The 121,896-nt window shown below is 41.1% G+C and overlaps 2 protein-coding genes across 2 annotated transcripts in view; both read left to right on the forward strand.

The window, feature by feature from the left end:
• The window catches only part of LOC308079590 (protein NLRC3-like), a 34,720-nt gene extending 22,936 nt beyond the window's left edge, over positions 1 to 11,784 (forward strand). Inside the window, exons 11-13 of the mRNA XM_080421140.1 lie at positions 2,193 to 2,369; positions 4,798 to 4,950; positions 10,748 to 11,784. Of these exons, the coding sequence (XP_080277266.1) occupies positions 2,193 to 2,369; positions 4,798 to 4,950; positions 10,748 to 10,805 (388 nt within the window). The 3' untranslated portion in view covers positions 10,806 to 11,784. The remainder of the gene's footprint in view (positions 1 to 2,192; positions 2,370 to 4,797; positions 4,951 to 10,747) is intronic.
• Positions 11,785 to 37,000: 25,216 nt separating this feature from the next.
• Positions 37,001 to 121,547, forward strand: LOC308079443 (fatty acyl-CoA reductase 1). The gene is made up of 12 exons (XM_080420932.1): positions 37,001 to 37,254; positions 69,071 to 69,354; positions 95,630 to 95,805; positions 102,983 to 103,162; positions 105,209 to 105,386; positions 106,983 to 107,027; positions 107,737 to 107,855; positions 111,179 to 111,246; positions 114,680 to 114,851; positions 115,453 to 115,582; positions 118,057 to 118,184; positions 119,020 to 121,547. Exons 2-12 carry the CDS (start codon positions 69,085 to 69,087, stop codon positions 119,180 to 119,182), a joined length of 1,629 nt encoding a protein of 542 aa, XP_080277058.1. The 5' UTR covers positions 37,001 to 37,254; positions 69,071 to 69,084; the 3' UTR covers positions 119,183 to 121,547.
• Positions 121,548 to 121,896: the final 349 nt, after the last annotated feature.

The following is a 121,896-nucleotide window of genomic DNA, read 5'->3' on the forward strand; positions in this document are numbered from 1 at the left end:
CATACAGATCCACCAGGAAAAGATGAATCTATCGTTTCCCCTCCTGCTCAGTAGCCCCACCTACTGGAGCTAAAAGTAAAACAAATAATAGATTATTATTGTATTATATACTGTACAAATAACATAATTTAAAACATAAATGTACAGAGTATCTCTTGGCCAAAGGGTGGTGATAGATGAAAGGCTGTGGGGATCACTCAGACAGCAGGGTTCATTCTTCATAGAGCTTGAAGGTTCAAAGCTAATTCCATGTCAAGAGCATGTCCCTGAGCAAGAAACGTAACCCCTGACTGCTCCCGGGAGCCTTATTAATGTTAATGTTAACTAGACCATACCCGTCAGGGGATATGAGCACCATGCAAGTATGTGCAGTTTGGGTTATGTGCTGTGCACAGACCCATAGCTCGGGGGCCATCCCATAGCTCGGGGGGGGCGTAACCATGGCAACATTATTTTACATAAAAACGCTAATAAACAGCTGACATTTGGGGAAAGTGAAAAACGGGCGTCGGTGTTCCGTGCACATGGTAATGGTCCAATGGCTGTGTGCAAATGCAGACCAATTGCTCCAGCAACTGTGGAGATTCCTTGTTGTCAATGATTTGTACGAGGTCTTGTTTTATTGGATCTTGTTTATTCGATACACTTATTTGTCTTAGCTCATTTGATTTTCCTATTTGTCTCATCTGTTTAAGAAAGTAGGTAACTGATATAATATATTGCACTTTTACCTTAGCGCTAGGTATACTCTTAGTTGCTTGTTTCAGAAGAGCATGCACTTAAGACTTGTGGTTATTATTAGTTTTCTTGCCTACCTATGTTGAATGCACTGTTTTGTGCGTGTGAATCGGACAGATGAGATTTTGGGGAAGCACAGAGCTTTGTTTAATTATTGGATGATGTTAATTGCATACATTTTTCCTAATACTTGGGATGGATTAAATTCAGAGGACACATGTCCTGTATGTGCAAATGTACAGTGACAAATCCCCACAAAACAACTAAAGCTGCAACTAAATTATCATTAATGAATTATAATTATTATTATTAATAATAAGCCCCATTTATGCTCCCACAAAGTTTGAGGGGAGGAGGAGACAGACCCCGCATGCCGTCCATTACATCAGCATGGATGGCCCCGCCCACCATCCGTCTACCTCTCTGAACTTTGTGGGAACATGAATGAGGAAGTCATCAGATAACAAAAGTTAGCACGTCAACCACAAGGGATGTGATTCTACACATTGTACAAAATCACTACAGCCATGCAATACCTAATACTTGAACTGTATATCCATTCTGGGACTACTTAGATATGCACACACACAAACAGGGAACACAGAACATGGTACCACACAGAACAACAGGAGAACTCAAGTCCTCATATTCACAAGTTCATTAGATGTTCTACAATTAATTTGGATCATACTAAATGAGAAATGGACCATAACATAATTGAAAGGGTGCACATATTATTTTAAATCTGTTAAATAATGAGCATGGTTATCACTCACTCACTCACTCACTCACTCACTCACTCACTTGCTTGCCAAGTTACGTCGCTCATGAGAAATGGTCAAGTTACTTAATACACCATGCAAGTTGCACCCTGTAGTATACAGAGACAACATTATATCTGTCTTTCACTTCTCTGGTTGTCTGTTCTTACATCCTGTTAATGTCTGGATAACTAGTTAGGACACGAGTGGTGTTAGTAACGTTAGTTTGAGCGAGACCCGGTAAGGACGCACTGTGATTGTCCAGTAGTCGCAGTGATTGATAGTTCTGCTTTGTTGAACTTCTTCATCGCGTTTTTGCAACTATGGCCAAACCTAACCTTATTCCTAACCTCAGTAAAATTGTATGCCTAAACCTAACCTTATACCTAACCTTAACCTCAGTAAAAGTTCTGTTTTATCTGAGAAAATAGGTTTTCCTCAAAAAGTAGCATTGGTTCGTGAAAAAACAATTGTCCCTAGTGAGATTCGAACCCGAGGACTACGGACTTTGACCAATTAATGAATGTGATACCGCACCATCTATCTGTCAGGGAAGTGATGCGAGTGACTGGGGGCGTGGCCAAGTCGCTCAAACTAGTGGTACTAATGCTACTCACAGATAGGACCTCTCTTAGTTGACTTCCTTGACAGTGAATTGAGTTTAAGATATTTTGATTTAATCTTTATTTACAGACTTGTTGGCTGTAACCTCAGTGAGACAGACTTTGAAGTTGTGGCTTCAGCTCTCAGCTCTAATCCTTCACATTTGAAACAACTGGAGCTGAGTGACAACGACCTGCGGCTGGAAGATTCACTGGAGCGGCTGTGTGCTGGATTGAAGAGTCCAAATTGTTGTCTGGAGATTCTCAGGTCAGATTAATTTAACCCTTGCATTGTGTTAGAAACCTGCATCCACTTGTGGTGTTAGCGGGTCACATTTGACCCGTGATTTAACTCAGCCCAAAATACTCAAAGAATAATTATTTTCATTAATTTTTTTCTCTCACCTCATAGCTGACTTGTAATGCATTCATATCCATGTAAACACTTTTTAAAATATTATGTTGGGTTAGGGTTAGGGTTTCATCTTTCAATATATGTCGTTTTCAATTGTAAAAAGGTAAAAATGCACTCATTACATTTCCTATAATGAAGACAATGGATAATGATGTTATCTAGCTATAATAGAATAATTAAGAATACTAATTAGAACAAACTTCCAAAAAATAAAAAATTAAATACTTTTAAATAGTTTTTTAAGTTTAAAAAATGTTAATATTATAAAAAATAGTGACACTAGTGGTGTTAGCGGGTCAAAATTGACCCGTATACCATAGATGGTAAAAAGTCATTTATTTTTCATAAACCAAAACTTCATTGTACTCCTGATAGCAAATGCTAATTGAGGACAAGTCTCTCTCACTCTCAAACATGTAAACATTGAATATTGACAATTTGGGGGGAATTGTGCCACACTTCTCTACCGGGTCAAATTTGACCCGCTAACACCACAAGTGTCACTTTTTTTTAAAGACCATCAGAATTAACTAAAATGGTGGTAATTAATTTTGTTGCGATAAAATAGCTGTTTCTGAGGATATCATGAAGCTTTGTTCCAATAAAGAAATGTAAAGGGTACTTTTTACCTATTTAAACTTGAAAACGGGTAAAAAATGACCCTAACACAATGGAAGGGTTAACAGAATGTAAATATTATATGAATACAGCAGTGAGATCTTATTTGAAGATTGTGAATAAGGTTGATAGCGGGGTTACCCACACTGACTAGAATAATAATAAAGTACACTGGTTGTTCAACTGGACATAGAAGTGTGTGTTGTTGAGGAGGATTTTGATGACTTAGCTCAAATCAAGGTCACCAGACACGTTCAATAGTTTCTTGACCATTATACAGTGCTGAACAGTACCGTAGGCAGTGGAGAGATCTATGTAAGATGTTCTGTTATTAGTTCGTGCTCAAATCCATGGTTTTTGGTGAGCTTGGAGTCTAAGGGTGGATTCAGACTGGGTCCGATTGATTCGAACCGCTCCCGAGTACGATTGGCCTCTCCCAGCTGGCCAGCATTCACCTTGGCCTAGATTCTTCCACACCGAGTACACTTCATTCAACAGTAATGGTACTAATGTGCCTCATGGGGTTGCTGTGAACTATGGGGCTTTGGGAGATAGAGAATGTCATTCACAGAAGAAAAGTCACTTGTCAGAGTGTAGAGTGAATAATAAAGTTTGACTGTGTTCCTGACGTTGTCTTGAGTTATAATAACAACTGATCAACAATACACAACAAAAGCAGTGTGTGCACGCTGGTCTTTGAAACCTCGAAATGTAACGTCGTCTCTGTTCATATGATAGTGACGTCACGGACGCATCCTTAGTATTTTAGCAGTGACGTCACGGACTAATCCTTGGTATATTTATCCTAGCGGCATGTGTTTTTTGTTTGTTTTTTGCACGGCTCGCGCTACTCAAACAGTAGCAGGATTATTATTTCTTGACAACATTCAAGTAGCACTATGAGAAGGTATAACCCAGCTAAAATAATGTGTAGTTATAAAAAATATTTAAATTATATATGATTATCAATCCACTTCCTTCTCTTGGTACGGATGGATTCACATTGCAGCGTTCCGTTCCCGGGTGCGCAGCAATCGAACCCGAGACTACCTCCCCAGGCGGTCCCGGGTACGGTACGGTGATGCGTTACGGGGAACGGTACGCTACGTTCACACTATCACAACATCTGCCAAGTGGTCCGGGGCAAGCACCCAGGACCATAGTCTGAATCCGCCCTAGTGACCTGAGGCAATGGAGTAGCCTCTCATAAAGCTGGTAGGTGATACAGAGGAGGGAGATGTGTCAGTAGCTCATTTGGGATTATGGGTCTTTTCCAAATTTGGGGATTGCAACAACCTTGGCCTTTCTCCAGGCACATTGGGTTGTTTTCTGTTTCATACATGAATTCAACATTTCTAGGAGCCAGGTCTTTGTGTTTTCTTTTAGAGTTTTGTCAAAGGCCTTTGCACCCTAGAGGAGCATTTATCTATTTGATCTATTTGAAGATCCGCATCCGCTGATCCAGTCTGCTTCCTTCCTTCTTCCAGATAATATGGCTAAATCAACAGGAAGTCCACCTTTTTCTTTAAGATGAAGTAAAGATTATGTAGTTCATGTTACTCTTTCCTTAGGGTTCAGCTCTTGTATCTCTACTCCAAACCCTGACAGTCAGATGGTTACTTTCTCTACCCATGTAATATCTGATGTTTGATTCTTCATTTAGACTGACTAACTGCTGGTTGCCAGAGAGATGCTGTGAAATTATGGCCTCAGCTCTACGTTCTAATCCATCCCTCCATCTCAAAGAACTAGACCTGCGTTTCAACGTCCTACATGATTCAGCACTGCAGCTGTTCTCTGGACTGAAGACTCTCCAGTGAGTAGAATTAACTGTGTCCATGTTGGTAACACATTCTATGAAGGTTGCCTCTATAATGGTTGGTAGGCAGGGGGGGAATATGAGTAAAATGAATGTGCAATCACTCGCCGTCACCTACATGCAAATGAATCATACTATTATTATTATTAGTATTATTATTATTGTGATGTGATGCAGTCTAGCCAACACCAACTTGGGACTCCTGAATCGCTGCCCTCCACACTCTCCTATCTAGCATCAGTGTCTTGAGCTCTACAGTGTTGTTAGCTAAGCTGTTACGCCGCAGTGCATCTACGTAGGTGGTGCGCTTCTTGCCTTTCCTGGTTTTGCCCTGGGTTGGCTCCCACAGTGTCAGTTTGTTTGCCACTAGTTTCGGGTGCCTGACTCAGTGCCCTGCCAGCCTCATCCTTTCTCCCATGTCTGATTTCCACACACTCCTCATCCCATGCAAGGCATTTCAGGCAAGTGCCCTTCGGACCTTCAGGTCTTGTTCCGTTAAAGCAGTCCAGGCCCCGAGATACAGTATGTGAAGTCCTCGACTGCCTCGATCACCGTCCCGTCGGCAGTGGCAATGGTTTTATCCGTTGTAACACATTCATTGCCAGGTATTAATTAATTAATTCATCCGCCACAGCCAGCGTTTTTTTTATTTTGAGTCTTTTTGACGATCCACAGAATTATTTTTTCAACCTGGATGTAAACAAACGATGACTCGGTGGAAAGACGAGTCTCTTCTTTCCACCGAAAAAAAACCCCCATTGTAACCACGATCGTCCGTTCTGTAGTTATCGGCAGTTGAATATAGCTTGTTTTCACCAAAAACACAATCTGGGAAAAATAATCAGAGAACATTGTAGCGGACAGGGTGAAAATGTTTTAGATGACGTAATTTCCGGGTGTATCCTTCTCTCAGTAATCATGATGGGGTGTACTCGCCTTGACTTCCTCGGGACAAGAGTGAACCCCAGTGCCTCCTCTCTGGCATTGATTGCGAGTCTCAGGACATGGTCCATCGCTATAATGAACATTAAGGGGGACAGAGTGTCACCCGTAAGATGCCCGCTAGGATCTCAAAGTCTTTGGTGTCACCGCTGTTGGTTTGAACCTTGGCTCAAGTCTGGCTGTAGCTTGTCTCCATCATCTGAACCATCTTCTCAGGAACTCCGTAGGCCCAGAGAAGGTTCATGAGTTTCCCCCAGTGGATGGTGTCAAAAGCCTTTCGGAAGTCAATGAAGGTGATCACCGCTGACAGGTTCTGCTCCCTTGCTCCTTCCAGTATCCTCCTCAGCGCCATTATTTGCCCGCTTGTTGTTCGCTCCGGTCGGAAGCCGTACTGAGTTTCTCAGTACATTACATTACATTACAGTCATTTAGCAGACGCTTTTATCCAAAGCGACTTACAATAAGTGCATTCAACATAGGTAGGGAACAAAACTACTAATCACCGGAAGCATTAAGTGCATTCTCTTCTAAAACAAGCAACCAAGAGTATACCTAGCGCTAAAGTAAAAGTGCAATATGTCAGCTACCTAATTTCATAAACAGATGAGACAAAATAGGAAAATCAAATGAGCAAGAGCTAAAACAAATAAGTGTATCGAATAAGCAAGATCCAATAAAACAATAAAACAAGAGTTTGTACAACTAGTTAACAACAAGTAAGCAAGGCGAAGAGGAAGGGTAGTGTTTCTGAAGAGGTGGGTTTTCAGCCTGCCGCGAAAGATGGGCAGTGACTCTGCTGTCCTGACATCAGTGGGGAGTTCATTCCACCACTGTGGGGCCAGAACAGAAAAACGCTGTGACCGTGTAGATCGGCCAGAAGGACCCTTGAGCGACGAGGCAATCAGTCGCCCCGAGGTGGCCGACCGAAGTGGTCGGGCAGGGGTGTAAGCATCGACCATATCCCGGAGGTAAGAAGGAGCTGTTCCTTTTCACTGCCCTATAGGCTAGCACCAGGGTTTTAAACTGGATGTGAGCCGCTACGGGGAGCCAGTGTACAGAACGGAGAAGGATAGTTGTGTGTAGAGGGTCAGTAGAGGGTCTAACATTGGTCTAAGACGGTTGAGGATCATCCTGTTTGCTGTCTTGGCGACTTGTGAGCTCAGGCTGATGCCCCGGTAGTTGTCCATCTTGGTGAGGTCGCCTGACTTTGGTACTGGAACGATGATCATTGATCATCCCCGCAGCTCTTGTCGCACTTGATAGTAGCCTTGGCCCTCTGGTACTCATTCATGGTGAATGGTCCGTCTGGTATGAGAAGGTCATGGAAGACTGGAGCTATCGGATCATCCTCTTCCTCGTTTGAAGGAGGATTTCCTATGAGTGTTTTGAAGCGCTAGTACCATGTTTCAACTCGTTCCCCTGTGCTTTCTCCCCGGATCTTGGAAGTCTGAGAATAGCTTCTGAGAGAAATGCCATTGATGAGCTTCCAGTTCTTGCCATGCTTCTGGTTAACATGCGCCACTTCAATGTCCCTGATCTTTTAGGTCAGCTCCTGTTGTTCCATTGTTAAATACACTTGGTATAGCTCCTCCTTCCTCCGCTTATATTCCTCCCTCAGACTCTCTCCTTTTTGGTCAGCGACAAAGTTGCTGTGTGCTGCTCTCATCTCCTCCCTGGCTTTGGTGATTCTAGGGTCAAGTCATCTGTCTTTCCTCCTTGCTTTGGGAACTTGCTGGAGGCATGTCTCAGCTGCTAGTTGGTTTGCTTTAGCGAAGCTTTGGTAGCAGACTGTTATGCTCACATCCTCATCCTCCTCCTGCAGTGCTTGGAACCTGTTCGTGATTTCCACTGCGTAGCGTTCCTGTAGCTGAGGGTCCATCAGTTGACTCCATTGGTATTTCACCTTCCTCCTTTCCTCCTTCCTCGGCGCCGTCACTGTTGCAGTGACGATCCTGTGATCTGAGCAGAGTGGGCTGAAGGACCCGTATGCCTCGCTATGAATGACACTTAGAATTTTATCAAAACAATACTTCACCTCTGAGCTCTGATTTACAAGTCAATTTCAACTTTTAATTTGAATTTCCATTCACCCCCAGCATTCCTTTCATGTCCCTTCATCAGACAGTAAACAGTTTTGTCCCTGTTTAGGACATATTGTTTACCCCAACACTGATTACAAGTTGTATTAATATATTACTTGTGATGTACATGTACTTCCTACAAGATGTGAGTGTCTGTCTGTCTGTCTGTCTGTCTGTCTGTCTGTCTGTCTGTCTGTCTGTCTGTCTGTCTGTCTGTCTGTCTGTCTGTCTGTCTGTGTCAATATCACACATTGACATGTTATACTGGGCCCTCCCTCCCTGGATGCTGTCCTGAAAACTCTTCAATAGCTTCCAGTGAATTCAGGTGGTTTCTCTGCTCTTGGCCTGGTCCTGAACACCAGGAAGACTAAGGTCATGTTGTTTGACAGAAACAATGTCAGTCAATAGATTTGAACCCTATTTAAAAAAAATATATATATATACAAGCTCACAACCTGTCTCATCATGATATGTGAAGTTTTTTGACTGGGAGACAGTCTTCTCGGGAGGGCTTATTGTCCACCAGAGCAGAAAAGAGCAGGCTTTTTTTTCACATTTTACTTAAATGTCAGAGCTTAACTCGGCATGTAAATATGACATAAATGAATTAATGTGAAGTGGAATCGAAAATAATTGTGCAGTCCGCCGAGACTGCCTGGAGCCAAATATGGCTAATAGTTAGCTTAATTTTCATTACTTACCGCACTCCATTAGTTATTGACGCAAGTCGCATTATTATTCCCTTAATTTTCGTGTGTTTTACATCCCAAAACAAATATTTTTAACCACACTATGGTGTTAAAATGACTTAATTTTATAACAACATAATATAGCGTCTTTTTCGCTGGTTTTGGAAAAGGGAATCGTTTCCGCATTTTTCTTCTTTGGTGGTGTTAAAAATGAGCGTGTTGCCAGATTTTTGAGAGAGAGAGATAGAGAAATAAGCAACCAGGTCAATGAAAACAAGCCCAAAAGAATTAAGTGACTATTAGGCCACATGAGCACTTTAAACCTGATGTTAAACCATACTGATGTTATTAACATGACTTGCCCATTGCCCAGATTTTGATTACTAGAGACTAGAGAGACATGGAGACTCCTGTTACTGAAAAAACACTATATAGCAATGATTTCAATGTAACATTGTAACTCTGTTACTTAATGTATGTTTGCAAATGTTTGAGATGATGTTTGAGCACTTAAGAGTTTTTGCAGTGTAATTTGCACAGTCAAGATTTTAGTCTGTTGGATCATACTTGATGTTATTAACATGACTGCCCTGTTGTAAAAATGAATGAATAGGGGGCATGGTGGTGCAGTCGGTAGCGCTGTCGCCTCACAGCTAGAAGGTCCTGGGTTCCATTCCCGCCGGGGATGCTGTGGGCGCTGGGGGCGTTTGCATGTTCTCCCTGTGTCCCCTAGGGTAGATACCCTCACAAAAACCAGCAGTAATCCTGGTCACTATACTGCCTCCCCCTGGCCAGCCGCGGCGCCTGATGGAGGGGAAAGGAACTGGTTGGAATAACGTGTTCCTTCCACACGCTATGTCCAACCGGGGAAACTCCCCCCTGTCGGGTGATAAGAAGGCTTGTTAGCTCTCATGCATTGAAGGAGGCATGAGCTTGGCTCTGAGCTCTCCCTAGGCTGGCAGAGGGAGTGTAGTGCCCAGGATTACTTAGACAATTGGCACTGGGTGGAAAAAAATTGGGTGACAAAATCGTGGGATAAAAATGTAAGTAAAAAATGAATGAAACACTAATAACCAAGGTTACTGTAGCAAAATGTTTCATGTAAGGTATTATGCCAGTAGTAACTAAGTACTTGATTAGACCCCATGGAACCAAATGGACCCATTTGGGTATTTTGTTTCATGTAAGGTAGTGAAAAGGGAAGGGAACACACGTGCATTTATGAATTAACAACTTAAGCCCTGTTTCAAATAGTGACACTTTGTGAGCTTCACTTTTATAAAGGCTAAATGTGAATTAATATCAGCATTTTTATACTTTCCTTTTTTAATATGAATAAGAACTTTATAGTGTCAACTTTCTAATAACTGTTCCAGCCCCCCAAATACAAATATCTAACCTAATGTGGAGTGACGAAAACAGAACAAACTAGAAAAACTGCTCCTCGGAGCACAGGTCTCCGCCAAGTCAGGTAGGTTAGTGTGGACCACCAATGTTCGGAATTCGCCAATCAGGCTGGAATGTGAAAAATAGGATGGAAAGTCAATATTGTCCATTGAAGATTAGATATCTGTGATAGCAATTTATGTAATGTTCCTGTGTGTTTTTTTTGTATTTTTTTAACTAACCAAAAAAGTGTCCCAAAAATATATATATATATAATTTTTTTCCTTTTTATAATTTTGTGTGTGTGTGTGTGTGTGTGTGCGCGTGTGCGTGTGCGTGTGCGTGTGCGCGTGCGTGCGTGCGTGCGTGCGTGCGTGCGTGCGTGCGTGCGTGCGTCACTCAGTGAATGATGTTTTACATTTTTACTATGTAGACCCTCCAGAAAAACGTGGTTATGGGATTATGTGGGGGTCATTTCTTTTCAAAAGGGTGCATCGCATCACACCGCTTTGCATAATATGCGCACCACACATTTTGCAACTTTCCTCATATTTTGCAACTTCGCGCAATTTCACTGCATAAAATCACATAAAAACCCTGCATATTTCATCGCAAATTCTAGGATTTTAGCTCGCATAATCAAGGATTTTAGCCCACATTTTTCTGCAGGGTCTAACTATGTTTTTTTCTCATCAGATTTCCATCGTCTCACACTGGACACAAACACAGCACACAGCCTCCTCTCTTTGTCTGAAAACAACATGGAGGTGACACTGATGAGAGAGCGTCAGGATTATCCCGATCATCCTGACAGGTTTGAAGGATGTCATCAGGTTCTGTGTACAGAGGGTCTGATGGGATGCTGTTACTGGGAGGTAGAGTGGAGTGGAACGGTTTCTATAGGAATGACTTACAGAGGAATCAGTAGGAAAGGACGTGGTGTTGAGTGTTGGCTTGGAAACAATGACAAGTCCTGGAAAATGGACTGTTATAATAGCAGTTACATTGTCATACACAATAGTAAGTCCACTGACATTCCTGTCCCTCCCTCTGGCTCCAACAGAGTAGCAGTGTATCTAGACTGCCCTTTTGGGACTTTGTCTTTCTATGATGTCTCCTCAGACTCACTGACTCACCTGTACACCTTCCAGAACACATTCACTGAGCCTCTCTATGCTGGGTTCAGGGTTGGTAGTGGGTCAGTGTGGCTGTGTGAGCAGAGATAGAGTCTCTTTGTGAGGATGACATCAGTTCGCCATGGTTACTCAACATGCTTGAGTTAGTTCAGGTTGTCATGGTTACCACTGTTGCCTAGGGGATGTTTTGACACCAGCTAAGTCTGACATCATAGAACTCTATATTTGGACATGACTGACTCATGGTGACATCATTGTGACGTCATCATATAAATAAAAGAAGCAGACAGGTATATAAGCAGCACACTGATATAAGAGAGGGTTTGTGTTGTTAAAAATGTTCACAATTATAACACATTTCTTCATGTTTATTTACTGCCGATCTACAAGCTCACAACGTGTGAGCATGTAGATATGCTATTTTGGAATAGTGAAGTATAAAATGGTGAAAGTGTTTTTTATGTTTTATATTTAATAATTTTGATTAGGACCCCCGGGGGTCGCTGGACCTTACTTTGGGACCCATTGAGAGTGTGTGTGTGTGTGTGTGTGTGTGTGTGTGTGTGTGTGTGTGTGTGTGTGTGCGTGCGTGTTACATTAACACTGACGATCATTAAAGCCGATCTACAAGCTCACGATGGGTGTGGTGAGCTTGTAGATCGGCTGTATTCTAGTTTGTTTTGAAAAACGTTGCAAGATGTTAACGTCACAATGTACTCAGTTAAATCGTGTGTGTGTGTGTGTGTGTGTGTGTGTGTGTGTGTGTGTGTGTGTGTGTGTGTGTGTGTGTGTGTGTGTGTGTGTGTGTGTGTGTGTGTGTGTGTGTCAAACTCTGGCAGCTGTTCTCAAAGTGGGGTCCAGGGACCCCAAGTGGCTCTTGAGGGGGTTTCAGGGGGTCCCCCAGTTTTAACCTATTTAACCTCTATTTATACATCAACTATTTTGAAAATAGCTGATCTACAAGTTCACAACGTGCTGCGATGTGACGCGTTGTGGTTGCTTACATAGCTTGTAGATCTCCTATTGTAAAAAAGTGTTTGAAGAAATGTGTAAAATGTGGAATATTTCTGAAAGAGTCTTGTATAGGGGTCCCTGGTCAAAAAAGAAAGTAAATAAATTAATAAACAAGTCTCCTTTCCTTTGCATCAGTCATCACCACAGCTTTAGATCTTTACTGACTGGGGTCTCACAGGGTTCAGTACTTGGTCCCCTCCTTTTTTCGATCTACACCACTGGGCACATTGTGAGCTTGTAGATCTGCTATTTTCAGCTCATCTATTGTGACATCAGCAGAGTAGTGACTCTAGGGTTGTTATGTTTAACTCTTTCCTCTTCTACTGCTGTGAGCATGTTGTTGGTTGACTAGACTTCATGTCCTTTACTCTCATGTTGAACTTTATAAATCACTCTGGATTCAAACATCTACTAAATGTCTACATTCATTCATTATGACATTCAAATCATTCATTGTTCATCTATTGATTCATTATTAGATCATTATTTCCTCAGTCATTCCATTGCTTTGTTCTCATTGAATATTATATCCATAATTCTCATTCTTCTCATGTTATTGTACGATCATTTGTAGAAGTTTATTTGTTTAATACATTGATTGAAATTCTGATATTGTTCCTGTGCATTAATAGTGTATTTTTGAGTGGTTAATGTATTTTCAGAATATATTTTTGTATGTTTGGTTCAGGGAGATGATTTATAATTTGGGGTTCAGCTGAAAAGGTTTGGGAACCAATGTGCTATACCAGTGGTCCTCAAACTTTTTCATGTCAAGGACCCCCATCTGAAAATATGTTGTGAGATTTAAATAGCAGCAGCGCGGCACAAAGTGTCGCGCTGTGAGCTTGTAGATCTGCTCATTTTGAATAGTCAACGTGTAAATGGATAAAGTGTTTAAAATGGTTGTGATGCTGTATTTACACATTTCACTGAGGACCCCCTGGAACCCCCCCCAGGACCCCTGGGGGTTACCGGACCCCACTTTGAGAACCACTGTGCTACACGATCACCTGTTATTCTTCAGGATGGTGTTAGCAGTTGATTGCAGTGGTGGAAAGTGACTAAGCACATTTACTCAAGTACTGTACTTAAGTACAATTTAGAGCAATCCTTACTTTACTGGAGTGTTTCCAACGTCTAATACTTTCACTTCTACTCCACTACACCTCAGAGCTAAATATTGCACTTTTACTCCATTACAATTATTTGACAATTTGAGTGACTAGTTACTTTGTAGTTTTAGGTTATTGTTACAAATCATACATTAACCACTTCAGCCCTATTTAAACTTAGGCTATCTACAAGCTCACACCGCGTCATGATGTGACACGTTGTGTGCTTGTAGATCTGCTATTTTCAAAAGATTTGTATGAATTTGAAAACTTTTGAAATGGGACATTAATTCTGCATTACGAGTAGCCTACTTTTACTTTTGGTACTTTAAGTACATTTTGATGTCAATACTTTTGTACTTTTACTCAAGTAAAGTCATTTGTGAATACAAAAATGTTACTTGTAACAGAGTATTTCTATACATTGCTGTATTGATACTTTTACTTAAGTAAAAAATATGAGTACTTCTTCCACCACTGGTTAATTGTTGTTTGTTTGTTTGTTTGGAATGGTCCCAGGCAGGGCAGGAATTTCACGGCGGCAACGACGGCCTTTGGCCGTGTGCCCCTTGAAAAATTACATGCCCTAGGGCCACAGTGGCCGTGGTGCCTCCTGCCTGCACTGCCCACGCTGAATTCACCGTTTCCCCTCTGCGCTATTTTCCTGTCAATTTGGTAACGGTAGACAGTTGTCTAGTTGAGATTCAACATCAAGTGAAAAGCTGCACATAAGTGGTAGGTTTGATTTCAAGCATATATATTCCATCTTATAATGCCCGGAAGCCAAGCATTCTTTTGACAGAGAGAGGGGAGAGAGAGATGCATGCGAGAGCGCGCACGGGCGAGAGAGAGAGAAAACCAGACGTCGGATCAGCAGCAAAATATAGATGAATATTTGACAACATACAGCCAAAATCCCAAAATCATGAGTCAATACAAATTAATAACTGCAAACAAATTAAAAGTTAAGGCTATCAATATCATACAGAGAGAGAAGCTGTGACCTCACCGCTCTGATGGACCATTAATATAATCCTTTTGCAAACAATATCCATGTTCTGTTCCTTTACCAACAATGATCCAAATGGGATGTTTATTTCAGCAGATAGAATGTGACAGTTTGACATGTTTGAGCCATTTTTGGTTCGCAGCTCCTCTTTAAGTTAATTGCCTTCACCTGTTGCACTGCTGCGCACAACAGGGCAGATCTCCGCCAGGCTAGGTTGACCTACCCATGCCCATGAAATTCATAGGCAGTCATAGTAGCCAATTAGAATGAAATCTGCTAAAACTGACTCATATACTTATTTTATGAAATAAATGGGTTGTATTTCACAGATAGTTACACTATTATTGTACTATATTAAAATTAAATCATCCTTAACCTTCAAGTTAAATTCATTATTTCTGTGGACTTAAAAATCATTGTTTTATTTGATGGCCTTCTTGCCCTGGCATTTGGCCTTTTGTGCCCTCAAAAAATGTATAACACTAAAGGCCAAGTGGCCTTGCCACTAACATGACGAAATTCCAGGCCTGGTCCCAGGTAACACATTTGAGGACCAAGGACCCCCAAAATTAAATGTATCTGGCTGTGGACCCACAGAATGGAAGTTATGTTAATAGCCTATGACGATTGCTCATTCAGTCAGTCTGCCAAATGAAAAAAGCTTACAGCACCTGGTATTCCCAGGCGGTCTCCCATCCAAGTACTAACCAGGCCCGACCCTGCTTAGCTTCCGAGATCGGACGAGATCGGGCGTGTTTTTTTTAAATTATCTTTATTATCCAATCGTGTGGATCTACTAATTCACTTTTCCAGTTCTTCTTTAAAAAGTCTTTAAGTCTCATTTGAAACGCTTTTAGCTCTTTACATTCCACAAACATGAACTCTCTGGATCTGAACAGCAAACATCACATTCCCTTTTGATATTCTTGTTGATTTGATGCAAAACAACATTATTGTAGATCCTATTATGTCTCAGTTTAAAATCTAGATCTTCACATTTGATACTATTGTATTTCACATTCAGGTTCTGCCATAATACTTTTACATCCATACCTGTAATCAGTTTAGGCCATACATTTTCAGAAGCAGGGGCTTTAATTTCCTTTTCTAAGAGTGTTCTATAGACAGTTTTAACTATAACCGTTCCTAACTCCTTCCTTTGCTCCCTCTTTCCAAAAAACAGAGCAGGGAAGGTAACCAACCTATACTCTCATTCTGTATCCTGTTGCTCCAGCATTCTGGTATATACTTTTTATCTTTCCATATGTGTTTACCACTGTTCTCATTCCATTTCAGCACAAAATCAACTATTGCTTGCTCTGGGAAATCATTTTGCATAGCCTGTGCTAATATTCTGGAGCCACGTACAAAAAAGACAGCTTTGACAATCATCATTGACATTTTTACTGTTTGTGAGACAAAAAAAGGATACTATGAAACAACATCAGATAATAACTAATTGTGTATCATCTCCTCATTGTTCCAATCCTTCTTTCTCCCCTCTTTCTGTGTAACATCTCGCTCTCTCGCTCTCTCTCTCTCTCTCTCTCTCTCTCTCTCTCTCTCTCTCTCTCTCTCTCTCTCTCTCTCTGCACATTATTCGTGTTTCCACTAGAGGGCAATATAGACAAGACGTGTTTCATAACCACTCTACAGTATATTACATAAGTCATTTGTGGGCTGTTGCTAAGTTTAAAAAATATATATATATAATATACTGTGTATGTATGAGCGTACGTACGGGTCAAAGACACCATTAAAAAACTGAAAAACATAAATATGAATAAATGTAATATTTAATGACTCAACTCATACCCTTCTTTTGACCCAGACATATTTATACTGCAAACTATGGTGAGAAATGTTCTTCAGCTCACAAGGAACAACAGCATACACACAGACACGGCCATGTACCCTGACCCATTACACATTAAAACCAGTTCATGTCAATGTCTGTGGCTAAAACTCATCGGCCACTTTGTTGAGTAAAGAATACTGATGGAACTTGGTTGGGATAAAGGACTTGAATACATTTTGTTGCCAGACGCAGCCAGAAAGAATAGTGCCTTCCAGGGCTCAAACACAGCAGCCATATTGGAAGGAAATTGGGCCTCGTCCTTACTTCCTTCACAGGTGTTACCAATGATACTAATGAAGGCTCTGTTCGTGTAGTTAGTGGTTCTCAAACATTTTAATTTCAAGGACCTCATAACTCTGAGAGTGTACAAATGGAACCAAATGGACCCGTTACACACCCGTAAGGGCCCATTTGGAACCCCTCAAGGAACCATGAGGGTCCCTGGACCCTTTCCATTGAGCCAAAATGCACAATATCAGCACCCTGGCTGTTTGACCAGAATGGAACAGAGCCTTCATTAGTATCATTGGTAACACCTGTTAAGGAAGTAGGAAGAGGCCCAATTTCTTTCCAATATGGCTGCTGTGCATAGAGCCTATTGGATGAATCTTCCTCGTACTTTCTGGAAGAAAGTTCACTCAAGAGTTTTTAGGGTTTGCCAACTATTTTTACTTGCCACTGACACAGTTTATTCTTAGATCTCCAGTTTTTAGGTGACCAGTACCAGGCCGGAAGATGAAAAGTTAGAACACCCTCAAAAATAGTTTCGTACACTAGTTCTAAAATCTGCTGACTCACACCGAAGCCGCTGAGAAAATGAAGTCGCTCTGAGCATCTCTCTTGAAACTCACCTGGCTGGGAATCTGTACCGAGGTAGCCTATTTGTAGCATTCCACAGTTTCAACATGTTGGCCATCAAGTGACACCTGTTATCATGTCTCTTTTTGTACAGGTAATTAAAGGACCACGTCACCCATTTTCATCTTCACATAATTGGTCCCCAACAATGCTCAATATTATATGGTGTCATTTCTGTCTACTCATGTCTGTGTCTGAGGATTGTGAACAGCTCAAAAACCTGCCTACCAATGACATAGGCAGGCAGGTTCTATTATAAGAAAACAACAACATTAAAGCAAGAACAATGGCTTCTACAGTATATCAGCATGCTAACTTGCTGCACTTTGTGACTCTGATGTCTGTGAAACGCGCTCTACAAATAAAATGTACTTACTATCCAGGAAGAGAAAGACTGTAGTTTCCATTAGTTACGAATTTTCGCGTAGGCAAACGGACACTCAAAGTGACTACTGGCCAATCACAGCGCTCACAGCGCGTTGACTACAGGCCAATCACAGTGCGTCTTTTCTAAGACCTGTCAGAATCTAGTTGTCCCGCCCCCACCTGCCTCTGATTGGCCTACCGAACGCCCCCTTCTGTGACACACGCGGAAGCTTCAGGGAAGCTCTCCTACGCTAAAATGGCGCCCAAGATACACATGCCTCAGAGCCGAAGGAGGCGTCTACCTATATATGTCTATGGTCAGCATACCTCTGAGATGTTTCTCATCATAAATTAATATTCTTGGGATTTTAAAGGTAATGGCAGTGTTTTGGATTCATAAATCATTTTTTATTGTATGCCACTATAACTTCTTTCAAAGGATGCCGGCCGTAAAATACATTTCTGCTACTTTTCTGCTACCCTGTCATAGGTTACTATTTTCATCATCATCACCGTCGTCGTCGTCGTCACCATAATGTATGTATTTGCTACAACAGTTTCAGAGGCAAGACAGTATGATGAATCCAGCTGCCTACCACCATGCTTCTCACACAGACACACACAGACACAATATGTGCTTCCCGTTAAACATCATCATATAATTGTCCCGCTGTGCATAATTGATGTAATCTGGCAAACTGGATTAAACGCCACAAAGCAAATGATGATGTAGACTTGACCTCTGGCTGTTGTTGTCCCCTTAGTCTGATATGATAATATTATATGACATGGTAATATTTCAACTCTGTTGTGGTCCCAACTTATCACCAGTTATGATACCTTTACGTTTTTTACAAGCTTTACCCTTGTGGTAAATTTCTCATTGAACTTAATTTAAGTGCAACATCATTAACTTGTATTTGTACAGTGGTGTAAAGTAACAAAGTACATTTACTCAAGTACTGTAATTAAGTACAATTTTGAGGTACTTTTACTTTACTGGAGTATTTCCAATTTTCAATACTTTTACTCCACTACATCTCAGAGGCAAATATTGTACTTTTACTCCACTACAATTATTTTAAAACTTTTGTTACTAGTTACTTTTCAGGTATAAATTATTAAATTATAAAACATACATTAACCACTTTAGCTACCACTATTTTATACCGAGGCTATTTGAAAATAGCCGATCTACAAGCTGTGAGCTTGTAGATCTGCTATTTTCAAACATTTTAGTACTTTTACTTTTGGTACTTTAAGTACATTTTGATGCCAATACTTTTGTACCTTTACTCAAGTAAATTTTGAATTCTGGACTTTTACTTGTATTTCTATATTGCAGTATTGGTAAAGAATTTGAGTACTTTTTCCACCACTGTATTTGTATCAATGATATCATCAATCGACATAGTAGGACGTATACAGTACTTACCTAGTCCACCCTCGCCCCTTCAGAAACGCATGAGCCTCATATCCATATCCAGATACTGTACACAGAGATAGAGATGCATCAGCATAATCCAGTTACGGCCCTGTCAAAATGAACCACATTAGCAGGCCCTCTGGCCCAAGCCTCAGTAAGGCTTTGGTTCTCAAAGTGGGGTCTTGGTCCAGGTGTTCTTGGGAGGGGGGGGGGGATACCAGGGGGTCCCCAGCGGATCCCCAGCAAAATTAGTTAAAGGTAGGGTAAGTGATATTGTTTGGTATTTTTTGTTAAAAGGTTAAAGTACTATATTCTGATAGTAATCATTGCTACAGAGCGTTTGTTCGGTCACAGGGGTCTCTCCAGCTCTTTAGTAAACAGAATATAGTACATTTTCAGGTAGGTGACAACATTTAAGCCAATCAGGAGAGAGCACTGTAAATGCATTTTCTGTTTAATAAAGAGCTGGAGAGACATGGAAGACTCCTTTTACTGAACAAACACTCTATAGCAATGAGTACTATCAGAATATAGAGCTATTTAACACGTATTTTAACCAAAGTAAATCACTTACCCTACCTGTACCCTACCCTAGCATGTTTCATACTTTGGCTATTCAAAATCTACAAGCTCATAGTGCGGCACTGAGGGCGTAAAATGAAACCAAATGGACCGTAAGGGTCCATTTGGTTCCATTTTACGCCCTCAAGAGTTAAAGATATATAAGCCTAAGGGTCCATTTGGTTACCAACTCTCCATCATTCAGCTGGGGACCACCTGGAACCCCCTCAAGGACCACTGGTGGTCCCCGGACCACTGGTTGAGAACCACTGTTCTAACATTATGTCTTTTTTTTTTGGTAAATTAACGCCCTACTTGATCATACTAACAGCGTCACTCACTCAAAAGCACCAAAAGTAGCAGATCCACAAGCTCGAAACGTTTTGAGCTTGTAGATCCGCCATTACTGAAGCTTTTCAATTTGAATCCCGGAAAGGTTTCGGTTTTGGAGATATGAGGTTTCCACCCGCCAGAGAGACGATATCGATCCTCAGCCGTGCAACGTCTCTGCTGGGTGAAGGTGAAGTGACAGCAAACGCAGGGGTTAAACAGCTCGCTAAGCACTCTCAAGAGAGAGATAATGCAGTGCAGTGGTTTTTTTTATTATTTTACTATTTATTTATTTTTCTTTTGGGGCTTTTTATGCCTTTATTGATGGTGAAGTGAAGATAGACAGGAAACGGGGAGAGAGAGATGGGGAATTACTTAATTAAATAATTGTTATTTTGATCACATTTGCCTGTTATCTCTCCTATGGCACCAACATCAATACAGCATGGAATTGTGGACAAAATCGCATTCCAACGACAACAAAATATTCAAAGTCTTGGGGTCTAAATCAAATGGTGGTCCGTGGCTCAAATGCCGAATAAATAATGGACCTTGACATGAAAAGGGTTGAAAACCCACTAATGTAAAGTGTTAGTGACGTCTCACTGAGCAATGTTTTTACGCCCAAACTGTTATTCAGTCATTCATAAATTGTAGCTAATGTGGATGTTCTTCACAACCTTGACACAGTTCTCTACTCGCTGCTTCCTTATACTGTTAGATAATTGAGAGTGAGCAATAGCTCACAGGGGATTTTCAAGACCCTGCGTGCTTTAATAGATGGTTTTCTTCCTCTGTCAGACTGCCTGGGCCTCCCTATTCCCACCTTCCTTTCACATTCATTTAACCCTTCCATTGTGTTAGGGTAATTTTTTACCCGTTTTCGAGTTTAAATAGGTAAAGAGTACCCTTTACATTTCTTTATTGGAACAAGGCTTCATGATATCCTCAGAAACAGCTATTTTAACGCAACAAAATGCCACCATTTTAGTTAATTCTGATGGTCTTTAAAAAAAAAGTGACACTTGTGGGTGTCAAATTTGACCCGGTAGAGAAGTGTGGCTCAATTCCCCCCAAATTGTCAATATTCAATGTTTACATGGTTGAGAGTGAGAGAGACTTGTCCTCAATTAGCATTTGTTATCAGGAGTAAAATAAAGTTTTGGTTTATGAAAAATAAATGACTTTTTACCTGTGGTATACAGGTCAATTTTGACCCGCTAACACCACTAGTGTCACTATTTAGTATTTCTTTTTTAGGAAGTGTGCTAATTATTATTCTTAATTATTCTATTATAGCTAGATAACATCATTATCCATTGTCTTCATTATAGGAAATGTAATGAGTGAATTTTTACCTTTTTACAATTGAAAACGACATATTGAAAGATGAAACCCTAACCCTAACCCAACATAATATTTAAAAAAGTGTTTACGTGTATGAATGCATTACAAGTCAGCTATGAGGTGGGAGAAAAAAATTAATGAAAAATATTCTATTTTGGGCTGAGTTAAATCACGGGTCAAATTTGACCCGCTAACACCACAAGTGGATGCAGGTTTCTAACACAATGCAAGGGTTAAATCAATTGTGAACATAATGTATTTTATTCTTCAATTGGCAGATGGTTGTGTCCGTTTAGATGATCATGTGACAAGAGTTTCTCTGAGAAAGCCTGCAATTATTTTAGACTAGACTCGGGGGCCATGCATGCAAGTCGGGAACGATTTAAGTCGTTGTGCAATACTCCTTTTATCTGATGCACCCGTTGTCACTCAGCTCCACGCTACAACGCTCTTTGCTTCGCTCTTCCGCTTTTATTTGCTGAGGCTTCCTTCCCCCATGGGCGCAAATCTCGTACCATTTGTTATATTGTACACACTGCCACTTATATTGGCTAAGCAGCGCAAACATGATGCAAAGGCTGTTCGGTCAGACGACTCTCGAATTATGCCCGGGACAGACAGACAGACAGACAGACAGACAGACAGACAGACAGACAGACAGACAGACAGAGCTTTATTTGGTGAATCTGTGTCATTTTTAAATTTGTGCTCAAAAGCTTACACTTTGGCTATTCAAAAATAGCAGATATACAAGCTCATAGCGCGGCACCGAGTGCCGCGCTACGAGCTTGTAGATCTACTATTTTTGAAGAATCGTGAAAATGTGTGCAAAACTTTTTATATATTTTTAAAGCGAACATTTGTAACTCAAATCTTTCCTTCATGGGGGTCCCTGGAACAAAATATTTTGAGATGGGGGTCGGCGGCCAAATACATATCATTTTGGGATCCTTGACATGAAAATGTTTGAGAACCACTGACATAGTAACATACGTTTTTTTTTTTAAACTGGTAGAATTTAGAAGACATTTTGTAGAATCGGCCTCAGGTCTTAAAGGGTTAATATATTATATATATATATATATATATATATTAGTATTAATTCTCTGTATGGTGGCTTTTGCATTTTGGCACAGAATCTCAAAAACTGCATCCAATGAATAACCACTTAGCCCTATAGCCTTATATAGCCTATTTCATACAACAAATAACAAAAATAGTCTATAAGCTCACAACACATCACATTGTGATCTACTATCTTTTTTTTTTGTTGCATTTCTTTTGTACCTTCACCTATGATTGATGACATGCCCAAAATATGTTTTCCGGGCTAAAAGTAGTTAAGTGGTAGACATATATCTACAGTGTAGTTCCGCTGTTGCCACACCTGACTCTACAGTGGCACAAGTGAAGGTGTGCCAAGGTTATCAGAGTTAAAGTATGAGAGAGATGTGTGCTAGCAGAAAGCAAATATGCATTCTCCTTTATTTCTTTATCTCTCTGTCGGCCACCTTATTTGCTGGGGCTCCTGGAATCTAACGTTAGTTAGATTGGCTGACATATTCCCCTGTCACCTCACCTCAGCTCAATGCCATGTCAGCCCGGCCTGGGATCGACCAAGTAATATTTCCTCCTCTATTGTTGGCTCTAGGGTCATTTTGTTAGTTTTTGTCTCCGCCAGAGGTGGAGAGTATGTTTTCGTTCTTTCAAGCTTCACGTGACACGTGACAATATGTTGTCACCAATGCTTTTGATTGGCTAGCGAGACGCATGACGAAATAAAAACCTATAAATAGGTGTGTCACTTTTGAAGTGAGCTTCCATCAGCCAAGCTAACATTGGTCAAGTGACACGTGACAATATGTAATATAAATAGGTATGACAGGATTAATCAGGAACAGTACTGGCGGAGACCTGTGCTCCGAGGAGCACATTTTTCTTAGACATTTTTCCAATGTGTTTTCTAAGGCGATAACGTTTTTTCTCCTCAAGTTTATCAAACCCCACAATTTTCTGTAGAACGACAGCAGTCTTGATACATTTCTCAGTGTCCGGAAAGTAATCTATTACTTTAACCGACTGCCCAAAAGTGTCATCCAAGAAGTCATTGATTTCCTTTAATGTATAGAGGTCTGTACTACCAGAGTGTGAGCTCTCAGCAAGTGAGGCCAAATCAGATTCATCAGAATCATACTGGCTCTCCATCTCATCATCAACTGTTACCTGGCTATTAGGAACATTCTCTGTGTTGATCCCTGTCCCAACCTGTGCTGAGCTGCTCATTACAGCCTGCTCACTCACATGTGTGACTGGTTCCTCCCCGGACACCACCGTCCGGGCTCCCGGAACCACAGACTGGGCCCCCAAAGCGACCTCCCGGACCCCCGGAGCCACCAAACGGGCCTCTGGAGCCACAGCCCGCGCTGCTGGATTCACAGCCTGTGCCACTGGATCCACAGACTGTACTGCTGAAACTACAGTCTGTGCTGCAGGCTGTACTGCTGAAACTACAGTCTGTGCTGCATGCTGTGCTGTTGAAACTACAGTCTGTGCTGCAAGCTGTGCTGCATGCTGTGCTGTTGAAACTACAGTCTGTGCTGCAAGCTGTACTGCATGCTGTGCTGTTGAAACTACAGTCTGTGCTGCATGCTGTGCTGTTGAAACTACAGTCTGTGCTGCAAGCTGTGCTGCATGCTGTGCTGTTGAAACTACAGTCTGTGCTGCAAGCTGTGCTGCATGCTGTGCTGTTGAAACTACAGTCTGTGCTGCAGACTGTGCTGCTGAAACTACAGTCTGTGCTACTGCATCCACAGGCTGAGCAAATGAAACCCCAGCCCCGTCCACTGAGCGTCCACCCAGACATCGATGTCCCCTGATCAGCTGACTGCCCCCCCCTCCTCCTCCTCATGGCTATTGTCAGAGCGCGTGGTTTGAGCGTTTGCGCTGCCAGTGCCTTTATGAGGACATGCATAAAGTTTATGGCCAACATCACCACAATCAAAACATTTCATTTGTCCTGCGCTAGCATACACCATGTAAGAACCCTCGCCGTATTTAACTCTAAATGAAACATCTAGTGTCTGTGATGGAGAATCCAGAAACATAAACACTTGTCTCCTCAAAGACTGCACGTGTTTAAGTCTCAAATCTTTACAGCCCAGTGCAACCATTTTAAATCCACTCGCGAATTTACCAAACCTCCGCAATTCAGCCTCTAACTGGGAGTTATCAATGAACGGTGGAACACCGGAGATAGTAATGCGGACAGAAGGCACTGCCAGCGGGGACACAATAGTGAAAGTGTCCCTAATAACAAAACCTCTCTCTATCATATTACTGACATGTCTCTCCTCCTTCATGAACACAACCACTGCTTTGTTCATCCTGGAGGCAAACAATAAACTGTCATGCCCGATCTCCTCTCCAACACACAACAAAACTTCCTCCACCGACACGCTGGCCTCCGTAGGAACAATACGGACCCCGTGTCGGATCGACGGAGGTGGCATTTCCTCGGGGGAGGACGCCATCTCCCCGAAGTTTAACGCCAATCCCTCGCTCCTTCTTAATCCAGCACAACAATTTAAATAAAGTCTCTCTTACCTGATCATGCGAGATAGATGTGAAAAAAGAAGAAAGTAGAATCATCACAAAACTACATTATAATCCTTCCTGTCAGAGGAGTCATTCATTCACACATATAGTGTGTTTTTATCACACTATGCCCAAATATGGATTACTGATGTCATAGTATTGACACAATTCAGATCATAGATTTAGCTAAAATAGACATTCAGGTTGAGTAACGTCATTAGCTATTCCATATAATGATGACATCACACAATGATATCACAACATCATTATTACTTCAGATACAATTATCCTTTTAAATGTCGTTATTGTATTATCCAACACAACACCATTGAGCAACTTCTGGAAATAGATTTGCTTACCTTCTAACAACCTCTTCTGTAATTTTTTTGCACTGATTCACAAAGTGGTGCTGGTGTGTGAAATGTTTCACTGGACAATACATCTGAAAGGAGGACATAAGGATTCCTACCAAGCTGCTGTGGTAGTCGGACACAAGCTGTACTCTTTTGGAGGATACAGTAACAAGAACAGTGATCAGATTGATGTCCTCATCTTCCACACACTGTCTTTACGCTGGAGGAAGTTGCCCCCATGGACAAATGGAAGAGGAGAAAGTCACCTTGAGGTGCGCAGGCACACAGCTGTTCTGGTACAAGATATTGTCTACATCTGGGGGGGATATCCTTACCGTAACGTTCTTTATTCCTTTGATGTTGACAACCACAGATGGTCCAAACCCAATATTGCCGGTACTGTTCCAAAGCCGAGGCACAACCACTCAGCCTGTGTCTTGAGGAAGGCAATGTATATTTATGGAGGAAACACCCAACTGACTGGACACACCAATGACATCTACAAGTTGGACACCACCACAATGGTCTGGGCTTTAATTAACACCAGAGGCACACCACCACCTGTTTCATCATGTCATTCTGCCACCATCATCGGGACAAAGATGTTTGTATTTGGGGGCTGGGGGGGCCAGGTTAACTTCTACAACAACATCACAGTGTTTGACACAGAGACCAACTGCTGGCTGAGCACACCTTCTGCACAGCTTCTTACAGAAGGACGCTGTGGTCATTCAGCCTTTGCCTACAATGGAGAGCTGTACATATTTGGTGGAATCAACCGGAAACAGAACCTCAATGATCTGTGGAAATTCAATCCAAAGACCTGCTCATGGAAGAAGGTTCAGCCCAAAGGGAAAGCCCTGCGTAAAAAATACGCAGGGATGAGTTGTTGCATGGTGGGAGATCGTATCATCCTCTTTGGAGGATACCTCACACCTGATGACCTGTATATCTTAGATTTAAGTCCTAATTTGAAGATGTTATGCAAGCTAGCAGTTATTCAGTACGGTGTGGAGCAGTCTGAACTCCCACATAACATCAGGTGGGAACTGGCTGTCATGACTGCCAACAATAACTGAAAACAACATAGCCCTATAAAAAGAGAAAACAACTGTGATCCCACTATAAATAAATAAACAACTAAACGACTAAACAAATATAAACATAAACATAAATAAACTAGAAAAAGTGCTCCTCAGAGCACAGGTCTCCGCCAGGTCAGGTACGTTATTGTGGGCCAGCAATGTTCGGAATTCGCCAGTCAGAATGGAATATGAAAAATCGTACGGATCCGTCTTGATTACTTGACTATAGAGATAATGTGTACCGATTTGTATGATGTTTGGACACAATTTGTATAGGAGTAATATGAAAAAAAAATGTGTGCAAAAATCAGCCTCCTGGCACTATAATAGGGCAATGTTAAAAGGGTGGCATTTGTTCCTCAACGTAGTGCAAATCTACGTGCAAAGTTTCACCACAATCGGATGCTGCGTTCATAATTTGCGGCATTTAGTTCAAAACAGGCCACTCCTGCAAACTTTATGTCAATCTTAGCCAATTAGGATGGAATATGAAAAATTAAACAGAGCCGTCTTGATCACATGACTATAGAGAGCATGTGCACCGATTTGCGTGAAATTTGGATAAAATCTGAAGGAGTAATATAAAAAATGTGCTTTACATAAGTTGTCCTCCTGGTGGCGCTATAAAAAGCAGATGTGAACTAGAAAAAGTGCTCCTCGGAGCACAGGTCTCCGCCAGGTCAGGTAGGTTATTGTGGGCCAACAATGTTCGGAATTCGCCAATCAGGATGGAATATGAAAAATCGGACAGAACCATCTTGATCACTTGACTATAGAGATAATGGGTACCGATTTGCATGATGATTGGACAACATTTGTAGGAGTAATACAAAAAAGAAAATCGGCATTTATTCTTCAACATAGTGCGAATGTGCGTGCAAAGTGTCACCTCAATCGGACGCTGCGTTCATGATTTGTGGCATTTTGTTCAAAACAGGCCACTTCTGCAAACTTTAGATGTCAATGTTAGCCAATCAGGATGAAATATGAAAAATCAAACAGTTCCTTCTTGATCACATGACTATAGAGATCATGTGTACCGATTTGTGTGAGATTTGGATAAAATCTGAAGGCTTAATATCCAAAAATGTGTTTTACATAAGTGGGCCTCCTGGTGGCGCTATAAAAGGCAAATGTGAAAAATGCAGGGCAGACATTTTTCCTTGGCCTCTAGGGAGTGTGCGTGCAAAGTTTCATGCAGATCGGTGCAGTTATAGTTAAAAACACAAATCAGCCTTTTATAGCGCCACCATGAGGCTGATTTGAAATATGTCAAGTGCCATTTGTTCCTCGGCGTAGTGGGAATGTGTTTGTGAAATTTCACGGAAATCGCAAGCTGCGTTCATGATTTGAGGCATTTTGTTCAAAACGGACCAATCCTGCAAATTTTGGAAGCCAACCTTAGCCAATGAGGATGGAATATGGGAAATCGGACAGATCCGTGTTGATCACATGACTATAGAGATACTGTGTACCGATTTGCATGACGTTTGGTTAAAAACTGTAGGAGTAATGGGACAAAATGGGTTTTGCACAAATCGGCCTCCTGGTGGCGCTATGACAGGCCCATGTGAAAAATGTGGGGCAGAGGTTCTGAATTGGCATCCAGGGAGTGGGTGTGCACAGTTTGGCAGCGACCGGGCCAACGGTGCCTGAGATTAGCTGGTAACACACAGACAGGACACACGGACGGACGGACACACGGACACACGGACGGACGGACGGACAGGGGCGAAAACATACTCTCTCGCCATGCCTTTCGGCCTGGCGGAGACAAAAATGCAGGGCAAACATTTTCCTTTGGCCTCTAGGGAGTGTCCATACAAAGTTTTACACACATCGGGGCAGTTATATGTAAAAACGCAAATGGCCGAAAATGTTCGCGTTTCTTCCTTGGCCTAGTGGGAATGTGCATGCACAATTTCACAGAAATCGCACGCTGTGTTCATGATTTGAGACATTTTGTTGAAAATGGAGCAGTCCTGCAAACTTTTGGAAGCCTATCTAATGTTGTTTTATGCCTTTGCTTTTGTTTTGTGTGAGTGGAAGAGAAAGTCACGGTAGTTAAAAGACAAGAGTCTGATAACTCCATCCGGAGGATTTAGTGAATTATCCTCTGGGGCATGTCGACACGTGGTGGACCCTCCAGGGCAGATCCTTTTGTCTATGTTTATTCTATATATCTTGTATAACCCCGATATCATTCTCAGGGGTGTACGGTGTATGGTTTGGATGTGATAAGTTAGCAGATCCCCTGGGCTAGTCCACACGTGGTAAACATGGTGAAAATATATTACTAAGGTGTAATATTACTAAGTGAAAATATATTACTAAGGTGTAATATTGACAATTGTGTGAAGATATATTACTAAGGTACACAAGGTACACATGTAATATTGGCAATTGTGTGTGTTGTAGTTGTGTTGTGGCGAGGGCCACTGCATTTTACTGCATTTTACTGCTTTTATTTTATTTTATTTTATTTTATTTTTAGTCTGATAACTCCATCCGGAGGATTTAGTGAATTATCCTCTGGGGCACGTTGACACGTTGTGGACCCTCCAGGGCAGATCCTTTTGTCTATGTTTATTCTATATATCTTGTATAACCCCGATATCATTCTCAGGGGTGTACGGTGTGTGGTTTGGATGTGATAAGTTAGCAGATCCCCTGGGCTAGTCCACACGTGGTAAACATGGTGAAAATATATTACTAAGGTGTAATATTACTAAGTGAAAATATATTACTAAGGTGTAATATTGACAATTGTGTGAAGATATATTACTAAGGTACACAAGGTACACATGTAATATTGGCAATTGTGTGAAGTGTGGATATTTCTTTAGCTGTGTTGTAGAGGACAGTGGTCACTACATTTAAGTTATATCCATTTGTGTTGTAGTTGTGTAGTGGCGAGGGCCACTGCATTTTACTGCATTTTACTGCTTTTATTTTATTTTATTTTATTTTTGTTTGCTTTATTGTTAAATTGATTCTAACTGTAATTGTATCCTTGCTCTGTAAAGCACTTTGAGCTGCATTTCATGTCATGAAAGGTGCTATACAAATAAAGTTTATTATTATTATTATCTTAGACAATCAGGATGGAATATGAAAAATCTGGAAGACTCGTTTTGTTTAATGACTATAGAGATACTGTGTACTGATTTGCGTGATGTCTGGACAAAATCTGTAGGAGTACTGTCTCCTGGTGGCGCTATGACTGACCCATGTGAGACATTTGGGGCAGAGGTTCTGCTCTGGTTTCATTATTTTACTATTTATTTATTTTTCTTTTGGGGCTTTTTGTGCCTTTATTGATGGTGAAGTGAAGTTAGACAGGAAACGGGGAGAGAGAGATGGGGAATGACATGCAGCAGGGCCGGCCCTAGGATTTTCGTGGCCCTAAGCAAGATTTTTTTATAAAATCATTCAATCAAAATCATTGTCATTTTATATTGCATACTAAAATAATAACGCTAGTTGTTGGATAGGAGATACATGACATAATTACAATATGAAAGTTTAAAAAGATTATATAAGCCACTTTAGCCCATATGTTCTGGCACTGCACAAAATTAACATCATATTGGCTAAATATATTTAAATCACTGTCAGACATAGTTAAAAAACCTTTTGACCCAGATCCACTGACAGCAGTATTGGGAGTCAGAGGGCCTACGCTCAAACTGACTAATGTTCAGTACAATATGGTAACATTTGTGACTCTACTGGCTCGCAGACTGATATTGTTAAATTGGAAACAAGTGCAGGCTCCAACCCATACTGCACTTATGAAAGCTGTAATGCACTATTTGGAATTGGAAAAGATAAAGTTTGAATCGAGAGGGAGTGAAGACAAATTTTACAAGACCTGGCAACCCTTCATCGACCACTTCAATAAGTGCACGCTGACCCCTCCTACATAATGGTTAACTTATTCAAAAAATAAAAAAAAGGAACTGAGTGTTTTTATTTTTTCTTATGATTTTCTACAAAAGATCTGTGCAGGGAGAGTATGAGAGCAAGAGTGTGTTGTTCTGTTTTTTGTTTGTATCTGTATAACTGTTTGTTGTTGTTTTTATGTTGTATATTTTATTTTTGAATTCATACCAAATTATTTGTCATTGTCTTTTCTTGTTTTATATTTTATAGTTGTTTATACTCTGATGTGTTTATCATTTTACAAAAAAATCCAATAAAAAAATTATCAAAAAAAAAAGAAGAAAAAAAAAAAAAATATATATATATATATATATATATATATATATATATATTGCCCCCTAGTGGTTTTGGCCCTAAGCGACTGCTTATGTAGCACGTACACAGTACACACGCAGCATTTTATTTTTGGTGGAAAAAGTACTTAAATTCTTTACTTAAGTAAAAGTACCAATACTGCAATAGGAAAATACTCTGTTACAAGTAAAAGTCCAACATTTAAAATCTACTGAGTAAAAGTACAAAAGTATTGGCATCAAAATATACTTAAAGTACCAAAAGTAAAAGTACTAAATATTTGAAAATAGCAGATCTACAAGCTCACAACGCGTCGCGATGCGACGCGTTGTGAGCTTGTAGATCGGCTATTTTCAAATAGCTTAGGTATAAAACAGGGCTAAAGTGGTTAATGTATGTTTTATAATATCATAGTTTATATCTGAAAAGTAACTAGTAACTAAAGTTTGCAAATAATTGTAGTGGAGTAAAAGTACAATATTTGCCTCTGAGATGTAGTGGAGTAGAAGTAAAAGTATTGGAAATTGGAAATATTCAAGTAAAGTACAAATACCTCAAAATTGGACTTAAGTACAGTACTTAAGTGAATGTACTTCGTTACTTTCCACCACTGCTCCTAGAACATGCAGTTGTCTGTTTAGGAATGTTCTGCCATTATGCCGTCATATCAGTGTTTCAGTGCACAGGGGCAGCAGTGGGTGAAGAGGTAGAACGGAAAGTTCCCAGTTCAATTCCCAGTTTGATCCCCGGCTCCCCCTTTGTTAGTAGGCTATCGAAGTGTCCTTTGGGCAAGACACGTTACCCTATAACTGCTCCCCCCTCATATGCTACTCTGTGGGCAGCACTCAGCTGGGTGAAGCTGAAAACTGAAGTTCCCATGCGGGATGAAAATGGGTCAAAAACAGGTATTGAGAGCTGCAGCCTCTGTGGACTGTGTTTTACTACATAAAAACACTGTTTAAACAAGCATTTGTGGAATGTCTTTTTAGTTTTGTTTCGTTTTTAATTGAATGTTTCGTGGTGAGTTTAGTAAAGCTCTTTGTGAGTTCTGTCTGTGAACTTTGTACATACATACAGTACAATGTATGTACACATGTTCACCAGACTACATGCTCATAAGAGTTGTTGAACATGTTTCACCAGGCAGTTCATGCTATGACGACATTAGAGACTATGGATGATGATGGTGCTGTTGTGCAGGAAAGTTTTAAGCCTGCTCTTAAACGTAGGGTGTCTGTCTCCTGGAACAAACCTTGAAGATGGTTCCACAGGAGAGGAGGCTGATAGTTGAAAGCTCTCTCGTGGAGATTCTAGGAGCCACAAAGTAAGCCTTCATAGCCTACTAGTCTGGGAATGCAGGGATGCACACACACGCGTGTGTTTGAAATAATCAAGATATGCTTTAATGTTAATAATACCAATTTTAATGAAGTCCTTGAGGCCACATTGTATGGAAAAATGTGTTCGTCTCTGTATGTTGTATACTTCCTAAGATTGGCTATTTGCTTCTTCTTTTTTTTCATTTTGGGGTTTGGGTATACATGTATGTGTAAGATAGTGGTAAAAATGTACCCAATGGGACATTATTTCAGCCTGGTACCTGGCAGAATCTTAAAATACACAATTCAAGGGTTAAGAAACACCAGGTAGCGAAAATAAATCCACCCTATATGCGCGTGAACCCCACTTTCCATCTAGACTAATTTGTGCATACACACACACACCCAGATCTTGTGCTGTAAACACAGCAGTAGAGGAGATTTTGTCTTTTCATCGAGTAGAGTGTGCACTAAGTAATGGTGAACATAGCTCTTTTCCACTCACAATAGCACAATGAGCTCAATGAGCTGGCAATCTCTGTGGAAAACAAGACTTCACCTGTGGTTAAATTGGTGTGAGGGTGAGTACATATGACAACCTTTTTTACTTTGGGGTTAATTGTTCCTTAAAATGATTTCTGGGTGGTCCAGTGAGGCAAAATTATTAAGCAAATAAATATATAATCTACAACAAATGTTTTGCAAATGTTTTGTAGCAGTCTGCCATTAATTGCAACCCACATTACTGTGGAATGGCTATTCACACAAGGAAAAATAAAAGAGTGGCTTGGGTGTACACGTGTTTCACGCTCGGCAGCAGAGGAATTCAGAAACAATATGTGTGGAGGAATGTAGTTTAGATAAACAGATAGCATATTGACGTGAAAACAGTGACACATACCAATCTGATTTTCAGAAGAGCAAGTTCATCCTGTTATATTTCACTGTTGACACTGGTAACCTGACGAGGAGCAGACCTTCATACCTTATGCAGTCTTCCTTTTAAAGATTGCCAAAGTTTTGCTTTGCCAGATAAAGATTTTGTTCATACAAGTACAAAGAGGCACGTACACACCGGTGTTGATTTCATCGACTAAAACTATGACGAAAAAATATTTGTCGACTACCTTTTTTCACTGACGAAAACTAAATAAAAACAAAGCTATGACGACTAAAACTAAGACTAAATATATTGACAATTTCGTCAACAAATAAAAACTAGACTAAAATGTTAGTGAGGGGACCAGTGGAGAAGAGATCCAGTAAGACAAGTCATTTTATGTTTGTTTGCGCTCGGGTGTTGCGTGCTGAAAATAGCAGATCTACAAGCTCTTGTAGATCGGCTATTTTCAGCATGCAACCAAGTGTAAAATCAGCCATTACGACGCCATGAAGGCACCGCCAAAATACATTTTAGTCGACTAAATCAACTGTACATTTAGTCGACTAAATCTTATGATATTTAGTCGACTAAAACTAGACAAAAACTAAAACATTTCAAATGACTAAAATATGACTAAAACTAAATCAAAATTCGCAGTCAAAATCAACACTGGTACACACGAACGCACGCAGCATTTTATTTTTCTCCTAGTACATGCAGGATGTTCTGCCATGATGCCGTCATATCAGTGTTTCATCCTACCTCATTGCACAGCACAGGGGGTTAGGGTGAAGAACGGCCACTTGGGAATCAGAAAGTTCCCGGTTCAATCCCCAGTTCGATTCCCGGCTCTCCCTTTGTTAGCAGGCTATCGAAGTGTCCTTGGGCAAGACACTTTACCCCTAACTGTCCCGATGAGCAGGTTGGCGCCTTGCATGGTTTCCTTCCTTTGGTGTGGATGTGTGTGAATGTAAAATTTATTTGGCTAAAGGCGTTATTGTAAATGCACCATATTACATAATTTTTCACTTAACTTTATGCACTCTCGGTGCCTGACACGGAGAGTATGACACTGATTAGTATATGCAATGAATGCACAGTTGTACCTGAAAGAAAAGATGATGCCCTTTAGCCATTTAGTCTGAAATAGTAAAGCTGATTATGCTGATACATGCTGACACCATTCACACTATGAATATAGCCAGAGCTACTGCATATGGAAATAACCTTGATTTACTTTAAACCTTAGTCTGCACCCCAAGGATATTCACAGTGATCAAAAGGTCCTTTGTAGGTATTACAGCTAAGGGCTTTTGAATGTAATATGTAATACTTTATAACTTTATTTCTTGCTTAGTGCTTGGATAGTAATGGATACCCATGATCCTGTAGAACGGCTTTCGAGGTTTGGTACAGGAGGTAGACACGGGCTAGGCTTAAAACCTTCCTTGCATTTGGGAACAACAGCACCATCATCATCCATAGTCTCTAATGTCGTCATAGCCAGTGCAGTGCCACGTTTGATTACCTCATTAACAAATGATCCTTCGTTGAACGAACATGTTCAACGACTCTTATGAACGTGTGGTGAAGTAAGTACGTATATTTTATTGTATATAACACTTCTCACAGAGAGGACTCACAAAGTGCTTTACATACAACAGGAAAAAAAAAATCAAAGACACTGCACAAATGTTTGTTTAAACAGTAGTGTTTTAAGTGGTTCTTAAAAATGTCCTCAGAGGCTGCAGCTCCCAATGCCCTTCCTGTGGAACAGCATTCCATACCTTTTTGTATTTTATCTTTTTTCATCCCGCAGGGGAACTTCAGTTTTCAGCCCACAGAGGAGCGCGGAGGGGGAGCAGTTAGGGGTTAAGTGTCTTGCTCAGAGACACTTTGAACCTTAGGCTTCCCAGGCGGGCTCTCTAACCATTCAACTATGGCCCGCCCAACCTGGTACAAGGAATGACCAATAGACCCTGGACAGCTGACCTTAGGGTCCTGCTGGGCACATAATATCGTTGTAGCAGGTCAGTGAAGGGTCCTGGACATCACTATATGCTAGTTCAAAGTGAGGCTCTACTGGCAGCAGTGGTGGACCAAAGTACTCAACACCACTTGAGTCAAAGTACAGATACTCCTGGTGATACATTACTCAACTACAAATGAAAGTTGCTCAGTCAAATTTGTATTGGAGTAGGTGCTTTTATTTTTAAGTATTCAAAAGTACATTTTCTTTTTAATATCAAGCTTGAAATGAAATAGGCCTAATAACTGTTAAGGGCTTTATGGAATTTGTTGCACGATATTATGTGCAACAAATTATATCAAGCCCAGACATTATTTAACTGAAATATGCTAGTAGTCCAGAGCTAAAAAAGGCTGAGAACCACTGTTCTATTCCTATCCCAATGTTACCCTTATTCCATTCTCTTACTTATTCCAATTTATGTATGAGTGAGCAGACACATGTGATTATACAGTATGGGCACATTGCCTAATAATGATGACACAATCTGGCAATCCGGTAGAACTTCCCCTTCTGGAGATTCAAACTCCCTTTTCTGTGGAATTTCTTGACCTCCAACTTCCCAGTATTAAACTGACAACATTGACACATCATCATACTGTATGTCACCAGGTCATTAGTCATTAGTAGCCTGGCTCCAGCCCCTGAATCTCTAGCCTCTCAGTGAAACGAAATGAAAGTTCAGGCTGAGTGTCAGGCTAGGTCATTAGTGCACTGTTCCGTGGAATAATAAAAAAAATCTTCACTTTCCTTCATTACAAAATGTATGGGACCACAAGCAATACCCTCACGGACCACCAGTGGTCCACGGACCACCTGAGTTAGAACACAACACAGACAGAAAGACAAGAAGAACTCGATAGAACCCAGTAGTCCACTGTGGTGTGCATGGTCTCACAGTGGTCTGGTGGGTAACCGAAAGACTCGGCCCAAAACACGCTCGCCCCCATTTATTTGGCTGACCAGCGGTTCTTCTATTCTATTTGTTTTACTGAGGATAAGGTTAGAAATAAGTTTAGGTTTAGGCATAGTTTTACTGAGGTTAAGTTTAGGAATAAGGTTAACGACAGCGACAACAGCTGAAGTCCTTGTCATGTCTGTCTGTCTATCGGTCCTTCCTGGTACAAGATACAATGCCACTGACCACTTTCTTAAAGGGATATTTCACTTTCAAAAAAACGTTGGGTCATTTTATCGTCTACACAGGCTTTTGTGAACCCCCCAGACAGTTTTTAAGTTGCTTGATTCAGTATTTAGATATTTGATATTCATTTAATCAGACACGCCCCCTTCCTATACAAACCCATTATAACTACAAATTCCATTTTTAACATGTTAGATTCATCAAAAACACCCGTCCTTGGTTCTGGTGACTGACCCTGCCCTCCTAATAGGCGAGGGGGCAGTGTTTTTTCGAAGGGGGCGTGTCTGATAAAATGAATATCAAATATCTAAATACTGAATCAAGCAACTTAAAAACGGTCTGGGTGGTTCACAAAAGCCTGAGTAGCCGATAAAATGACCCAAAGTTTTTTTGAAAGTGAAATAACCCTTTAACACGCTGAGGAAGGCTTAGTCCTGGGCTGGTCCAGAGCGTTAGTGAGAACTCACTAACCCCGTGACGCTGGGCAGGTTATGTTTGGGAATACCAGGTGAATACCGCCGGATTCTGCCCCGGGGCGACTGTGTTTTGGGGGGAGCGTTTTGGTATTGGTGTGGTGCGGTAGCGGTAGCCGATCGCTGTCTCTCCTATTCCTTGGAGACACGCCCTGTTTCCTCTGATCCCATCCCATTATCATCTGTAAAACACACTGTCTACAGGGTTGCCATGTCCACTTATTATAAGCGACTTTGGGCTTGTTTTTCTGTAAAGTTGTAAATATTGGTAGATGCGGCGGGTTGCGGTTCCACTTTTTTTAAATGTATTATTTAAACCAGTGGTTTTCAAATATTTTCATGTTATCATGGATGGACCACCCGAATTAATATTTAGCCTATTTGTGTTGTTAGAATGTTTCAAAACGTTTCCAAATATTCCACATTTTATTTCATGCGTCGCATCGTGACGCGTTTTGAGCTTGGGATAAATTATAGGTTTAAAGTGCTCATTCAATGAATTTAATTCACATGAACCCCAATGGAAACAATTAAGCCATAGGCCTATAGTGCTTTCTTGGGTACAATCATTTTAGCATTATTTTGTATGTAGGCCAATTTTCTGTTTTTTTTTTTTGTGCAAACTGTTATTAAAGAATTCAATCAATCAATCAATCAATGTGACCTAAGTTGCTTCTTTTGGGCTTGTTTTCCTAGACCTGGCTGCTTATTTCTCTCACAAGATCTGGCAACAGTGCACGCTGTCTATTCGCTGCTGTTAACGCAGATGAAGCAGCCGGTAGGAGCACACACACACACACACACTCACACAGCCCAGTGCAGCAGCAACAGCAGCAGCACTCCATCCACCGGCCAGTGGGAGGGAACAGTCTGCAGCTGCCTGCCGACCCGACGCACGCACAGCCTTTCTGACAGGCGCACGTTTTGCACTCTCTGGTCCCGGACGGCACGGCAGTGACGGCGCACACACATCCACCCAAAACACATCCAGGTGTTGCTGCTCTGCTGAACTACCGCGATATTAGAATAAATCAATCAATCAATAACAAACAAACAAAAAAAATCAGGTAAGAAACGGGAATGGGTGCTTTCTGGCACAATGGTGCCAGAAAGCACCCATTCGATTTTTGAATGGGTGCTTAATTTTTTTTTTAATGATGCTTTCAATTTTCAAATTTATTTCAAATTTATTTCAAATTTATTTCAAATTTATTTCAAATTTATTTCAAATTTATTTCAAATTTATTTCAAATTTATTTCAAATTTATTTCAAATTTATTTCAAATTTATTTCAAATTTATTTCAAATTTAGTTTAATGATGATCAGATGAAGGGAAATGCGGTGCTCGTGCTGAGGTTTATGTTGCTGGGTGCATTCATTCTGTGTGTTTCGTGTGGCTGTGGTGTTGTTGTAGCCTACACGTTGCGTGCGCCTTGGCGTGCGCGTAGCTACTGTCTGTATGGTACGCTGCTGACTCGAAGCTGAAATGTTTACAAACGTTTTACCCACGTGTTGTTGTTGTTGTTGTTGTTGTTGTTGTTGTTTCCTCCACGTCCGTTTGTTGTTAAACGCGATGGAAGACGTTGTATAATATTATGTAGTAGCCTGGTGCAGAGCCAAGCAGTTTGTGGCAGAATGGGCGGACAGTCAGGGATCAAGAACTAGACCCCCCCCCCTTGTTTACACATGAGAAACCCATGGAGAAAAGGCATGCTCTCTGGAGCATTGGTTCTCAAAGTGGGGTCCCCCAGGGGTCCTTGATGGAGTTCAGGGGGTCCCCAGCTTAATGATGGATAGTTAGTAACCAATTGGACCCTTATGGGTCTGTAACTCAGAGAGTGTACAAATGGAACCAAATAATTTGGTTCCATTTGTACACTCTCAGAGTTAAATTAACATTGATTTTACAATAGAAATTGGGGTCCCAGAGATAGAAATGCCATTAAATGGGGGTCCGTATAGCCTAATGCATGTCAAACTGGGAGTCCTTGAAATTGAAATGGTTGAGAATCACTGTTAGAGCCATACAAATATTCTCTTATGGGGGTGCCGTCCCTGGCATATCTTTTCAAATGGGGGTCCGCGGGCTAATAAGTGTCAATTTGGGGGTCCTTGACATGAAAAAGTTTTGAGAACCACTGCTCTGGAGAGTATTTAATATACTGTAGCTGTTGCATAATGTTATGTCCCTACAACTATTAGGGAAACACTCAACCAATTGATTAATAGTGGTTCTACATGTTTACCTCTTTCTCAATTATCTAACAATTTGGCCAATGTTTGACCAGTTTGTATAGTATAGCTTGTTGATTATTTTTGATGCAGTAATGGTCTTTTTCTTTTCTATCTTTTTTTTAGGTATTAAAAAGGTCTTTAATGTCCTTAGATTCTCACTTCACTGTCATCTGTATGGGGACCCCCCAAAAAATCATTTGGGGACCGCCCTGGGGGTCCCGACCCACATGTTGAGGACCACTGTTCTATGTAACTGTATATCTGCCCACGACAATGGGTATTATGACCACAGGGTGTTCCACTGACCCATGTACAGTAGCCTACTGATACGGGTACAGTGACACCAGCTGATCGCTACATTAGACCGTAGCCGTTATTTCTCCTTTTATGGCAAATTAAGTGTGTGTGTGTGGGTGTGGGTGTGGGGGGGTGTGGGGGGTGTGTGTCATCGGAATTAACAATTGTTCATACAGTTTTCTTTAAATAAAACGGCTTTCATTGAGCTAGAGCTCTGAACTTCATCATCCAGACCAGAGTCACCCTTTTCAGCTCATGCATTGCTGACAATGGTAATACGCTGTGGTGGACAGCACTGTAGTGACTGTACATTATTTACTTGAGTAGGCCTACTGTAGGCCTCCTTAAGCAACAACAAAAAAAAGTTGCTGTACTTTTAGTAAATTTGTATTTTTGTGACTTTCACTCCACTACATTTCAAAGACGATATTGTACTTTTTGACTTCTAGGAAGGGAAAAAGTAGGCCTACATTACGAATTAAGCACTTAAGCCATATTTCAAAGCTCTCAGCTGGTTGCGATGCGACACGTTGTATTACAGATTTTTGGGGTGTGAACATTTCGGGAAAATCTTTGAATTATTTGGGGAAAAATCAAAAATTGTATACAACAATGCATTGCTATTAATAAGAAACTGTACTTTGTAATTTGTGCTTTTGAATAACTTAAGTATTTGTAAAAGCATGTACTTTTGAATAGCCTACTTAAAAGTATTCTTAAAAGCAAGTACTCCAGTACTTTAACTCAAGTACAAATATGATTGAGCTACTTTCACTTGTAACCTATTTGAGTTATATTTGAGCAGGAGTATAGATACCTCTACTCAAGTACTGCGGTTGAGTATTTTGTCCACCACTGGTAATGCGTGCTTATTCAATTATTACTGTATATGCTTATCAGGCAGTAGAGACAGTCAGACAATAGATCATAGACAGTCAGGTCGGGCAGACAGACAGACAACCGTATTATTCCACCGCCTCATAGCACTGGGGAAAAAGGACACTTGAATCTTTCAGTGGAAGGCATATTCAGTTACTGAAGCAGCTTTTGTGTTTTATGAATACTTCATGTAGAGGGTGTTCATATTATCAAGTCTGATTTTAAGTCAGTGTGCTGAGCTATGAGCAGGATGTTTGGTATGAGGGGAAATTATGAAAGTTAAATATTAACTCTTTCACTGCCAATAAAATAAAAAAAGTATTGCGAACTTTGCCAGATTTTCTTTTAGTTTTTTCAAAGAAAAAAAAAAGTGCTTAGGAAGCGAGATACAGCCTTTTTCAGTTATAGGTTAAACAAAGAGTGGATGGAGCTGCAAATCTTATCAGATAATGATATCTTGGGTTCTGAACACAATAATCTGAAGGAGTAATACAAAAAAAATGTTTAGCAAAAAACGGCCTGCTGGTGGCGCTATAATAGGCAAGGGTGGCATTTCTTCACATGTAGAGGTTTTTCTTGGCTTCTAGGGAGTGTGCGTGCAAAGTTTCTCACCGATCAGTCCAATTACAGGTAAAAACAGGAATCGGCCTGTTATAGCGCCACCATGAGGCTCATCTAAAAATTGTAGGATGTCATTTCTTCCTTGGCCTAGTGGGAATGTTCAAAACAGAGCACTCCTGCAAACTTTGGAAGCCAATCTTAGCCAATCAGGATGATATATGAAAAATCGGACGGATCCATCTTGATCGCATGACTATTGAGATACTGTGTACCGATTTGCGTGATGTTTGGACAAAATCTGTAGGAGTAATGTAAAAAGAAAATTGGCCTCCTGGTGGCGCTATAACAGGCCGATCTGAAAAATTTGGGGCAGAGGTTCTGCTCTTACATCCAGGGAGTTTGTGTGCACAGTTTCACATTGATCGGGCCAACTGTGCCTGAGATTAGCTGTTCACAGACGCACGCACACACGCACACACACACACACGGACGGACGGACAGGGTGCAAAACATAGTCTCGGCCAACGCCTGCGGCCTGGCGGAGACCATGAGCAATTAGTGAGGACCAATTATATGAAGATGGGTTGAAAATGGGTGAAGTCATCCTTTAAGGATTGCAGCCTTTTGATTTACGGTTCACAGACTGCCTTCCGTTGACTCTGCTTAGATGTCTGCAGTCTCATCCTCTTTATAAACCTCTCTGCTCTCTCTTATTTAACACTTTTTACTATGTCTCTCTGCTCATAATTCTTCTCACCCCCCCTTCATCCTCTCTCTGTCTCTCTCTCTATCTGTCTGTCTGTCTCTCTATCTGTCTGTCTGTCTGTGTCTCTCTCTTTCTCTCTCTCTCTCTCTCTCTCTCTGTCTCTTTAGTTTAAAACATGGCCTCATAAATCTTTTAACACTAGCAGTAAAAGTGTTTCTTCTCCCTCCAATCAACTTCTCCTCCGTACCGCTGAGCAGTATGGTCGAGCACAGAGGCATTATGGGATAGTATAGTGCAGTGGTTCTCAAACTCTTTCACGTCAAGGACACCCAAAATTATATGTATTTGGCCGCGGACCCCCATCTCAAAATAGTTTGTTCCAGGGACCCCCCAGAAACAAAGATTTGAGTTACAAATGTTCTCTTTAAAAATATATATATTCAATGGTTTGCAAACATTTTCAAGATTTTTCAAAAATAGCAGATCTCAAAGTGGGGTCCGGAGACCCCCAGGGGTCCTTGGGGGGGTTCCAGGGGGTCTCCAGCAAAATGTGTTAATATAGCGCTATGAGCTTGTAGATCTGCTATTTTTGAAAAATCTTGAAAATTAGTGCAAACCTTTGAATATATATTTTGAAAGCGAACATTTGTAACTCAAATCTTTGCTTCTGGGGGGTCCCCGGAACAACATATTTTGAGATTGGGGGGTGCACGGCCAAATACATATCATTTTGGGGGTCCTTGACCTGCTTTCTCAGGACGGATCCAACGTTTTTTGGGGGGAAAATTGTTCAAATGGGTCTCCAACCAAATATAGGCCTATACCTGGGCTGTTGTTGATATAATTGCCAGCCTGCATGGGGAATGCTGGCTGGCCTAATCAAGTACTCGTTTCACCAGTTTTTAAGTACGCAGTAATGTCAAACAATGAGTCATAGTCAGTGGACTAAACGTGCCAGACCACTGCTATGGTCTTTTAACCCATTAAGACCTGGAACGCATCTTTGTGTCATTTTAAGATTTCTTTGGGCTATTCAAAAATAGCAGATCTACAAGCTGCCGCGCTATGAGCTTGTAGATCTGCTATTTTTGAAAAATCCAGAAAATTTGAGCAAATCTTTGAATATATATATATTTTTTTTTTGTAGAGGTTTTTCACATGTAGAGGTTTTTCTTGGCTTCTAGGGAGTGTGCGTGCAAAGTTTCACACCGATCAGTCCAATTACAGGTAAAAACAGGAATCGGCCTGTTATAGCGCCACCATGAGGCTCGTCTAAAAAATTTAGGATGTAATTTCTTCCTTGGCCTAGTGGGAAATCGGACGGATCCATCTTGATCGCATGACTATTGAGATACTGTGTACCGATTTGCGTGATGTTTGGACAAAATCTGTAGGAGTAATGTAAAAAAAAATGTTTTGCGAAAATTGGCCTCCTGGTGGCGCTATAACAGGCCGATCTGAAACATTTGGGGCAGAGGTTTTGCTCTTACATCCAGGGAGTTTGTGTGCACAGTTTCACATTGATCGGGCCCCTGGCAAACATTTTTAACTCAAATCTTTGCTTCTGGGGGGGATTCTACAAATGTCTTCTAAATCTTTTTTAAATTTAATATTTGACTATAATCAGTGGTTCTCAAACTTTTTCATGTCAAGGACCCCCAAAATTATATGAATTTTGGCCGCGGACCCCCATCTCAAAATATATTGTTCCAGGGACCCCCCCAGAAGTTGTAACAGAGTTGAAAATGTTCGCTACGGAAAAACTGATATTCAAAGATTTGCACACATTTTCCAAGGTTTTTCAAAAAATAGCAGATATACAAGCTCATAGCGCGGCACTCTGTGCCGCGCTATGAGCTTGTATATCTGCTGTTTTTGAATAGCCAAAGAAATCTTAAAATGACACAGATGCGTTCTCTGTCTTAAAGGGTTAAGGATTAGACTACCTTGCTGTGAGAACACAGCCATGCTCTCAACTAAAACATGGTCATAATGAAACATAAATTAGCCAGTTGGAAACTTGGAACAAAAGCTGCAATAAGCTTACACAAGCTTACAAACTGTCATGCTGTATATAGGCTAGTTACATCATAACAGCGATGGAAGAAGTACATACTCTAGTAAAAGTAGCAATACCACAATGTAGAAATACTGTTCAAAATGTACTAAAAGTACAAAAGTGTTGGCATCAAAATATACTTAAAGTACCAAAAGTAAAAGTACTCGTATGCAGAAGGTTCTATTTTACAAGTTTTAATTAAAAAAACATATATATCTAAAATACAAGCTCACAACATGTTATGCTATGCAAATAGTTGTGAGCTTGTAGATCAGCCATTTTCAAATAGCCGAAGTATATGTAGGTATAGGGCTGAAGTGGTTAATGTATGTTTTGTAGAACTAGAATTAATCAAAGCTTACAAAGTAACTAGTAAGTAAAGTCTTCAAGTTAGTGGAGTTAAAGTACAACATTTGAGATGTAGTGGAGTAGAAGTAAAAGTGTTAAATTGGAAATGCTCCACTGATGCAAAAATACCAAATTTTACTTAGGTACTGTACTTGAGTAATTGTACTTAGTTACTTTCCACCACTGCAGCATAGTGTAGGGACACTGTGCTTAGAGTGTCCATTAAGATAATTAATAATAAGGCCAGTGCAAAGCACCGAGGATGAATGTGAAACACTGTGTGATTAGTCTAGCTGGACTAGGAAATCCTCAGAGATGTTATTGGCATTTAATCGATGGAGTTCATCTGCTGATTGAATAGCAAGAAAAAGAGTGCATTACAGTACATGTCTGATATTCTCTACTGATGATTTTTTTCTACAGCAGTCCATGTGTTCTGTTTACAGCAGTTTAAATTCTTCATTTTTCATTTCCTGGATCTCAGCACAGGGGGGTTGTTTGTTATTTGGATTTATTTCCCTTGTGCTCAAACCAGTCATGCCGGGCCAGAGGGTGCAAGTTAGGATAGAGACAAAAGTGTTTTGAACACAAACCAAGTTACACACTGCAGTATAATTTGAAGAAAACGGGCGATTTTAAATTCGTGATCATTAAGTGTCTGCAGATCAGGAGTAAGCATAGAAAAAAATTGCTTAGGGAAGTCAACAGTGTATATAGATGGGAGAAGGCACACAGTGCCAAAAGGGGGGTTCGGAGGTGTTTATTGAAAGGAATCATTTTATTTATTTACTTTTGCACACCATGAAAGGTGCTAGCGGTGCCAGAGCAGACGGACAGTAAGTAAGTAAAGGAATGGTCTCCCTGCACCTTGCAGTACAATTACTCAAGTACTGTTCTTAAGTACAATTTTGAGGTACTTTTACTTTACTGGAGTATTTCCAATTGTCTCTACTTTTGCTTCTACTCCACTACATCTCAGAGGCAAATATTGTACTTTTACTCCACTACAATTATTTGAAAACTTTAGTTACTAGTTACTTTGCAGATATAAATTACTATATTATAAAACATACATGAACCACTTTAGCCCTATTTTTCAAACATTTTAGTACTTTTACTGTTGGTACTTTAACTACATTTTGATACCAATACCTTTGTAATTTTACTCAAGTCAATTTAGAATTCCGGACTTTTACTTGTAACAGAGCACTTCTACATTAGCAGTATTGATACTTTTACTTAAGTAAAACATTTGAGTGCTTTTTTCCACCACTGCATCCTTGCGGATTTCTCATTTCTCATGGGAAGCTCCCCTCCCACAATACGACTGCATCAGCATTTTGTAGTATTGGATGGTTATAGGATTAATGACCAGGAGAGTGGAGCCAGCAGCCAGGGGCAGCGAGGGAGAGGAGAGGAGAGCCTGTTTAGTGCCAAACTCTGCCTGTAAGGGCTGGAAGGTGGAAGACAAATTACCCAATATCCCATTAAGCCATTCCAACCGGAAAAAATGCATCTCCACTTTAACCATTATTTTATACTTTGACTATTAAAAAAAATTTGCAGATATACAAGCTCATAGAGCGGCACCAAGTGCCGCGCTACGAGCGTGGGGGGTAGGGGGGTCCGCGGCCAAATACATATCATTTTGGGAGGTCCTTGACATGAAAACGCTTGAGAACCACTGATGTTATGGCAACATACGTTTTTTTTTCAGAAAACTGTTAGGATTTAGAAGACATTTGTAGAATCCCCCCAGAAGCAAAGATTTGAGTTACAAATGTTCGCTTTAAAAATAATAATATATATATTCAAAGATTTGCACACATTTTCACGATTTTCCCAAAATAGCAGATCTCCAAGCTATGAGCTTGTATATCTGCTATTTTTTTTTGAATAGCCAAAGAAATCTAAAAAAAATACACATATGCCTTCCCGGTCTTAATGGGTTAAGACCCGGCTCAAATTAATAAAACAAAAGTTAATTTCTAGGATGCACTTGTTAAGCTGTAATTCATCTGGCCATGATCCACCACGTATAGTTCCAGTGGCAGAAACTAGACTCTAGAGATACTTAGACATTTCCCTGAACTCTGCAGGGAGACAGCTACTCTGTTAATAGTATGTCATATATGAGGGTAATTGAGAAGATGTATTGGTAGTGGCAGTGACTCCCCAGTGTGACATGAAAGAGTCTATGAAGATCACAAGATGGCTAACTGGACACAGCAGGGACATACTAAGCTGTGTTATACAATATTAGTTTATGAGAATATTGGACGTGATCCTCTGATGGTGTGTATTGTACGTGATTGTTTTGTGATGTCTGATATTATAAGAATATTGGACTTGATCTTCTGATGGTGCATTGTACGTGATTGTTTTTGAATGTATCATATTAACACTTTTCCATCTAGAACAGTTATTAGTTTACTCACATTGATCAGTGTGAAGGTAAAGTATAACGTGATTGTGGGTTCTTTCACTTGTAAATACAGTCGGCAACAGTAACACCAGGAAGAAATATCCTAAACTGGACTCATCATAGAAGCCTGCAGAATCTCAGTAGATGCAATAATAAGCATAATATGTATACAAAATGTTACATGGAAAATAATATGCATAAATGCAGACTAGATGCAGACACTAGCAGTTGACTAGGGCGTAGAATTCGACTCTCGTAGAGAAAGAGGAAGTCAACGAGGGGCGGGGAAGACGGACGGCATTAAAACACTTATTTATTGAAAAATATGGATTATTACATTGCATTAGAACTCCGGACAGTTAGTTAACATTTGGGGCGTGGGAGTAAGCACCTTTTATTTTTGCATTTGTACATGTTTGGAGCCCGGACAGGCTAGGAGCTGAAAGTCCAGTTGGCCATGGGGAATAGTGTCTACGACTCTCGTAGATTGAAAATGTCAGAATCATAAAATACATCAACGAGAGTCGTATTCTACGGCTAGCACTTGACAGTATGTCCTTCTCCAGTCATCCGTATATACAGAGGGATAAACTGGCACCCTCTCTCTCTAGCAAGTCAAAACAAACTGGCATCTGATGACAGACTACCAGTGATGAGCAGATTATTTGGCTTGGCTTGTGATGTTTTGATCAGATGCTATGATAGGACTGTCTGTCTATCGAGGGATCCAGTCAGGTCAGTCTGTATCCCGGCAGTGAAGTCAGCCTTAAAAACCATAGGGCTGTGTAGTACACCTTATTTTTGTATTGTTTATTGATACCTCTGTACCAATATGAATATCAGTGTATAGTAATCGTTGTCGAGGACATGGTTCTGAAAACATACATACATCGTACATTGGCAGCATGGCTATCGTTCGGTTTCAGAGAATTAGACGCTCAGACAATTCTCTATATTGTAGTATGCTACAGTATGATGTTGCATAACATTTTATTCTGTATTAGTTCCAATTTAAGTATAAAGTCCTTTCTACTGTAGCTCTGTAATAACAAGAGTTGAACAGTAACTTTACATTGACCAGTTGTAGCTTAACAAGACTTCAAGATAAGATTTTGAATATTTTGCTCAGTTTGTCAGTTCTAAATTTGGGCATCACCATTGGAGAAACCAAAAACCATCAATGTTGCAATACTGTCAACAATATGAGAAATCTCATTATGATATTTTCTCAATAAAAAAAGAAAAGAAAATCCCCCCATTTTCACCTTCATTTGTTGCGAGTACGATGTGATATAAATAGCTGAAGTTCCCACACTAGATTTTTCCAGTTTATTTACTGAAGCTGACAGCCTGGCTAGTCTGTCTCTCTCGTCTCATTCACCTTGAGTTGATCAAGATTCTCCTTGATAGGCAGCCGGGAGTGGCTCGTCTCACAATACGGATTGACTTGCCAGGCCGACTCACTGACAGCTTAACCCATTAAGACCTTAGGCCATTCTTTAAAAAAAATCTAAATCCTAACAGTTTTTTGAAAAAAAATTAAAACATTTTTTTTCAAGATTTTTCAAAAATAGCAGATATACAAGCTCGTAGCGCGGCACTCGGTGCCGCGCTATGAGCTTGTATATCTGCTATTTTTGAATAGCCAAAGACATCTAAAGTGACACAGATGCGTTCCAGGTATCAATGGGTTAATGCCGGTGACGGTGGTCACCTTGCTTTGTAGTCTCTGAGTGAAATGAACTGTACATAGGGGCTGTCACGATTACAAATTTAAATTGACGATTCATTATCACTCAAATAATTGCGATTTAACGATTTAATTGTCGTTTCTGTCGCTGAAAATTAATGGAACATTATGAATGAAAATCACATTTCTGTTTGGCTTTTTAGCTTTTGGAAACAAAAGTTGCACAGGGCAGATATGCCAAATAACACATATTTAATTACTTTACACTTAAAAATAGACATTAATAGAGGAAATAGCCGATCTATAAGTTCAAAACACGTCGCATCGCGACGCGTTTTGAGCTTATAGATCTGCTATTTCCACTATTTTTGTCATTTTTTTTAAATGTATGAATTTTTTTAACATTATGACGATTATGCAAAAATAATTGCGATTATATAAAATAATTGCGACTAGACGATGATGTAATAATTGTGACAGGCCTAAACTGCATCCCCTTCATTATTTCCCACTGTAGCCTGTGTGAATGAAAGCACTTTTTTCCCCCATGCGATGACGAATGTCTGTTTCTAATCTCCACAGTATAGATATCCATCACAGCTCAATGGGGTGTCAGTGGGAGAGAAGAGAGAAAACGCAGTAAAGCCTCTCTAGGGCTAATCTCTAGTGATGTTTGTCTCAGACCCCATTAGGGATGCCGGTTTGCAGGGTGGACCGACCTGGCTGTGTCTGGGGGCTTGGACGAATGCCCAGGGTCCCTATGCATGTACTGTATGTGGCTTGAGGCCAAGTGGTGGAAAAAGTACTCAAGTTCTTTACTTAAGTAAAAGTATCAATACTGCTGCAATATAGAAATACTCTGTTACAAGTAAAAGTCCAGAATTTCAAAATCTACTTGAATAAAAGTACAAAAGTATTGGCATTAAAATGTACTTAAAGTACCAAAAGTAAAAGTGCTAAAATGTTTGAAAATAGCGGATCTACAAGCTCAGAACGCGTCGCGATGAGCTTGTAGATCGGCTATTTTCAAATAGCCTATGTATAAAATAGGGCTAAAGTGGTTAATATGTGTTTCATAATATCATAATTTATATCTGAAAAGTAACTAGTAGCCTCGATCTCCAGGCTTTTATTGTTTAGTTTTGCAAAAAAAATAAAAGCCTTGAGGAGCGTGTCGGTGTACCCGGTATGGGTAGTGTTTCATTTCCCCAACCAACCAGAGTGCAGTGGGCGTCGCTCGTAGTGTTGTGTTAACGGGGCGGGGGTTGACGGACAGATCGGTGAACCAATGGGATCAGGCGCAATCTCTCCGCGCCTCTATACACCCGCCCCTCTATACACGAAAACAGGAGCGCTAGTGCAGCCTAAGTAACTAGTAACTAAAGTTTTCAAATAATTGTAGTGGAGTGAAATAACAAGACTTGCCTCTGAGTGGAGTAGAAATAAAAGTATTGGAAATTGGAAATACTCCAGTAAAGTACAAATACCTCAAAATTGTACTTAAGTACAGTACCTAAGTAAATGTACTCAGTTACTTTCCACCACTGCTTGAGGCCAGAGTCGTGCACAGCTCTAAACACTTGCCTGCAATTAAGCAGGACCTAAAGCTTGTAGTTATATGCTATAACAAATCAAAGCTTCAGAAAGAGACGGATGCTCCCTGATCTGCCTGATGGATGTGGTCCATTTGGAAATGAACTGGTCAATAGCAATATTTCAACTGGTTGCGGTTGCATTTATAGTGCTTTGTAGTGTCACTCCTTTTGAGCCAATAGAGTACCGAAGTCCTGACGTCACTCATTCATCCCCTGGGTCACGGAAGTGATTTTTCTATGGAGAATAAACATTGGGCCATCTTAGAACTGTCTCATATAAGAATTGTGGTCCAAAAATAAGCAAACTGTCCCGGCGCTATCGTCAGGGAGGTGGAACTGTATATCGTTTACGATAGTCAGTAACTCATATTTGATACAGTCAATTTCTGGCGAACATTTTATTAATTTGGCGGCGCTAACGCTAGTGCTTTCTCGCCGTCAGTTGATGCTTCATATCCATATGAGTCGAACCGCCGTGCTCATTTGTTTATTTTCGGAACACAGTTCTTATATGACGTGATATTAAACACGTCTATGGGAATTCAGAATTTGGTAAAAAAATTAACGTGACCCAGGTTGGATGCGTAAATTACGTCAGACTTCGGTGCTCTATTCGGCAACTTTCAGCAGTATATTTGGTCCTTTTCATACTCATCCAAGGAGATTTTCCACATGAACATTCCATTTTGCTCGAAGAGATGAGAGAAAGACAATCAAGGTCAAATCGTACCTACCTATCAGTAGCCTACCTACCTATCAGTGTTATTCTTCTTCATTTCTTTTGTCTTGTAACAAAGAGAAACCAAGCTAAACCTGAGAGCCTGGATTATAGTTAGCAACTACTTTTACAGTGTGGCTCCTCAGAGGCGAGTGGCCTAGATGCGTGTGTGTTTGTGTGCGTGTGCATGCGCGCGCGCGTGTGTGCGTATGTTTGTGTGTGTGGTTTAGAGAGATTGGTGTAGTGTTGAGATATCAGCACTTTCAACCTTCTCCTGTATCATAATCTGTCTGCCAGCAATGCAACAACAAGACTCATCTTCTCTTTCATTGTTGTTTCGTGGTTCTTCTTCCCCAGTGTTCTCACCTTCTCTCCATCTCACTGACCTCTGAGCAACACGTGGGGTGGATAGATGGCAGAGAAATCCAGACCGCTCTGCATTGAGTCTTTGAGTCATTAATTATAGACCCTGGCCTGGCAGCGAGCGGAGGCATCACGTATGTTTGTGTGGTAGTACATTACTCAGGACACTTAAGTCGTGTCCTGTCTCCTCTCCTCCTACGCACTGTAATCGATCCCACCACCTGTGGCTGATACTAGATTCAATCAGTCCATCAGGCATATAGCTTTTTTTTGTTTTAACCCTTTAAGACCGGGGACGCATCTGTGTCATTTTTAGATTTGAGCTAAAAAAAGCATTATTTTACACTTTGGCTATTCAAAAATAGCAGATCTACAAGCTCATAGCGCGGCACCGGGTGCCGCGCTACGAGCTTGTAGATCTGCTATTTTTGTAAAATCGTGCAAATCTTTGAATATATATATATATATTTGAAGATATATCGATATCGCGATATATCGCGATACTTTCTCCCGCGATAAATAATCGATAAACTGCCGAAAAAAATAAAATAAAAAGTTAGTTTGATACGTTGTTTTTCCTACTCTGTATTTGTGTAATGATGATTTTGAACTGTTTGGTGCTATTTTATGTGTTTATGAATTGAATACAAGGACTATCGTGATATATCGTTGATGAAATGTCATGCAATATATCGTGATATCGCAATATATCGATATTTTCAGATATCGTGATATATCGTTGGTGAAGTTTCTTGCAATATATATCGAATATGGTGATATCGCAATATATCGAATATCGTCGAATATTGTGATATATATTGTTATCGTGGGCCTAATATCGTGATATATATCGTATCGTGAGGTACCCATATCGTCCCACCCCTAATATATATATATTTAAGCGAACATTTGTAACTCAAATCTTTGCTTCTGGTGGTCCCTGGAACGACGTATTTTGAGATGGGGGTCGGCGGCAAAATACATATAAATGTTGGGGTCCTTGTATGAGAACCACTGACATAGTAACATTACGTTTTTTTTCAAAAAACTGTTCGGATTTAGAAGGCATTAGTAGAATCGGAACCTTAGGTCTTAATGGGTTAAGCAAGAGAGATGGCTGTTGCTCAGAAACACAGTCAACATACAACACGTTAGTGTCAGTCATCATGCCAGCCAGCAGGAATAAACCACATCATGGCCGGCGTGGGCCTGCTTTTTATGTACCGTTACATACGGGGCATGTAAATGCAGTCTTGCCACACAGGGTTCACAAATAGGTCGATGGTGTCACAGAGACAGACGTTGTTCATTATTTAGCAACTAGTCACCCCAGATCCAACGGCAAGCGGCTTACTTGGATTGCAATGCAGACGAGCCGAAAGATTCAGTTGCCCGGTGGTGCCGCAGGTGATATCCCAACCGTCTACCCACCGCTCTCTTTCCACATTAGGAAAATGAGCCTTCAGGGTGCATGACTGGGCCAACAAACACCTCAGCCTCTATCTTGTGATAAGAGGTTAGATACTGCACTACCAATTAAGGCCTGTTCCCATTGCCAATACGATTGGGTGCTGCACGGTGTGTGTGTGTGTGTGTGTGTGTGTGCGTGCGTGCATGTGTGTGTGCATGCGTGGGGGTTTCAGTCTGGCTGCTGAGAGGGCTGACCTTTTCCAGCTACTGTGAAAATGCCCACGTGAAATTGGCCGTTAAACGACTGCATTGCTGAGTCACCAAAACGTTTCTATGACTTTATTTATTTAGTCCTTTTATTATTATTATTTAAAAAAAATATATATATATACACGAACATACGAAAAAAGAAGTAGCAGCAAACCTTAATGGGAAACCTGTAAAACCCCTTTATTTAAAACAAGCTTTCCGAAATGTGATGTGATTTACATTGAGCAGTGTCAGACAAATTATGGCTAACAATTACCAATTTGTTGGTTACATTTGTACACTCTTGAGTTGAATTAACACTGATAATTTGACTGCGTAGTTAATTTTGGAATGCATCTCTCCTAAGTCATGCGGCCTCTCCTTTATATCAAAGGTTAACAATGAGTCAATAAACAGAAGACAGCGACAGAACAGTTTCACATGTGTTCTCACTTTTATTTCCCTGGCTTCCCTGCATGGTTTTAGAACAGCATTCATTCATGACGTGTTTCCAGGATTCAATGGATGTGCTGAAAATGTCATGTTTATTAAACGGATGGAAGGAAAGTGAGGAGATTGAAGGCCTGCAGGGCCTCAGTGCCATGATATTACTCCAGGACCTCTAAATCGTCACATTAAGTCTAAAAACCATGCAAACAAAAAAACAATAAATATGACAGGCCTGCCACTTTATCGCTGCAGTGAGGTTATAACCCAGCTGAATTTCACCCGCAGGATAATAAAGGTATCTATCTATCTATCAGTAAGAAGCCAGTGAAATGCAGTGGTGTAAAGTAACCAGGTACAAGTACTCAAGTACTGTATTTAAGTGCAATTTGGTGGTACTTTTACTTTACTGGAGTATTTCCAATTATCTATAATTTCACTTCTACTCCACTACATCTCGGAGGCAAATATCCACTCCACTACAATTATTTGAAAACTTTAGTAACTAGTTACTTTGCAGATATTAATTATTATATTATGAAACATACATTAACCACTTCAGCCCTATTTTATACCTAGGCTATTTCGCGACGCGTTGTGAGTAAAAAAAAAATTTCAAAGTAAAAAAAAGTGCTTAGGAAGCGAGATACAGCCTTTTTCAGTTATAAGTTAAACAAGGAGTGGATGGAGCTGCAAATCTTCAGATAATGATTCTTGGGTTCTGAACATTTTTTTCAATATTTTTTTTTTAAACTCGTTCTTGGCACTGAGGGCATTCAGAAAAAACTCGGGATATCTCGTTGTGTGGCACTGAGAGAGTTAAGTAAAGCATTTGAGTACTTTTTCCAACCACTGGTGGAATGTCATTCTAGTGCAGAGGTATAGCTGGGACTCGCACCGCGACTGCGGCAAGCGGCTGTGTTTCCTAATGGATTATGAATAGGGACATCAGAGCACAACAACACAGCTGATTATAATGACACAGAATACCTCCACTATCACACAGATAATAATACATGTGCATGGATGGACACATGCACACGTGCACATTCCTAGGTTTGCTTTGCGATATAGTGAGCAACTTGATGCTGCTTTTAAACTGACCCAGAGGCAAACCAATCTCTTAAATTAAATGAACGGCACTAGGGTTAAACCTTTAAAAGCTCTTAATCTAATGAATTCTATTAACCCATTCAGACCGGGAACGCATCTATGTGTCATTTTTTAGATTTCTTTGGGCAATTCAAAAATAGCAGATCTACAAGCTCATAGCGCGGCACCGAGTGCAGCGCTACGAGCTATAGCAACAAAAGTGTCTTCAAAAAAACTGTTTGGATTTAGAAGACATTTGTAGAATCCCCAGAAGCAAAGATTTGAGTTAAAAATGTTTGCTTTAAAAATATATATATATATTCAAAGATTTGCACTCATTTTCACGATTAAAAAAAAATTGCAGATTTTTGTATAGCCAAAGAAATCTTAAAATGACACAGACAGATGCGTTCCCGGTCTTTATGGGTTAAGGATAACTGTCCACTATACCCCACAATTGCAGAGAGAAGCAGAAACTTGACGTGCGGTGTGCGTTTTTCCACTAAAGGCTGCAGTCGATGGTTTGAGACGGAGGATGAATGATGATGCACGATGGAGGGAGTCATAGGATGCTTATAGGAGGGATTCGGCTATTTGATGAATCTTTAATTGTGTGATTAACTCCTTTTGCCAACAACGCTCTGCCCCCCCCTCTCCCCCCCCATACACACTGCACATCCGTAATTGAATAACACAAGGTTATGGTTTCTTCATTTGCCAAGAGCTAATTAATCTAAGAGCAGATCATTATTACCCCCCACCCTTCACCCCATTAACCCGTTAAGACCTGGAACGCATCTGTGTCACTTTAGATTTATTTGGCTATTCAAAAATAGCAGATGTACAAGCTCATGAGCTTGTACATCTGCTATTTTTGAAAAATCTTGAATTTTCTTTTTTTCTTTTTTTTTTCAAAAAACTGTTAGGATTTAGAAATCATTTTTAAGAATCGCCTCAGGTCTTAATGGGTTAAGTGTGTGGGTGGAGGAAAAAGTCATTTCCTCTGTACTCTCATCCTGTAGGCCCTACTTAAGACACGGCATATATCTTAGCAAGCATGTGTCACACGTCTACAGTCCGACCGATGCCAGTGTCCTAGACTGTGTTGATTACCGATGTTTTGACCGATATTTTGGAGCCATACTGTATATATATAATGAGCCATTATATATACATAAAACGTCAATATTTAACTTGAGCCCTATATTGAGCCCTATTCAAAATGTCTTTAAAAAATTGCCGATCTACAACCCTTTTGAACACATCGATTGCATAATTGCAGACACCAATGTTGTAATGACCAATATATCTGCCAGAATGTTATATCAGTCGGGCTCTATAGTCACATCTGACACAATCTGGGAACCCATTTGCTTAACCCATTAAGACCTGGGACGCATCAGTGTAATTTTTTTATTTGAGCTAAAAAGCATTATTTTACACTTTGGCTATTCAAAAATAGCAGATCTACAAGCTCATAGCGCGGCACCGAGTGCCGCGCTATGAGCTTGTAGGTCTGCTATTTTAGAAAAAAAAAAAAGTGTTCAAATCTTGAAATATATATTTTTTTAAAGCGAACATTTGTAACTCAAATCTTTGCTTCTAGGGGTCCCTGGAACAAAATGTTTTGAGCTGGGGGTCCGCGGCCAAATACATATAATTTTGGGAGTCCTTGACATGAAAAAGTTTGTAAGCCACTGACATAGCAACATAAGTTTTTTTCAAAAAACTGTTAGGATTTAGAAGACATTTTGTAGAATCGGAACCTCAGGCCTTAATGGGTTAAAAAGAAGTTGGTCTGTTTGAGAGATTATATCCGCCAGCCATAGTGAGCTTTGAGAGTATAGACACGTCATGAATGTTTACAGCATACCTATAGTTTGGCTCAATGCTGTCTTGGTGGCGCCCAGCTCCAGCAATCTGCACTTTATCCTTGTCCACATCACTGATCTTGGTGATAACCACGTTCTCCATGTCTGGTAAATGACATAATAATAAGTAGGGCACACACTGCCAGTGCCTGCCCACTGCGCCCACTGACTGCAAGGTTTCTTCCTGAACCTGCCGGATGCCAGGTTGGTGGATGAAATGGGGCTCATTCTGCAGCACCCCTGAAACCCTATAGCATCTCCTGCATACTATAATTTATAACTTTTTACTATAATTTTTTTGTGCATTGCCCTGGATTGACTTGTTTTTGGCACTGGTATTTATTTTCTCTATTGGCTCCTTTACAAATCTCTCATTCTCTGGTGCTCTGGCTATTCAAAAATAGCAGAATTACAAGCTCATAGCGCGGCACCGAGTGCCGCGCTACAAGCTTGTAGATCTGCTATTTTAGAAAGATCGTGAAAATACAGTATGTGCAAATCTTTGAATATATATTGTTTTAAAGCGAACATTTTAACTCAAATCTTTGCATTTGGGGGTCCCTGGAACAAAACATTTTGAGATGGGGGTCCGCTGCCAAATTCATTTTGGGGGTCCTGGACATTTGAAGCAGTTTGAAAACCACTGATATAGAAACATACATTTTTCAGAAAACCGTTTAGGATTTAGAAGGCATTTTGCAGAATCGGAACCTCAGGCCTCAAGTGGTTAATGTTCTAAGATGATCTATCACAGAGCATGACTGTTGCCTGTGTGTCTTCAGTAGCGCTCATCTCATCTGAGCCACTATAGCAGAGATTGCGTAACAGAAGGCCCATGGCACTGCAGAGCTGTGTCTCTCATAACCGCTGACCTCCAACAAACCTCCCAAAGATTGTAGGGCTGGGCGATGAGACTTCAAATCAATATCACGATTATTTCAAACTTTTGCGATCAATTCTGATGAATGAAAAAGGTTCTACAAATAGCTTGCGTTGTGAGCTTGTAGATCGGTTATTTTCCGCATATGCCACCATTGTACAACGAAGTATAATACCGGGTTAAGTTGTTAATCAGACTACTCGATTTAGTCGGTTATAAAAAATATTTTAAAAAAATATCTATTCGAGCTTTTTCATACATTTTTACATAAAGTTCAGGATTTCCTGCAGGCAATAATGTAGTCTAGGTATCACTATCTATCAGATAGCACTATCTAGTAATAATGATCATTCAGCCCCAGTGCACGCCCTCATATGAGGGATTGGTGTCACCGATTATAATGGAAAATCTATACTATATAATGCCATAGTGGTATATTTTTCTGGCATTTAGTTTAGTCCCAGTGCTGAATCTGCTGACCAATTCAGTCTCTGTGGTGCGCCTATAGAACTGATCTGGTCTGGTAGAACCCCTGAAGTTGAACTTTTCTCGGCTATAACCGTTATTTGCCACGCTACGAGCTTGTAGATCTGCTATTTTTGAAAAATCTTGAAAATGTGTGCAAATCTTTTAATATATATTTTTAAAGCGAACATTTTTAACTCAAATCTTTGCTTCTGTGGGTCCCTCCCTGGAACTAAATATTTTGAGATGGGGGGTCTGCGGCTAAATACATATCATGTTGGGGGTCCTTGACATGAAAACGTTTGAGAACCACTGATATAGCAACATATGTTTTTTTTTTTTAAACTGGTAGGATTTAGTCAAAATTTGGCCAAATTGCAGATTACGTTTTTTAAATTGCGATTTTTCACAAATAGCAGATCTACAAGCTCACCTATGAGCTTGTAGATCTGCTATTTTTGAATAGACAAAGAATGACGCAGATGCGTTCCCGGATTGAACGGTTTAATGCCTCCCTAACAGTGTTTATTCTGAACCTGAACGTTTGTCCTTCCTAAATGTTTTGACAAGGAATCTGAGCTTTGACAAAATACCATCTGCCTGTCACATGACTCACACTGACTTGAGCATCTCTATGATGAGATAATAAAGACCTGCCCTAGATACTGTACTCTTCAAGATACTGTATCGTCAGTCTGCCTTCTGCATCCGCCATTGTAAGTGGGTCAGTGATGTTTCACGCTTTCGTAACATAGTAAAATCTAGATGTTGTAAAATATGACATCTTTTGCGTGTTATGCAGGCCTGAATGGATGTATTTGCGCTTAAATCATTTGATTCGAGGACATAGAAGATCTGGTACATTTTATGTTTAGTCAGACATTAGACTTGGACACTTTAAAACTGTCATTCAGAAAACATATTCCTTTTGAAATCTTTGGTGTCAAATCGAACAAGTTAAAAAATGTATCACCAAAGCAATCGCACATCAAATTGAACAGATTATAGTTAGGGGTGTGGGGGAAAAAAACGATTCGAATACGAATCGCGATTCTCATGTTGGACGATTCAGAATCGATTCTCATTTTCCATGTATTTTTTTTTTTCAGTATTTTTGTATAATGCAATTTTTGAGAAGTGGCAAATTCTGGGCGTTTTTTAATCAAGAATTGTATCGAATAGGAAAAAAATAGATTTTGAATAAAAAAAAATTGATTTTGAATCGAGAATCGTTTGTAACAAAAAGTTATGATATGGAGATTTCTGCCTGACGGCAACGATATTATAATAATTTCTTTTGCAACAATCTACTGGCTGCGGAGGCAGAAATTGTCATGTCACGTTATTCAACCACATTCATACAGCATGCATCTGTCAGGCCCCGCCCCCTGGCCTGAGCAGAGAAGCAGATGAAGAGGAGGGGCTGTGAAGTGCGAAGAGTGCTCTGATGCTCCTCAACAGGGGGTCCGGGACCCCTAGGGGGTCCTCAGAGTTACTATATGGGGGCCGCCAAATATTTGTGTGATATGATTTTTTTTTTAACATAAACCACTTGAACCCTAGCATCCCTTTTCTGAGGAGAACTTTAGCCAAAAATAGCAGATCTACAAGCTCGAGGCGTTGTGAGCTTGTAGATCGGCTATTTTTGGCAAAGAGGTATACAGTAGGTGTAGAGGGGAGAAAGAGCAGACCAAGTAAAAAAAATAAAAAAAATATCTGAAACACAATTTTATACAATATAGAGGGGGTCCCTGCTCAGCTAGGGGGTCCTTGGCCTGAAAAACGAAAAACGTCGAAGACCCCTGCTCTAATGTGTGTACTGTAACATTTGAGGATCACGAAAGGAACTGTGTGTACTTTTCCAGTCACAGGGGCGTTTCCATTGTCAGGCGTTAATCCATAGTGACTTCCAGCTTGTCTCCCCTTGTCCTTTTGTCCCCTGCAGGGGAGTGCTCTACATTAACTCACTGCTGAAGCTTTAGTTGCATGTGGTATTAGACTGGTTTAAGTCAAGGTTTAATAGTTTCACCTGTGGCACCAATATAGAACATTAGGAAGATGTGGTCAGATCAGATACTGAGAAGAAGCCAGAGTTGCCAATGCTCATCCACACCAATTATTCTCAACGCAACTGTAGTCGCAACTTGCAACCAGATGCAACATTATCCCAAAACTGTGCCTACCTGCAACGGGTCATCTCAGACCGCGCGCGCGTGTGTGCGTGCGTGCGTGCGTGTGTGTGTGTGTGTGTGTGTGTGTGTGTGTGTGTGCGCGTGTGTGTGTGTGTGTGTGTGTGTGTGTGTGTGAGATCCAGTCTTTGCTGCACGCCGGTGTCGACTGATCTTGAGCTTGCAGATTGGCTATTTTCAGTTATAATGGCTGCAGGAGTTGGATTACTTAAAATGGCAAAGAAAATGGTAAAAATTGCATTTAAAGTATAAAATCGGCATCCTAAAATGCTGAGTATAGTAATAAAATGTGTGTGTGTGCGCGTGCGCCCACATGCATTTTTTTTATCATAATTATCTTATAAATTTATACTCTGTGCACAGAGAGGAAGTGAAATTGAATAAATAGAGATCAAGGTTGTGTGTCACATTAGATTCTGTTATCTAGGTCACATATGGCTCAGGGGAGCGATCTTACAGTCTTCTGTCCTTTTGGCAGACACTGCCAGGCGTCTTTGGACCAGGGAGAAGGGATGTTCCAAGCATGTAGCAGTCAAGCAGTGGCACCAAATAATGGCATATGGCCTGACTAGATTGCAAATCATACTGTAGTTATATTAGCGCCACTAGAGGACAAACTGCTGGAGTTCTCCGTGGTTAACATTATGTTGATGTCACTGATGTCAGCTTTAACAGGTTGGTTCTATTAGCCCAGAGTCTGACGGAGCCTCAGGCAACAAGCTTGTTGGCAAAGACGAGAGTGAAAGTGACATGATGTGATGCCTCCCATATTGCATCCCTGATTGTTTACAATAGAGGATGATGTTAACCCATTAAGACCGGGAACGCATCTGTGTGTCATTTTACGATTTGTTTGGCTATTAAAAAAAAAGCAGATATACAGCTTGCAGATCTGCAATTTTTTGAAAAATCTTGAACATGTGTGCAAATCTTTGAATATATATGTATTTGGCCGTGGACCCCCATCTTAAAATATTTTGTTCCAGGGACCCCCAAGAAGCAAAGATTTGAGTAAAAAAAATATTGCTTTAAAAATATATATATTCAAAGATTTGCACAAATGTTCACGATAAAAATAAAAAAATAGCAGATCTACAAGCTCGTAGCGCGGCACTCGGTGCCGCGCTATGAGCTTGTAGATCTGCTATTTTTGAATTACCCAAATAAATCTTAAAATGACACACATATGCGTTCCCGGTCTAAATGGGTTAATCGGACAGCAAGCTGTCTGTCGTCTACTCATCAGATACAGTTTAATATGTTGGTGCACTTTGTCACACATTATGATTCAGCACTAAGCTTTGATCAGAGTAACTACTGTACGCCCAGCACTACTACTGATTTAGTTCTAGGAGGTTGATACCTCGATGTCAATTCTGTCTCTTGTCTCTGTCTCTTGTCTCTGTCTCTGTCTCTGTCTCTGTCTCTGTCTCTCTCTCCCCCAAAATTGGACAATGATGCTGTGTTTATACAGTACAAGTACAATGGACAATGATCAGGTACAGATTAATGCATAGGCTGGGCTAGGATGCAGCCTATGTGCAATGGCGGACTGACCAGATAATTTTAAATTAACCTATTTAGACCTGTTGTTACCGATACGTCTTTTTACCTTTCAATCTGGGACAGTATCTGTGTCACGTCAGTTGTTGCTGCTATATAGCAACATAATAATACATTAAAAAAAAAAACATTATAGAATTATTATTTTTTTTCTTCAGAAAACTTAGGTTAGGATTTAGGAGTTTTTAGAATCGACCTTGGGTTCAGAAAAACAAAACAAAAAAACCTGTCCCTATTTTCCCATAAGAAACATAAGAAACCAAGCAGCTGATGAGGTAAATTTGGTCTTCAAATGATACGTCACTGGCTGCTACTGGACAGCATAGCTGAAAAATGTCTGAAAGATATGATAGCGGAACACTTAAAAGGGTATTTATCAGTATCCTATTTAGATCACCGCTACAAATATGTAAAATATAGGAATCATGCCTACAAATGTATTCAGCAGACTTTTTTTTTTTTTTTACAATATTCCCCCTCTCCGACCGGCGACCGTGCAAGATTTTCATACAGGAGCAGCTAATCTCCATGCAGGTGACCGGGAGGAAGACAAAAAATACATTTTTGATTTGAGCTAAAAAGCATTATTTTACACTTTGGCTATTAAAAAATAGCAGTATTATTTCATGCGAATAATACGTTTGTTAAAAAAAAACCTTATAAAGTCAATGCAAGCTTCCATGGAGCGAAAAAGCGTCTTTTAATTATTCGGGACGAGTCCGAATTTTGCGTATATTCGCATAATCGCCGGTGTGATTATGAGTTTGTAGATCAGCTATTTTAGAAGAATCGTGAAAATGTGTGCAAATCTTTGAATATATATATATTCTTTTATTTTCTTTGCTTCTGTGGGTCCCTGGAACAAAATATTTTGAGATGGGGGTCGGCGGCCAAATACATATACTTTTGGGGGTCTTTGACATGAAAAAGTTTGAGAACCACTGATACAGAAACATAAGTTTTTCAGAAAACTGTTAGGATTTAGAAGACATTTGTAGAATCGGCCTCAGGTCTCAATGGGTTAAATAAAACAAGGACACAGCAAGGTCACTACCTTTAACTAGAGCAAGGAAACTACAGTCAACACTGTCCAAATGTTGATATAGCGCTCCAACTATTTGTGAATTGCCTGGCTATGTAATGCCGGTGGAGTAGGGAGCGTTCTTTTTCAAAACTGGGACTACAGACTGCTATAGTTAGAAATAGACTGAGATCCACAATGGGCCAAAACAGGAATAGGTATGTTTATTTATGATTGTGCTGCTGTTGCATTATTGCTGTCATGTGCTGTGTTTATTATATTTTCATGGCTTCGTTTTCCAAGTATTGCACAGCAGTTAAAACACGTTTTTCTGTATACTGCTGCAGATGTTGTACTTGTTGCGTTAGAAAGCTATAAAAGCTGTTGCGAGCTTGCAGATGCATTGTGAATGCTTTTGGTCTGTAGCATTGCTGTTTATAGTAAAATGGATTTCTCATGGTGTATATGCATATTTTACTGTATAAACACAGTACTGTATGTTCATCATTGTCTATATTTAACTCTTTTGCATGAGCCCCTAGGGCATTGGTTCTAAAGGGGGATCCGGGGACCCCAGGGGTCCTTGAGGGAGTTCCAGGGGGTCCCCAGCTAAATGATGGATAGTTAGGAACCAAATGGACCCTTATGGGTCTGTAACTCAGAGAGTGTACAAATGGAACCATATGGACCCTAACAGGTCCATTTGGTTCCATTTGTACACTCTCAGAGTTAAATTAACATTGATTTTACAATATAAATTGGGGTCCCAGACATAGAAATGCCATTAAATGGGGGTCAGTAGCCCAATGCATATCAAACTGGGGGTCCTTGAAATTAAAATGGTTGAGAATCACTGCTAGAGCCGTGAAAATCTTCTCTTATGGGGGTCATATCTGGCATATCTTTTCAAATGGGGGTCCGTGGGCTAATAAGTGTAAATTTGGGGGTCCTTGACATGAAAAAGTTTGAGAACCACTGCCCTAGGGTACTCTTTGTGTGCACCCCCATTACTCATAATGTTTTACCAGAATAAAAGTAATTTAGTGTCATGTCTAAAAGCATATGCTTGAGGTCGTCACTACAGATCCCCACATGGCCTTCCAGTCCAGGCCATTTGCAACAAAGCCGGTGTTGCAAGTGCAGTTGGCGTTCGACAAAACAAAAAGTCCACCTGAATTATAGTGCTCGGGGAGTCGGGGCAGCACACCACCGCAGAGTCTTATGTGTTTGAATCCACTCCAGTGCTGCTGGCTTGGCCGAGTGTCTAATAAGTTACGGACACAATTGGCCGTGTTCGGGGGAGGGCCATCTTTGTTGACTAGATTTGCTGCCCTTCCTAGGTTGATTGTGCGACAGAGCTATCTAGCAAGAAGACCTTGGGGAAGAAATGGTGACTCTGCCACAAATTTACGATGTAACTGTAAGTAGCTTAAGTAACAGCCAACACAAGACCAAGACCAAAACCAAACCATCAATCCTATAGCAGATGGACCTTTTATTTTTTTTACAGCAAGTGTACTGGACTTGCATTCCCAATGTAATTTGCCAGTTGAGTTGTGTGTGGATTAGTTCCAAAGCTGTAGAGCTGCTGCCCACAGAGGCCTCCAGTGCATTTAGAACGAGCAGAGGGCATGCACTCACTGTGGAGAAAACACTTGAAACCTGAGAGTTAATGCGAGGATGAAGTTTACTTACTTATATCCACAGCTTCTCCCAGACAGACAGCTAATACTTCTTAGAGCATTTATGGCGAAGCCACTACCTATCTACTGAAATCCTCAGTGTTCATTTATCCATTTGTAACTCATAGAATGTGCAAATGAAACCATGTGTACATTTGTACACTCTCAGAGTAAAATTAACCCATTCAATACGGTAACGCATCTGCGTCGTTTTAGATTGTAGCTGTAACCATTATTTTATACTTCAAAAATAGCAGATATACAAGCCATGAGCTTGTATATCTGCTATTTTTTTTTAATCTTGAAAATGTCTGCAAATCTATGAATATATTTTTAAAGGAAAATGTTTTACTCAAATCTTTGCTTCCCTGGAACAAAATACACATCTAAAAATGTTTTCTAAATCCTTACAGTATGTTGCTATATCAGTGGTGCTCCAACTTTTCCATGTCAAGGACCCCCAAAATGTATTTGTATTTGGTCGCGGACCTCCATCTCAAAATATGTTGTTCCAGGAACCCCTAGAAGCACAGATCGTAGTTAAAAATTTTCGCTTTAAAACATAACATACATATATATTCAAAGATTTGCTAAATTTTCCACGATTTTTCAAAAAAATAGCAGATCTACAAGCTCATTTTGAACGGCCAAATAAATCTTAAAATGACACATGATGCGTTCCCGGTCTTAATGGATTAACACTCAAGATTCTACTGTGTGAGCTATCGAACGGCGACTGAGCATCCTGCATGCCAGCAGCAACATCAGCCTCTAGCTTTGTGTGTTTGTTGTAAATCAGGACTTTTCCCCTCATACAGGGCCTGGCCCCGCCTGCCACCGCTCGCTCAAGCAGCAGACCCAGGGAAAGATGCCTTGTTTTTGGGCCGGCCCAAATAAGCAGACACAGGCCATTACATCAGTGCAGGCATTGGAGCAGGGGGCGAGGGCTGGGCAGCCAATAAAATGTCAAAATTCATTTTTATCTTTGGTAAATGTCAATGGTGTATGTTGACTTGAGTCGGGTGCTCTAACCGTTGTGCACTATTCCACAGTCTTAGCCTTTTCTTAGTGTTTTTCCTAATAAAGTTGATTTTCTTTTGTTGTTTTTTCCTCCCCCCCATGTAAAGCGTCTTTAGGTTCTTGTAAAAGCGCTATATGCATTTGAGAAATTATTCATTATTATTATTATTAAGGGTTCATGTTGTCTGGCCACTCCTTGAGACGAGAGCGTTGTGTAAGTTCTGTGGCTTTGCTGAGGCCAAAAAGATATGTACGTGGATGCAAATCTCATCAGGCAGCGACAACCCTGAGCTAATGCGAGGCAAGCCCCCTCATACCACCTATGAGTTGGTGCATACTGTAACTGTAGGCATCGCACAGACGGAACACTATAGTGTTGGTGGCGCTGATGATGTCATGCAATTTCTCCCCCTAAAAAAAGTGTCTAATAATCCTCCTGGGTTTTATCTCAGTGGGGGGGGGAGTAATTGAGCGATGTGACGCTGTTTGCGAACGCAGCGGAAGGAGGCGCGCCGAAGGAAACCCCATGTTAAATGAAAAGTGCCCGAATCGCTCCGAAACTTTTTCTACCCCCCCTAAGTGGGGGTCTACGAACAAATACTCCGGGCTCGGATTTTGGCTCCGCCCCCCGGAAGTGGGTGAAACAGGCACTTCAAACACTTCGTTGAATTGTTCAAAAACATTCAAAGTTTTTTTTTTGTGAATTTGTATTTTTCTAAGATGCTCCTTTTAACGCAGATTTTTCTAGTTTTTTTTTTCATTGGTTACTTTTTTTTTAAATAATTTATTTTAATTAATTAAGCAAAACAGAGCCAGATACAGTCAAAAAAATATGATTTTTTTGGGGGGTGGCCAATAACTAATACAATGTTGTGTTTTTAGCCTTATTTTTGCCACATCTAGAGAAAACATACATTTCTATCCACCCACTTCTCTACAATTGCTCATTCCTTTCTATTCTTCTTATTGTTATTTTCAAGCTGCGTTCGCTTCCCGCGTTCGCGCGTCTTACTTGTGTACATGCTGTGCAGCTGTGGTTAAGATGTGTGTGTGAGAGAGAGAGAGAGAGAGGCAGAGATATGGGGAGCGATGGTGTAAGGAGAGAGTCAACAATGTCCCACCTCACTGGAATAATGATGTGTGTGTGTGTGTGTGTGTGTGTGTGTGTGTGTGTGTGTGTGTGTGTGTGTGTGTGTGTGTGTGTGTGTGTGTGTGTGTGTGTGTGTGTGTGTGTGTGTGTGTGTGTGTGTGTGTGTGTGTGTGTGTGTGTGTGTGTGTGTGTGTGTGTGTGTGTGTGTATGCATGCCGTGCACGCATTCAACTTTAAACGGTGTAGCGATTACACTCATCTTCTTTTTTTACTCTGCGTCACTGTCAGGATCTGATTGATTGATTGAATACTTTATTAACAAGTGTGTTATCAGTACGGCAGGGCAGTCGAAAAAGCTACACTAAAAGGATAACACAAAAATCCCAGAGGGGCTTGTTTCCATCGTGGTCCATTGTACTCATGCCAAGAGCCCTCATCCATGTTCAGCAGTGAGTCTGAAAGCTTAACAAATTTTAAGCTGCGTATGGTTTAGTTATTCTATATACAGAATCATAGAGCTCGAGGCATCGAATGGGATTGGCACCTGACCCGTATTGCACATTCTGTGCCCCGGGAACCTAGGGCTCTTTTGTCCATATGGTACGGGAATGTCCGGGGATTACGGAGTTCTGGGGAAAATTACGGAGTTGGGGACTTTAATAGACTTAATGGGAGTACAACTGCCAATGGACCCGTTCGTACATCTTTTGAACGATGACTCTAAACGGGCTCTTACTGGAAAGTCACGCAAAGTCTGGCTGGCAGGACTTACAGCAGCCAAAAAGATTATAGTCCCCAACGCTGGAAACCTCCACATGACTTGTCCAAAAACACACTGGCTAAGGAGCTTTTTTTTGGACATTGCCTATTTGGAATTGTCGTCGGCAAGGATTAACCATGTTCAACACAGAGCATAATGTCACTGTGTGGACAAACCTGATATCAGATCTGAAAGACCTGCTGACTCTGTGATGCAGTGGATGAGTTGTGTGATGCTTGATTGATGGAGTGGTGGAGGGAGGGCGGATGGAAAGGATTGGGGGAGGAAGAGTGGGAGAAGGGAGAAGGGTGGGGGATACTGAGTTCAATGATGTTGATTTTTTTGTACTTGAAACCAGTGTTGATTGTGTCGACTAAAATATGACAAAAAATGTTCGTCGACTACCTTTTTTATGTATATTGACAATTTCGTAAAATGTTAGTGAGGGATCTAGTGGAGAAGAGTAGAACTAAAACTAAATCCAGTAGAACTAAAATACAAGTATTTTTATGTTTGGTTGCGCTCTGAAAATAGCAAATCTACAAGCTGACAACGCGTCGCACTGCGACGCGTTGTCAGCTTGTGGATCGGCTATTTTCAGCATGCAACCAAGTATAAAATCAGCCATTGCGACGCCATCAAGGCACCGCCAAAATACATTTTAGTCGACAAAATCAACTGTAGATTTAGTCGGCTGTAATGTTATGATATTTAGTCGACGAAACTAGACAAAAACTAAAACATTTCAGGTTACTAAATATGACTAAAACTAAAGCAAAATTAGCTGTCAAAATCAACAGTGCTTGAAACGCTTTTTTCTCTGTATGTAAAATCTATAAAAATTGAATAACGAAAAAAAAAGAAAGAATCAGAGCTCGACATAGAGCACCATAAAACAACTACCCGCCACACAAACACACCCACACACAAGCTAATTGTGTGAATCTGTGAGATGAATATGTTAATCTGATTTGCATAGTTGTTGGCTACTTCAAGCACACTCAAGGTCATAACAGATGCAACATTGAATATGCAGGATTTGAATAATTTGTGCGTCCGCCGAACAGATGTGACAGAATGTTGTGCCCTCAGCCATCATGACTTAAAAGGGATGGGTCACCCAAAACAATTCTTTTTCTATCGATTAGTCACCCCATGGAGACTTGAATTCATGGATATTTCTTTCGTTTTTGTCGCATTCCTAAGCCAATTTGATGACCAGCGCACCGGTAGGCAGTGGTTCCGGTAGGAGACACAAAGGAGACTCTTTGAACCGCTGCCGGTCACCAAATTATTGGATTAGAAATGCGACAAAAACGAAAAAAAAATCCATGAATTCAAGTCTCCATGTGGTGACTAATCGATAGAAAAATGTTGGGGGTATTTTGGGCGTGAACTATCTCTTTAAGTGACATAAAGTTCCTCAGTACTTTTTGTCATATATTACTGTCTTTTAATTTGTTCATGGGGTTGACAGTTCTTAAACTGTAAGATGCTCAGTCTCAGTGTTGATTTTGACAGCAAATTTTGATTTAGTTTTAGTCATAGTTTTTTTAATCAAATTCCATTTAGTTTTAGTCATATTTTAGTCATCTGAAATGTTTTTGTCTAGCTTTAGTCGACTAAATATCATAAGATTATAGTCGATTAAATCTACAGTTGATTTAGTCGACTAAAATGTATTTTAGTGGTGCCTTGACTGCATCGTAATGGCTGATTTTACACTTGGTTTCATGCTGAAAATAGCATATTTACAAGCTCACAACTGCGACGCGTTGTGAACTTGTAGATCTGCTATTTTCAGAGCGCAACACCCAAGCGCAACCAAGCATGAAATGACTCGTCCTTTAGTTCTACTGGATCGCTTCACAACTCGTCCCTCCTTAACATTTTAGTCTAGTTTTTATTTGTTGACGAAATTGTCAATTAGTCAGGGGATATTAGCAGACTATTTTCCAATCTTGGAATAAATTCCTTACCAAAAAAAATCTTCACCAATGTGTTTGTAAAGGTGTCTAGTAACACATCTCACAAAGACTGAAATGCAGTTTCCCTAGGAGAATTTTTGACAGCTCCTTAAAGTTGGGGTACCCACCATAACCTTGGTTAAAAAAAAATCAAAAAAAAAAATCAAAATTTAATTCTGTTTTAAGTAGCATGTGAGGGGTCAAACTAGGGTGTTTTTATGATTCTGAATCCATTGCAAGCATTTGTTTTGCACCAAAACCACTCCTTGGGCTAAAAACGGCCATAGCCATCCTTTTCCAGGTATACTTTTTGTGTAAAAAGCCCATTGAGATTGGGCCGTTTTTAGCCCAATGAGTGGTTTTGGTGCAAAACAAATGCTTGCAATGGATTCAGAATCATAAAAACACCCTAGTTTGACCCCTCACATGCTACTTAAAACAGATTTTTTTTTTTCTTTTTCTTTTTTTCTTTTTTTTAACCAAGGTTATGGTGGGTACCCCAACTTTAACACATTCCATGCCAGACGTTAATCTCATAATGTACTCACCAGTGCCAACGTGTTATTGTTGTTTTTTTGTTTTTTTTCACGTCGCCATAGACCTTGTTAAAATCCTTAAGATTGAGCTGTGCACTGTTTGTAAACATCGCCGACATCTCACTGATTCTACCAGTGAAATCCACGTGTCAAACGGAGCTCCATTGTTGTAGTTAGAACGGTTTACGTTAAACAGTGATATGCGAGGAGAAAAAACTACAAGGAGAAAATGGAGTTTCAGTTTCGTCATTAGAACGAGGGCCGACGGGATCGGCAAAACCGGATCCCAAATAATTCTGTTTCCGGTGGTCAAACCGGAACCGGAAATGGATCAAGAAATTCCGAAAGTGCACTTTTGGTGAAATCAAATCTACGCGATTGGCACGTGGCGGCTTTAAATACCGGTAGGTTCGCGTAGATCTACGCGATTGGCACTCAATGTTACTAGACACCTTTACAAACACATTGGTGAAGATTTTTTTTGGTAAGGAATTTATTCCAAGATTGGAAAATATTCTGCTAATATCCCCTGACTAAATATATTTAATCTTAATTGTAGTCATCATAGCTTAGTTTTTTATTTAGTTTTTATTTAGTTTTCGTCAGTGAAAAAAGGTAGTCGACGAACATTTTTCGTCGTCATTTTTGTCGACGAAATCAACACTGCTCAGTCTTAATTAACCTCTCAAGACTGTAAAAATCAACACTTGACACTTAGGTTACAGTGTGCAGTCATCTTCCGTCTCATCTCTTGCTCCACAGAGACCATCTGGTGTGAATGCTAGGACCAGTACAAGCTGAGCGAGACAGACTGGACCAAGAAGCCGACGACAGTAGTGGGGGCATCGCAGGCAGTAGGATGACGTCCATAGCAGACTACTATGCCGGGAAGAACGTGCTGATCACGGGGGCCACAGGCTTCATGGGGAAAGTGCTGGTCGAGAAGCTGCTCCGCTGCTGCCCCGAGGTCAAGGTCATCTACATCCTGGTGCGGCCCAAAGCCGGACAGTCCATGGAGCAGAGGGTCAGCGACATGATGAAGTGCAAGGTAAGAGACAATATTTAGCACAGATGTTCAATAGTTATTGGGATACTGGGCTGGCATCGTTTTTCCACGAAGGTGGCGAAGACGAGACAAAGTGAGGGTGGAGGCGGAGGAGGATGAGAGTATAAGAAGTGATGAAGGTAAGGAACTTTATTTGTCCCCCAGTTGGTTGTGAGACACAATATCTTGTTCTCGAGCGAGGGGTGGATTGATCGTGAGGTCAGCCGGACAATCGGAGCAGCAGGAGTGGTATTGAAGAGGTGGGGGAAAGCTCCAATGTGTGGTGTCAGCTACATCAGTAGAGCAAGATTCAACAAAAAACAATACCACACGACTGTTTTGGGCTTAATGAGGGCAGAAAGATTGACTTGTCCCTACCAGCATTGATGTGCTCAACGATGCACGCTGCTGTCACTGAGCTTCCTATTCTGTTATTGGCGTCAACTGTTAGTATGCTGGGGGAAAGAATACACACATTGTTCTTGTTCCCGCCTGCGTCTAACAGAGTCTGTTTTCATTTATCTCACTGTGCCATTCTGACACATTCATTGTTTCAATCATTTCTACAAAACAGCTGACAGCACAGCGGTTTTTAAATCTGAGGCCATAGTTCAGCAGTGGGCAACTTTGGGGCAACTTTGATGATGAAGAGGGTCACTATATTTCCACACTCACTCCAGAGGGCCACATTGCATAATGCATATACTGTCGGGTATTTGAACTTTTTTCGTAAATCAATGCCGTACTTCGCCATACTATATGTCACACAAAAGTAGCAAAAATAGCCGATCTACAAGCTCAAAACGTTTAGTGCTTGTAGATCTGCGATTTTTGCTATTTTCGAATTGGAATCCTGATACATTTTTTGCTATTTTTGAATTAGAATCCTGAAAAGTTTTTTTTTTATGTAATTTCAAATGCATGTAGTTATACTTATGTTAACTTTATGAACTTAAATACAAATACATTGGACATAAAAAAAGACAATAGAATTTTAACACTAGTCATTAAGCTACTAATATAGACTGAAGTAATTAAAGCGGGTCACGTTTGCATGTTTGCAATTGTAACAACTGAAATCAATAATATATCAGTATTCCGATATTAACCTGTGGGCCGCATTAAGTGAAGGTGTGGCCCCCGGGCTGCCAGTTGCCCATGTATGCCGTAGTTCTCAGCAGGAAACCGTGGATTGCTCAATGCAGGTCCAGTCCTGACCACAAGTGAGGAGGTTTGAGTTTTGTTCTCGAGTGGTCAGAGCTTGAGATCAGCTGGAGATTCGGAGCAGCGGGAGTGGTACTGTGTTCGCTGTGCCGCTGTGACGAAAAGAGAACCCATGACCAAATGAACAAGGTTTCAGACCGAGGACCAGGTAGTGGTATTATATTTCCACGCTGGCCTATAGGAACGTGTCGGGATCTGCACTCGGATCTGGCTAATGTGGCTAGGGATTGGGAAAGGGAAGTACGCGGTTCTCTGCTGGAACTGCTACCTCTGTGACTCGAAATGTAATTTGCCCAGCTCTGACACAAGGGTCAGACCACATGCTTTAACAGCACGCCATGATTTCCATGCTTTTATTTAGTTCTGTTTGATTTACTTGTGCATTCTCTCCTCTGCGGTGGCTTAAAGGAAGACAAAATGAACCAGCCGGCAGCCGCCAGCAATAATCAAGCGGTTCCTTCTGTGTATTTACAGTATGAGCAAGTAAACGGCAAGCCGAACCAGGCAGACAGAGAGAATACAGTCTTGACAGTAATTAGAAAACAACAAATTATTGTCAGCCTTTGCTGTATATCCCACAATGAATTGTGTTCCATTTGGAAGCAACCCCCAGTATTTATCTTTGATTGTATTTGGTTGATTTATATACAATTGAAGTAGTTAAAGCGGTTAGAAAATAATCCAAAGGCATATCGTCTCATAAATCTCAGCTCTTTATCTCCCACTAGAAGAGAGAGAGGACTTCATAAAACAAACTAATTTATTCTTAGTAAACAAAAGAGGATTTCCAAAGAAGTACTGCTTGCCAAAAAAGAAGAAATGCAGACTTGCAAAGAAAATAATTCCAAGGCACTCCGTCTCGAGTGAAAAAAATTTATGAATTTATTTAGAGCAAGGCAAATGAGTATGACCAACGCGTTTTGACCTAGAAGGTCTTCATCAGGGTCTGTCTGGCATTTTGGCTAATCAGTCACTTAAGAGCTCCTATCTATCAGAGCCACTGAATGATTCCTGCAGCGCTTCTTTTTTTCTCTTTTTGTAATGTATTCTAGGTTTTGGTATTGGGTATTCTTACTGTTTGATGCAGATTTAGTGCAGACTGCTCATTCTTCTCTATAGTATTGCACCTGCTGCACTTAAAGGTCCTGCCATTAGACCTCCATTACCAAGCCAAAAGTCAAGTCAAATATATATTTATACAGCACATTTCTTTTCATATGAAATGTGATGTGATGTTTCAATGTGCTTAAGCCCCTATTGGTATTCTTGCCAGTGCTTCAGTCTATATAATCCATTCAGAATTCGGGCTAGCGTGGCCAACTAACTCGATGGAATATTGTATTTTGTAACATGCTGGCTCTTCCAATCCCCCCAAAACCCCCAATACATTATAGTAAAGCCAGAGAGAAACCACCAGTGTTGTTTATTTATTTGTATTTATTCCACACAAGCTACAAGCAGAGCTTTTTTCTTAAAATAAAACTGCTAGGATCAGTAATTGATATCACCGCCATACATAGACCTCTCAGTGGTGGAAAAAGTACTCAAATTATTTACTTAAGTAAAAGTACCAATACTGCAATATAAAAATACTCTGTTACAATTAAAAGTCCAGAATAAAAAAATTACTTGAGTAAAAGTACAAAAGTATTGGCATCAAAATGTACCAAAAGTAAAAGTACTAAATATTTGAAAATAGCAGATCTACAAGCTCACAACGCGTCGCAATGCGACGCGTTGTGAGCTTGTAGATCGTCTATTTTCAAATAGCCTATGTATAAAATAGGGCTAAAGTGGTTAATGTATGTTTTATTATATCATAGTTTATATCTGAAAAGTAACTAGTAACTAAAGTGTTCAAGTAAATGTAGTGGAGTAAAAGTACAATATTTGCCTCTGAGATGTAGTGTATAGAAGTAAAAGTATTGGAAATTGGAAATACTCAAGTAAAGTACAAATACCTCAAAATTGTACTTAAGTACAGTACTTAAGTAAATGTACTTAGTTACTTTCCACCACTGTAGACCTGTATGTAACCAACAGAAGCACTTCCGTATAACTGTGACTTCATGTCCCACTCCTTGAGGTGATGTCTGCAACTTTTCTGCTCGAGGGGAATACAGACTTTGTATTTCATTAATTTTTTTGTTTATGTGCAGCACTTTGGTTCAACGCTGTGGTTTTAAATGTGCTCTATAAATAAAGTGGATTGGATTGGATTGGAGACTTTAGTTTTCATTTCCCAACCAAAGAGAAACTTTGCATCTTTTAAGATGCAAATTGTGAAATGCTTCTCTTGAGTTATGAGAAGAATCTGGGTCCAGCCTGGCCCTGGCTCATCCATTTATGCTGATTACTGTATGGATAATGGCTTAACTTCATACTTCTTGGCTTAATACATTAGGCTTAAAAGCCTATTAACATATACATTACAAGATCTAATATCATAAAAGTTTATGGTGCTTATGTTTGCGATTACACTTTATTTAATGTAAATTTAGCAATTAAACCCATTAAGACCTGGCATGCATCTGTGTCATTTTTAGATTTGAGCTAAAAAGCATTATTTTACACTTTGGCTATTAAAACATAGCAGATCTACAAGCTCATAGATCTGCTATTTTTGAGAAATCGTGAAAATGTGTGCAAATCTTTGAATGTATATATTATTTTAAAGCGAATATTTTTAACTCAAATCTTTGCTTCTGCGGGTCCGTGGAACAACACATTTTGAGATGGGGGTCCACGGCCAAGTACATCATTTTAGGGGTCCTTGACATGAAAAAGTTTGAGCACCACTGATATGGAAACATACGTTTTTCAGAAAACAGGATTTAGAAGACATTAAAGGAAAGCGATTTCTCCTTTTATTTTGGGGGGGGGGGTGGCCTCTCTTCTTGTCATTTCAGCCACAATGCTGTCATTCAGCAGAACCCCTGTTGCTAGGTAACAGGCAACAACCTGTTCCCATTGCGGTTCCTTTTTTTTTAGGGACGTTATCAGGGGAGGTGCCCCCAAGCTTGGAAAAAGACAAGACGGATAGCAATCTCATTGTTCCCCATGCATCTCCAATGCCCCGACTTTGACATTTAATCCCTGTGCGAGCATTCAAAAAAGTTTGGCGATTACTTAGAGTCCAGTGGAATGCTGGAATAGCTGCCGGCTCTCTCTCTTGCTGCTGGGCAGTAAATGGCATGCCAAGCACTTGATTGATGCAGGCCTGTGGGCATACAGAGCCTGTCGTCGCCTGCTCTGTGGCATAGCTTCTCCATCCCACCACCTCCACGCACTTCTATTGCAGCAGCTTTTTGGTTTAGCCGTCAGTTTGTCTGTGCGCTTTCTTCCTTCTGTAACAGCAGGTGGTTGTGTGTCTGCCTGGGGGGGGGGGGGGGGGGGGGCAGGTGAGTCCTGATCTGCAGTGGTTCTCAAATGCTTTACTTAAGTAAAAGTATCAATACTGCAATGTAGAAATACTCTGTTACAAGTAAAAGTCCGGAATTAAAAATGTACAAGTACAAAAGTATTGGTATCAAAATGTACTTCAAGTACCAAAAGTAGAAAGTGCTCATTATGCAAAATGTCCCATTTGACAAGTTTTCAAATGTATGAAATGTATAAAAATCGTTTGAAAATAGCAGATCTACAAGCTCACAATGCGTTGCATCACGACGCATTGTGAGCTTGTAGATCGGCTATTTTCAAATGGCCGAAATGTATATTGGGCTAATGTACAGTATGTTTTGTAATAATAATCAAAATCTACAAAGTAACTAGTAACTAAAGCTTTCAAATAATTGTAATGCAGTAAAAGTACAATATTTGCCTTTGAGATCATAGTGGAGTAGAAGTTAAAGTATTTAAAATTGGAAATACTCAAGTACAGTAAAAAATCACACCCAGTGTGAAGTGGGCGGTGTGGTCACAGTGGTCATCACAGTGATGGAAGAAGTGATGGAAGAAAAGTAATATTGTGGACCAACCATTGTACACCCCTAACTTAAAAAAAAACATAAATGTATTTTTTTAAGTGCATAGTCCTATTTATAGGGCTATGCACATGTGTCATGTGTTCACTAGCCAATCACAGTCCTGAATAGTCCTGAATTGGCCACCATAGTGTACAATGGTGGCCAATCATGGTGCAGGGTTAGGGGGGTACAATGGTGGCCAATCACAGCGCAGGGTTGGGGGCGTGCAATAGGTGTCGATGTCCAAACCTCACATATAGGCTAATGTATGTTTTGTAATAATAATCAAAATCTACAAAGTAACTAGTAACTAAAGCTTTCAAATAATTGTAATGCAGTAAAAGTACAATATTTGCCTTTGAGATCATAGTGGAGTAGAAGTTAAAGTATTTAAAATTGGAAATTCTCAAGTAAAGTAAAGAAAATACCTCAAAAAGTACAGTACTTGAGTAAATGTACTTAGTTACTTTACACCACTGCTGATCTGAGGGGTGAATGTGGAGGCAGGACGAGGGAATTGTCTGGAATTCTGGAGATGGGACCCGCGTCAAGAGCAATATGCCTGTCGACTTGCTCATAATTGGAATGCCCGGGTTTTCAACAGGTGGTCCGTGGACCACTTGTGGTCCCTGAAGGTATAATTGCATGTGGTCCCTGACCATGTTGCAATTTGTTCCACTGTCCTGGAACAGTGTATATTATCGACCTGGTGACCTATGACGCCACGTCAATGTTGTCAGTTACTGGGAAGTCGGAAGGATAAGGATAATTCCTTTTAACAGGACGTTCATGAAAGTCCTTGCGGGCTTGTTTCCAATGAGGGCCTGTGAGCAATTAGGGGTTAAGAGTCTTGCTCAGGGACAAATTTAATTTCATCGACACATATGCTGGCGTGGCCTGGAATCGTACCTGGGGCAACCAGGGCCTCTGGCTCCCTAGGCGGGCTCACTAACCACTCAGCTATGGCCGCCCCAGCTATGGCCGAAGTCAAGAAATTCCACAGAAAAGGGAGTTAGAATCCCAAGAAGGGGAAGTGTACCGGATTGACTGATGGAGTCATCATTATTAGGAAATGTGCCCATTTAATTGCATGTGTCTGTGTCCGCCTGTTGCCTACCACTGTGCTAATAGCTCTGATCAAACAATGCAGTATCTGCACTGGTCTAACAAAGTCTCTATCGTTGCTCGCCAAAAGTGGAATGTGTCTGGCTGTGTGCTTACAGTATTTGTTCAAACATGCCATCTAATGGCCTGGGTTCTAAGGGAGCGTGGTGAGCATGCTGCCGAGCAGGCCGCCAGTTAAACGGATGCCAAGTTGTTCTTGTCTTCGCAAAATGTTATACGGGTAATCTCTGTTTTTGTCCTCAGCATTTTTTTCTCCCTTATTTTTCCTCTCTTTGGCCCCTGTTTTCACAGTCAACACTAGAGAGATAAAGGGCCACTTTGTCTGAGAACTAGTTCAGTGGAGCAAGTGCTCTATGGTCAGTCTTTATAGTGTGTGTGTGTGTGTGTGTGTGTGTGTGTGTGTGTGTGTGTGTGTGTGGTGCGTGTGTGTGTGCGTGTTGTGTGTGTGTGTGTGTGTGTGTGTGTGTGTGTGTGTGTGTGGGGGGGGACGACGACGACAGAGAGACAGAATGCTTGCACACAGAGCGTGTCGAGAAAGTGCAGCTATGATTTCTGATAACCTCTCGGTTATGTGAGGGCATGTCTTGCAGAAAAGAAACTGAGCATAGGCTTAGTCAGCAGCGGACTGAATAAGACCTGCACCATTGTATTTGTGCCAAAGCTTTTTCTTTTTTTTACCTTTATCTATCCAGGATACAGTACATTATGTTAGCTGAGCACACCCTGTTTCACACTCATTCACAGCCACACACATTCACATCTGGGAGCTGCCCAGTACGACCACAGTCACTATACTGTTCGCCTCTGAGTAGATGGGGGTTCAGTGCCTTGCTCAAGGGCACTTTGTTGCCTATAATGATGACAAGGCCAAAATAGGGGTGCTAGGGTTTTTTATGTGGTTAAAGCTTTGTGTCTGACATGCATGAAATACTAAAGCAAGAAAAATGATGCCCTGCCTCTAAATATTAATTATGTTCCTGTTTTCTAGTTGCCAAGTGTTGCTAGGGACTCGTGATTTGAGGGAGAAATGGCAGCGGAAATTGTATTCCAGAAGCTGTACATTTATAGCATTCTGCCTGAATAGCTTGCAGGTACAACATTGATGCCAAGCTATCCATTTTGATTACATTCTCACTTCCTTATGATTGTCAATCAAAACTTTATTTATATACCACTTTTCATTCAACATTCGACCCCATTTAATGGCATTTCTATCCCTGGGACCCCAATTTATATTGTAAAATCAATGTTAATTTAACTCTGAGTGTGTACAAATGGAACCAAATGGACCCGTTGGTTCCATTTGTACACTCTCAGAGTTACAGACCCATAAGGGTCCATTTGGTTCCTATCCATCATTTAGCTGGGGACCCCCTGGAACCCCCTCAAGTACCCCTGGGGGTCCCCGGACCCCACTTTGAGAACCAATGCTCTAGTTCAGAGGTCTTCAACAGGGGGTCCGCGACCCCTAGCGGGTCCGCAGAGGTACTGCAGGGGGTCCGCAAAATTGTTGTTTGATTAAACAATTTTTTTATTTATTTTTTCAATTTGTCTTTAAACATAACAAGACATATTTCAATAGCTTAGTATTGAATGCACAATAACATGTTATGTTTTTACATATTTTGTAGAGAAAGGTCCTTTTGCACACTTTCTGGGATAGCCCTGAAACAAGACTGTCATACCATGACAGTCATGGTGCTACTTGTTCCTGTTTTTTGAAAATAGTACATTTACAACCAGCACATCACATAAACGTTCAGATTTCAAATATAAAGTGCTTCCCCCCCCCCGGCCACGGATGTTACAAGTTAAAGTGCACGGGTCTAAGTACCTGTATCCTCCGTATTGTTAAATAAAAAGCTTTTTAATTCCGATCGCCGGCCATTTTCTCCAAATCTTCTCCATATGCTTTCAAATACACGCCCCTATCGGTTGGGAGGTGTATTGCACCCTGATTCATTACTAAAAAAAATAATAAAAAAAGGAAATAGCCGGTGATCGGATTAATTTAATTTTATTGAACAATACGGAAGATACGGGTACTTAGACCTGTGAGCTTTAACTTGTAACATCCGTGGCTGGGGGGTCAGCACTTTATATTTGAAATCTGAATGTTTATGTAGATGTACTGGTTGTAAATGTAACATTTAAAAAAAACAGGAACAAGTAGCACCATGACTCTTGTGACAGACGAGCTTCATGTGAACCATGGCTACTACTGGGACAACCTGTGCGTAGGAGCAGGCAACCATTTTTTTCATGTTTATACATATAAAACACTATTTTATACATAAATATACGATATATGTGGTAGCCCCCCCTACCCTACGAGGTAGGGGGTCCCTGCTCCATCACCCCACCAGTTTGGGGGTCCCTGGCCTGAAAAGGTTGAAGACCCCTGCTCTAGTTTGTATTTAAAAAATAACATTCTCAGCTACCCTGTCAGCAAAATTTTAAATTGGAAGGCCAAGTTGCTCTGTTAGTTAATTCACTTATGGATTTTTTTTCTAGGAGGTTTGCCTTGTTAATTTCACTCAGAGCTAACATTGAGGATATTGTGCACCAGCCTCATTTCAGGAGTAAATTATTGATGCTGATGGTGGCGGCTATTAGATCCTCTTGCTATACAGTACACACAGTAACAGTATATCACGGCTGTGTCTTTGCGAGGGTCTCTTTCGTATACGATGCACAGCCTCTGCTATATAAACACCGGAGAGATGTATGTCCTGTCAGGAGATGGCTGCTACAGTGAGACTACAGCATTAACCCATTAAGACCGGGAACGCATGATGTGTGTCATTTGTAAGATTTCTTTGGCTATTCAAAAATAGCAGCTATGAAATCTTTGGATATATATATATTTAAAGCGAATATTTTTACTCAAATCTTTGCTTCTAGGGGGTCCCTGGAATAACATATTTTGAGATGGGGGTCCGCACAGTGGTGGCTTATCCAAGGGGCTTGAGGTGCTGAAGCACAGGGCACCAACCCTTGGGGGGGCACCAAATGGCGTGAAGAAAAACGGCGAAAAACGCCGTTGACAAAACCGTTGACAAAACCGTCCCGGGGGGCACCAAACCGGGTCCAAGCACCGGGCACCACAAAGGGTTAATCCGCCCCTGGGTCCGCGGCCAAATACATATAATTTTAGGGGTCCATGACATGAAAAAGTTTAAGAACTACTAATTATAGCAACATATGTTTTTACAAAAAAAAATAAAGGATTTAGAAGACATTTGTAGAATCCCCAGAGACAAAGATTTGAGTCAGAATGTTCGCTTGAAAAAATATATATACAAAGATTTGCACACATTTTCACGGTTTTTCAAAAAGAATAGCAGATCTACAGGCTATGAGCTTGTAGATCTTCTATTTTTGAATAGCCAAAGTATAAGATAATGGTTAAAGCGGTTAAAATCTAAAGTGACAGGTGCTTCCCCGGTCTTAATGGGTTAACGAGAGGGTGTCGTGCCAGACGCTGACGTATATGCTCTCCGTGCGGTGCGTTTCAGCCCCTCCGCAGCCCTGTTGTTTGTGGTTGGCAGATCTTCTCGGCCTTCACCGATCCAACATGGCTGCATGCACTCGCTGTCCCTGTGCATCTGAGGCTGGTTGGCAGTGGTGTAAAAAGTAACTAAGTACATTTACTCAAGTACTGTACTTAAAGGTAGGGTAAGTGATATTTTTTGGCTAAAACAAAAAGTATTTTGTTAAAAGGTTAAAGCACTATATTCTGATAGTAATCATTGCTATAGAGTGTTTGTTCAGTAACAGGAGTCTCCATGTCTCTCCAGCTCTTTAATAAACAGAAAATTCATTTTTCGGTAGGTGTCAAAATCTCAGCCAATCAGGAGAAAGTACCCATTTTAAGCTTCATTTTTATAGTGTTCCAGTTCCAATTTTGCCTGCTCACTTAGTGTCATCACTTCCAATTTCACTTGTTTAATCTATATCCTGATTGAGTTCTCTATCCTGATTGGATATAATTGGAAATGAAACTGAAACAAAAATGCATTTTCTGTTTTATAAAGAGCTGGAGAGACAAGGAGACTCCTTTTACTGAACAAACACTCTATAGCAATGAGTACTATCAGAATATAGAGCTATTTAACACTTATTTTAACCAAAGAAAATCACTTACCCTACCTTAAGTACAATTGTGAGGTATTTTTTACTTTACTGGAGTATATCCAATTTTCAGTACTTCTACTCCACTTCATCTCTGAGTGGCTTCCAGGGGTTATCCAGCAAAAAGCGTTATTTAAAAAAGATCTAAAATAGCCAATCTACAAGCTCACAACGTGGTCCGATGCGACAGCTTGTAGATCTGCAATTTTCTTTTTAAATGTTTTGCCTTGCATGGCAGGCATGCACAAAATAATCAGTATGGCCTCAGAAACAGTGCATGGAGGGTTTTCTGACATCACAACCCTGTCTGACCATCGATACCCTGCAGTACCTGTGAGCAGTGACTAAATAAACTACTGAATAGGACAATACATTGATATGAAAAGCAGTGGCGTACCCACTGTAGAGGCAGGACAAAAAAAATCTTGCCTGCCCTAAATGTAGTTCCTGGGGACGCTACTGATGAAAAGTGTCTTTTCCTGGTTTTAATCACACAGGAAAAGTATTCTCAACAATAGCGGGAAAAGACAATCTACAAGCTTGTGATCAGCTATTTTTGAAAATGTTTGAAAAAAACAAAAATATATATATTGTGAAATTAGTTTTTGTCCATATCGCCCACCCCTACTACTGAACCAAGTGCAGAGTCTTGGTGGCTTTGTTTTTGTTTGTTTTCAAAACCTCCACAACACCATTGAATGGCCCTGTATTACATCTGGTGTTCCCCGTATTGAATGTAGCCTAATAGATGGTGAAAACAGAAATGCAGCTGGAGGCATGAAGGCAAAGGAAGCCTGCAAATGTATCTCCATGAAATATGGAAGTATACGGAACCCCAGGGGAACCACATCGATCAGGCCTGTCCTTGTGTTATTACTCAGGCCTTAAGGTGTGTGTGTGTGTGTGTGTGTGTGTGTGTGTGTGTGTGTGTTTGCGCGTGCTTGCGCGGGTGTTATCGATCTGGTCTGGAAGAACGAGCGTCATTTCGGTAGTGGGGCCGGAGGTTAGTGCTTGCCCCATGGGGTCCGGTGGCATGCAGGACAGATGAGAAGACAGAGAAGATCGTGTTCATCAAGATTACAGCAGCTCTGCAGTATCCCTCTCCCCAGGACACACACTTTATCCACTACGTGCAGCAGCTATCAGCCAGTTCCCAGGGTGCTGCCTTTCAGGCATATGCTGTAAATTAATGAGAACGCTTTCCATTCCACATTCCGTATGCGTGTGCGTGTGTGTGTGCAGTGCTATATTTGCCATATTCTGTCATGATGTCATGTCAAAACTATGGTCGCTTGAGCATAAGGCGAGGACATTTCTGCTTGGCTTCTTCCATAATCTCTGGGATTGATGAAAACAGCACACTCTGGCATAATGCTTGACCGCTCATGCAGTACCACTGCTCAGCCTCAGCTGGGGTTTATGGGTGCTACTTCTCACTAGTGCTGTCAGAATTTTCTGTATTCGAAAATAATTAGAATGTGAAAAAATGTATAACATTTGAATGCTAAAATTGCCATTCAAATGTCATTTTTGAAATATTTTTTTTAATTTTAATATATATATATATATATATATATATATATATATATATATATATATATATATATATATTATATATTTAATTTCCTGACCTACCAATGCGAAAACAAATGCTTTCATCATGTCACACATGATCAACAATAAAGTTTGAGTGCATGCACTGCACACAGAAAGTTCCCTTATATCAAACCACAGAAATACTGCACAGTGTTAATTTAACTCTGAGAGTGTACACTCTCAGAGTTAAATTAACACTTATAGGATTTTACTGTATACAATCTCTGTCCCCTCAAACTGTTATACTCTGTTACTATTGATCTGCTCTTGAATTGTGTACAATGATGGGGGTAGCCTGAGAAACCCCTACGTTTTGATTAGCTTGCTTTCTGGGGCTCCACCCTCTACCCTTGAAGATTCTATGCTCTTAAGAAGCTGGTAGATTGGGGGTTGAAGAGGCAGGCTGATGGCCAACAGATATGATGGCATCCGAACCGTTCCTGATACTTAACACTTCATTTATCTAGATCTACTTGGGATTTTCTTTTTTAAACGGATCAAGCGGTTATCAGCTTGCCTGGCATTGCCAGGGTTATTGCGCTGACAACGCAACGATCAGGTTTTGGTACAGCATTGGCCGGGTTATTGCACGGGTGAAATAGGCTCCATCTCTCCCTCTCCGTGTTATTGCGTGGGTGAAATATTTGCTCTCCCTCTCTCTCCCTCTTTGGGTTATTGTGTGGGTGCACTGTGCAGTGGTGGAAAAAGTACTCAAATTCTTTACTTAAGTAAAAGTACAGTACCAATACTGCAATATAGAAATACTACTCTGTTACAAGTAAAAGTCCAGAATTAAAAATTTACTTGAGTAAAAGTACAAAAGTATTGGCATCAAAATGTACTTAAAGTACCAAAAGTAAAAGTACTAAAATATTTGAAAATAGCGGATCTACAAGCTCACAACGCGTCGCGATGCGACGCATTGCGACGCATTGCGACGCGTTGTGAGCTATTTTCAAATAGCCTATATATAAAATAGGGCTAAATAATAATAATTATAATTTCTATCTGAAAAGTAACTAGTAACAAACATTTTCAAATAGTTGTAGTGGAGTAAAAGTACAATATTTGTAAAAGTATTGGAAATTGGAAATTCTCAAGTAAAGTACAATTACCTCAAAATTGTGCATAAGTACAGTACTTAAGTAAATGTACTTATTCACTTTCCACCACTGCGTGGGTGAAATAGGCTCTCCCTCTCTTGATTCCTGGCATTACGTCAAAGTGTCCTCGAGCAGGACATCGAACCCCTAACGGGTTGGTGCTTTGAGTGGCTACTTCCACTGTTGGTGTGTGAATGTAACACATCAACCCGATCTCACATGACTTAGTATACATTGCACGGGAGTGTCATTCCGTGCACAGAGAACTGGAAAACCCGAAAATCCGTGCATAGCCACCTCGCATCTCCCCCATTGACTAAACCATTTCGGAGGCGCGCAGTCTCAAGGGAACTGGAGCCATTCCCTTGAGCCTGCAACGTTCCCTTGAGCCTACTCAGCGCCGTTTGAGTTCTGTACCGATAGGCACAGAATCGTACATTTTGTTGTGGGGACTGCTCTGCTTCCGGGTTTTTCCGGGTTGCAACTGTTACGCCCACCGTGGGACTCGCCGTACATATGCACGGATTTTCGGGTTCTCTAGGCGACTATGCACGGAATGACGTGCACTGGCTCCGTGCAATGTATACTACATTCTGTGAGATCAGGCTGCACATGCAAAGCGCTATACCATTTGCTAACAATCATTGTCGACGGTGCTGGAAAAGTGTTGGGCATCATCGTGATATCCTCCAATAAAAGTGTGTAATGTTTTATGGTTTAACAGTAACCCAACCCAATTCCATTATTCAACTCATTTAGACATGAGTGCATGTCAGGAAATGGAGGTCAGCGCTGAGGATGCAGTAGTTAATTGCCTCTTGTCTGACATACTTTGGCAGACCCTACCTAACTACTGTAAATTTTCCATCCTGCTTGCTTGCGTGATTGGCTCCATCACCCTGACTCAGCAGTGTGTGAGTACCAACCAATGGCGCGGATCCAGCTAACAGATGTTACCCACAGAGCAGGAAGAGGGAAATGTGTAGAATCAGGCCTTCAAAGTGCTTAACTACCTAAAAGTGCTGTACCAGGAGCTGCCTCAGATATTCTTTCGCCCAACGAGGCCATTTGATCCAGCATTTTCACTTGAACACAAAATGTGCGTGTCTGTCAGGCTGCAAAGTATATAGCAGTGTTGATTTTGATAGCACATTTTGATTTTGTTTTAGTCATAGTCTTCTGAATCAAATTCCATTTAGCTTTAGTCATATTTTTGTCATCTGAAATGTTTTAGTTTTTGTCTACTTTTAGTCGAGATCATCGTCGACTAAATCTGCATTTGATTTAGTCGACAAAAATGTTGGCGGTGCCTTGATGGCGTCGTAATACCTGATTTTACACTTGGTTGCATGCTGAAAATAGCAGATCTACAAGCTCACAACGCGTCGCAGTGCGACGCGTTGTGAGCTTGTAGATCTGCTATTTTCAGAGCGCAACACCTGAGCGCAACCAAGCATAAAATGACGTGTCTTTTAGTTTGACTGAATCCCTTCTACACTCGTCCCTCCCCAACATTTAAGTCAAGTTTTTATTTGTTGACAAAATTGTCAATATATTTAGTCTTAGTTTCAGTCATCATAGCTTAGCTTTGATTTAGTTTTTATTTAGTTTTCATCAGTGAAAAAAGGTAGTCGACGAACGCTTTTCGTCATAGTTTTAGTCGACGAAATCAACACTGCTGTATCTCAGATGTCAGTGTGGATTACATTCAACCTGGGCAGGAGTTTGCACAGCCCTGGTCACAAGATGTTACACTGTGGCCACTAACAATGCAGAGCCAGTGGCCCAAGTGACCACTTGTCTTGGAGACTGCGTGCATTACTTAACACATTGACTGCCTAGAACGAGTTAACTCGTTTTTACTCGTTTTTAAAATCCATCACTTGATTGCCTAGATCGAGTTAACTCGTTTTTAAGGAAAAAAATGTTTTTCCAAAAAAAAAATTATTTAGATATTTTTTAATTTGACCCAAAGACCAAGGAGATATGATTAGTCGAAGATCTAGACTCCTATCCACTTCCTTGTTAACTTAAAACTTTAACATTTTGTATCTCAGCTCCTGAGTACTTTACTTTTTAGTTTTTTTTTTCAATGAAAAATCTCTGGCAATAAACTGCAAAAAATCTGAAATAACTCAGGCAATCAATGTGTTAACTAAACTGTGACAGCCCAAAATATTATTTTACTACAAAAATAGGATTTTACTCTCATAATAATGACATAAGACATCACTACTCTGCAACAATAGGTGCTTTGCATGGTCACTTCAGCAAAGTACCCATCACTCAGCCAGTGAGCAGCCCCGCCCCTTGCCATTGCCTTATGGCTGTTTGAAAATAGCCAATGTACAAGCTCACAACGCGTTGCAATGCAATGTGTTGGGAGCTTGTGGATCTGCAATTTTTTTTAATGTTGACAAATCTTCTCTTATGGGGGTCCCTGGAACAAAATCCTTTCAAATGAGGGTTCGCGGGAAAATTTGGGGGTCCTTGACATGAACATTTTTGAGAACCACTGGTCTAAGACCGATGTAATCAGTACTTTGATCTTGCTAATCTATTTGACATATTATAAAAAATGTATTAATAAAACCATATTTTTCGTTCTTGGGGCGTATATATATATACGTGACATAAAATAAAATGCCCATAATTACAAAGTTACAAACTTAAAGCTCCACATTTTTTGTGATTACAATGTTATTTTGTCCAATCTGTATGGTAGAGTATACAATAAAAGTTATTATACAATTGGGGCGGTTGTATTTGGTCTCCCTGCTCTTCTATTGAGACATTTAAATCCTGTGTCTGGTTTGACACGACTGGTTGACAAGTGGTACAGCCTGAAGGCCAAAATTCGATTTCTCCCCTGAGCAAGCAGGCCGGCTCTATTAGTTCAATGGAAAAAAGTTCAGCACTTGCACACGAGACCTGGGTTCAAATTCGGAGTAGAACAGGAAAGTTACAGAGGGTAGCTTTAAGAGAGAAAACTATATATTAAAATATGAATTGTAGATCGACTCATATAATGTATATCCATGGTTGATAAATCATTTATATTCATTCATATATGCACTGTTGAAATACAGTAGATGATGTACTGTAATAACCACTTCAATCTGCCTAATAAAGGGCCTTAAATCCTGGAAAATAATACAATTATCATTAGAGCCCGATTTCTTTGGTGTGTAATGTGTATACGCTTGGAGCTGCAAAGGTCAATGTTAGTCTTTTCCCTAAAGCTTAATTCACCTAAAAAGAAACTGATCAAGCACCAGTTTTGTAAATGTGCCAATAACAACTGGGATGAGGAAGCCTAGCTCTGTAGTCCAGTCCAGGGGTCTTCAACGTTTTCAGGCCAAGGACCCCCTAGCTGAGAGAGAGATGAAGCAGGGACCCCCTCTATATTGTATACAATTGTGTTTCAGATCTGCTATTTTTGGCTAAAGTTCTCCTCAGAAAAAGGGATGCTAGTGTCCAAGTGGTTAAGGTAAAAATAAATAAATAATCATGTCACACAAAGATTTGGCAGAACCCCTGTAGTAACTCTGAGGACCCCCTAGGGGTCCCGGACCCCCTGTTGAAGACCCCTGCTGTAGTCAATACTCCTCTGGGAGTAGCAAAGTGGTGGTGCTGTGTAGTTCATGGGAGGTGTGTGTGTTTGTCGGGGCCCTGAGTCACACTAGGGAGTGTTTGCTAGTGGACACCCCACCTAGGAAATGACACATTCCTGTGGCTCAACCCAGAAAGCAAACCACTGCATTAACCCATTAAGACCGGGAACACATCGGTGTGTCATTTTTAGATTTCTTTGGCTATTCAAAAATAGCAGATCTACAAGCTCATAACGCGGCATCGAGTGCCGCGCTATGAGCTTGTAGATCTGCATTTCTTTTGAACGTTTTTGCAAATTTGTGCAAATCTTTGAATATACATATTTTTTACATTTTTAACTCAAATCTTTGCTTCTGGGGGTCCCTGGAACAACATATTTCGAGCTTGTATATCTGCTATTTTTGAATAGCCAAAGTATTAAATTATGGTTATAGCTCAAATCTAAAATGACACAGATGCGTCCCCAGTCTAAAAGAAAACCCCAGCTGACTCACGTGTGTAAACATACAAAAATAATTAAATGACGGTGTTCAGTGGAATGCGAGGAGAAAGTCTATTGAAAGACACATTATTGAGCTAATAATCCAGTGCAGCCATAGAGTAGGGTGTTTCACATCAACCAAAGGCAATCCACCCTATTTGTCATTGACCCAAAGATTGCATAAGCGAGTCTGATCGACGATGGCACGTGGGGGATCTGACACGTTCATTCTCACTGACACTGCTCTTCCTGGAGCTACTTTTATACGCCGTCTCACACACAGCAACAAGACAAAGGCCAGCTTGTGCCTTCATTCCACCTGTTACACCACTGTCGGCCATGTGTGTGCACGGCTTGCAGACAACATTCCAGGGTGGGTGGAGGATTAAGTGAACTCTGATCTGGATTTAGATATCTCTTTACAATGACCCCCGGGTTGCATGACTTTCTGTTTCATGCGGCACGCAGCGAATTGACTCTTACGCTTCATATATATGCTCCATCGCACAGCCGCGTCGCATGCTGAAAATAGCCCATCTAAAAAGCCCACAACGCTTCACATCTGCAACGTGAGCTTGTAGATTGGTTATTCTTGTACATGAATCAGCCTTTTTGCGCGAATTCCGGTGGTAGTGTGGATGTAGAAATAGGGGTCGACTGCACTGTATTGTTCTCTTGTTGCTGGTCGAGTGGCTGTGAGACACTGACTCAGGGCAACGGAGAAGGTCAGTCGGTGGTCAGAATCAGAATCAGAATCAGTTTTAGTGTCACATCACAGGTTTACAAGGTAAAGAAGTGGGTGAAATTCGTTTTTGTACATCGTTCCCATCGCAACGTTAATTTCCATAGAAAGAAGAGGGGGGGGGGAGAAGAAGAGGGGTGGGGGGCAAGTGGGAAGGAGATCAAAACAAGAGAGCAACAGAAGGCCAGACAAGTTATCTACAAATTTACAAAGTACCTGAGATAATAAAAAACTAAGGTGCCTGAGCATAGCAGCAATGTATGTATACTGTGCATGTTATACTTATACTGTGCATGATATACATATGGACGTTAACACATCCACCGCCAAGGGCTAATCTCATAATGTACTCACCAGTGCCAAGGTTTTATTGTTGTTTTTTGTTTTTTTCAGGTCGCCATAGGCCCCGTTAAAATCCTTTAGATTGCCCGATCCAATGTTTGTAAACAACGGGCACATGTCCTGGTGTCTACTCGTCGAGACCGCGTGTCAAACGGAGCCGCCATGTTTGAGTTCTGAGCGTTTATGTTAACATGGGAAATGCGAGGATGAAAAACTACATGTCCTGTACAGGGGTTTTACAGGGGTTTTTCGTGTACGACTTAGAATGAAGGCAGACGGGAAACAAAAAACAAAAAAATGGTCCCCCTGGAAAATTGAAAAAAAAAAAAAATCGAAAAAAAGGAAAAAGCACCACAGCCCGTAGGGCTACGGTCTCGGCGCTTAACAGTTGGATTTAACGGCCCGTAGGACTACGGTCTTGGCGGTTAATGTGTTAAGGTGCTTAGAGAAAAAAAAAGAGCACAAAAAACAAACAAAAAAAAAGTCAGTGCGTTATACATGGGATTAAGGTGCAAAAGGTCAGTGCGTGTCCACCTAGGGTGGACTGACCCTAGTATAATCCGCAAGTAGCTCCATGAGGGAGTGCAACAAAAAAGTCATTTGTACCTGGTGTAGTCCACAGGTGTGTCCGAGGGGGAGCTACGTCCAAGTCATTGTCCCTGGTATAATCCACAGGTGTGTTCAGGAAGAGCCAGAAAAGTTTTTGCACCGCCTGCTGTCAGGCTGCTGAACAAGGCTTATGCCTCATTCAGCATCCTGACAGCAGCCGGATTAAAACTGGACCAGTACCTGGTGGTGGAACTCTTGATACTGCGGTAGAGCCCCTTGCCCGGTCGCGGTCGTTGTAGGGGTTTGAACAGTCTGTGACTTGGGTGGTGCTTGTCCTTGATGATGCGCTTGGCTTTGACCACGCACCGCTTTTTGTACAGTTCCTGGAGCGCTGGGAGCTCGATTCCCATTATCCGCTCTGCCGATCGCACTACTCGCTGTAGGCTGATCTTTTCTCGGGCAGTGCAGTTCCCGTACCAGGCCGTGACACAACCTGTTAGGATGCCTTCAACAGAACTGTTGTAATACAGCCTGAGGATGCGACGTCCTACTCCGAGCTTCTTCAGGCGGCGGAGCCAGTACAGTCGCTGCTGAGCCTTTTTCCTCACGTGTGTGGTGTGCGTCTCCCATTTGAGGTCCTCCTCGATGTGTACTCCGAGGAACTTGAACTCGCTGACCCTTTCCACTGCAGCACCGTCGATGAGGATGGGCGCATGGTCTCTCCGCGGCCTCCTGAAGTCCACGATCAGTTCTTTGGTCTTGTCGACGTTAAGAGAGAGGTTGTTCTCCCGGCACCAGAGTGCCAGTGAGTTGATCTCCTCTCTATAGTCAGACTCGTCGTTGTTGACGATTCGGCCTATCACTGTCGTGTCGTCCGCGTACTTTATGATGGTGTCACGCCGTTACGTCCTGCACGGCTCTGTTGCGTCTGCGTGGATCGCATTACAAAGTCTGGCAGCTGCACACAGACATTTTATGGATTGCTGGTAAATCATAAGATGAGCACAAAAAAAAAAAGGTGTGTTTGTGTGTGTTGTATGTTAATTGGCTCAGTGGTTGCGGGTGTTTGTGTCTAATGTGTGTGTTGTTTACAGTACGAAGTGCGAATTATGCCTTGGTGTGTAAGCTGTCCTGGGTGGCAAAGTGCTCTCGCTGAGGGGGACAATTGTTGAATAACAGCTTCTAACAGCTGTTTAATATCCCTCTTTGCGTCTCCCTCTTTTCTATTTCCATCTCTCTCTCACTGCTCACCAGTGTTGTCTAAGATTAATAACAAATGAGGCCTATTCCAGATGACTCACTGCCTTGACCCAAAACTCCACAAATGGCGGTGAGGGAGAGAGGGGCGTCACATGTTGTTATACAACTGGCCAAAAAGCTACTGCATCACAATAAACCCTATACGTAGCTCCCCAAGTATTGAGGTGACTTTTGCATGCATAAGTACACAGCAATACAGAAAAGGTTATGTAATGCAGTTACAGTAGCAGTGGTGGAAAAAGTACTCACATTTTCTACTTAAGTAAAAGTATCAATACTGCAATGTAGAAATACTCTGTTACAAGTAAAAGGCCTGTGTTCAAAATGTTACTTGAGTAAAAGAACAAAAGTATTGGCATCAAAATATACTTAAAGTACCAAAAGTAAAAGTACAAAAATGTTTGAAAATAGCCGATCTACAAGCTCACAACGCGTCGCGATGCGACGTGTTGTGAGCTTGTAGATCGGCTATTTTCAAATAGCCTAGGTATAAAATAGGGCTGAAGTGGTTAATATATGTTTTATAATATCATAATGTATCTGAAAAGTAACTAGTAACTAAAGTTTTCAAATAATTGTAGTGGAGTAAATGTACAATATTTGCCTCTGAGAGGTAGTGGAGTAGAAGTAAAAGTACTGAAAATTGGAAATACTCCAATAAAGTAAAAATTCCTCAAAAGTGTACTTAAGTACAGTTCTTAAGTAAATGTACTTACAGTAGTTACTTTACACCACTGTACAGTAGGCAGCACACACACACACACACATGCGTGCGCGTGCACACACATACGCACGCACGCAGCACACGCACACACGCACGCAGAGTGTAGTGTTGCTGTCATCATAAAGATTTCCTCATGAATATATAATACGTATTTAACTATTCCTTTCAGTGCAGTAAGCCTTCTCCTCTTGCAGTCCACAGAACTTTTGACGGCATTCAATGACCTCAGAGTCTGACTTTTCTTTTCGGGGGACACACCCGGAATTTCGGGCAGCATGGCCACTGCCCACCAAACTTTGGTTTGACCAGGAAGTCCTAAAAAAAATGTAAAACGGCAGAATATCTAAACTGGACTCTGTCTCTCTCTCTCTCTCGCTGTCCTTTCCCTTTTCCCTAGTGAAGATCAGGGATGTTACAAGCCCTGGCCAGAGAAGATATGAGATACTCTCTGCGGGAGACAGACAGTAATAGGGACGGGCGGGTATAGTGCACCGAAGTCTGACGTAATTTACACATCCTACCTGAGTCGCGTTTCCCCTCCCCCCCCGTTCTGAATTCCCATAGACGTGTTTAATCTTGCGTCAAATAAGAACTGTGTTCCAAAAATAAACAAATGACCCCGGCGGTTTTACTCTTATGGATATGAAGCATCAACTGACGGCGAGAAAACGCTAATGTTACTTCAGACGAATTAGTTGAATTTTCGCCAGAAACAGACTGTTTCAAATATGAGTGACTGACTATCATAAACGATACAGAGCCACCTCCCTGACAATACCGCCAAGACAGTTTGTTTATTTTTGGACCACAATTCTTATATGAGACGATTCTAAGATGACCCAATGTTATTCTCCATAGCGAAATTACTTTACGAACCAGGGGATGGACGAGTGACGTCAGGACTTCAGTACTCTATGGGACGTTGTGGGAGTGGTGGGGGTATGGAGGTGGGGCAGTTGTGGGGTACAGGGTTAGGGTATGGGGGGGGAATTATGTTGCGGGGCCTGGGCCATCACGTAGGATGGGGCCAAACGCCCGCTGGGTGCTTTTTTCTAGTTACATTAATTTATCGCACCTGTGCGATATGGCAGAGATTGAGAGAAGACAGAGAACATTAATACAGTTAAAGCTACCTCAGTGGGAACCGTGGTCAATACACATTAGGCTACTCTCTCTCTAAAAAAATGTTGTAACTAGAAAGAGTGCTCCTCGGAGCACAGGTCTCCGCCAGGTCAGGTAGGTTATTGTGGCCTCCTGGTGGCGCTATAATAGGCCAATGTGAAAAGGGTGGCATTTCTTCTTAGGCCTTTCAATCGGACACTGCATTCATGATTTGAGGCATTTTGTCCAAAAATGTGTTTTGCTAAATTAGACCTGCTGGTGGCGCTATAACAGGCCAATGTGAAAAGGGGGGCATTTCTTCCTCGGCCTAGTGGGAATCTGTAAGCAAAATTTCACGGAAATTGCACACTGCGTTCATGTTTTGAGGCATTTTGTTCAAAACAGACCAATCCTGCAAACTTTAGAAGCCACTGTAAGCCAAATAGGATGGAATATGAAATATCGGACAGATCCATCAGAATCACATGACTATGGAGATGCAGTGTACCAATTTGCGTGTTTTTTGGACAGAATCTGAAGGAATAATCTCCAAAAATGTATTTTACATAAGTCGGCCTCCTGGTGGCGCTGTAAAAAGCAGATGTGAAAAATGCAGTCCAGATGTTTTTCCTTTGGCCTCTAGGGAGTGTGCGTGCAAAGTTTCACGCAGATCGGTGCAGTTATAGTTGAAAAATGCAAATCGGCCAGTTATAGCGCCACCATGAGGCTGATTTGAACATTTTCAAGTGGCATTTCTTCCTCGGCCTAGTGGGAATGTGCGTGTGCAATTTTATGGAAATGGCAAGCTGCGTTCATGATTGGAGGCAGTTTGGTCAAAACGGACCAATCCTGCAAACTTTGGAAGCCATTTTTAGCCAATCAGGATGGTATATGAAAAATCTGAAAGACCCGTTTCGTTTAATGACTATAGAGATACTGTGTACTGATTTACGGGATTTTTGGACAAAATCTGTAGGAGTACTGTCAAAAAATATGTTTTGCACAAATCAGCCTCCTGGTGGCGCTATAAAAGGCCCATGTGAAAAATTTGGGGCAGAGGTTCTGCTGTGGCATCCAGGGAGTGTGTGTGCACAGTTTCACTGTGAGCAAGCCAACGGTGCCGGAGATTAGCTGTCCACAGACAGAATGACGGACACACGGACGGACACACACGGACGGACGGACAGGGGGCAAAACATACTCTCTCGCCATGCCTTTCGGCCTAGCGGAGACAATAATAATAATGATAATAATAAAGAAAATCAAATAACCATGTAGAATATTGAGTACCTGGTGTTCCCAGTTCTTATCATATTCCTGTCAAACACTGACCATGTTGCTCCTGTGTGGGGGCTGGATCAGTATACACATTGGGAGCAAGTAAGGGTGATTCAAGACGGAGACTATGAAGCCTGAGTTATACTTAGTTACAGAAAAGTCTACAAGCTCACAACGCATCACACTGTGACGCAGTGTGAGCTTGTAGATCTGCTCGCTGTGCTCTTGTCTACAGACGAAATACCACATAATCCTGCTATAATCTGCACAATCTTTGTTTCACTCTATGAGGAGTAATATCTGGGAAGGAATTTGAGACGATAAGAAATAAATGTAAACAGTAATACAAGATCAGAGGCTTGGGGTTGGCACAATGTCTTGGCACAATATATCCAAGGCTTAGGACCCTTAAGTTCCACTGTGGTTTGAAATCTTATGAGAAAATGAAAACTCAAATGAAACTCACTCTCTGAAACCTGTGTACTGACTCAGAGGGAGAGAAAGACGGAGAAGAGAGGTCAGTCCTACTCCTCCCGCCCAACACTCCCTGCTTACTGGTGCCGCCCCAGCCCGTGTATGAGTACGTGCAATCACAAATATCACCCTCCCCTCCCGGCTTTCCTCCCCCAAACACGGGCCAATTGTGTTCGTACAGACGCTCAACAAAGCTGGCTGCACCGCGGTAGATTCGAACCCCTAGACTCCACAGTGGTGGGGCAGGTACTTCACCGCTGTGCCACCCGAGCGCCGCCCCCCAAAAATGACTTAAGTTGTATCGAATGGAGAAGGAATGGAAGTGCATTGGGGTCAGAGGAGTGATTGAGGCCACTGACTGTGGGCATCAGAGCGCTCTTTGTTACAGGCACAAGGAAAAGAAAGGCATTGTGGGAGACTGGTATTCTTTTGTTAAGAGGCTCATCGGACGATCAGTGGTCTTGTGCCAGCCTAGCACTGCTCTTGTTTACCGCACGACCTCCCTCCACGACTCGCCTAGCATAAATGAGCAAACTGTCTTGACAATATACCCTTCACACCGACTGCATTTCTCACGGTGGCAGGGAAAGAAAAACAATCTCACCACAACCGTTGCCAACGCGGTCTGAGACATCTCAGCCAAAGCAGGGCTCTATTAGTGGGACAGTACCTTACTTCTTCACAGATACGGGATAAGAAAGTCGATCAAATGCAAGTGCACGGTAGCACAGAACCGAGGGGGGCCTATACCACTGAACACCAGCTCCATTCAAGTACAATCTGGGCCATGTATAAAATGTCACGGCAGCTGAATGGCTCTTCCCCCTCGGCAGTGGAGCCGGCGCGTATACTGTACGTGCGGTTGCCAGTTGTCCCTTCACCACGCACAAGAGAGACCACCATTGTTAAGGACCCTGGGGACAATAAATATTGGGTCCAGAGGGCTGGAAGCAGATGCTCTGTGGACATTCACAGAAACTCAACACTAATGGAACTTTCTTTTCAGCACGCAAACCTGAGATGCCATTCAAAAAGCCCTCACTTCTCACAAACTGCCCTTTGACTGGCCTCTGTTCTCTCATGCACCCTACCTCCCCTTATACGTCAAGCTGGCCCTTAGGAAAAAGGGATGACAGAGGGAGCAAGGAAAGCAAAGATAAAGGAGAGGGAAAGAAGTAGTACAGTGAGTGGAAAGTGATGGGACGGAGTTTGTTGTGTTTGTTCTGGCTTTGCTAGCGTCCCCCAGGGCAGGCAGAGCTACTGTACCATGATGTAACTGTATAAAGTTACTGCAACACATTTAGAAAATAGTACAGCAGGACACAGACAGAGGGAGCAGGAGGAGATACAAGTAATTAAGGAGGAAAAACAACGGGGAAGAGAAGCTGTGAGTGGAAGTGCACTGTCAAATCTGGAGTGCTAAGTTAACTCTGAAAGTTAGCTTCAGAGTTTTTCCACATCTTCAAAGCTCTAAAATAACAGACTGTATAGTACAGTGCTGTAAATCTGGAATGTATTTACTGTAGTGTAGACTTTAAAACAACTTGGGATTTTTGACCAAGGGTAAAAGCCAATGACTCGTGTGGCCAAATTTCATAATTTATTTTGTCAATACAACCAATCAATATGACCAATTCAACTAAATAACTCGGTTTCACAAGAGCATCAAAACCTTCCACTCTGAAGCATTTCATTTTAAATCAACAGTTTGTCATAGTTTTACGTTGTGTTTTAGGGGTCTAGGGGTTCGCATCCACCACGGTGCATCTGGCTTTGTCGAGCGTCTATACCAGGGGTGTCAAACTCGCGTTTTGGGGCCAAATGTGGCCCCCAAAGAGGTCTAATGCGGCCCCCAACATGGTTTTCAGAAAAGTTAAAACATACTACCTATTATGACTCCGCTGCAGCCCCTCCCCCACTGACTATACACACATACATACATATGTGCTTCCTGGTTATGGCTCTAAAGTCCAGTCGATACAGTGTGTACCACGCAAAATGTTCACAATCCATACTGTACAGTTGAGGTAAAGCAGCGTCTACAAAAGCAGAAGCCTGCAGAGCAACCTTTGGGTCTGTGTATCATAAATGAGGTAATAAGGGTGCTGACTGCTGTACAACAGTGACACCTACAGTCAAACCGTCATGTGGACATAACTCTAAAGTGGCATTTATGTGGGTACTGTACTGTGTCATTCTGCAACGGATGCAAAATCCTGTACGTGCGTGTGTACGTGCGTGTGTACGTGCGCGCGTGTGTGTGTGTGTGTGTGTGTGCAAGCGAACCTTGGGGGACGGAGCCTTCAGTGTGGCAGCCCCCACCCTGTGGAACTCTCTCCCAATGGAGATTCGCCAATGCTCTAACACTGGACTCTTATAAGGCTGCCTTGAAAAGACACCTATTCTCTCAGGCTTATGGCAAATAGTTGTTTGTTGTTTTGTTTGGTTGCTTGTTTGTTTGTTGGTTGTTAATTGTTTTGATGTAAAGTGTCCTTGGGTTCATGAAAGGCGCTATATAAATTCAAGCTATTATTATTGTGTGTGTGTGTGTGTTGGACACAGCTGTTTGACCGCGTGCGGGTGGACAACCCGGACTTCCACCAGAAGATCATCCCCATCAGCAGTGAGCTGATGCAGCCCGGCCTGGCCATCAGTCCCGGGGACGTGGAGACGCTCACCGCATGCATCAACATCGTCTTCCACTGCGCCGCCACCATCCGATTCGATGAGCCACTCAAGTGAGAATGCACGCACGCACACGCACACACACCCCCACCCCCTCTCTCTAATGCAGTGGTTAGGGTCCCCACATTACTTTGAAGGGGGGGGGGGGCAGCTAAAGTGACAATTTAAGGACTTTTAATACCTAATACCTAAAAAAGAGGGGGGGGGGGGAATTATAACTACTACATCAAAAGTAAACAACAAACTATTCTATAAAAACTGGTCAAACATTGGCCAAATTGTCAAATAATATGAAAAAATCACACCCTGTGTGAAGTGGGCGGTGTCTTGCTAGCTAATCACAATACTGAATGGAGTCAACCAATCATGTACAAAAAATAAATACATTTATTGAAACACTCTTTATGATGGAAGAAACCATAACTTAAAAAAAAAAAATGTATGGTTTTTTTAAAGTTATGGTTTCTTATATAGGGCTATGCACATGTGTCATGTGACACTGGCCAATCACAGTCCTGAATAGACTGTGATTGGCCAATCACGGTGCATGTTTAGGCGGGGTACTTTTTTTGTAAATTTTTGGCCAATCACAGCGCAGGATTTGTTGTACAAATATCCAAACCTCACTTATAGGGGCGGTTTCACCGCCCAAAAATAGCTGATCTACAAGGTAAGCTTGTAGCTTGTGAGCTTGTAGATTGTCTGTTTTCACGATATTTATCTTGTGGAACCGAGTCAAACTAAATGTAACGCCTCAACTCCTACAATTCCAAGTGCTTATCAGGGTGTGGGGGTCGGGGCCTGGTTGAGAAGAAGAAGCACTGCTCTAATGCATGGCCTGCTCCCATCTCGTTGCTGTCGGGGGAAGAAACCTCTTATCGTCCATGTTTCGTTTTTCGTAAATTAAAGCCCTACTTGATCGTACTACAGCGTCGCACAAAAGCATCAAATGTAGCAGATCCGCAAAAACACTCGAGCTCATAACTTGAGCCACGTTTGTGCCACGGTTCGAGCTTGTAGATCTGCTACTTTTGCTACTTTTTAACAGTTTTGTACATAATGAGGTTTTCCACCCGACAGAGGCGATATGCTCTACACGGGTCTTCAACAGGGGGTCCGGGACCCCTAGGGGGTCCTCAGAGTTACTAAAGGGGGTCCGCCAAATCTTTGTGTGATAGTATTTCGTTTTTTTTACGTTAACCACTTGAACCCTAGAATTCCTTTTCTGAGGGGAACATTAGCCGAAAATAGCAGATCTACAAGCTCTCAACGCCTCGCAGCGCGAGGCGTTGAGAGCTTGTAGATCGGCTATTTTTGGCAAAGAGGCTATAGGCGTAGAGGGAAAAAATAGCAGACTAAGTAAAAAAAAAAAAAAATCTGAAACACAATGTTATACAATATAGAGTAGGGGGTCCCTGCTTCATCTCTCTCTCAGCTAGGGGGTCCTTGGCCTGAAAACGTTGAAGACCCCTGCTCTACACTTAAGCACAAGTCTGTCTCTCTCTCTCTCTGAAGTGTTTTCCTGCCACTCCCATCACTCCTGTGAACCGTTGCAGCATGTTGATCAATCTGCACACTAATTCTTAGGTTCAAAGAAAATTGCACGTAGTATTGGCAAGTACAATGATGCGCATAGTTATTGTTTCATTGCCATTGTTTGGTAGCAGGAAGTGACCCTTATGAGGATGCTGGGGGTCGACTGGAGTGCATTCATGGTTTAGAGTGAGAGCAGACAGGAAGCCAGAGTATTCACAGTTGGGAGAGGATATTAAGACCTGAGGCCGATTCTACAAATGTCTTCTAAATTCTAACAGTTTTCTGAAAAAAACGTATGTTGCTGTAATATCAGTGGTTCTCAGACTATTTCATGTCAAGGACCCCCTAAATGATATGTATTTGGCCGTGGGCCCCCGCATCTCAAAATATGTTGTCCCAGGGACCCCCTAGAAGCAAAGACTTGAGTTAAAAATGTTTGCTTTAAAACGTATATATTCAAAGATTTGCACAAAATCAGCCGGTGATTAAAAAAGGGAAAGGGAATTTCAGACAAAGTTAAGGGACTGTGGCTTTAGAGTTACAGGGAGATACGGAAAACTCTGATCGAAGTCAAAGTGAAACAAATGGCTTGTTATACGGCACACATTCAACATCATTTAGCTGCTAGCCATAACTGCCGTATACCATTGTGATGATGCCAGTGAGTCAGAGTCCATTGATCTGATGAAGACGGTGGACATTAATTTCAGCTCGCTGCAGTGCTGCTACCCCCCAGGCTGCCGCACTGTACTGTAACTGAATGCTGGTGGACGCAGTACACTGTCCATATGTTATGGTGGCGTACTTAATGATTTCTGCTGCAGTTGACTGCCATCCTGCACCACTATATCTGCTGCTCTGCAGTGGTGGGAAAAGTACTCAAATGTTTTACTTAAGTAAAAGTAGCAATACTGCAATGTAGAGGTACGTTACAAGTAAAAGTCCGGAATTCAAAGTGTACTTGAGTAAAAGTAAAGAAGTGTTGGTATCAAAATGTACTTAAAGTACCAAAAGTAAAAGTACTAATATTTTTGAAAATAGCAGATCTACAAGCTCACAACGCTGAGCTTCTAGTGTGAAATAATGCTTTTTTTGCGTTCCAGGCCTTAAAGGGTTAAAGGAGTTGTTTGCCCCAAAAAATCTCTTATTTCCTATCAATTACACACCCCATGAAGCCTTGAATGCATTGAGTTTTTTTTGCATTCCTAAGCCAATAATTTGATGACCGGTGGAGGCGTCATCAAGGAGGCGGTAGGGGAATGGGACAAAAACAAAATCTCCTTGAATTCAAGGCTTCATGGGGTGTAATTGATAGGAAATAAGTAATTATTTAGTCAACTACTCCTTTAAGACAGAGTGGTTCTCAAACTTTTTCATGCCAAGGACCCCCATCTGAAAATGTTTTGTGCCAGGGAGTAGGGACCCCCAAAAGAGAAGATTTGAGTTAAGAAAAATGCTAAATAACCAACTAAACACTTCAAAAATGTTCAAAAATAGCAGATGTACAAGCTTGCAGCACGGCACGAATTGGCACGCTGCAAGCTTGTTGATGCGACGCACTCAGTCCTCTCCCAGCGGGAATATGACACCCACACGGCTGTCACAATTGCTCGACTCGCCCTGAGATGCCACTAATGAGGCTGGCACCTAGGCACCCGTCACAATTATTACGAAATCGCCTGATCGCAATTATTTGAGCCAATCGCAGTTCTTTAGCGTAATCGTTTTCCATTCATGTGTATATAAAAAAGCAACTGGATGAAATTAACAGAAATGTCACATTTGCATCATTATTTACATAATGGGGGTCCAATAGTTGTCCAACTACATTTGGGGTATTTAGGTTTTTCAAAAATGTTCATAAATCTTAAAAAAATAGATATCAAAAATAGCAGATCAACAAGCTAATGCATTGCGATGTCAGGTGGTGTGAACAGAAATGCATTTTTGTATTCATAAAAAGCTAGCCATATCCCAATGTTCACTACCAAATACACAATAAAATGATTCATTTGTATGACAATTCATTGTTAAACTATAATTTCCTCATCGTGAGAGCCCTACTCGCACCGCCACAGGCTACGTCTGATTTAGACATTCCCAACATGCACCACTGCCTGCAGTGTCGGGGCAGCAGTATCTCTCAGGCTGACCCAGAGTCAGTCTTATGATCCCCCCTTAGGCCAAATAGATTGTGCTTACTATTCTGTTACTGTTGCAAGAGTCATCGCTGACTCTCTGGTGCAACTGTTCAGACTGCGCTTTGTCCCAATTTGTATTCTAGGGGTAGTTATCTGTGTCACTTTTTCATTTGAGCTAAAAAGCATTATTTTACACTTAGGCTATTCAAAAATAGCAGATCTACAAGCTCATAGCGCGGCACCGAGTGCCGCGCTACGAGCTTGTAGATCTGCTATTTTTGAAAAATCGAGAAAATGTGTGCAAATTCATATATTTATATTCTTTTAAATCGAACATTTTTAACTCAAATCTTTGCTTCTGGGGGTCCCTGGAACAAAAATATTTTGAGATGGGGGTCCGCGGCCAAATACATATACATTTGGGGGTCCTTGACATGAAAAAGTTTGAGTACCACTGATATAGAAACATAGGTTTTTTTCAGAATACTGTTGGGATTTAGAAGACATTTGTAGAATCGGCTTCAGGTCTTAATGGGTTAATACAGCCTCACAATCATTTTAACCACTTTATCCATTCATAATGCTGACTATTCAAAAATAGCAGATCTAGTATACATCTGCTATTTTTGAATTTAAAAAAATATATATATCTGAATACATTTGGAATATTATTATCTTTTACATGAATCTTCTCTTCTGGGGGTCCCTGGCACAAAATTTTTTTTCAGATGGGGGTCCCCGGCCAAATACATATCAATTTGGGGGTCCTTGACACAAAAAAAGGTTTGAGAACCCTAGATTTAAACCACTTGAACGCTAGCACCCCTGTTCGGAGGCTATTCAGCGGAAATAGCTGAACTTGTAGATGGATATATATGGACATGTAGACTAGAGGGGGGGGGGGGAGAGTGGACCAAGTACAGAGCCAACCCTGCCTGGTCAACTAAGTATTAATGGTGAGACTTTATATTAAGGTTGGGTCTATAAAGCGTTATAATAACCACATTTACAATGCATCATAATGCACTTATAAGGCTTCATAACACTCGTTATTAATGTTTATAATTATGCATAACAACTTATAACAAAGACCCTTTATATCTAACTAATTTAAAGGGATAGTTCACCCCCAAAATGACCTTTTTTCTTTTGATTAGTCACCCCATGGAGACTTGAATTCATGGATATTTTTGGGCGGTGTAGCCGCCCCTATAAGTGGGGTTGGGACACCTCATTAGTATTAGTTTCCTGCACTGTGATTGGCTCATTAGTAGACCCCTAGCTGTACTGTGATTGGCTGACTCTATTGGCCGACTCTATTCAGCACTGTGATTGGCTAGCGAGACACATGATGACATTAATAACCTATAAATAGGATTATGCACTTCCAAAAATCCTTTTTTTTTTGGAAGTGAGCTTCCATCACTATGATGACCACTGTGATGACCACACCGCCCACTTCACACTGGGTGTGATTTTTTTTGTTTTTGTCGCATTCCTAAGCCAATAATTTGATGACCAGCGGACCGGTAGGCAGTGGTTCTGGTAGGAGACACAAAGGAGACTTTGTGTCTCCTACCGGAACCGCTGCCGGTCATCAAATTATTGGCTTAGGAATGCGACAAAAACAAAAGAATGTCTACAAGATTTGTTTGGGGGGTGAGCTATCCCTTTAAGGTAGTTATAATGTGCTGTTACACTGATCTTAAATGCATTACGACCAGCACTTATAATACCTTATAAACGTTGTCATACATGATTTTAAACATTTATAACAAATGTAATAATGCCATGTAAGCTTATATAATGCATTATAAACACGATTATAATCATTATAGACCGACCTTTAAGTAAAGTGTTACCGTATCAGTTTAGTAAGTATGCTATAGGTGGTTAAAACTCAGGATTGTGTGTCTGCCTGATGATATAGATGTACGTTTATGCTGAGAGTTTAGTAGTTTTCAGCTTATTGCTGAATAAGAGGCAGTTTAAGCAGGAAAGTGAAAATAATGATGAGACAGACACCTTTTTCTGGAGAATAGCAGGAGTTTGCTCTTTCTCTCTCTCGCTCCATCCCTCTCTCTCTTTCCTTCGTGGCCTGTGTGTTCTTTTTTAACCCATTCAGACCGGGAACGCATCTGTGTCATTTTTCGATTTCTTTGGGCTATTCAAAAATAGCAGATCTACAAGCTTGTAGATCTGCAATTTTTGAAAAATCATGAAAATGTGTGCAGATCTTTGAATAAATATATAATTTAAAGTGAACATTTGTAACTCAAATCTTTGCTTCTGGGGGGTCCCTGGAACAACATATTTTGAGATGGGGGTCCGCGGCCAAATACATATCATTTTGGGGCTCCTTGACATTATAGCAACATAAATAAAAAAAAATTAGGATTTAGAAGACATTTGTAGAATCCCCAGAAGCAAAGATTTGAGTTACAAATGTTCGCTTTAAAAATATACATTCAAAGATTTGCCCCAAAAAAACACGATTAAAAAAGAAATAGCAGATCTACAAGCTCATAGTGCCGCGCTATGAGCTTGTAGATCTGCTATTTGAATAGCCCAAAAAAAATCTTAAAATGACACAGATGCGTTCCCGGTCTTAATGGGTTAAGATTTATTCTTGGCATTTATTTCAGATAGGTCAGTGTAGCGACAGAACCAGGGGCAGAGAGAGAGGAGAGGAGAGACGAGACAAGGATGGGATTTGAACCCGGGCCCCGTGCTCATTAGGAGCATAGACTATAGTCTGTGAACGAATGGCTCTTTTCGACTACGAGACGCAAACAAGTGTCTAGTGTCTTCTAGGCGAACATTGTCTTGCTGTGTAACATATTCGGGATTTGTTTCCATATACTGTGGCTTTCTTTCAGACACGGTTCTCAGAACCTAATTTGGGTCCTTGCTCAGCAGGTGCTGCTTCACCCTGGAGTCCTGGGAACCCGGGGCTCAGAGCGTGATTCTTTCCAAAAACTATTCAATTATAGCGAAAATAGCAGTTTTACAACCTCACAATCCATCGCGATGTGACACGCTGTGAGCTTATGGATCATCTGTTTTTCAATGACCGCAGTGGTTCTCAAACTTTTTCATGTCAAGGTGTATTTGGCCCGCGGACCCCCATCTGAAAATGCTTTGTGCCAGGGACCCTACAGGAGAGAAGATTTGTCTTCACATTGTGAGCTTGTAGATCGGCTATTTTTGGCGAAGAGATTTGGTGTAGACGGTGGTCATAAAAAGTGGTCAAAGTACCAGTTGTGGCTCAAGTCCAGTTCTCTAAGGCCACAGGGGTGTAAGTGAGTGGTGTACGTACTATGTGTAAATATGCAGATCATTGTTTGTTTTTATTGATTTCTCTCCCTCTCTTCCCCTTGCCCCCCTTCTTCTTCCCTTTCTCTCATGGAAATAACTAAAACCATGGAGCTTGCACAAAAACTAATTTCACCGACTGTTTTACACCTTGTAAACCTGTGATGTGACAATAAATTTGATTCTGATTCTGAGGTGGTTAATTGACACGGTGTCATTTTCTCTCTCTGATATGCAGACACGCCCTGCAGCTCAACGTGATCGCCACGCAGCAGCTGCTGACCCTGGCCCAGCAGATGCAGCACCTGGAGGCCTTCATCCACATCTCCACCGCCTACGCCAACTGCAACCGCAGGCACATCGACGAGGTCATCTACCCGCCGCCCGTCGAGCCCAAGAAACTCATCGAATCCCTCGAGTGAGTTAGGCGCGTTGTCTTCTTTGTTGTTGTTGTTGTTGTTGTTGTTGGGAACAGACGAGCTTTCAAATCATCTGTGTTTTTGTTCTTAGTCCACCTTAACTCTCTCAGTGCCAAGCCCCGAGTTATCCCGAGTTTTATGGTTATACCCTCAGTGCCAGAACGAGAAATCCCAAGTTTTTAAAAAATAAATTAAAAAAATTTGAAAAAAGTGTTCAGAACCCAAGATATCATTATCTGAAGATTTGCAGCTCCATCCACTCTTTGTTTAACCTATAACTGAAAAAGGCTGTATCTCGCTTCCTAAGCACTTTTTTCTTTCTTTGAAAAAAAAGAAGAAAAAAAAATCTGGCAAAGTTCGCAATAATTTTTTTATTTTATTGGCAGTGAAAGACTTAAAAGAGATATTGTTGGGGCGCCGCTGGCCTACCGGTTAAGCCGCGTATAGGCTCTAATGCCAATCCCGAAAAATATTTTCGAAAAAAAAGACATATCGTCTCTGTCGGTTGTATGTCCAAAACTTTTCAGGGCCAAACGCTGAAGGCTGCTTTTTTTTATTTATAAAACTCACAGCCAGACTTAACCACTTTCCCTTCTCTTTCAAAATGTTTCAGAAATTACCGAAAGCTCACAAGTGTTGCTTGTGCTTTTGTGCAACAATCTTGTAGACAGAATTAGGGCATTAGTTTACAACAACAACCACAAAAAACACGTAAGAAGTTGAAATATGGGGATACAAGGGACAGCAACAATATTATGCAATTTCACTCTAGATACTCATCAGCCACCGGCTTCGAATGCTATCAATGCATTGAATGGGAGATTATCACGTTTTATCAGACCATTGAATGGGCGAAGTAGGCGACATACTGACCTACCCGCGATTTATCAGACCATTCATTGGGCGTAATCAGGAGCTACTGACCTACTCGGAGTCAGAGCAGTCCCCACAACATCATTTACCATTCTGTGCCTATCGGTACATAACTCGAACGGCGCTGAGTAGGCTCAAGCGAACGTCGCAACGTTCGGGACGGCAACTCGTTCGCTTTAGCTTGCTCGGTGGTCCCTCACGTGGCTCCAGTTCGCTTGAGACTTCGCGCCTCCGTCATGATCTGAAACCGAAACTGAACTTTTTAACTCTTTGACTGCCATGAGTATTTTCATAAAGTACTCCCCCAGTGCCAGCGATTTTCGTGTTTTTTTTCCACCAGCAGAGAGCAGCAAATAGACACTTTCATCAGCTCGCTGACTCGCTGCCCCCCCCAAACAGGCCCAAACAGTCAAATACCTCAAACCGGATGTGACATGTTCTCAGATTCTCAGATTGGCGAAAATTACGATGTGATACACGACGGCGATGACTGTTCGTCACCCAGACTATAGATTATAGAAGTGGAGCTCTCCGTTCGTTTTTTATACCGTGTGAAAAACCGTGTGTTTCCCTATTCTGGCCGAAAATTACCAGGGGAAAAAAATGAAAACCGGAAACGGAATCTGCGTCATAAAACCGGATGCAGGTGTGGGTGAAGTAAGTGGAACTCGAAACCTAGAGTGTAAAATTTGCAGAATAGCCCGATCAGAGATTAAACAATGAACGCGCGTCTAACGCGTCGACGGCCAACTGGACAAACTAGCAATTGACGCGTTATCGAGTCAACCGCAGTCAAAGAGTTATGGGTGCGTTCGGAAATTGCGCACCGGAGCGCACTCGCCTATTAGTTTGTATTGGCCAGTGCGCTCAGTGCTGTATTTCCGAACGCACCCTATGTCATCTCTGTCGGTAGGTCATTATGTCTTAATAACACCCAATGAATGCTCTGATAAATCGCGGGTAGGTCAGTATGTCGCCTACTTCGCCCATTCAATGGTCTGATAAAACGTGATAATCTCCCATTCAATGCATCGATAGCATCCGAATGGGGTGCATCAGCCTCTGATTTGCCTGCTTTGGCGGTCCCAGTGTTCTTTCTACGTTATGAAATGCATCAGATCTTCTGGTGTGTAAAACGTGTTTCCGCCTTTCGTTGTTGTCTGTGCCACCAGGTGGATGGACGACGGCATCGTGCGTGACATCACGCCGCGGCTGATCGGCGACCGGCCCAACACCTACACCTACACCAAGGCCCTGGCGGAGTGCGTGGTGCAGAAGGAGCAGAGCAAGCTCAACATTGGCATCATCAGACCCTCCATAGTGGGAGCTAGCTGGCAGGAGCCCTTCCCTGTGAGTGCCTCTCCGTCCAAACCGTCCCAACAGACTTAAATGGATCCCTGGGCTAATAAGTCTTTTATGCCTTAACCCATTAAGACCGGGAACGCATCTATCTGTGTCATTTTAAGATTTCTTTGGCTATTCAAAAATAGCAGATCTACAAGCTTATAGCGTGGCACAGAGCTTGTAGATCTGCTATTTCTTTTGAAAAAAAGGTGAAAATGTGTTCAAATCTTTGAATATGTATATACTGTAGATTTTAAGTCTTTGCTTCTGGGGGTCCCTGGAACAAAACGTTTTCAGGTGGGGGACCGCGGACAAATTCCTAAAATGGTTGCACAAGATGCGTTCCCGGTCTCAATGGGTTAATACATTATAATTGCCCTCTTTAACTAAAATTGATCATTAAAAACACCTTACATATTTTTTTTATTTTAGAAATGGTCAGTCAAGATGGCCTATTCTGCTCCTGTGCAATGTATGCCAAGAAAGTGTAAACAACTGTTGCTCTGTCACATTTGTCACAGCATATCCAGTGATTAACCACTTAAGCCCTAGTACCTACAGTATATACGTCAGTGTATGGCGAATAGCAAAAATAGTCGATTTGCAAGCTTGTCGATTGGCTATTATTTTAAAAAAATGTAATCCTTTAGTTTGGGACTTTTGTTTTAAAAAAAATAATTCTTTTTTAATAATAAAAAAGGACAATTTCTTTACCATTTAAAAAAAAAGATTGCGTATAATAACATGCCCAAAATAGGAACGCCAGGTTGAAAAAGTGGTCAAATACAAATACCAGACTAACGTCTTGTCCTCTATGGGATGCTGCACTTATACCTATATCATCACTGTTGGTGTGACTGTGCTGCCTGTGGATGTCGGCCAACATGTTAAACGTTTAGAGAAAATCTATTTACCACTTTGACTAAATTGACTAAACAACCCAGCCTGTGGCTGCCCAGATCCCACACATTCACATGAAAATGAACGGAAATAAGATATTGATTGATAGAGTTCCGCACCGGTCAATAGCTCTCCCCTGGGGGCTCCATCTTAAGTGGGCTTAGGATTGGAGAAAATGTGTTGCCTAAGCGTATGATTATAAGGTTTGTATATCTGCAGGGTTTTTAGTGAAGCTGAAGGTGGAATGAGGATTCATGTGGAAGCTTAACCCATTAAGACCTCAGGCCGATTCTAAAAACGTCTTCTAAAACAGTTTTCTGAAAAACTTATGTTGCTATATCAGTGGTGCTCAACCTCTTTCATATCAAGGACCCCCAAAATAATATTTATTTGGCCGTGGACCCCCATCTCAAAATATTTTGTTCCAGGGACCCCCAGAAGCAAAGATTTGAGAAAAAAAAATTGTTCGCTTTAAAAATATATATTCAAAGATTTGCACAGATTTTCACGATTTTTAAATAGCAGATCTACAAGCTCATGAGCTTGTATATTTGCTATTTTTGAATAGATTGTGACGCTATATTAACTACTTTTCCCGGGGACTCCCTGGATTTAACAGCACACCCGGAAGAGAGTGAGTTCTTTTGAGTGTTGTTTCATAAGGATCACAATTAAATTCTACGCCCTGTGCATGTTTTTCAGGGCTGGATCGACAACTTCAACGGGCCCAGTGGAGTCTTCATCGCTGTGAGTAAAGGCATTACTTTTGAATAGCAGGGGTGTAAAGTAACTAAGTACATTTACTCAAGTACTGTACTTAAGTACAATTTCGAGGTATTTGTACTTTACTTGAGTATTTCCAATTTCCAATACTTTTACTTCTACTCCACTACATCTCAGAGGCAAATATTGTACTTTTACTCCACTACAATTATTTGCAAACTTTAGTTACTTTCAAGATTTTGATTAGTATTACAAAACAAACACTTCAGCCCTATATACATTTCAGCCATTTGAAAATAGCCGATCTACAAGCTCACAATGCGTCGCGATGCGACGCATTGTGAGCTTGTAGATCTGCTATTTTCAAAAGATTTTTTTAATTTTTTTTTACATTTGAAAACTTGTGAAATGGGACATTCTGTATAATGAGTGCTTTCTACTTTGGTACTTTAAGTACATTTTGATACCAATACTTTTGTACTTTAACTCAAGTAAATTTGTAATTCCAGACTTTTACTTGTAACAGAGTATTTTTACATTGCAGTACTGATACTTTTACTTAAGTAAGAAATGTGAGTACTTTTTCCACCACTGTTGAATAGGTGATTAGCCTGAATGAGTATACTTTTGTTTGACTAATGACTGCACATACCTGGTGTTGTATTTTGAAGGCGTTTTGCACGGTCTACTACTTTTTGGGGACCCGACCTTATTTCCTCATTTCCCGTGTCAGGCTGGCAAGGGCATCTTGCGCACCATGAGGGCCAACAACGATGCTGTGGCTGACCTGATCCCCGTGGACATGGTCATCAACTTGACCCTGGCTGCTGGCTGGTATACTGCAGTACACAGGTTAGTGTCACCTCCAGGCCTCCAGTGGGGGACACCCTTCATCCCATCGCACACACGACACGCAGGCATCCTCGTGTTTTCCTGACCGCGACCGCCGTTTTCCCCATAGATATTCACCTGTTTCCTAGGCTGTGTGTTTTCCACTTCCTGTCGATTTCATTGGATATCATTGGTCATCTGACCAGAAAACACACACAGCCTAGGAAACAGGTGAATAGAAACCTAGATACCTCATTGGCCCCTGCAGTTCATTGGAGCGACCTGTATCGAATACAAGGCTGGGGAAGCTGCCACTCAAAGTGACTACTGGCCAATCACAGTGCGTTGACTACTGGCCAATCACAGCGCGTCTTTTCCAGGACTTGTCAGAATCTAGGTGTCCCGCCCCCACCTGCCTCTGATTGGCCTACCGAACGCCCCCTTCTGTGACGCACGCGGAAGTTTCCCGCTAGCCCTGCGGAAGCGCGCCCGAGATACAGACGCTTCAGAGCCGGAGGAGGCGTCTACCTTTTATATGTCTATGGTTTTCCCACCCGGTGTCAGTAACTTCTCTGTTACGCAAGGGAGAGCCTGGCGATTTGGGGCAAACCAATCTCCCTACAACATGATTTATGATTCTGTGCCTATCGGTACATAATTTCGCAACGTTCGGCACGGCAACTCGCACGCTCGGTGGTGCCTCTCGTGGCTCAAGTTCGCTTGAGACTGCGCCCCTCCGTCGCGGTCCAAAACTATACTTTATCGGCGAAAAAAAGTAGTCCACGGTTGTTGGAAAAAGTGGTGTCGATAGCGGGAGTTGATCCCAGGAAGCGGGAGTTGATCCCAGGAGGTGTGGGTTGAGAGGCTAGTGATTAACGAGGCAAGGCACTGAGGCTGGTGCTGAGATTGGGTATCCGGGCTGTATTAGAATGTGACAACGCCCACCGTTCCCAACTCTTCTAACCCATTAAGACCTGAAGCCGATTCCTTACAAATGTCTTCTAAATCCTAACAGTTTTCTGAAAAACCTATGTTTCTATATCAGTGGTTCTCAAACTTTTTCATGTCAAGGACCCCAAAAATTATATGTATTTGGCCGCGGACCCCCATCTCAAAATATGTTGTTCCAGGGACCCCCCAGAAGCAAAGATTTGAGTTAAAAATGTTCGCTTTAAAAGGATATAAATATATTAATTAGCACAAATCTTCTCGATTTTTCAAAAATAGCAGATCTACAAGCTCGTAGCGCGGCACTCGGTGCCGCGCTATGAGCTTGTATATCTGCTATTTTTGAATAGCCAAAGTGTAAAATAATGCTTTTTTAGCTCAAATCAAAAAGTGACACAAATGCGTTCCAGGTCTAAATGGGCTAATGTAGAGCGAAAAAAGCCCCGCCCAGCAGGGCGATACTGACATACTGAGAGCGGGTGGGAAAACGGTGCACGTTTCCTGACCCTTCACACAAGGGATCATATAAAAGGAAGGATAGGCCAGAAACGTCACGTAAATTGGTCCTGCAATTCCCCAGCTGGCGGACTCGCCGGCGTTCGGCAGGCACTGGTAGGCAAACTGGAGCCGGAAGTTCCACAGGATACATGGAAGTCAATGAGAGCCGGCAGGACAAGCATATGAATATATGAATAAACACCATCTTTTAATGAATGCCACCCGCATTAAATAATTAGTTCAAAATAAAAGAAGACATAATTATCCCACTTTTTTCCCCCTGATCTCTTGTGCATACTATATCATTTTATTGAGGTATCTAAAGAGCAAAGAGTAATACTTTGTATTGTTTAGGTACCTCAATAAAAGGATATAGTGCGCGTATCGAAAAACTAAAGATCAGAAAATGGGTGGTATGTCTTCTTTTGTTTTCCTGAACTGGTTATCTAACAAAGGTTGCAATCATTATACAATTGTGTTTTACTTTATTCATAAGTTGGTCCAGCTGTCTCTTATTGACTTGCATTCCATTGAACTTCCGGTGCCAGTTTGCCTCCAAGAACGTCTGTCCTATCCTTGTTGTTTATATAATCCTTGACCCTTCGTGTACCAAAGTGGGATGTGAAATGACGTTTGATTTAACAACATCATTTTAACACTAGGGTCCCTATTCGGGGCTTGTCATAATAATAATAATAATAATAATCTTTATTTGTATAGCACTTAACACAAATTGTGTTTCAAAGTGCTTCACAGAAGAATTTAAATCCACGTGAAATAAGTCAATAAAGCATAAAAATTACAAATAAAACATGATGAAGAAAAGTAAAACTAGGAGGGTTGGGCATTAAAAGCCCAACCCTCACTATCAGCAGTGTTTTGCCAGAGGATATCAGGCTACGGGCCTAAGAGTACGTTGTAAATACAAGTAGGAGCAAGACTGGACCTGGCCTTGTATGTGATTAGTACAATTTTAAAATAAATTCTAAGAGATTGGCAGCTAGTGCAAGGATACTAAAATAGGTGAAATGTGGTCAACTTTTTTTGGAGACAGTTTAAATCCAAACTGCAGCATTCTGAACCTAGCCTGGTTCCAGACGAATCTGCCTTTGCAAAATTGCATTGTATTTTGCCCTAGGCAGTGTGATATTGTCTGGCCACGCGAGGCTATTCTGAACCAACTGTAGACAGCGAGATACAAGAGTATAGAGAAGTGCAGTGGTCAAGGTGCAATGCAATAAAAGCAGAATAACTTTCTTTAAGTCAGAGATGGACAGAAAGGGTTTGATTTTGGCAATAATTCTGAGGTGATAGACAGAGGACTAATATGCAAACATTCTGTGAAAATAGAGTAACTTAAAGCGAAAATAGCAGATCTACAAGCTCACACTGTGTCACATTGTGAGCTCGTAGATGGACGAGATTTGGTGTAGAGGGAAAAAAGGAGGGGACCAACCAATAGACCCCTCAGTGAAGTGTATGGGTTTAAGTGGTTAACCACTTTGAACATGGTGTCCATATTTTGGGATGTCAGGTTGTCATTATTATAGGGTGAATGTTGTCAAAATATTTTCAACAATTAAAAAAAATAGAATTTCCCCGAAAATAGCAGATCTACAAGCTCACAACACACCATGATGCAACACATTTGCTTGTAGATCAGCCATTTCCTCGCTATTTGTCGTACAACAAAGTATATCTATGAATACATATAGTGGTTATCTAAGTGTTTAAAGGAGAGAATAGAAAATTGAACTTGCTCTGAAAGTACCAAAATGTGAATGATGGAGACTGGCATTGAGGCCAGATTCTGTTTCTCAGTATGATTGTATATAGTCTCATTCATTCTGATATCTCATGCAGTTGTTGTTCTGCCCTCCTTCTATTCTGTCTTGCAGACCTAAAACTGCTCTGGTGTACAACTGCACAACTGGCGGCATCAACCCCTTCCACTGGGGGGAAATCGGTACGTACATTCATTGTGTTTAGCTTGTGGATAATAGTTGCCAATTACTATGGTGGATTATTGGACCACTTGCCTGCTGGCATCCTACATACTTAGTCGTTTGACTAATCATGCGAATCACTGGCTTATAAGCTCACAACGCATCACATTGCGACGATGCATTGTGAGCTTGCAGATCTGCTATATTTAGACCTAAAGACCTTATATATAGAACTACACTATCCTCATGGTTTTCCGCAGTTGCGCTGTGCTGTCATCACAAATCAATACTCGCCAGTATCTTGACTTGTTGGCGCAGTGATGTCATGTTGTAGAGTGTGGTTGTGAGTGTCACAGTGGCAGTCTGCCACCTGGTGGAGGGACCTGGGAAATTACATTTCCAGATGTAGTAAATCGATGGGATCTTTTTTACCTTACAATTCAAAGCAAATGGATTTGGCACTGATTGTATTACAGATTTAATAGATACAATTTATATTATCTCAGACGCCTCAGAATGTAAAAGAAAGAAAGAATAAACCAGCTTTGCGACGGACGAATAATGCTGAATTGTCAGTGTTGTGGAATTAGAAGTCTTCATGACCCATTGCAGCTGTTGTCATTTGAGCTCATGCGGAATACATAATGGGGGAAAATACGTATGAGAGATGAAATGAACCACAGTTTCCATCCCAGCGGTCAGTTGGACCTTCTAATGAAGGTCATGGGTCTTAACCCATTAAGACCGGGAACGCATCTGTGTCTCATTTTTAGATTTGAGCTAAAAAATGCATTATTTTACACTTTGGCTATTCAAAAATAGCAGATATACAAGCTCATAGCGCGGCACCGAGTGCCGCGCTATGAGCTTGTAGATCTGCTTTTTTTTTTTATCGTGAAAATGTGTGCAAATCTTTGAATATATAGTATTTTAAAGCGAACATTTTTAACTCAAATCTTTGCTTCTGGGGGTCCCTGGAACAAAATATTTTGAGATGGGGGTCCGCGGCCAAATACATATAATTTTGGGTATCCTTGGCATGAAAAAGTTTGAGAACCACTGATATAACAATAAAAGTTTTTCAGAAAAATTAAGACATTTGACAGTTACAAAATGTTCGCTTTAAAAAACATATATATTCAAAGATTTGCACACATTTTCAAGATTTTTCAAAAATAGCAGATCTACAAGCTCAAGCTCTAAAAATGACACACAGATGCGTTGCCGGTCTGAAAGGGTTAAGTAGGCAGAGATTTAATCACATCAGGGTGATGAGGGGCCGCTCGCTCGCCTGCCTTCTCACAGATTATTAAATGTACTCCCTTCGCCATGGAAATTGCTACCAGATGGCGGTGGGATTTGGCCTCATCGCTGCAACCCGCCGTTGATGAAAGAGGGACGGTGTCAGAAGTGTTATCTATACTGGCCCAAATAAGAGCTGGGCATCAAGCTAATCAAAGACCAGAGGATCAGAGCCTGAGACCAGCTACAGAAAGAGACGTGCTGCTCATGGAAATGAGAAGCAATTGGCTTGATATTATCGTCGCTGTCGGGGCAGAAACCTCCTATCTCCATATTTTATAGTTTTTGAGTGGTGCCAACCACTCCTACATTTGACCTTGTGTGTGTGTGTCTGTCCGTCCGTCCGTATGTTTGCGGACGGCCTCAACATGTTTGTGTCTGGCCTCAACAGCTGTAGATGATTGCAACACAAAGATGCAACCAGTTACACTAATTAAACAACACATGCGCATAATGAACTCATCGCTTCACACTGGGTGTGATTTTTTTTCGTAAATGAACGCCATCTACGGCAACTTCAGCGTTATTGACACTGTGCTTGGAAGCACAGTGTCACTGGCATCTCTAACAAAGTGGGACTCTTGAAAAACTGTTGCTTTTCAGGATTCAATAAAAAAAATGGCAAAAGTAGCAGCTCTACAAGCTCAAAACGCGTCTCTTCGCCCCGCGTTTCAAGCTCCTGTATCTGCTACTGTTGATGCTTTTGTGTGACACTGTAGTATGATCTAGTAGGGCGTTAATTAACGAAAAAACACTAAAAGTTAGAATATGGAGATGGGAGGTTTCAGCCCGACAGCGACGATATGCTGATATCTTCATAGCAACTCCTGTAGGTGAGGCTGAGGCTGAGCCGGGCCACCACAGCTGGCTGTCGCCCCCATGTGGTCAACCCACACACATGCAGGCCTGGATGTGATGCAGCGTGGGAAATGAAGAAGTGGATGAAATAGTTTTTAAATAATTGTAGTGGAGTAAAAATATGTAAATAAGTAAAAAGTACTGTACTTAAGTACAGTACTTGAGTACTTAGTTACTTTCCACCACTGGACAGATGTGGCACCTTCGTGCAGAAAAGGTCTCAGGTGACATAATCCTCATGGGGTTAAATCCACATGATGATAATGTTTGTGTGAAGTGGACGGTGGTGTGTGTTGTCTAATCCATTCCCTCTGTTTATCTCTGATAATCTAGAGGGAGCAAAAGCTTAAGGTCACACATTATTACAGCAGCTCAGGCCATGATTTCTGGGAGTCGCATCAACTCCATGAAGCCTGCAATCTGTTTGATGTAGTAAATATATTTCACTGCTTATAGCCCATTAACTCATTCACTGCCATTGACGTCACCGACATCACGTTTTTATAAGCCTTTTTTTTTTTATCATGATTTGAAGATTTGCTGCTCCATTCACTTCTTGTTTAACATCTTACTGAAAAAGGCTGTATCTTGCTTCCTAAGCACTTTTTTTTTACAATGTATTTTTGGCTCTGGCACTGGGACAACACAACCAGAAATAATTCTGGTACTGAATGAGTTAAGACCGGGAACGCATCTGTGTCATGTTAAGATTTCTTTGGCTATTCCAAAAATATTCAAAAAATAGCAGTGAATAACACAGAGTGCCGCGCTACGAGCTTGTAGATCTGCTATTTTTTTTTTTATCTTGAAAATGTGTGCAAATCTTTGAATATATATACATTTTTAAAAGTGTACATTTGTAACTCAAATCTTTGCTTCTGGGGGATTCTACAAATGTCTTCTAAATCCTAACAGTTTTTTTTTTGTTTACGTTTGTTGCTACAGTATATCAGTGGTTCTCAAACTGTTTTCATGTCAAGGACCCCCAAAATGATATGTATTTGGCCGCGGACCCCCATCTCAAAATATGTTGTTCCAGGGACCTCCCAGAAGCACAGAACGGAGTTCAAAAGATTTGCACAAATTTTCATGATCTACAAGCTCATTGCGCGGCACTCGGTGCCGCGCTATGAGCTTATATATCTGCTATTTTTTTAATAGCCCAAAGAAATCCTAAAACGACAGATGCGTTCCCGGTCTTAATGGGTTAAAATGCATGAATATCAGACGTTTCGTTTTTTAAGCTTTTAGATTTTCAACCCATTTCTCCCAACATCCCGTACTCCTTTGCAGAGCACCATGTCATGTCGACCTTCAAGAGGAACCCTCTGGAGCAGGCCTTCCGCAGGCCCAACGCTAACATCACCTCCAACTACCTGGTCTATCAGTACTGGATCCTGGTCAGTCACAAGCTCCCCGCCCTCATCTATGACTTCTACCTGCGCCTCTCCGGACAGCAGCCTCAGTAAGACTGGTTGATTTTGACAGCACATTTTGATCTAGTTTTAGTTATAGTCTTTTGAATGAAACATTATTTTAGTCATATTTTAGTTTTTGTCTCGTTTTAGCTGACAAGATATCATAAGATTATAGTCGACTAAATCTACAGTTGATTTAGTCGACTAAAATGTATTTTGTCGGTACCTTGATGGCGTTGTAATGGCTGATTTTACACTTGGTTGCATGCTGAAAATAGCAGATCTACAAGCTTGTAGATTTTCTATTTTCAGAGCACAATACCCGAGCGCAACCAAACAATAACCATTCCACATAAATGTGTTTTTTGACAACTTCTCTAAACACTATTCATCACTATTTTCATTTGCGAGTGTCTGTCGCCGACACTCAACGTTTTGAGTGAATACTGTACAAGTACAAGAGGTGTCGTCAAACAGACTAAAATGAATCTTACACTGTATGACTTGAATTAAAAGTGGATAGACTTTATACACATTTTGGTAATTTTTGTCACAGTTGTGCAATGAAGTATAAATTTACCTTGACACTTGAAATCAAAAATGGATTACTTGGCACATATATATACCTCTCTCTCCCTCTTTACTTAGGATGATGCGCATCTTTAACCGCCTGCACAAGGCCATTGGTCTGCTGGAGTATTTTAGCAACCAGGACTGGGAGTGGAACTCTGAAAACATAACCATGCTGATGGGCCAGCTCACCCCTGAGGACAGAAAGGTAGAGCTACTCGTACGCAAACTTCCAAAGCTTTACACACCGGACGCGTGATGAATAAATGATCCGAAAATGCGCTGGCGAATGTTTCACATCAAACTATTCATTTGGTGGTGCTTCATTTGCGGTGGAAACATGCGCCTCATTTAGAAAATGACGTCACTTTACACGTGCGTTATGTGTGGATATACTCGTAACACAAAAAGCAGTTTGAATTAATCCGAATTCACTGCACAAAATAATTGTGTGTTAGAACCTTAAGCATTGGAGATCTTTGAGAGCCCAAATGTGAGTCTATGTTTTATTTAGGTTTCATTTTAGCCTACCTACGCAGGAGACAGATGGTAGAGGTTGTAATGTAGTGATTCAGTTGTGCCCACAAAATACTCCAAGCAGGTGAAAGTTAAGACTTAAATTTGCCTCTACAGTACTACTTTTGTCTGTTTTTCCAGCCTCTTTACATGAGTCCATTGCAGTTTGACAAACTTTCTAACATGGAGGTGATATTCACATGAATTTTCTTTATGTCAGTATATGATTTTTGTCTCCGCCAGGCCGAAAGGCATGGCGAGAGAGTATGTTTTGCCCCCTATCCGTCCGTCCGTGTGTGTGTCCGTCCGTCCGTCATTCTGTCTGTGGACAGCTAATCTCCGGCACCGTTGGCTTGCTCGCAGTGAAACTGTGCACACACACTCCCTGGATGCCACAGCAGAACCTCTGCCCCAAATTTTTCACATGGGCCTTTTATAGCGCCACCAGGAGGCCGATTTGTTCAAAACATATTTTTTGACAGTACTCCTACAGATTTTGTCCAAAAATCCCGTAAATCGGTACACAGTATCTCTATAGTCATTAAACGAAACGGGTCTTTCAGATTTTTCATATACCATCCTGATTGGCTAAAAATGGCTTCCAAAGTTTCCAGGAGTGCTCCGTTTTGAACAAAATGCCTCAAATCATGAACACAGCATGCAATTTCCTTGAAATTTTGCATGCATATTCCCACTATGCAGAGGAAGAAATGCCACTTGAAAATGTTCAAATCAGCCTCATGGTGGCGCTATAACAGGCCCATTCGTGTTTTTACCTATAACTGCACCGATCTGTGTAAAACTTTGTAAGCGCACTCCCTAGAGGTCAAGGAAAAACCCTTGCCCTGCATTTTTCACATCTGCCTTTTAGAGCGCCACCAGGAGGCCGACTTATGTAAAACACATTTTTGTATATTACTCCTTCCGATTTGATCCAAATGTCACGCAAATCGGTACACATGATCTCTATAGTCATGTGATCAAGACGGATGTGTTTGATTTTTCACATTCCATCCTGATTGGCTAAGATTGACATCTAAAGTTTGCAGTAATGGCTTGTTTTGAACAAAATGCCGCAAATCATGAATGCAGCATCCGATTGCGGTCAAACTTTGCACGCACATTCACACTATGTTGAGGAGCAAATGCCACCCTTTTAACATTGGCCTGTTATAGCGCCACCAGCAGGTCTAATTTAGCAAAACAAATGTTTTGAACAAAATGCCTCAAATCATGAATGCAGTGTCCGATTGCCGTGCAAGGCCTAAGAAGAAATGGCACCCTTTTCACATTGGCCTATTATAGCGCCACCAGGAGGCCACAATAACCTACCTGACCTGGCGGAGACCTGTGCTCCGAGGAGCACTTTTTCTAGTTTCTTTTTTTTTGCACTGATGGATCTGCTCTTTGACCTGGTCTGCTTGAGAGAGCAGCTGGTAATAGCAAAACTAACCGAACCCTCACTGGGAATGCCACTTTTAACCACTTAAACCATGTATAGGCTACTTTGTTGTCCTCCGTTTGCTCAGAGGCACTTGTATGTGCCACAACATGGGTTATTAGAATTCATCATCTGATACATCTGTAATGCGCACAACTCAAGGCTCTACACACCCTTTCATGAATCGCACTTCGGTCTTTACTTAGAGGCAAAATAAATGTACAAAGAGCTTTGTGAACGAGGCCCATTGTAACTTCAAACTCCAATTTAACCATGTTAGACTCATTGAAAACTCACGTCCCTGGTTCTGGTGACTGATTGTCCTTCTGTTGCATGAGGGGGCCATCTTTTTTCAATTAATTTTTTCTTTTCTTTTTTCATGAAAGAATTATATTAAAAAATGAAAAAAGTAATTGAAAAGACAGACCCTTCAGGCATTAGAAGGAAAATATCAGTCACTTTAGAACCAAGGACATTCAATATGTGTTTGAAGTTTGAAGTTACAATGGGTCTGATAAAATGATGGGTACAGCAACTTAAAAACTGTCTGGGGTGCACACAAAACCCTGAGTAGATGTTCAAATTACCCCAGAAGTGTTTTTTAAAGTGAAATACCCCTGTAAGCCAGCAGTATTAGGTTGACTTAAAAAATAATTATGAATAATCAAACATATTATGTTAGGCTTTGCTGTAACATCCTTCACTCTATTCTTTCTGTCTTTCAGACATTCAACTTTGATGTGCGCCAGCTGAATTGGCCAGAGTATATTGAGAATTACTGTCTTGGTACCAAGAAGTATGTACTGAACGAAGACATGTCAGACATCCCTGCTGCCAGGCAGCATCTGAGGAAGTAAGTACCAAAAGAATGGAACGACTAGCGCACCAACAAATGCTGTGGAAAAGAATGTCTGAATACTGTATATATTCTAGGTCAGGGGTTTTCAAACTTTTTTTCACCAGGACTCACCAGGAAAAAAACTTGATGGGAAGGACACCTTTTTCTTTTTTCAGTTAGCTGAAAAAGACACCACTTGGGGTCCCAACCCTATTCTAGGTGTAGCAGTGGTATAACATGACTTCTGTCTCACTCTTCCCATTATGTTTCTTTACCTGCCTTTGGTGTTGATTTCGTCGACTAAAACTATGACGAAAAATGTTCGTCGACTACCTTTTTTCACTGAATAAAATAAAAACTAAGCTATGATGACTAAAACTAAGACTAAATATATTGACAATTTCTTCAACAAATAAAAACTAGACTAAAATGTTAGTAAGGGACTAGTGGAGAAGAGATCCAGTAGAACTATAAGATAAGTCAGTTTATGTTTGGTTGCACTCAGGTGCTGCACTCTGAAAATAGCAGATCTACAAGCTCACAACGCCTCACGCTGCGACGCGTTGTGAGCTTGTAGATCGGCTACTTTCAGCACGCAACCAAGTGTAAAATCAGCCATTATGACGCCATCAAGGCACCGCCAAAATACATTATAGTCGACTAAATCAACTGTAGATTTAGTCGGCTATAATCTTATGATATTTAGTCTAACTAGACAAAAACTAAAACATTTCAGGTGACTAAAATATGACTAAAACTAAATGGAATTTTATTCAAAAGACTATGACTAAAACTGAATCAAAATCTGCTGTCAAAATCAACACTGCCTGCCTTCCTCCCTCTTTCCCAGGCTGAGGAATATCCGCTATACCTTCAACACGGTGCTGTTGGTCTTCGTCTGGAGGGTGTTCATCGCCCGCTCCCAGATGGCCAGAAACATCTGGTACTTTGTGGTCAGCCTCTGCTTCAAGTTCCTCTCCTACTTCCGGGCGTCCAGCACCTTGACCAAATGACCACCGCGCACCACCGCCCTCTCCCAGAGACGATGGCCGGCCCGGCGCCCACCTCCATCCACCTCAGCCTTGGGCAAGCGCATGACCCCTCCAGAAACGAACAGTTTGGATTATATTTTAGTCTGGGAAGGTCATTGTAGATCATGGCTGTGGTGGAGCGAGGAACGGATGGAGGAGCTTGGCAGAGAGAACATCTACTAGCCAATGACGTGTATTCATTTACTTTGGGAAATCTCCTTTCAGAATCTGCACTGTTAAAAGTCATCCATCCAGCCCTGTAAAACAAAACAAAAAAGTTTTATACCTACGGTTTTTCTTCTTAAAATGACAGAGTATATATATGCAACAATAAGCCTTTTTGTGTACTCTATCGATATTTTTTCATCCTGGATCCAGACACATTGCCTTTAAAATGTGATGTTTTTGTTTGTTTGTTTTTATTTCTTTTTGGCATACTTGAAATATGTCATCACATAACTTAAAGACTGTTTTAGTGTGTGTTTAATTTTAAGTCCTGTCTTAAATATATAGGTGAACTGGACATCTATCTACATGCCCTGTTAAGGCTCATTTATGCTCAATGTTAAATACCTGTACAGAAACAGAAGGAGAATTTTCTCTGTACTCTGCTTAAATTTTTGTGCATTTTCTGAAAGCTTACGGATAAGGACACAATTGAGCAGTAACGCCAGAAATCATGGGGGCAGTGTAGAATTAGTTCAGTTCAAGCAAGAAATGGCAGAACGATCTTGAAGAGAGGATGTGCTAGTTAGTGAGAACTTTTAAACATACATTCATATGTAATTTATTTTAAGTTCTCGCCAAGGGGCACGGGGACAAACAGTCAGTGTCAGATATTAGAGAAGAGCTGTGAGGAGATTGTACATTATTACAACCTCATCGACCATCTCCATGGCATGTTGTCAGATCAGGCGGCAAAGGAGAGCTCTTGAAATTAAAGCTCACGCGGAAGAACAAAATGACCTGCAGTTCCCATTAGTGGCCCAGCAGATGTCCCTATATCAGAAGCAATTACACTCCATTCAAGTGAACAAGGTTTTGGGCGGACTTTACACTTGATTTTATTACCTTAGTAAACATTTTCATAAATAATTTATGTTTTTAATCGCTAGTTTAAATCTTTTTTCAATTATCATGATATGCGTTTAGTAAATGATGGTCTCGTTAATTTTAAAATTAATGATATAGTAGGGCATGTTTCTAGGGCTTTTACTGGTTCTACCAAGTGAAGACCCGCCCTCGCTGTGGTTGCAGCCAATAGCAGTCGTTTCCGGGACCGGAAGTTCCAAGATGGCAGATTTGAATTCACAGAACAAGCGGCTTCAAAACGGGTCTGTAGAAACCAATGGGTCACGTGACGTTCGCTTCGTCCATATTTTTTACAGTCCATGTCAGAAAACGTTTGACTCTGAACTGCCCTCTAGTGGATGTATTGCCCCTGCCTACGTTAATTACGTATTTATTTTCTGATCAAGGGAGCATAAATTTGCCTTGCACAGGCACATGTAAGATGATACCCAGAATGTATGGTTATGATTTGAGGCCAGTCCAGAGATCATTGAGAGAATCCTTGTTATTATTTCAGTAGCGCTACATCTTACTAGAAATATCTGACCATGCAGACATATCGCCTTTCTTACTGTCGAGCTCCTGTCATTAAATTATATCATTATGTTTTTGAACATGTTTGTTTTAATGCTCATCCACTTCTTGCCTGTTTATACAAATGTTTGTACTGAGACTAAGTTTACTACTTTTACATCTTTATTAAGTAATAAAGGCTAGGCTAGTCTGACGTACGTGGAGAACCTTGACAGTGTATTATATACATACAGAGTTTGGAAGTAAATATTGTAAATATTTGAACTTATATATTATTCTTATAGACTACCAAAAAAGAAAGTAGAAAAAAAGAGATTGTATTTGACTGTTAATTTTGCTTGGTGAGTGTGTTGATTCTACCACAGAGCTTCCCATTGAATCTACCAAAAGTGTTAAGTCTGATTTTTACTAAACTGAGGAGAACTCTGTGTACAGTATTGTAGGTGTTACAAGTCTTGGTTCTGAAAGGAATATACTGTAGATGCATACAATAAAGAGCCTTCATATGAATTAAAGGGCAAAAAGGGACAAACCTCATTAAATGTGTATATGCAAATGCCTGTATCTTTGGTGTCACCCTTGTGACTCCTGATTTCAATTTCGAAAATAACCTAATTTTGTGCAACCCTAAATATGGTTTCATCTCATTCTACTTTATAGCATTATTTGCAAAATGTTTGACCACCTTTTCTTCCAGCTCTGACGACACTTAATTCAAGTCTGCTTGACAAAACTGAAATAAACTAAAATGGAGAAATTGTGTTGTTGTGAATTGAAATGTATATTGCCTGCTATCTCACACTGTAGACATCATTGAAGTTTGTATTCAGAGTTTATGTTTCATTGGCAGATGTTTAAGCTCCCTTTCTAAAATTAGCGTTCTCTGCACATTTATTGACAGGTGGAATAGATAAATTGTCCTTGCAAGGGAAATGCACAACATAATTGAGTTGAACTTGATTAGGAAATTAAATCTCCCTGGCCAAGTAGTACGTTTATTTATTTTAAATAGAATTAGATTACCTTTATAAACTGTTTAACAGTATATCACCACCTCTACTGTTGCTGTGAATCATAGTGTTAAACACTAC

Source organism: Gymnoscopelus braueri (genome assembly GCF_963280865.1).
Source record: "Gymnoscopelus braueri genome assembly, chromosome: 23".
NCBI classification, from domain to species: Eukaryota; Metazoa; Chordata; class Actinopteri; order Myctophiformes; family Myctophidae; genus Gymnoscopelus; species Gymnoscopelus braueri.

What these genes read in the sequence shown, in the direction of transcription:
- LOC308079443 (XM_080420932.1), top strand. Translation starts at nt 69,085, where the DNA reads ATGCTAGGACCAGTACAAGCTGAGCGAGACAGACTGGACCAAGAAGCC. An exon ending in CCAGTGGAGTCTTCATCGCT is followed by an intron (nt 107,028 to 107,736) that starts GTGAGTAAAGGC and finishes TTCCCGTGTCAG; the next exon opens with GCTGGCAAGGGCATCTTGCG. An exon ending in CTTCCACTGGGGGGAAATCG is followed by an intron (nt 111,247 to 114,679) that starts GTACGTACATTC and finishes ACTCCTTTGCAG; the next exon opens with AGCACCATGTCATGTCGACC.